The following is a 144,179-nucleotide window of genomic DNA, read 5'->3' on the forward strand; positions in this document are numbered from 1 at the left end:
CAAGACAGGGCCTTACACTTAGGCCTATGTGGATTAGCCACAGTCTCAATCAGCTTGACATCTTGTTCACCAAGGAGTACCATTCAGTTTTAACAAAGAACCAACAGGAGCCCAGTTTATTTAAACTAGCCAAAAGGACCAGAAACCTGCAAGGGAAGCTGCATGTCTGATCTGCTCCAGGCAAGAAAAGTAAGATGCTGCTTTGGGGGATTTCAGCTAAAGTTCCAGTCAAGCAAAGAATCCTATAAATTATTCACTTTTCTGGCGCATATATAAGCAACGTTATTAAATTCAGATGCGCAAGAACACTAATCCTGACTTAGAGTTTCTGATTCAGCAACAGAACAAGCTACATACGGAGTTTTTCAGAAGATCAGAGCACACCTTGTCATAGAATCATAAATCCATTTATCTGGGAATAAGCTGGAGTGACATTAATACATATGCATGGAGTTGCATTGCTAATAACTCATGAACTAATAGCTGTAATGGAATTTTCTTACTGTGATATACGTGTCCTTATTATTTTCATTATATCAGAGCCTTAAGCCCCTGACAAGGAAGTATTCTATTTTTCTAGGTATTGCATGATACATCTGTCAATGACCCAAATTAAGTACAAAATATGATAGATAGATTGAATGTGTACTGAACGTCATAGTGCCAATAATATTTGCTTCAAAAATTTGATTTATTAGTAATTATACAGTAGATCTTCTCAGGTGAATATATTTCTCACCAACTAAAGCAAATAGCCATGACATTCATTTTCCACTAGGATAGGCTGTTAAGCTTGTTAAAACATAACTGACTTAAGTCTCTCAAAAGTGACTCTTCTAGTGCACTTTCTGCATATAACCAAGATACTGGATTTAGCTGTGGCCTATTAACTCTCAAATTCAGTGGTCGCAATTCCAGGATCATTCTGATGTTTGAGAGGGAAATATGACATTGGATTTTTTTTTTCTCACATTCCTACAAAGTTCAATGGCTTTTTTGACATCAAGTTATTATGACTTTGAGAAGCCTTAAAAACAGACATGGTGGAGATTGGGTAAAAGTCAGGGAGTTGTTGTGGAAAAAAAAAAATACAAAGACAATGCTACTTTTCCTTCTTCTACATCCCTTCTCGGCGGTAATTCCTTGTTTCTTACATTTCTCCCCTCCTTATCATATTCCTCCCTTAGCATTTCCACCGCCAGAATTTTAGGAAGGAGCCATTCTGGACTACACTGCTGAATAAGCCAACCTGCATAGCAGTGATGCTACAACTGAATTAGAAATCATAAATCACATGCATGAGGAAACATGTCACAGAGGTAACAGTTTGATGTGACCTTGAAAATGAAGTTCAAGAATAATGAGCTATTTAATACTCGGATTTTAAAGGCCTGACAAACCCTTTTTTAATTGCCTCTGTTTTTAGGTGAATAATACCATTCCGCTTCCAATAGCCATAATGGAGGAACTCCTTTTCTGACTACAACAAAGATTGATATCACTGTGATTTAGGTGGAAAATTTGCTGCTTAAGGAACATTGTCTTCCAGGTGGTAAACAACAGCAGATTGGGAAATGCTAAAAAGATCAGAGAGATTATCATAAAAAAGTCTTTTATTTAAAAAATGGTATAGATTATTTTAAATTGACCACATAGTAAAGCCTATTATTTAGAGTTAAAAATTGTGTGCTTGCTTTCTGCATTTAATTCCTGAAATGAATTCGAGAAGGAAGTAAATGGCCATCTGCCATAGAAGCTGGTAATCTGTTGCCTGTGTTCTCAATGCTTTTAAACATGGTCACACTAATTTAGCTAACTTTGTTGGCTAAATTAATTAAGCCATTGCCTAAAATCTAATTACATTCTATAGCTGATCCCAGATCCTCAGAGGAATTGTAAACCCTAATCTACCGGCTAGAAAATAGCCTAGTAGCCCCTTTTTCAAGTAACATTTTTTTTATTAAACACATAAACTTAAGTAAAGTGGACTCATCCAATACATAATACATGAGTTTCTGCTTGCACAACTCATCCAGGTTAGTTAAATATCTAGCAAATATATTTTCACAGGATGCAGAGTTTAGTTAACCTCACAGCTTAACATGGCCAGTCAACCAGGTTACCGTATTGCTCAATGTGCAGTATTATGAACATTAGGAACATAAATCTCTTCTCATAGAACTGATCAAGAAAAAACATCAAATTCAAAAGGCATAGCCTTTCTACTTTTATAAAAACTAAAGCGCACACCCTTTTCCAAATCATTATTAAAATCTTGGCTTGATATTTTCTGTACCAGCAGGAGTCTCATCTATGGGATAGAGAGATAAAGAGGAAATAAAAAAGAGAACTGTAAAAAAAGATTGTAAATCTGAACAAATTCATTCAGTGGCAGACATAAAAGACATCTCCAGTTATTTGACATCTTAAAAAGTATTGGAAAATGAATTTATGGGGAGAGAGAGAGAGAGAGAGAGAGAGAGAGATTCATTGTGTGTGTGATCACACCTAATGATTTTATACACATACACACACATACTGTCATGCCCTGTTGGAATCTGATTCCGAAGGGGAGATTGAGCAGCTGACAGGGAGTGGGAATGTGGCTCTGGTGGCTGTGGAAGAAACTGGGGAAGGGCACATTCTGGCTGGGCATTCAGAGGAAGACCCAGGGCCATCCCCTCTTCATCCTAGGGCACACAGGGAGGGAGCAACATGAGTTATGTGGGTTACAGGGAAGAAAAGAGCCCTGATTCCCTTCATTAGCTGCAGCTGGGAAAACAGGATTTAAAAAGGGTGTTTGCGCACAGCACCTTGCTGGAAGCAAAGCGTGAATTCTCTTTGTTTGTCAAGTCTTATCTGAGTTCTGGCATCCTCCCAACTGTGTGTGTTTCATTATCTTTTGAAGTCTACAATTCCTTATCCTGCCTTGTCTCGTTAATTGCTGCAGCGTGGTTTGTATTGGTTTTTATTTATAATTTATATGTACTTGGGCTTCAGACTGAATTTCTTCCCTTTAAAAAATGTTCTTGGGAGAGTTTTCTTTTCTCCAGCCAAAGATAACTGGACACTGGGGGCCAAGTTGGAGGTATTAAAGGGACTTTACCTATTTTTGTGACTTTGTTGCTTCTGTGCCACGCCCCGAGTCATCACACATACATTGTCTGTCTGTATATTTATGTGTGTGCGTCTCTGTGTGTGTGTGTGTGTGTGTGCATTCAGTTTCCAATATTTTTGAAGAAAGACTCAGATGTATGGAATGGAAATATATGTGCATATGTGTATGTGTACACACACATATGTACATACATATACACATACATATTTCCATTGCATACATATGAGTCTCTCTCAGGTGAAATATTACAGGACTATATCTAGAAATATGTCATAGAAATAAAATAAGCAATCTTTATTTTGTTTGGGTACTGCTTTTATCCACAGATAAAAATCCAGTAGTTTTCAAACATCTTAATAATGGAATTTTTTTCCATCCTTTTTGTTACTCTATATATCATAAACAGATATTTTTTTCCAATATCTCCCACCAGTAGCATCTTGGCAATCTGTCAACATCTTGGAAACCACTCCTAAGCTAAAAACAACAATAATGAGAATTTGTGAACAGGATTTTGCAGCCCCAGTTTTGAGATGTCTGAGAGTCGCTGCATTCAGAGGAATCTGTAATAGAAAAAACAATGACTGCATAAATACAGAGGTGAACAGCGTACGTAAACTGCCTTTTAATATTTCACTTTTAGTACTAACAACAGCACTGCCTCACAAGCTTCTCAGAAAATTCTGCTTGCCTGCATCTAGTTTGATTGTTTTGTACAGGCAATAGCAGAGATAGATGGCAAGGGACCAGAGGACTTCTTTTAATTAAAAAATAGTGCAGCCGAGTTAGTTTTCATTCCCAAGGATCCATAAATATATTGTGGATAACATTTGGCTTTATGTAATAGAGACCATATCTTGTTATTTCAAAACTGAACTTTCAGATCATTCACTCTTCGCAGAGCTTCTCAAAATAAAAAAAAAGAAAAAGATATTGCAGCATAGGATATTTTAATGACAACTAGACTGCTCAGAGCATTATGAGGGGTTTAATACATTGTGGTATATCTGATGCCTTAGATGCAGAGAAGACCTGAACAAAAGAAATCCCAATTGGATGCTAGGATTGTTGAAGATTAACAAAAAGGAAAAGAAAATGAGTCTGTGGTTTGGCCTTCATGGTTTGTTTGATGAATTTTCCCAGACAAATCTTTATGATTAATTTAGTATCTTTGTAGGTTAGGGTTTTTTTAATTTAATTTTTTAAAATTTAGGTTACCAGCCTAAATTATTTGTCCCAGCATTGTCATCCTGTCTTCAATTTCTGCTGTCTTTGCCAGGTCAAAGATTCTGCTAGCTTCAGGCTCCATTTGCCTGGATGGTACCATATTGGAGATGTTTCTTCCAACCAGGATTCTACTGAAGAAGATGGCAATCTTATTTTGAACTAAAATCTGACAACCAAACCTCATTTAGTATCTTTGTTTCCCCCATCCCTTCACACACATCCCAATTCTTCATTTTTATGCATAGAGACCTGCTAGTTATAGACACTCTGCTTTGAAGTCTTTTAAATATTACTACAATTTGGATTTAAACACATCAACTTTTTGAGAGCCACAATTAATCATTTTAAAGAAGCTTTAAAATGCAAACTGAGTGAGATCGTATCACATAAAAGTGTGAGAACCAAGGTTTTCTGGATGTTTCTCCCCCTTCAGAGAATTCAGTGAGGACTGGGGATTTTCTTAATTTTTCTTTAAATAAAACTTCTCACACATATTTAGATGTTTGTACACTTCTGTCTCAAAATAAAAAGAAACACTGATTTTGCTGGTCATAGCAAAAGACAGCTCTAGAGGTGAAAGTGGGGTTCCACTTGCTAATTGTCCACCTCTACCATAGAAATTTTCTCTGGTTAGGATACTTTCATCCTAAATTTGATCTTAGATGGAACATAATGAATAACGATTAATTATATCCAACAAGTTATATCCAACAATATCTGGGGATTCAAGATTAGAAAATACTTTCTTAAGCCATATTTGCAAAATGAATTTTATTGCCATCTTAGTGTGTGTGTGTGTGTGTGTGTGTGTGTGTGTGTGTGTGTGTGTGTGTGTACCTTCAAGTCATTGTTGATTCTTTGTGACAATTTTATTGGCAAGAGTTTGGAAGTTGTTTACCATTGCCTCCTTCGTAGGGCTGAAAGAGATTGACTGACCTAAAACATCCAATTGGCTTTGAGCCTAAACAGGGACTAGAACTCAGTAGCCCAGTTTCTAGCCTTAACCTTCTAAGCTCTTTTTCTTTAAAAAAAAAAAAAATCTTCTAGGTATTATATAAGATATAAAATACTGCATAGAATCTACAAAGTCCCAGGCCACTGATAGAGGATATTTCATACCCAAATATTAAACAGAACAATAATAGTGCATCTTCAGGATGGCCATCATTACTGATTTTAACTCTAAATTTGTAAACTTATCTTCTATTAGTGACACAGAACAAAACTAAACTGCTATTATAAATAGTGGGAAGAGTTAAGCTGATAATGACTTGGTCAAGTGGTTTTGTAATTAAATGCTGTGGACAATCAGCAGAATCACTTGTGTATGCTTATTATGCATTTTGATGTTTCACCACAGCCAAGGTCACTGCTGTATGCTACCAATGCCAGAAATACTTCAGAGTAATATGATTCCAGTTAGAACAGATACTTAACATTCTTATTTAACTAGAAAACACCAAGCCAACTGAAAACATATTAATGAATCATGTTAGATTGGGGAAATTGCCTTAAGGAGGGGAGATATATCACTGTATTTTATTTATCAAAGATTTCATTCAAAGTATTTTGCTCAAATAAATCATAGTATTATGATTTAGTTAAATTAAATAGTTATGTTTAGTGTATGAGCCATGATACCGTGGTGGCACAGTGGTTAGAATGCGGTACTCCAGGCTAGTTCTGATGGCTAGCTGCCAGCAGTTTGGCAGTTCAATTCTCACCTGCCCAAGGTTGACTCAGCCTTCCATCTTTTTGAAGTTGGTAAAATGAGGAACCAGATTGTTGGGAGCAATATGCTGACTATATGAAAACAGTTAGATGGGGCTATAAAGCACTATATATAAGTCTTAGTGCTATTGCTACCTTAGTTAATATTAGTTAATAATATTAGTTAATAATAGTTCATTAGTTAATGTAACTAAGTATAGTAGTTAATACAAAGTCAATTGAAATTTTTTATAATAAGTGAATGAAATGCATTTATATTCAGTCACTTCATCACAGTTCAAGGAACTACTCATCTAAGTAGATGTAGAAGTGCTGATGGATTTAAGCCTGTATACAGTGATCATGGCAGGAAACAATGCCAATTTTATGTAGCCACATGTGTTGAAGAATGAAGAATCTAATGAAGAATGCATATAATAAAAGGAGCAAGGCTTCAATCATGCAGCCACAGAAGTTACCTTGAGTTTTTGACACCTCTCCTTCCCAAAAGCTCCATGCATGGGCCTAGCCCTAACAATTTAAAAATGCATAGGTCAGCAGATACACATACTGTTTTGAAGGTAACATTATATACTATATTACTACATCATGACAACATAATAGTATTCCTGAATTATAGGACATAGGCTACCTAAAACTAAGGAAAAAATGAAATTTTTGCTATTTATTTGAATTTTCTATTCCATTGCTAAACTGATTTTACAGTTTATTAGACATTGCATGAACACTTGGGCCATCACTTCAGAGATATTTCCTCATAGGCAGGCAAAATATCAATGGAAGTGAGAGCAGCTACCAACTTCTTGCTGGCTTCCCTATGGAATTTCCTTGTGGGAAACTGGCAATAAGCATTAGAAATCTCCCTTCCTTTCCCCCCTCCTCTCTTCTTCCCTTCCCTTCCCAGCAGGAAAATACAGGGCTGTTGCTGTATGCACAAGGGAGAAAAGGATTGTGCAAATGACCAGGAAGCTGTCAGGAAATGTTGAAAATGAGGATCATGTGACCACAGCAACCTGAAAGCACTGAAACAACTACAACTTTCCCAAATGTTATTCCCTCAGTGGCAATGGGCCCCAGCGTTCTGTAAGTTAACCCACTTGTGATGCTTTGATTGAAAACATTTTGCTCTATGAAGCACCATTTTTCAAGTTAAATGTTATAGACAAGAGAGTTTTAGCGGTTAATAGATAAGTTGGTTACAGACATTCAGAGACACTTATATAAACCTGGTGACTGTATTAAGAGACAAAGAATCTGTGAATATTAATCTGTGTTTTTAATAGTTTTGCTTGTTTCCAGTTAAATTTTTAAAATATCATTTGACAAGGGCTGCAGTCCAAAAAAATGCACTATAGGAATCAACCAGTTAAATTCATTGGAATTAATCTGTCTCATTTATTTACTTCAGGATTAGTTATAAACTATAGCTTCCCCCATATTCCATAAAGACAAAAAGGGCCAATCAATTTTAAGAGGACAAGGAGGAGAAAAACAAGAAAAAACACTGGAGGCAGAACAGTATGGAGCAGGGGTGGGATTCAAATTTTTTAACAACTGGTTCTGTGGGTGTGGCTTAGTTGGTGGGTATGGCTTGGTGGTCATGTGACTGGGTGGACATGGCTTGGTGGTCATGTGGCTGGCTGGGCGTGGCCAATTCAACATCACTCACTTCGAGGCACGCATCTCCTCACATGGCCTCTCGTGACTGTGGGGATGCTGCAACAGTCGTAAGTGTGAAAAAGGGTCATAAGTCACTTTTTTCAGTGCCATTGTAACTTTGAATGGTCACTCCACACAAGCAAAGTACCAGCAAAGGAGGAAAAAAAACTCCAGAGAAGTTCCTGAGAAAGGAAGTCTAGTCCTGCCAAGAATGTAATAAGGGTTAATGGAGAGGCAGTTTCTGTAAGCAACACCAGAATGTTTCCTTCCTGCCTTCCTTACAGGATTAGGCCAGTAATTTCTTCTAACAACCAGTTCTCTGAACTGCTTAGAATGTTAACAACTGGTTCTGACTGGGATAAAGAAGAAGCCATCTTTGATGAACAAGTGACTCTATTTGGGGAAGGAAAGGAGAAGGAGGAAAAGAAAAAGGGGACTTTAAGATTTGAAAAAACAACCAAAAAAGAGAAAAATAAGGTGAAAAGTGGGTACAATGTTAGAAAACAACAGAAAGGGGGAAAGCAGAAGAAGAAAAGGGAGGTGGAGAGACAAGGGGGTAAAAAGGGCAAGGAGAAGAATAAGCAAGGGAGAAAGGAAGGGATGAGAAGCCTCAATGGTGGGGAGCAAGATGTAAAGAAACAAAATTCTTTTAGAGACAATGGGTAAATTTAATTGAAAAAGGGATTCTGCAAAGGTACATGAGATTGTATTCTTATATTTGTATTCAGAAATAATGTTAGAAAATTGGAAACAACATGTAATCAAAAATGGGATAAAATATTTAGTGCAATTTAGTGAAATGTTTGTGAAAAAAAAGAAGGCAATGAAATAAATGAGAGAATTGAAGTAGGAGAAATGGGAACATTTTAATGAAATAATGATTTAAAATATGTGATGTGGGGGGGAAATAACTATGGAAAGTATAAGTGTTCCCATAAAAGTATGATATTTAATTGAAAAGTAACGTGTAAAGTGTTTAAGATATAAATGAATATTAATATTAATGATTAGATTTGTATTGGCATTGATAGTTGTTTTAATTACATCATATACCTATTAAAAAAATTCTATAAAAAACATTGTGTAATTCTAGAATGTACTAAACAGAATCCCAATGCAAGTTATGTATTATATTAAGTATTATAAATTTAGGGGAAAGAGTTAAAGGCGTCATACTCCAATCAGTGTGTAGGAGAAATTTTGTTTAAAGAGAAAAGATAAATGGATAGCTGGAAACAGAACAGACAAAGAATAATAAGTATTATGATTTGAATTGAGATGAGATAAATAAAATAAAACTAAGAAAGTTAATAGAGGTGAGAAGTTATATAGAAAATTGAAAATGGTAATAAGATATGGAATGGTATATAAAATGAATATGAATTTGAATTTGTGTCTGTACAAAGAGTTGTAACCCGGGATCAAGCAGCTTTCAGAAAAGATGTTCTATGTTTTTATATTTTATATTTTATGTTTTGTTTGTTTGTGTATTGTCTTTGAAAATCAATAAAATTGTTTTAAAAAAAAAAGAATGTTAACAACTGGTTCTAGCGAATAGATGCGAACTGGTAGAATCCCACCCCTGGTATGGAGGATTCAAGAAAGAATGGCTGCATATTTAATTCTCTATATATTATATGCATATGATATGTGGCCACCATTAAAAAAAAATCTTGCACTGATTTCTTATCCTGAGTGTTATGCAAGTTTGTGTATTTTGTGCATTTCCCTTTGAGGAGAATCTTGGGAAATAACTTGTTTCTGTTTTTCATACAGTGGAATATAGTTAGCAGAGGAAAAATTGTCATTTCAAAAATACTGTGAGAGAGTTTCTATTTCTCTAATCTCAGTGGAGGAAAAGGCGTAAGAATAGTTCTGCAACTATTACCTTAAGCACAGATGTGAGAACACTGAAAACAGCATTGTGAAATGTTAAAACAAAATCCCATGACACCATATGGAATGTCGACATTCTTCACTGAGTATGTGAGATTAATTGAAGACCAGATTATCTGAGATGCAATCTAGATCTTATGTTTTAGAAGGATAGTCAGATGCTTCATCTTCTCAGACCTATTTTGCCATATTAACTGTTTAAAGGCATCCAATTTTTTTTTCTTTTTCATTCATTTATTTGTGTATCTTTAACATTAAAGAGACAGATCCTACTTACTTCTGATTTAATGTTTTCAGAAAAGAATCTTGCAGCTCTGGGTCGGAAGTCTCTGATATACCATGAAATCTTATAATGGCCTTTACAGATCTCCTTCAACATTTCATAGGCAGCATGACTAACTGACCCCATTGAGTGGGGTGGGTGGAGAGGAGATTCCATCTGCAGATCATGACCTACAGTATCTTCTCCATCGCCTTTTCAGTTTTGACTGATATCTTTTTAACATATTATTTGTGAAGCTTTTCAGTAACTAAGTATAGGACTGCAGCCTTATATTAATATTCATTGTATTATTGGTTATTAAACCTTTTCCATCTACAAAGGTTGCTATACAGTGACACGTTGCAGTGATAGGTATGGACAAATAGAGTTGTAGTGGCAGTAATTTAGCTATGAGTGCAAGGAGGGTAACCATCGTCTCTCACTCATAAGCTACTGTACATGTTCAAAAGTCTTCAGTAACTCCTGTAGATCTTCCCTCAGCCAGACTTATATCCCCACATCTGTAGAAGGACATATAGTCATGGCCAACATGACTAAATGCCGAAGGCGCATGGAACTCTGTTACCTTCCCACCAAAGATGGTCCTTATTTTTCTACTTGCATTTTTTACTGCTAGGTTGGCAGAAGCTGGGACAAGTAATGGGAGTTCACTCCATTACGTGGCACTAGGGATTCAAACCACCGAACTGCCAACCTTTCTGATCGACAAGCTTCCTTCCCTTTTTCAAGCAGCCACATATGTACAATTTTGCTGAATTTTGCTATAGTAGTGTCTCTTTAATGTTTATTGTACTTTACATAAAATTTTAATTCTCCTAGATGATTAACATCCTCATATTAATGAATGATTACAATTCCACTGATGTGTGTTCTGAATTTTCTTTAGTTCTTTAATAAGCAAGCTACTATTTTTCAGAGCATTGTTTATGGGTTTTCAAGGGTATCTAATTCTCCTTAAGCACCGTGGTTCAAAATCACAAGATCCTACATGCATGGGATCAATTTACATATACGTGATGCATAGTCATCTATTGTATGTAAAATATCATTTTTTGTAATAAAAGCATTCCCGCTAGAAAGCATCTAGTCTTTAAACAAAAGACTAGAAAGCATCTAGTCTTTAAACAAAAGACTTCTCAGAAATTGAAGCTCATGATCAATAATGTTTCCTCTGTTAAACTGTTCTTAAGAGCAATTAATATTTTGCCCCTTAACATTAAATAAGCAGCTACTTTCCTGTAACATGCTTTGTTATCTGATCCTCTTTCTTAAGTACTCTTCTGTTTTATCACATCTTTTTCTTAATCTTAGAAATCTTCATTCTTCCCTATAAAATGAAATGCGATCACTTCCTTCCCTATTTTTCTTCAGGCACCAATACACAGATGCACTTTCTGAAAATATATGGTAGGTTGTTTTCAGGCAAGAATTACAAACATTGTAAGTCATAACTGTAAAGTCATTTCAGTTCATCTTCACTTTGGTTCCTTCAAATATCACTAATAGAAACACTTTTATTTCTGTTTCAGGTTATCAGGTTTTCCAAATTCCTATGTTAGAGGGGAAATTTGCTAGGGATCAGTGGTGGTATGCTACCGGTTCGGTCTGTTTCAGCTGAACTGGTAGTAAAAATCGCTACCTGTTCCGCAAAACCTAGTTTAAAAAAGCCTCCAATCAGCTGTGAGGAGGAAAAAAAGCCTCTGACAATCAGCTGAGAGGATAAAAGACCAAAAAGCACATGGGAGGGTGGGAGGGTCACTCCTAGCTTTTCGTTTCTTCATCCTCTCAGCTGATTGGCTTGTTAGGGGCGCGCATGGGGCGTGCACATGCGCATGCACATGTGATCACCCACCAAACTGGTAGCAACTAAGGTAGGATCCCACTACTGCTAGGGGTCCTGTCTTCTTCTTCTTCTCCAGACTCTGTTGTTAAAATTGTTAGTTCTCAGTGGTCCATCATAAGACACAGTAATGTCTTTCATCTAAGTTATGTTAATAAAGATCACCACCAATAATTTGAATTGTGCCCAGAACTGACAACCATTGAAATCTTTGCAACAAAAGATAAAAAGTAGTCTCATAAGCGTGTGCTGGCATAATTGCCAGAGCTTGGAACAAACACATCAGATATTTTCACATCCCAGGATAATGAGTATGAGATGTTGCCATAGAGCTCCAAATCCCCCATTATGAATAATTGGAAAATCTCTCAGCATTGTCAGCCAGCTATGGTTGGCATCATAGAATGACTGAAAGGAAACAATTCAATAAGTTAGAATACACATTGATCTCTTGTGCCCATGTTTAAAAATGCTTCTAATCAATGTGAATAATTACTCCTTAATTATGAAAATTAATTGCAGAAAAATCTTCACAATTACCAATCTAATTTGATTAATCCATCACTGAAAAAGCATGCCATTTTTCAAAGGTTTGAAGTCCTTTCTTAGAGGAATACGTGCATAGATAGTGTTGCATAAGAAATGCTAGAACATTTAAGGCAAAATAAGAGACAATTAGGCCTAGAGCAGGGGTGTCAAACTCTCAGCCCACGAGCCAAATACCCACCCCTGTTTAGCTAAGGGGAAAAAAGTCGTGATACATCATGTGACCAAGGATCTTATAGTGGACTACAGAAGGAATAGATCAGACATCCAGCCCTTGGTTATCAATAGAGACCAAGTGGAGCAAGTGGCCAGTTTTAATTTTCTGGGTGTTATCATAAAAGAGGACCTGACCTGAGGCACTCACATTGCAGCATGGGTCAAAAGGGCCCATCAGAGATTATACTACCTGAGACTTCTCAGAAAACAACAACTGAATGAAAAACTGCTGGTGACCTTCTACTACTGCACCATAGCATTTTAACATACTGCAGCTCTGTATGGTTTGCCAATTGCACAGTGGCAGATAGGACAGCACTCCAGAGGGTTGATGTCATTGCCCAGAAGATCACTGGTTGCCCACTCCCCTCTTTGGAAGAGTTTTATAGATCCCGCTGCCTTAAGAAAGTTCAAAACATTCTCAAAGATCCATCTCATCCTGGGCACCCCCACTTTTTTTGTATTATTACTATCTGGCAGATGGTGCAGGATAATAAAAACAAGGACAAATAGGCTGAAAAAACAGTTTCTATCCCAGAGCAGTAACTATACTGAATTCTACTGTATAGTGCAATATTAATGTTCTTAAATGTATTTATATATTTTTATTTTATTGCTTAGCTAAGCATAATACTATAAATAATGTTTTAAAAGGAACTGCTAGGCTGATTTAGATGGATAATCTAGCCAAATCCTTACTATTAATGTATTTATTCATTATAATTTTTGGACCACTTTTAATGATAAAATTTATTATTATAATTTTAATAATAAAATTTTCTCACTATTTTCAGTGAGCTTCTTAAATATTAGCTAAGTCCTCTCTTATTAAATTATTTATAGCTATATTATAGCATTTCTGAACTTGAAATTTGATTATACCATGCAAATTCACTCTTTTCATGAAAGTTTTATAACATATTCCTAATTTTGAAACTTTAAGAACTAAGATTAATCACGTGAAGTGTTAATGCCACCCTATAATGCTTTGGTAAGAAGACCACACTTAGAATTCAGTTTTGCTCACCACAATGTGAAAAAGATGTTGAGATGCTAGAAAGAGAAGGCAACAAAATGATTAGATGACTGGAAGTTAAAATATATAAAGAATGGTTGTTGGAACTAAATATAAATAGTTTAATGAAAAGAAGGACTAGTGGTGACATGGTAGCAGTGTTCCGATATTACCATAAAGAAAGTGTTACCACAAAGAAGAGGGAGTCAATCTATTATCCAAAGCACCTGAAGGCAGGACAAAAAGCAATGGAGCGAAACCAATTAAGGAGAGAAACTAAGGAGTAATTTCCTGACAGTTAGAACAATTAATCATTGGAACAACTTGCCTCCAGAAGTTGTGGATGCTTCAACACTGGAAGTTTTTAAGAAGAGATTGGATAACCATTTATCTGGAATGGTATAGGGTTTCCTTCCTGAGCAGTAAATTGGACTAGAAAACCTCCAAGATCCCTTCCAACTCTATTCTTTTGTTATTCTGCTAATCTAGAGATAAATTTTCTACAACATCACTAATTATTTTAGCATTAATCTAAAGTATGGGGGAAATTAAAAGGATGGCCTAATCCACCCATCTATCACACTGCATCAAAGACAGTACATTAATAGACATTGATAAAAGGATCACTAAGAAAGTTGCCCAGGACCTCTTCAAAACTGGCAACCTAGTTTACATGAATTCATAAACTCAAAGTAGCTGCAGTAATAATTCTTTAATCAATAAATCATTTAAGAAATATGAAATATCTTCAAAGCAGTGACTTCAAGTTTAATAAATAGTTAAGATGAAAAGCTTACGAAAATACTCTTAGCAATTAGATTATCTGCATGGGAAGATTTCTTTAATAGAGAAATTATTCTCCTGGTTTCAAATGTGTTAAAAAGTCAGAAGAAGTTTTGAGAATGAAGTTTCCAAAATGAATGTAGCCTGAATTTATTCAATTTATTATTGAATAAATCACTTTTCAATAAACACACCTAACATTTCATAAAGGCATTCCAATCATCCATAGGAGCTGCTGCAATTAATTTTGGAAACAGGTCTCTACAATTACAATTCAAACTGAACTGGAAATCACATGATTTGATTCAACTCTGAATTTTATTTTCAATTCAGAAATCATAATTTATTTAGAATTATTTAAGAAAAATGTTGAATTTTACTTTTTAAAGAATTGATGAAGTGTAGACTCTTTCCATGAGGTGAAACTTACAACAGAAAAAATGAATAATGTTTTGTGAAAAAGCATTAAAAAAAGGGGTATGCTTATTTTTTTTAGTTCTCTTGAGGGGCACATTGAATGAAAACTGTCTATATCCCAGCGGTAGTCTTAGACACTTCTAAGGTAGTCAGATGAAAATTATATTCAATGAAACTCAATTCCTGGTGACTTGTAGTGAAATATAGTCCAGAGACGCAAGAGGGAGGGGCTCTTTCACAGAGAGCAAAGAGACAACAATATAGCTTGGAATCTTTGGTATGCAGGAAGAGGATGAAGGTGGAAGCTCCCTCCCAGCAGTTCACAAAGTATATAACAGTTAGGCAAATAGTTGTTTTAGTTTGAAAAAATTCCTGCTTACAGATGAACAACAATTAAAAAGTGTGCTGAAGTAACTCCTTATGTTGTTCTTTGATCCTTGTGCCTGATATGACTTTAGTTGTCTTGGAAGCAATACTAAGTGAATATCCACTGTGGTCTTCTTCCTCCTCCTATTCTTCTTCTTCTGATGTGGACCAATAAGGTACCAATGGTTCTTCTCAATCTCTGTTGCTTTTCCCCTCCCAAACTGCATTGTGAGTTTGTACCTTTATGCATTTGAAATAACTCCATTTTTATAACAATAACAAGAAGATTGCACAAAATCTTTATGCAGATGTATAATCGATTAACAATAGTTGGATAAGCTTGACTGGACTTCATTTGCTGCAATCTGCAGAATTAGTCAATTAATATATAATGTCACAAAAACAAAGAACGCCCCAGGTTTAGCAATGCAAGCAAACCCGACTTGCTTACCTTTTATTATACTTCTGATTTTCCAGTGTTGGATCTCCTTTCTTTGCCTTGATACTACAGAACATTGCCTTGTCTTTGAAATTTTATTTCTATTGCCATTAAATGATAAAGAGAAGCTTCAGCAAAACTAGCAAGACACAGGAAACAGGTCTGTGCTGAGATTTTTCTTCATTATATCTATTTTAAGTTTGAGGGTTTTCTTAAGGCAGTAATTGCCAATATTTGTATATCATTTACAACAAAATAATTCTTTTTGTCTCCCCCTGTGCAGAAAATAAAAAAGAATGCATGAAGATGTCAAAAAAGTACAGTGAGAATGATCAAGTGCTTGATATAAAATCCCATGAAAAGAGAATGGAATGGCTTAGAATGACTTGATGCGATAACATTTTTCAAATAAATTATAATAGGGAATAAAGTTAAATTGTATTTTCCATCATTCAAAAGAGCAGGACATGAAATAATGAGTTCAAGAATAGGAAAATGGAGTCTGATTGAATATTGGGGGAGAAAATTCCAGTAATAACAGTTCAGCAATGGAGCCAATTACCAAGAGATTCCCCTTTGCTGGGTATGTTCAGTCATAGACTGAAATGCTTTAATTTGGATTCCTGCACTAGACAGGGAGTTTGAGTTTATATTTTATTGGTAGTAGCACCAGCACTTCTGTTCATTTCTCAGATGAGACTATATAAGGGTTTTATCTTTCTCACATCTATTATGGCATAAAATGCTCCAACCAGCTGTATTTTCCCCCAAGTCCTTAAAATATTGCTTTTAGCAAGGCTCCATCCATAGCTTAACCTGAACTCATCCTTAGCTGATGCAGAGTTATGCCAAAATTGTATTCAAAACAAGCCTGACCAACAGCAGACAAACAGGGGACTATTCTTCTCCCTCTTGCTGCTTCACTAAGCAGGACCCTCCATCCACCCAGCCCCTACATATAGACAGGTATTTGTTAGGTTCCTTTACAATAAGACAGGCAAAACACTAGCAGAAAGCCAAGAGTTTTGACAATTGAGTTTCGACAATTGGCTAAGTCTTCTCATTTAACCATTAGCAAAACTTGTCTCAATTCTCAGGTAAGTGATTGATAGATGCTTTCTGATTAGTCGGTTAGATGTTCGAGGGGAAGGAAGCCATCAGAAATAAAGTTGCTGTTAATCCACTAATTTCTGTGCTTAGCATGTTCTGCACTCATAAAATAATGATACCTTTATTTGGCAATATTATCCTTAACGTGAAGGATAATGAGGATGGAAATTTTAAAATAGTATATTTATTTATATTTATTTATTTGATTTGTCAATCACTTGCAAGATAATAGGTATAAGTACGAACATAAGTAAGAATACAGGAAATGGGGACAAAAAAATGGGGACAATAGGACAGGGACGGTAGGCACGATTTTATCAGTTCACAATTCTATCAGTTCACAAGCAAATGAATAGCACTTTATCTCAGCCATGGGGAAAACGTCTCTAAAAATGATGATCGTTTAAGAGAGAAGGCATTATAAATTTACTGAAAAAGATTGGAGATCATACAGACGGATTTGGATGCAGAAAACATGTATAAGATTGGGATCTGTAAGCCATGGAATCAGAGTGAAGTAACTGGCTTTTATGGGAAATGGAATTTTGATGGGTAAAAAGCAACAGAATATATGACAGCAGAAACTGAAGTCTGAATACTGCAATAATAGAGGCATGGCGGCTAAGTGGCTCAATGACACTGGAGATGGTCTTTGCTCCAGCAGTTGGAGTCTTAGCACTGTGTGGTGGGGTGAGCTCCCATCACTCACCTAGGCTCCTGCCCACCCAGCAGTTCAAAAGCATGATCTAGGCAAGTAGATAAATAGGTACCACTTCGGTAGGGAGACGGGCCGGCGTTTCATGCAGATAGTTAGAATCCTGCTGGTGCTGGACCTTCCCGATTGTGATGCCCATTTGTGAGGCGGCTTAAGTGAAGGACCTGGATGCTGCTGCAGGAAAGCTGCTTGTCTTTCTTTCCAGTACAGAGCTAGCTCAGCCCTTTGTTGCACATTGGAGAGCGTGTGAGCGTGAACCAAACAGGGCTAGCAATCTTAGGCAGCCAAACTACTGTATTAGCACTGTAAGTCTCCTGATTGATGTAACATTGCCACACGCTAAATAAATAAATAAATAAACTGCAACAATGTGGGGACCCTTTAGATTTTGTGTTATAGAAGTTGTGCTATCATATGCAATAGGCCTCAGCTGATTTTTCTTTATATGAATAAACCTGAGAGGTGGCTAATCAAGTAATGTCAGTAAAAATCATAGACAACAGGAACACAGAGAATTCATCCATAAAAATAAATTAAATTAAATACGGAATCTAATAAAAGAGAATGGAAATCAAAATCCCCCTTTAGCAGCACATATTTATTTATTGCATTTTTAATTCACCCAGCAACAAATGTGAGTCACATAAAAAGAGAAAGAAAATACTTTGAAACAGCCTGATCAAAGATTACTAAGTGCAGGGAGAAAGTAGTGAAAGCTGGAAGAGGAGCAAGATGGCGGCCACTTTGGGTGAGGGGAAACACCCTCTGTGCATGACACTGTTGCTCTTCAGGTTCCAGCTTAGTGTTGTGACAGTTCTGTTGTGTCTGTGAATTCCATAAATTAATTATGTGTAAAGAATTACCCCATTTACCCCAATCAAATTTTGGAATGATTTTAATTGGTTCTTATATTAAATGTCAGCCTGAATAAAAAATGAAAAAGTGACAGAACATTTCACAATTGTCAACTAATTACAATTAACTTTGGCAGAAATAATCACATCATACTGACTTTTAAGATGTCACTCTGGTATGGAAATAAATTTTCAGGACAGGCTTTAAATACGTAGGCCATAAAGAATTTTCACATGGTGGCTAAAGGTTCACTCACTTATTGTTCTTTTCTTTTAAAGTGATAGTAGAATAGATAGAAAGACATTAGTCTCCATCTTCAATAATGTTGGAATTATGTGTATTTGGTGTAATTTTAAGATAGAAAGAAGTTTGGTTAAGACAGAAATGGTGTGATTTTTGAAAGAAAGTCCTATCTAGGAAGACATAAAATATAGTTTTTTTTCTTGTGTGAGAATTAATTTGATTTTTATTCCTAATATCACCTTAGCCTTTGGCTATTCATTTCCCATCTTGCAGCTTGCTACAGTGTTTTAATTTAGGCTAAGCTTAAAATCCTTAATATTATATTCAGATCTCTTGTTCAGGGGGTCAAGCTATTTTCTAAAGCTCCTGTAGGCCAGACAAGGAATAATGGATGGAAACTGAACAAGAAGAGATTTAACCTGGAAATAAAGAGAAACTTTCTGACAGTGAGAACAATCAACCAATGGAACAGCTTGCCCTCGGAAGTTGTGGGAGCGCCATCACTTGAAACTTTCAAGAGGAGATGGGACCGCCATTTGTCAGAAATGGTGTAGGGTCTCCCGCTTGGATGGGGGGGGGGGTTGGACTAGATGACTCTTTTTCCAGAACTCAAATGGTAGTTGCTTCACAGTTTAACTTAGCTCCTGCAGGGAGTAAACAGGTTGGTCATAAATCATCAGGACACCTATCGTTTTAGTTGCTTGGTATGCCATAAGTCACACAGCAACCTTTTGTCAGAAGGGACCAGGAAATAGAAGTCAGACCAAGTCAGACCAAGAATTAAAGGTCAAACATACACTTCACAACCAATGGTCAAGTTCTAACAGATGATAACCACAGACACTGGTTCTGGTTTTAAGGTCAAGAATTCATGTTCATAATTTTCATATAGAATTATCAGAAGAAGAAGAAATCTTTCAGTTGAGAAATGCCCCATTACTTCACACCCAGACATAAGTGAAGGTGAAAAGCCTACTAGCACCAGATTTTGCAATATCTCAGCTGCCATTAGGTCTCTTCTCTTGAAGACGTCATTCCTTTGCCTTGCCTCTCCCTTCCTTCAAGATAGCATTGACTCCTGGTAACTGCCTGGGTTAATCCTTGGAACTTTCTTGTCAATGTTTGGAAGTAGCTTGCCAATGCCTCCCTCCTAGGGCTGAGAGAGAGAGAGGCCAAGGTCACCCAGCTGGCTTTGTGTCTAAAACAGGAATTGAACTCCTGGTACCCCAGTTTTTCACCTGGTGCTGAAACCGCTGTATCAGATTGGCTTGCTACTTTAGAGATACCATAGGTTTAAATAAAATAGTAAATCAGATCTTAGTTCTGGTTCTCAGAATAAAAGATTTCCCTCTACAGAATCTCCTCTTGATTATGTGTAAGAGAAAACAGAGACTATTAAGTCTCCTCTAATGGCCTGACTGGGACCACCTGTAGTTTGGCCCCTGGTCTTTTGCAAATTGTCTTCTGTGCTGCTCAGTGTAGAGCCTGGCATTCATTGCGTTACTTTATTATATCACAATATGCAAATATGTTTCTTTCTTCTTCCCTCCCATTCCATTATTTTTTTTCAGGAACAGTCAAAAGATCAACATTTATTATCATAAATGAAAACTATCTTCAGAGCATTGGCAGACTATCAATAAATATATTATATGTGGTCAACATTTGGTGCATAAGTACCTGGGTTTCTGAAGAGAACTTGGGGTGCTTGTGTGTGTCTGTATATATTTATAGAGAGGTGTATGTGTGCATGTGCGTGGTGATTTTCCAGACATTGTAGTTGTGGTCCTGGGATTTCAGGAGATCTATCCCTGATCTAAATTAAATGAAGGAAGAATTGCCAGATGCACCTTTTGATATGTTCCCAGTGCTTCTGGATAGTAAAGATCTTAAGCCAGAACAGCATCCTTTATTTATGTACCAGAGGGATGAAAGAGACTTTGCAGTGAGATTTTGTAAATAAATTATCTCCAAACAACTCTAACAAAATGGTAAAGTGCATTAGCAAAGCAGCCAAGCAGTGACAAACGTGTTCCTCTTTTATTCCTTTGTATGACTTTTGGGCATTGCACAGCAGTACAACTCCCTTACTTTGGCTTAGAATATGCATTTCCTAGATGATGGTGAAAAGGAGCATTTCCAAGGCTATGTATGATTTGCATTACTTTTTCAAGGTGTTATTTATTATCCTAAAAGGGCTAGGGGGAGTTTGAAGTTAAAGTAAGAAGAGTTTATTAAAATGATGAAAATATTATTACTATACAATGACACCTACTGGTACACAATTAAATTCATTTAGCTTATATTTCTTTTCTTCAGTTTAAGTTGAAGATCAATGCCTGAGTGTGAGTTCAAAATAAATTCTTGTCTACAACTTCTTCGGTCACCTGAAAAATCCTAAGCAAAGAATTCTCTAGCACTCAATATAGATAATAAAAAAAGGAAAAACAAAGCATGAATAGCTGTGGGGAACAATTACTGATGATGATGATGTTGTGAAATCCCTGTTCAATTTCAAAAGGAAACTAAAATCTGTTTGTGTATTTTTGTTTCTCCGAGTGTGTGTTGGGTGGCAAGGTTGACTGAAAATTGTCTTAGATACTTTCTGAAATGACTATCAGGCTAAGCAGAACAAAAAGCAGTCCTTGGAGGCCAATGAACACATTTTGAAATTTGAAAATACATTCTGAGCATTCTCATAAAAAATTCACTCCCATGATACATGGTCAATGACATAAACCATTCACCAGAAAGAAATAAAATGCTACTGTAATCTGCAGCCAACCACTATTTTATTTTTTAAAGAATATATCTGAATAAATACATAGCAGGGGCGGCAGAGATGGAGTGCCCGTAAGCACTATGTGGGTTCACACACCGTTCTGATTGGTTTGGTTTAATATGTAGTTTTGTAAACTATATAGTTTAGCGTTGTTTTAATCAAATCATTGTTAAAACAGAACTTAGAATTAATCTAGTTTGTAACTAACTTAAATGTGAGGCAGGCTTATCTATATACTGATGTTTATAGAATGCGGAATGGCTGGCTTGGAAATTCCAGGAATTGAAGGACACACATCTTAAAGTCAGAATAACAGAGTTGTAAAGGACCTTAAAGATCTGCTCTAGTCCAACTCCCTGCTGAAGCAGAAGACCCTATACCAGTAGCCTCCAACCTTTCTGGTGCCAGGGACCAGTTTTGGAAGAAAAATTGTCTTCCATGGACTAGGGTGGGTTGGTTTCACGTGCAAACTAGATCCCACATATGCACAGATGAAGCTTCACTTGTTCACCCACTGCTTGTACAGGCTGGTTCCTAACAGGCTGTGGACCAGTAACTAACAGGCTGCAACCTGGGGGTTGGGACCCCTGCCCTATACTATTTCAGACAAATGGCTGTCTAATCTATTCTTAAAAACCTCTAGTGATGGAGCATCCACATCTTCTGGACACAAACCGTTCCAATGATTAATTGTTTTGTTAGGAAGTTTCTCCTTAGTTCTAGGTTGGTCTTCTCTTTGATTAGTTTCCATCCATTGCTTCTTGTCCTGCCTTCAGGTGTGGACAAAGTTGATAAAGGGGATACACCCATTTTCCCCCTTCTCTTCTCAGCTTTGTCTTGATTTCATTTACTAATTGATCTGTTTAAGAGTTCTAGATTACTTAGAAGTTTGCATTATATTTATGATTCTCCAAATGTTTATCTCTTAAAATCCATTTAAATATATTTATAGCGTTTGGTGTTTGATGATGACATTTTTTTGGTAAAAATAATCTTCCTTCAAATTAATCCTTGGAACTGAGGAAAAAGAGTGAAAGAAAGAGATGAAAGAAGGTAGGGGGAGAACCGATTACCTCCCAAGGGGGTCCAGGGCATGTCAAATATAGAGCTTTGATCATGTAGTCATAACCATCGTCTTGACTTTTTGTCCTCCCTGCCACAGTCACCCTTTGTCTTTTCCACTTTTGACATTTGTCTCCCTGTCCCCTACCATTTTTGCACATTCTTCAATACTTACTCCATCTTCACATGGTCTACAGAAGATTGTCCCAATAAAAGTAGTCTTTGAATGGGGGGAGAAAAATCTGAGTTCTGCTGTTTAGCACATGTCCATTTCTGTTGTAGCAATTGGTTGGACTTGAATGAGAAATACAGATTGGATTGGATTCTATTTTAGTTTTTACAAAACAGCATGATATTTGGCCCTCTTTGCTGCTGAATCACTATAAAGTGATATTGGTTAAAAAAAATGATCTGCCACTTAGCATTCTGGAAACAGCCAAAGATATTATTGCTCTCATAATGGAATACAACTGGCTAAGTGAGCTCCATTTCATTTCCTGATAATGCAGCAGTCTAAGCCTCATTCAATGGCTTCTGAGTTTCAAAAAGAGAACAGATTTTGTGCTTCCATTCCTGTGCCTGTCTCTTCTACTGATGATCTAATCAAATGTTCAATTACACATTTTTCAGTTTTTAAGAGATGTGTAGAAGCTTCAGGAGGCATCTAGATATTTGACTGAAGTTAGTAATTTAACTTCATGCAACAACACCTGAAACGCAACAGCAGAGAAGGTATTATTTACATCAGAGTACAAGGGTCTGGTGGAGCTTCACTCTTTCCTGACTGATTTGGCCCAATGCAAGCCTGCAAAGCTTACGGCAGGGGTGTCAAACTCAAGGCCCGTGGGCCGCATCCTTAGATCTGGCCTATGGGGCTTCCCTGGAAACAGTGATGGACCAGCCCTTGGTGCCTCTGCCAGTGAAAGCGGAGCTCAGAAGGACCGTCCCCAGCCCTCCAGAGCTCTGTTTTCTCTGGCAGAGGGTTGCAGGAGGCTATTGCTGCTGAAAATGGAGCTCGGGAGCCCGTTTTTGTTGGCAGAGAATTCGGGCCGCCACAAGCACCCCCAACATGAGTGATGTCGAGCTGGCCACACACCTGGCCATGCCCCCTGCCCCCCCAGGTCAAACATAACCCTGATTGAGTTTGACACCCCCGGTTTACAGTCTTTTCTCCCCTTCATTCTATGTGTGCAAGCAGATTGGACTGGCTATTAAATCTTGCTTCAATGTCACCATCTATGCCTGAGGAGACCCAGATAACTTAGATGACATAAGACAGATTGTGGATGGCACGCATTGCTCTGTTCTTCAAAAGAGTACCATTTTGTAGAAGTGTGCGCATGGGGGAATAGAGATAATGGAGTAACCAGCTGATCAAAGCCCCAGCCTTTTTTAATGTGTCACCTGTAATGTCGTCATTCCAGAAATTTTCTGGAAGAGCGGTAGAATAAAAAAAAAACTTGGCACATGGGAACTCCTACCCCACACAGGATACTTTGCAAACTATGTCTTCATTTCACTGCTTTGCACCATTGGAATCTGAACATTTATTGCTTGACTCACAAATGGTAATCCATTAGGGATCCGTTTCTTTGATTAAATGTTTGGCTGGATGCATACTCTCCAGAGAGCTAAAGCAATAGTATTAATGCTGACTACTAGAGATAAAGTATATCCCTTATTAAGAAATAGGAAGCTTGCAATTCTGAAGCAAACAAAAAAATTCTGAAGCTATCTAAAATTTGTCACTTAGACCCCCAGTCTGGGTGAGAAAAATGTATGCTTCTGTGGCAAATATATATTATATATAGATGTGTGTCCTGATCCTGATGTTCTTTGTACTCATGCCTGAGATTCAGATAATAACACTAGAACTGAATAGAATAGAATTCTTTATTGGCCAAGTGTGACTGGACACATAAGAATTTGTCTCCAGTGCATAAACTTTCAGCATACATACAAGCAACAAGTGATAAATCATGATCATAATCATAAAATACAATCATCATATGGGGGCCAATTGGTCAGCATGAACTTTCATAAGAGATAAGTATTGTGATAACAGATAAGTATTGTGATGTCACTGATTTAACTTGCACAAAGCAACTCAAAAACAACATTAATGAGAGCGTGATTTTCATGGAGAAAAAGAACAACTTATTTTGAGGGCAGAGGATTTACAGCTGACAAACAGGCTTGCATAATCGTGTATAATTAGCTTGCAAAACTCATGGCCACAAAATATTGGTGGAACTAAAGTTGCTAAAGAGAACCAGAGATTACTAATCCTAATTCCACTCGGACATTTCTCTTTGTGTCATGCATTTATGACTCTAGATTTTTTTAAAATTTTGTTTGCAAAGGATGTTAAAGGCTTTTATGGTTTGCATGTAACACTGCCCCAATTTAAGGATCTGTAGAAAGCAGTTGCAGCCTAGCCAGGATGATACATTTTAGTTTCATTGTGTAATGGAGTTTTTATTAAATAAATAAATCCTAAATTACAAATGATTTAGTATAAATTGTAGCCATTGTAATCAACAAAAGAAGGAAAATAGTACAATAGCATTTTTGGAAAATGCAAAGTAATTTAATGTATTTTTCTCTACATTAGAGTGTACAACTGAGAAATGTTCTATTCCCCATTACTTGAAATATTCAGTTTACAGCTTACTTTCAAGATAAGACATATACCAAATAACATAATACCCCCCCATACTTACACACTGTAACGTCATGTGTTGTTGTTCACTTGAAGTTGTATTTGACTAATTTTAAGAACTGCTAAGGACCAGATGATTTTTACTATGTCCGAATATGTAAAACCATAGAACTCAAAGAGAGTACACTTTCTTTTTCACATGACTGTACATGCATATATGTTCAAGTTCCCTCTATACACAATTGGACCCTTCATCCACTCCATCTGAATCTAAACTTATGTAACTTGGATGCCTTTCAAACATGCTGATGTCAAATCCCCAAATTTTCATATTGGCCATGCTGGTTGAGAATTCTGGGCATTGAAATGTGTGCATCTGGAGGGTTCATTCTTGGGAAAGGTGGGCTAGCATAGGAACAAATAGCCTTCCATCAATGCCTGTGCATGGCCGAAAGAAAATTGTAATTGTTCTGTTATAATTCTGCTCTTACCATAAGCTGATTCAAGAATGTAACTGCACAGGACATCACCGTCTTGTAAGTCTGGAACCTTTTTATAAACCTATGCAAGCATATCACAAATATGTATTGGATGAGACTTTTAAAAAATAATGTTTTGTAGCGCATCATAAAATTGAAGATGCTTCCAGCTGGATGGATGTCAACACTATCAGTCAAAAGACTCATCTCCTCCTGTCTTTTAATGGATTTTCTGAGGAAAGAAGAAGAAAAGACAGAAGTGATAGCAAGATACAGAAGGCAATTAAATATAGGAGATAGTATAATCTGTCCTATAACTGTCCTGTCATACAGATGAGAGAAAACAACTGAACAATGAAACTCTGATCAGGAATTGGGAAAAAGTTGAATTCATTTTACTGCAAAACCTATATATCCCAAATCATATTAGCCTGTTGGAGGACCTAAAAACTCTGATTCTGCCCAGATTTTTGCCTAAAAGGTTGAAGGCCCTTCTGGGGTAATGGGCCTAGTTTTTCATATTTATTTTGCTACTTTATTGTTATATTATTTTGTGTGTGTGTGAGATATATATATACATATATACATATACATATACATATACATATACATATATACATATATACCTATATACATATATACCTATATACATATATACATATATATATACATACATACATACATACATACATACATAATATATATATATATATATATATATATATATATATATATATATATATATATATATATATATATATATATATAATAATTTTATGAATTATCCAGAGTCACTAGATATCAATGCCATGATTATCATTACTGCAAATAAATATAGCAACTTTTCCGAATTTTGAAGTAGTTCTCCACATAGGCTCCTAAAAGTGCTTATAGTAAGGGAATATTGCACATAAAGAAATGTATTGATCTAAAAAAATAATCCAACAAACTTAGAAATATTAAGAAAAATGGTTGAGAAAGTATACCAAGTAAACATGCATACCAGATTGCCTATTCTAGAATAATTATGTGAGAACATGTACATACACATTTCCATGTGGTTTTCTTTTTATTAGCAAACTAATGTGAATTTGGACAAAATAAACTTAAGGCTGGAAAAAAAAACTGAACAAAGCTGAAAAGGATAGATTTCTCCACTATTAGTAAGGAATCAGGCCAAAGCATGCATGTATAAAGCTGAAAATGAATGAGAGGTTAGCTAAAAACTTTTTTTACCACAAATCCACAGAAATCAAAAACAATCCTCGGAATTTGGTTATTCAGCATACCAAGATGTGCTGTTGCATACATTCCAAAAGTTAAGGTTATATTGTGGGAGCAATCACAAAACTTCCATTTATCAGAAAATAAATTTAAGTTCTCTGTTCTCCCTGCTTTCAGCATTCATGTATTCATTTGCAACATATATACATTATTCCAATCAGCTAAGACTCTAGACAGTGACTAAAGCAAGAATAAACTCAACCATAATAATACAATAAGAAAAAATAGCAACTTATATACTCACATAAGATGAATGCTTGCAATCTAATTGCGTCAAAGGAACAGTATAAATATACAGTTTTAACCACATTGTGAAATTTATGAAAGAGAAGGAAACAAGCATAGCTCCGGTAGAAGCATGCTCCAAAAATTGGACTGTTCCAGAGAAGTCTTGTTAGCCATCCACCATATACTTTCCAAGAAGTGGGAAGGATTTTAAGATCTTCCAAATTGTGGGATCAGACAATAACCCCAATGTAAAACCATAAAGAGCTTTATAGGTAACAACCAAAACTCTGAATGGGCTCCTGAAGATCTGTATAACCAGTATAGTGATGTTAGTAAAGGTAGGATTTTCCAGGGGAACTGATACCTCATTAGCAGCCTGGCTGTCATATTCTAGATCACTTGTAGCTTTCAAGTCATGTCCCAAGGCAACTGTCTATAAAATGTGCAATACAGTAGTCCATCCCTATGGTGACCAAGTGATGAGTTACATTTCCAGGGCATTCTGATCTGCTGTATGTTGAGTAATAACTGAAATTCCAACTGAATTGGTGAAAAGATTCCTTATTAATGGCACAAATTGTTGATGGAAGACCCACATGTCCAAGAGAATACAAGCAATAAATCGACACCTTCAGAAGAGAGCAACACCCTCCAGAATACTTGGAAGACTAATGATTATTTAGGTACTTATTACCAAATAGCAAGTCAATTTTTACAGGAGCTTGTTTATCCCATTCAATGTCCATCTGGCAGAATTGTCAGTATAAAGAATGGAACGATATGATGGCAAATGTCTACTTGTGTACTTAAATTAGGATCAAGTCTCCTGAAACTATTCATTTATCATTCTTCATGCAATATGTGAAAACAAGACAATACAGCTGGGTTTTCAAAAGAAAAGTGCATATATTTGCAAGCATAATTATTATAGAGGATGGAAATATTTGTAGAACAGAAATATCAACTAAACGTTGCTTATTCACCTCACAAAATTTTTTCTCGTTAAGGCATAAATGTTTTTTAAAAGATGATTAAATAGACTACCTGAAGTAATTTAAAATTCCATGCTTGGAGAGAGACACAGAGAGAATTCTTCTGAGAGAAAATTAAAGGTTTAGGCTTAAATAATGTAATCCCACAACTTCACTTAAGAATTTCTCAAATCAAGATCAATGCTCAGAATTTACATTTAACTTTGATCGATTTCTGGAGATATAAAATATCTTTATCGATCAATGAGACACAAAAGTTATTTTTTTCCCTTTAATTATTCCCAGAGGAGCTACACTATAGTGCTCATCCATCATTCAAACTTTTGGATTCATAAATAAAGATTATCTATATACTTGTGTACTACGTGCATGTTATATATCCATATTCTGTACAGCTCATGACTAACTGCTTTGAATTCTGATGAATTAGTTGCACTTAGACACCACTGAAATCAGCGTAAAAAGATCCATTGATTATAGAAGTAATTTTGAATCATAGATACATGTAATCCTATGCATGTCATCTCACTAATAATGTTGCAATCTATTATTTATTTGCAAACGAACCCCATTGAATTCAGCAAGATATACTGCTAAATAGACATAAAGGATTGTGTTGGAAATTCTACATAAGTACATGCGAGGACAGCACAAAACTGGCACATTTTAAAAGAAATAGTAGCACCACGGAGAAAAATCCATATTCTCACCCTCGATACATATAATTAGAATTTGAAAATGTTCTGGTAATATTGCTGCATATATTCATACATTGAAAGTCCTAATTGATCTTACTTTCCACTATTAAGCTCATCATTAGCCTGGCTAGTACCAGTAGAAGCATAGCCTGCATTAAGATCAAAAACCATGAACCAAGTTAAAGAGAATTATATTAAGGACAAAGATCATAGAAGTTCTATGAAGTTTTATGAACTTAATAATCTGTGAGTGATATTTTTTTAAGATACCAAGGATCTTTATTAGGCAGCAGCAAAAAAGCCTTATGTTCAATAAATAGTTTCCTGGACAGATTGTTCTCAGGGAATAATGCTTTCTTTATCATCTGTTCTTTCTCCTTTCCTTCCATTTTGAGATAGTTAATTTCTCCTACAAAGGCGCAACATTTATTAGCTTTCTCGTCACTAGTTTTATTGGCATCCAATGTGAGATATTGCCAAAGAAAGAGGTAATAAAAAAACTGTTTTGTACATTTACACTTTAAAGTCTAAACTCTAAAAGATTTAAACTCTAAACAGTCAAGACTTACAGTCTAAAACAGAGGTCCGAACTGGCAATGGGGTAGTGGCAAGATTGAGGAGGGGGATCGTTTTGCACGCACACCCACCATTTGAATGGCCTGGTTCCCAACAGGCCACAGACTGGTTAAACTCCAGGGACTGGAGGTTTGGGACTGCTGCTCTAAACTTTAAATGAGTGTTTCCCAACCTTGGCAGCAGTGGTGGGATTCAATTTTTTTTACTACCAGTTCTGTGGGCGTGGCTTGGTGGGCACGACATTGCTTGGTGGGCATGGCTTGGTGGGCGTGGCAGGGGAAGGATACTGCAAAATCTCCATTCCCACCCCACTCCAGGGGAAGGATATTGCAAAATCTCCATTCCCACCCCACTCCAGGAGAAGGATACTGCAAAATCTCCATTCCCACCCCACTCCAGGAGAAGGATACTGCAAAATCTCCATTCCCACCCCACTCCAGGGGAAGGATATTGCAAAATCTCCATTCCCACCCCACTCCAGGAGAAGGATACTGCAAAATCTCCATTCCCACCCCACTCCAGGAGAAGGATACTGCAAAATCTCCATTCCCACCCCACTCCAGGGGAAGGATATTGCAAAATCTCCATTCTTTCCCCGGCCCACTAACCTGCTTTCCAGCTCCATTCTCCTGTGCAGGGCAACAAAAGACCCAGCTGATCAGCTGGGACTTGGGAGGCAGAGGATAGATTGGGGCACGGCCAGTCAGAGGTCTCAAAATTTCCGCTACTGGTTCTCCAGAACTGGTCAGAACCTGCTGAATACCACCTCTGCTTGGCAGCTTTAAAATATGTGGACTTCAACTCTCACAATCCCCAGCTAGCCACACTGGCTGGGAATTCTGGGAGTTGAAGTCCGCACATCTTAAACTTGCCATGATTAAAAAAAACTGGCCTAAACTATAAAAGGCTTGTCCTCAAAATAATGGATCTGTATGGGAAGTCACATTTTAAATATTAAAATATTAAATATTACATTCAGCTTCCTTACAGTCTGATTGTGGACTCACTTGCAAAAAGTAGTGAATGGGCCTTCCTTCACTAATTGTATTCAATAGGCAGCTGGAAAGCCAGCTGTTGAAGTTGTGTTTAATTGGATTCCTGCACTAAACTGGAGGTTGGATTTGCTTCTCCCAATAACTTCTTCTAAATTCATGATTTTGTAAGGTTATCATTCTAAGATAGCAATTAAATAATTGGAGACTTCCACAAATATTATCTAAGATTGATTATGTTTTAAAAATGGAATATTTCATTGATTATTCATAATGTAGAGACAAAACATTTTCCAGGCCAAGGACCCCATCTTCCTAAATCTTGGAAGATTCAGATTCAAAGTCGTTACAAAGTTTTGCAAGAGAATGCTCTGAATGTCAGCATTTTACAATTTTGGACCACATCCTGAGGAGTTCTCATGGAAGTTAGTGGTCTTATTTTAGGGCTTGCAAAAGGTTGATCACAATTTCACAAATGTTTTCATTCATCATCCCCAACTCATGCTCCTAACACCTGTTCCAAAACATCTCCTAACCTTTTTGAGTAGTTTTGAGAGATAGCTAGAAGTAGATTGATCTATTATTCTCTCCAGTTGGTGGCATAGCATCCATTGATAAATAACACCATAGGATAAATCCCACTTTCTTTTTATAAAAAATAAAAAGCTCAATAATGCAAAAACTGATGGATTGACCAAACAACTTTAATTTCATGGCATGGAAGTCTTGTGTTCAGTTTTCACAGTTTCCCCAAAAGGGGAAAGCAAGAAGTTGTGCAATTTGTATTTAATTAATATAACAGTTCGGGTAAGTCTGTAGTTCCATTCTAGCTTTATAATCAGAGGTGGTATTCAACAGGTTCTGACCAGTTCTGGAGAACTGGTAGCAGAAATTTTGAGTAGTTTGGAGAACCGGCAAATACCACCTCTGACTGGCTCCGCCCCCATCTATTCTCTGCCTCCTGAGTCCCAGCTGATTGGCTGGGTCTTCTTTTGTTGCCCTGCACAGGAGAATGGAGCTGGAAAGTAGGTTAGTGGGGTGGGGAGGAAATGGAGATTTTATAGTATCCTTCCCTTGGAGTGGGGTGGGAATGGAGATTTTACAGTATCCTTCTCCTGCCATGCTCACCAAGCCACACCCACCAAGCCACACCCACAGAACCGGTAGTACAAAAATTTTTGAATCCCACCAATGTTTATAACAGATATTATTTATTATGGGCATTATCAGATCTAGCTTTCTGATAATATTATGTCATTTGTTCTTAAAACAGCGAAGTTATAAACAGCATAAAACCAGGTAGCCTTCTATTAAAAATGAATAAAGAATGAACAAAATATTAGGGCTGGGGAAATCCTTGAAAAGAAAATTAAAGGAATCACATCTTTTTCTAGGCTGGTGCAACTATTTCTGCTGTCTTTTATTCATGACAACTCCTACACGTGCACAGATAGCTTTCAAAGCAGCTGATAAGCTTCGGAAAATAGGTACCTTCCTTAAAAATTGAGAAAGATGTATAGGCATTCTTGCATACTCCAAAGTACTTCTTTTGAAGGCAAATGCAGCCCTATTAAATAATGTGTTCTAATATGTATTTTAATTAATGCCTGTCAATGAATATACTGTCTTTTTTATTTTATCATATTGTTTGGACTGTCTACCAAGCAGCCATATATCTTAAATCTTGAAACATGAAGTAGTTTAGTATGGTAGCAAATTACTGAACCTTTCAAGCACAACCAGAAGCATGTCCATTATCTGTTGGCAGTTGTGGTACAGAGCATAATGTTGAGTTCTAATAGAGAAGATTGAAATGGTGCTTAAGAGAATAGCATGAGTAAAAGTGACTAAGAAGAGTTTTCTCAGCATGACATATGAATTGGCAAAAAAGATTTGTAACATGCTGAAACACTAGACAAAGATGAAAGCCTTTGAATTTAATTGAACATCAATCAAATCTATTATTTCTGTGCTGTCTTGTAGAGAATTTCCATTTTCAGTAGGAATTTTTTAACCTCAGGTCTTCAGGACCGAATGAAAAGCCTTCCTATGGATACCCCTTTCAAGGCTGCACCGTATGTACCCTACATTTATCCAAAAGATACACATACTGTATGATCATTCAGGTCAGATTGACCAGCTGTGCCATGTTAATCTTTTTTCTTGGACTCAACTCAAGCCTTTCCTCATTGATAGCTGACTTATGATCACTCACACTTGGATCTTTGTAGATTTGTCTCTTCTCTTTCTGAGCAGGGTCACCACAGGAGCTTGGCTACAAGTGATCTTTGATGTTGGACAACACTAGCAGCAATGCAGTAGCTTAGATTGTAGAATGGCACACATTTGAACCTAACTCCCAGGACAGATGGCACATCTATCTGCAGTGACAACAATCCACCATTCTTCAGCGCTTGAAACACAAACCTGTTTTATCTAGAATGAAAATGGAGGAATTTGGCATGAACTGGACAAGCAGGGATATTCCAATAGAGGACACATGGCTCATGGTTGAACTATGGAGCCCTTGATGCTCCCTAAGTTTGGTTGTTTGCTTACAGATGTTTCATTATTCGACTAGGCATTGATGATGTTACCTTATCAGGTAATGAAATATTTGCAAGCAAACAACCAAACTCAGAGAGCACCAAGTACTCCACAAATAGAGATACTGACCAGTATTCATTCATTACACTGTTGTGTGGTGCTCTGCAGAAGACATGATTAAGAAAAAGAACTTTGCTGAACAAAAAAAATCTTTGGGACAGCAATTCATGAAAATCAGTAGATTAGAACAGGCACAATGTTGCAATTTATCTGTCTTTAAAAGGAGTACTTCAATAAAGAAAAGTAATATTTTAAATCCTGCTCTTAAGATATCTTAGAATCAGTACATGTTTTCTGCTCTATGGGTTATCAATTCCTATTTCACTGAATACTTGGGTTTCTGTTCAGATCGCCTATTTCCCTGAATTGATGTACAACTGTGAGGACTGAAAGAAAGTGTGATATTTTATTTAGAATTGTCCCAAGTATGTTATGGGTTCCATTTCATGGCTATATTAACATTCATGGCACAAATTTTATTTGGCCACCATATATTTATTTTGTAATTATTTTTATGATGTACACTACCCAGAATTGTTTATTGAGATGAAAACTGTGGAAATCAAATAAAAAAATGAAAAAAAAATACGCATACCTGAATAAGACTTAGAGACTGTATCATTTCTGATAACATTCTGATATCACGATAACACAATAAGAAAGTTATCATTAGACCAGGGCTATCAAATTCTCGGCCTGTGGGCTGGATGCATCACGTGCTGGCCATACTCCCACCCGGTTTAGCAAAGGTTTTTTTTCCTGATACATCACATGACGTTGCTCGGATGACGTGAATCCTGACATTTGACACCCCTGCATTAGATCTTCCCTTCCCCTCTTCTGCTTTCCTAAATTTAGCAAGCCAACTACTACTACTTCCAAAATTTGAATTGCCACTGTTTATGTCACTGTGGTACAACTGAGTGAGGGGGTGGAGAAATAGATTCCATTTCTGAAGCAAAATCACTGATAAAATAACTCAATAATGGTCTCACTTCCTATTTTAAATCATTTTGTTATTAAATTCCTAGCCAATCTTTCAATAATAGCCCCATTTATAAAATGATTAAAACATAAAAACTTTAATTGAAACAAATAATTAAAACAAAAAGAACTACATTCACCAGTTAAAACCATTTCACTAAAGAAATTCAACTTAAAGCTGAAAAAATCTGTCTGAATAAAACAATACTGCCTATCTATAACTGAACAACAGAGAAGGAGCTACCTTACTTCTCTTGGAAATCAATTGTAATCCAGAAAATATTTCTCATGTAAACACAAAACAAAATACAAACTGAACAAAACTCTTGATAATTTAAAAAAGATAGATGTGGGGTTTTTTTTAATAGCCACTAATAACAAGTGGCTATTTCCACATGAGTTCAGCTTTCTCTAAAATGCAGGTGATGGTTAGTGGAAGTTACTAGAATATTCAAGCGTATGAGACCTATTGTAATAGAAAATGTTGACCTGTTTCAATCACCAAAATTTCCTTTGGTATGTGGCAGCTGCAATACAATTTCATATTTATTGTGTCAATCAAACTCGTATCTCACCAAAGAAGAGATTTTTATGAAATCATGACACCAAAATAAAGGTTATTTCAAGATAATTTACAAAAGTCAGAATAAACAGAATTTGTTTGCATTGCAAGCATTTGTTTTATTGCAAGCATTAAAAAAATTAAGATGTTTTGGAATTGCACCCAAGGCACTTATTACTATTGGTGGAATATAATTGTGGTTGGTTGCATAGTCAGCCAATGTGTAAACTTAACTGAAGGACATTAAAGAGAGCAAAAACTTAACACATAGATAGCAAGGTTGTTAGGCTGTTCTTTCTTACTTCTCTCTTGAAAACACATTGCTATAAATTGAAAAGGCTTTTTTTTTATCCTGCCAACTGCACTTCCAATGTGGTAGAACACGAAAAGGGCTCTTCAAATCAATACAATATCTGAACCAATCCCTAAAAGAAAATGTTGTTCTTCAGGTATCAAGTATCTCCAAATGTTCATAATTGGATTTCCACTAAATTGTAATATTTCATGGATCATCTAATCAGATAGATGGCCCTTGTAAGAACCCGGCAGTGTCATTAATCAAGGAAAACAGGTTTTTCATGGCAATTTACAATATAAAACAAGTGAATCAACAAAGATGAGCCACATGCAGTTCTATAATGACAATAAGCAACATGAGTGAGAATTTCAAAAACTGCCAGATTTAATACAGAGTTCCACTATGGTTGGCCAAATGATTCAGAAAGGTTTATATCAGGGCTGTCAAGCTCCTGGCCCTTGGGATGGATGCGTCATGCACTGGCCATGCCTGTTTAGCAAAGGGGGAAAAGGTCCCGATACATCACATGATGCCACCATGATGATGTGAGTTTGACACCCCTAGTTTACATCATGCTTTAATGTGGGGTGTGCTACATTAGACTGAAAGTTTCATGTTGAAATCCACATTTGATTTTCAAGTTGTATGCATGAAGTCACACTCCAAAAAATTTAAAAGGTCAATGGTAAAAGCTAAACTTGATTTAATCTAGTTTGAATTTAAAATAAATGAATATAATTATTCCCCATGGATTATATAATGATTTTCTTTTACTGTTGTGATGCAAATTTCAATTTGGCAACAATTTAAAAAGAGATGGGAAAGGAAAGGAAACACACTGCCATAGATCCTCACTTATAGACAGAATCTTGCCAGACTAAAGCAATTATTTGCATAACTGTAAATACAATCTGGGAGAAGCTAGGAACTGTTTTAATCATCTTCCTGGTGACCACATTTTTCAAGCTTTGCTGCCTTCTTTGCCCTCTGGGATGCAGCCTTTTGGGAATCCAGACTATATTTCATCACACTAAGTGATATGGGCAGCTGTACAAATGTGATAAATTAATAAGAAATAATTAGCTACAAACCTAGAAACAGTTTTGTGTTTAGAGGAGATGACTGGTACTTTTCTAATTACTAATTCTAATTTTCCTAATTACTTTTTAATTAAAAAAATTGAAATAGTGAGGCATCAAGGAAGATATCCATGAATCCCATGCTTGAACACTGACTTGCTTGCTTCTTTTCTATTGATCTGACCATTCCGTGTAAATTGTCAGCTATATATATTGTATGTACATAGATCAATGGTTCTGGATGAACAGTTATTTAGTGTCATCTTCATACAGTATATTCATTAGACAGGGTATCAGTAGGCCTAAACTGCTCTTCTCTTAAAGGTCATGACAGGAAAGCAAAAACCACTAATCCTACCAAGATGATGAATGCAGTTTATTTAAGTACACAGTTGCCCTGTGACACCAACAAAAGAGGAATTGCTTAATTATCAAAACTAATGTTGGCAGTCTTACTTTCTGTACTACAGATGGCAGCTGTTTCATCATTTCCATTTCAGCAATAGATTGTTGAGGAACATACTCAAATTAATTACTCGATTAACTTTGTCCAGAGATGGAAAATCACAGGGAACCTTTTATAACCTCTCAGAATTCTGCACTGACAATATAGAAATCTCAGGAGTGGAACTGAGAGTGATAAACCTATGGTCTTATAACGAAACTATTGAAGACTGATGATTATTAAACTTGCAGTGCTTCGCCAAGTATTAAAAAATATTCTAGCATTTTAAGCATAGATTTGCATTGCTTCTTGGGCTTTTATTTATTGCCTCTTGCCCAGACATAATGAAAAATGTGTGAGCTATTTTAGAATGAAAGTTCTGCATTCAAAGTGGCATTGAGTTATATTAATTCTGTTTCTCTTTATATGGCATTAATTTCTTAAGCTAATTAGATTTATTAGGTTAAACAGCATGTTCATATTTGTATACTTGTGCCTTTCAACTCCTGGGAAATGCCTTGAAAATTCCCTGTAGTTTTCTTGGTAAAATTTCAATGTTTTTTCTTTGCCTCCTTCCCAGGACTAAGAGAGAGTGATTGACCCAAAAGGTCACCCAGCTGGCTTTGTGCCTAAAGCGGAACTAGAAGTCATGGTGTCCCAGTTTCTTAGCCTGATGCTTTAACCACTGCACTAAACTGACTCTCATAAAAAGTATAATATTATAAATGATGTTGTCATAAGGCACTCCAAGACATTGCCTGAGGAACAAAGGACAGAAAAGATGGTCGAAATCTTAAACTGGATTGTCTACAGCAAATGTTTTTAAATTAGGCATTTCAGCTTATCCCTTAATCAATTAATATTTTTTTCTCTTAAAATTATCACAACAGAATCAACTTCAATTTTGTATCCTCCCCCCGAAGATTGTATAATTGGAGATGATCCTTCTCTAAGACTGTTTAAAGACTGTTTATGTAGTAACTGTCAGAGGGATCTTGGCATCCCAGTTGACAATTATTTAAATACGAACCAGTAGTGTGCTGCAAATGCCAAAAGAAAAAAGAAAAAACCCAATGCATTCCCTAGGCTGCATTAACAGAAGGATATGATCAAGATCACGTGAAGTGTTAATACCACGTTATAATGCTTTGGTGAGATCATACTTGGAATATTGCATGCAGTTTTGGTCTGATGATATGAAAGAGCGCAAAGAAGGGCAACAAAGATAATTAGGAGAATGGAGGCTAAAACATACAAAGAACAATTGCAGAAATTGGGTATGTTTAGTTTAATGAAAAGAAGGAATGATATGATAGCTGTGTTTCAATATCTAAGAGGCTGCCACAAAGAAGAGGGGGACAATCTATTATCCAAAGCACTGAAGGCAGGACAAGAAGCAATGGATGGAAACTAATCAAGAAGTGAAGCAACCTAAAACTAAGGAGAAATGTCCTGACAGTTAGAACAATTAATCAGTGGAACAACTTGCCTCCAGAAGTTGTTGGGGGGCCCCAACCCTGGAAGTTTTTGAGAAGAGGTTGAACAATCATTTTTCTAAAATAGTACAGGGTTTCCTGCTTGACCAGGGATTAGAGTAGAACACCTCCAAGGTCCTCCAACTCTGTTATGTTATTCTGTTATGTATTTCACATATCTCTCTGAAAAAAAGTTTTAAGTTCATTCATGTCTATTCAGATGGTTGAAAGAAAGAAAAAAGCAAATGTCTTCATACATGTTTTACCTTCAGATTATTTTAGTTTATGGAAATGTGTTTAAAGTTACATTCAAATCATTATCAAGCAAGTAGATCAGCTTTATCTCTAATTAACTTCATCATTAAATCAAAATCTCAATCTGGCACATCATCTTAATTCTCTAACACGACCACTTCCAATTTTCTAATAAAATCCAGCAAATGGACATTGAGCAGTTTTTTCCCTATAAATTATCTGATAATAATATAAACACAGCATATTATGGAACTATTGCTACATAATTAAAAGAAAGTTAATTGAGTGGAAACAGAAATGTGCCTCATTATCCTGAAACAACCACTACATAATTCTATCCCGATAAACTTTTGTTGATTATGATACCTAATCAAAAGCTGAACTTATTTCTTGCTTTGTGATTATGAACACTGTTTAGTAGACATCTATTCTGCTTTCCACCAAATTGTGAATGTGTAGAAGGAGAACTGTATTAATCTTCAATGGCAAAAATTAGGACTCTGGTAGGATCTTTTTCAAGTAACACATTTTATTAAAAGGCACACTCTTTCATGAATCTTGGTGCAACTCACAGAAACATATGCCTTTTCATAAAAGTCATTAGTTGAAAAAGCTGCCACCAGATTCCAGATTAAATGGATCCTGTATCACAGGATAGAAGCAGATGAGATTTATTTTATAGTTTCAGAAACGAACTAAAATCAATCTCTCATTTCTTCCTTCAACATGTTCTGGCAGACACTTGTTCCAATCTATGAATAATTTTTCATGTAGCATATGATCCAGTTATAGGTCTGAATCTCATTTTATTAAAACCTGAAATTTGATTCTCTATTGATTTATCTTCCTTGACTTAACAAGGAAAACCTTACACTGATACCATTGGCCTATTTCCAGCAATCTATACCTGTACCATTTTGCTTAATTCTTATTAATTCATCCTTGCACACATCCTTGTACACACCCTTGCATGAAAATATGTTGAAATATTCTTATATACATTTTTTGCCAAAATATTTTTTTCTATAAATGAAGCTTGATCTAATAAGGAGCAATTTTGTAGACAATTGTTTGACCTAAAGCACTTCTTATTTTTCACCAGTTTTCAAATTCTTCACAATAACAGCATTGAGATGCATTGACTCCAATTCCAACTACCCAACCAAACCGTACATGCTGAAAGTGGGAGATGAAATTCTAATCCAAAATATCTGGAGGACATTTCATGACTCCTTTATATTGTACAGTACAACAGCTAAGCTGCATTTAAAAGATTGGCACTTTATATCAACTATTTTAAAAGCAATAAAAATCAATTTGAATCATCTTTAGTTCAATATATTGTAATGAATTTGATGGTTTAGCAGTTGTAGACGCTGAGGTTGTTAACTGAAAAACTGACAGCCTGGATTTGAGACCCGAATGCTACACAATGGGGTGATCTTCCATTCATTGCCCCAGCTCCTGCCCATCTAGCTGTTGTAATGACAAGGCAGTCGAGTTGTTTGATCATGAACAACTGAATTATGATGATGATCTTTATTGGAGTATAGTCTTGCATTTATATACATTTTTAGTTATCCTCAATCATTGGTTAACTTTGGTTACTGCTTAACTTTCGTTACTGTTTAGTACAGTAATCCATACAATTAATTATCTCTAGTTAAACTCTAACATATGTTTACTTCCCCTCTCTAATCCTCCTTTATCCATAGATTAGTGACTTTGTTTGCCTGAGTTGTATTTGCTTGGAAACATTCTTTATCTGAGGTTTGCCATCCGAGATTGGAACATTCCTGCAATTACAACTCTACATCTAGCAATTTGAAAGCATGTAAATGCAAGTAGGTACCACTTCAGTGGGAATGTAACAGGGTTCTGTGAGCCTTTGGTGTATAGCCATGCTGGCCACTTGACCATAGAAAATGTCTCCAGGCACACTGACTTCCCCGGCCAAGAAACAAAGATGAGCACTGGGCCCTAGAGTTGGATACAACAGGACAAAGAAACCTTCACCTTTTTAAATATCAATTGTATGTAATGAATATCCAATAAATATTTGTCTTGAAAAGATAAGTTAGGATATACAATATGAAATGAAACCTAGCTTCCTAATAAATGATAGCCGTCCATTTACTCGGAGCCAAGCTGCACTAAAAGCCTCCAATACAGGAACGCAATGTTGCCAGCCAATCAACACAAAAAAAGCCACAAAACAGAGAGAAGATATTAGAAACACCAATCAAGCAGAACACAGCAAATTCCAAGACCAATAAACACAGACCAAGACTCCCAACCAATCAGGATGAAGAAAAAACCATTCTGGCACAGCAGTAGGCTAGCCCCAAATTTAAAGCAGAAATGAAAGTCTGACTCACAGACGAACACTATACAGAAGCCTGATGATGGCAGATGAGATTCTGCCGAAACGTTGCTACAACTTTAAAAGCACAACTATAATGACGTGGGAAAATACCCGAACAAAGCTGAATACCTTACACACACACACACACACACACACACACACACACACACACACATTTAAAAGCAATAATAAATAAGATGCTTGAGAAACTATATAACAATAATTTGCTTAGAATCACACCAGCACCTTCTTTCAACCTACAATCTTTTTTCATCCTGACATTTTGGGGAAGTATTGCTGCCAGAGAATAGCAAAAAATAATGTCTTTTAGAAACAGTCAGCAATCATAATAGTAATTAAGACAGGCATAATGGGGTGTGGGCTTCCACAAAGTCACATATTGAGTTGGCTGCTCTAGCAGTCTTGAGCAGGGGATTAAGATTACAGGAATAAATGGGAATTGAAAATAACGAAGAAAATGAATCCTGGTTTTTTTTTTTCCAAAGGCTACTCTTCTGGCCAAGATTATAGGTAGAACAAAACAGATCACTAGTTATAAATCTATAGTGTAATTAGCATCCTACATATTTTTATGGCTATTTTCTTTGGATTCTCCAATCCTTTTGCAGGTTGGTGGTGGAGTCTGTGGATTGTACCCAATTGGAGCCTCTCTGCCATTTCCCTATGATTGAAGGCAAAGAGACAAAGGCATTGGCTGATTGGCTTTTCAGCCTCTGCCCATTATCTAGCTTGATAGGTTTAAGTCTGATTAATTCTTTCATGTCTGAATCTTTCAGAGTGAAATTTTCCTCTATCCTTTACTATAGGAATTATAGTGACTGATACAGAAAAGGTCTCAGAACTTGTACAGAAAAAAACAATCCTCCTAGGTAAAAACATACAAACATAGCATTGAAAGGGGCTTTCCACATTATTCTCTAGTGGTCCATCCCAGTTTTCATGCTGTTCCTGCTTCCATATTGTTCCAGTTCTAGGCTCTACACTTTAAGAAAGAAATAAGTCCTGTGATGACAAATTGAAGGTGTTGGCAATGTTTTCTACTGAGAAGAAAAGATTGGCAAAGGATATGAGAGCACTCTCAAAATATTTGAAAGGATGTCACATAAGCTTCTTCTCTTATGTGCTCTAATGGCTTTAAATTATAGGAAGACAAATTTCCCAAATGCTAGAATGTTTTCTAACAGAAGTGTTTGACAATGCAATTAATTATCCAAGTAAGTTATAGGTTCTTATTCTTTATATTCTAGTGGAGGCGAGACAGCCACCTCTATGGAATTATTTCTTTTATATCACTGCAGGAGGTTGGATTTAAATGTGTGAAGTGTCTTCCAGCTACATAATATTGTATTATTTTAAACGACCAGGCTAGAATTGCACACTAAGTTTCAAAAATATTTAGGAAAGATTAAAACTGAAATTTCTGAAAACATGGTGCCCTGACCCTCAAGCCCTTCATTTACTCCATGAGGATACCATGATCGGAGAGACACCATCTACTGGAATGATATATGCCATTTCTGCTTTAGATTGGGTTTGAATTTAGACTAAAATTGGTCTAGATAAATCACTTCCTAGAAAGTGCTCTGTATCTGATACATACTGCTTTTTCAACAAGAGACAGTAATTCCAAACTGTTGAGTCTAGGGATAGCTTCTTAAGAAGAAAACAGCATTATAACGGTCTCAACAGTAATGGAACGGTTCTAGCAAGGCATATATAAGCAGTCCACTTTGATTTCTGTAATGCTTTGCTTCCATGTTTTCTACAGCCATCACTGCTGCTATTGATACCCACGCATGCTTTCCCCCCCTTTTCACTTCTTCCTAGATCATGCTATGGGTCATGTCTGAAACAGAACAGCCTCATTTCACTCTATATTGTAAGAATCAGTGATTGTTGAAATGAGTGACTATGGCTTGTAGATAGCATCTTTCTGCTCATATGGAATTCAAAGCTGTGTATATCAGTAGGAACATAAAGAGTAAATCAAACTTTTCAGGAGTGTGTGTAAAAAACAAAAAGGAATAAATGTAAAATAGATTTATTTTTTCTTTTCTCCTCTCATAAAGTTTTGCCCGTTCAGACTTTGATATTTTTATTCTCATTTTGTCATTTTCATATATTTATTATTATTCACTTAAAAAGCATATTTGCAGTGACCAGGTTCATTATTCTCTTTCTACTCAATTAGAGCATTCAAGATGGCTAGGAAGCAATAAAATGCCAACACAAAATATATTCATATACACACAAATACTGAATGCATTAATTGCAGGATGAGTGCCTGGAGTTTAGCAAAAATAATGTTTATTAGAAAAGATAGTACCTAAAAGTACTGTTCTCAACCCACCTAGTGAATTTAGCAAGACTTATTTGGTCAAGAGTTGATTTGAACACACACAGTTCTGTGCTTTCAATCTGTGGTATTTATCATCTAACCATATGAATTTCTCTAATTTAATGAAGAACATTAACCACACAGTAGATATGGCGTGGAATAAGAGTTTCAATAAATTACTTCACCCATTAGCTTTCAGGCCAATAGCAGCCACTTTCTTTCCATTCTACTCATCTTGTAAGAGCACCTAAGTTATATCCACAAAATTTCAAATGTATCCAAAATTTTGAAGAGTCTCTAGATCAACGAATGCACCAGTTTCTATCCTACATTCAATAGTAGTTTCTCACTGACACCATTTTCAGGATCAGAGATGTTCAGGTACATCTGTAGCAATCTTCAAACAGTTCTCTTAGCAGACTGCAGGCTTTCTTCTCATCTGTGTTTTCCGCTAGCTTTCAGATGTATATTACAGTATTAAAACCCCAAGGCATACAGTGAATTAATGGCAAATTCTGTTTCAAAAGCTTTTTTAGATAGATTATTTTGTTATTAGAAGCTGTGATTATGCTAAATAACTTCCTTATTCAGTACGGATATTTCAGATAACACTGATATATCATCATCAAATTGGCTGTCTTTTCTCCCCTTAACATTTGGAAAGGGTTACAATCAGTTATCTGAAGTGGTCATTTATGCAGTCACAAATCAGAATTGTATTTCTGTAAAGTAGAATTATTTTAGCTTTTTTTGGTTCAAAGTGTATTTGCATTTTTAATATGCACGATTGAAATATGTTCTTCAGCTTCTGAAAATCATGCAGTGAACATCCCTAGTTAAAAGAAAGAAAAAGGAGATTGGCTGTGGAACTACATTGACCGCCACTTAAAAATGGGCTCACTTCAAGATAACAATAAGGGGAGGTGACTACATATCAGAAACTTAGAAACATTATCTATAGCTCCCTGCTTGTGTATTAGATCAGGGATCCCCAACCTTTTCGACGCGCGGCCCGGTTCCGGCATCAGCTGGGCGCCGCGGCCGGTTCCGGCGTCAGCTGGGCGCCGCCATCTTTTGACGAAAAATCACTTCCGGTGGCGTCACCGGAAGTGATTTTCGATCAAAAGCGGCGCCAGCACTTCTGGTGAGCTTTTTCGGGTAGAAATGGCTTTCTACCCGGAAAAGCTCACCAGCGCTGGCGCCGCCATCTTTTTGAAGAAAAATTGCTTTTTTACCAAAAAGATGGCGGCGCCAGCAACCAGCGTGCCCGGTAAGGCTTGTTCGCGGACCCGGTACCGGTCCGCGGACCGGCGGTTGGGGACCCCTGTATTAGATAATACAATCCAGTCAATTTTTAGCACAGCATCAAAGCTGGGATGAGACTGGATAGTACTGCTTTGAACATTAGCAATATATGCAGTATCTGAATGTAAAAAAGGGAAACCATTCAGTTAACACAAAAGAGCAATCCAATCAACACTGAGAAAATAAGCCATGTTGATGTGCTTTAGAAGAAAGAATGATAATGCCATGATAAACTCAGAACTCTGACATCCTTTTTTTAAAAAAAAATCCAGTCCATGTATTGAGTAATATTTAGGTCTGTACTAGATACAAAGATTATTGGTATCATCTGAAGCAATAATATTGAGGTCTGGTGCCAAATATTACCAATATTTTGGATTTTATCAATTTTTGAATACATAACATCATTATGGTCTCAATATTGAAGTTATTTCACACTGCAATATTTTCATACTACAGACATAGCCAAAGGGATGGGATTTGTAACACAGAATAGTGTATGACAAGTTTACTATTTAAATATGCATTATTTATTCTGCAACAAGTGTATTAAATGAAGCACTGATTCTCAATTACTGATATGCTCTTTAAGAATTTAGAGAAGAACACAGAATGAATCAGAAGATATTTTTTTCTGGAAAATTTAATTGAAATGTTTAGTTTTATAATTTGCAAATGCTAGAATTTGTTTTCTTGTATATTTAATAACCTACTGCTTACGGATCTTCTTCAATAAATAATATTCAATTACTTATAACTGTCATATGATTATTATATTATACAATCTTATTAATATTTTGTCATATGTACTCTTAAAAAGTCCCTACAACAACATTTAGACAGGCATAAGAAGCGTTGCCTAAAAATGTAAAGAAGTCACTCTCCTTAAAATAGGAGACATGAGAGAAAAATGTGAAATGGGGCAGGGAACAGATGGAGAGAAAAGTTACATATTTTATTCATTTTTATTTTATTGTTTTACAATATTTCAACTCAAAAATCTTTTTCAACCCGCCTCCCTGACCCGCAATTTTTATGTTCTCTTCTGAAAATTTTAATATTTTTGCCTTAGCATTATCCTACTATAATTCAATAAGACATAAAAATAGTACAGGGTTGACTATTCTTAACCCTTTGAAGAGAACATCTTTATACAATAAAAATTCTATTCAAATCATATTGTAAATCCATCCTGCAAAGAGATCAGAGCTCAATTAGTTATCAAAGGAAAAAGCATTGATCAAAACAATTCTTGGATCTAAACAAAACCAAACCAAATTAATTTCTTTTAAATGGTTCAACAAAATAATTTTAAAACAGCAGAATTACTTCATTTCTTCTTTTCGTGCAAAAGACTAGTATTCAACTCCCCATAGAGGAAATCACAGTTATACTTTCCACTATTTATACAGTTGAATTGCTTGGTGAAGCATATGTATGTTTGACATTCTTTCCTACTGCAAAATGTAATTTAAAATTTAACATTTTATTGCAGTTTTAATAGTTAGCAATAGAATAAGGCAACCTAAGCAAGCTAATATCCTTACAGAAAAATATGTGTAGATATTATTATTGAGAAGAATTCATGATTCTGAGTTCAAAGTTTTCATCATTCCACTAATAGTAAATTAAAAACCTATTTTTAGAGAATCTGTTTTGCAAGTTTTTCAATTATAGGTTATAGCATGTACTATGTAGCATGTAGACAGTAAAACTATCAGAAATAGTATATATTATCTCAATTGGATTTCAATTTTAAAAAGCTGAGCCATTTCCAACAGAAACTCTGTATTTAATCTGATTTTGTAATGAGATGGAAAGCTGCTCAGTTTGCCTATAGGTTGAAGACAGAGATTTTTGCCTCCATTTATTCAGAATCCTTGTAAGAAGTCTTGTAGTTGAGCAACTATTTCTGTATCTACAGTTTCCATTAGAGCTTGAAAGCTTTGTTCTCCCAGCAATTCCTGCTGTGCTTTTAGTTTCTCATATACAAATTGCTGCAGTGACACAGAGTGTACTGGATCCTTTAGTGCAAGCTGCAGGATAAAGATAAGAAAAATATATAATTTATCAAAACAGGCAAACCTTTAATAATCAGTCTTATAATCTTAATGGCAGTGAAAAGGGCTTTTGTTTCCTGCTTACACTGAAAACATAGTCTAACCAGTTGAATCCTTGAAAAGAAAATTTCTGCTACTTCATCAATTGAAATGAATACACTTACCTTCAGTGCCTATTGTATAACATAATTATGTATTGTAACTTTATATCTGTGTTTTTTTCTTTAGTTATTCAAGGCAGATGTTAACAGCCTAACAGATTTGAGATGTTTTACTCACATACAAAAGATAAATATTTATAACATTATCTGTAAGCTTTATGATACTATATATTTTACAGAAAATTCCTTCTTAGTAATGCTATTAAAATAATAAATTACAGAAATCTTGTGCCCTTTGAGGCAGCAGTCCTCAAAGAGTTAGCCATTCTTAATCTGATTTAAAAACACAACAAAACTGTAAGGGAGGAAAATGACATTTTTATTTAGCCCATGAACAAGTATATCTAGATAGCAAACTGAAAAATTTTGTATGCAGCTTATCAACCTTCTCTATAGTGATATGATGAATGACAATTTAACTTACTATATTTCTAAATTTGGATCTTCATAAATATTTGTCAAAACACTCTGTAATTACTCTTTTTTGACAACATATAAGTAGGCAACTTATTTGCTAATAACATCAAGACGTCAGCTATGTATCCAATTTTCTATGAGAATTGAGCAAAAACATAAAAAATTGCTCCACAATTATGAGAAAGTAGTCTTTAACCAAAAGCAAAAAACAAAACCAGGAAATACCTCACCTCCATATTCTACTGCAATTTTTTTCTGGGAAATTTATGGTGAAATTTGCAGTATGAACAAAGAATTGAAATTAAAATTTAAAAATAGACAGAGTCCCTGATAATAATATTATAAGTCCTATTGTTGAGTTTTAAAGTTGCATCTTTAACAAAAAGTATATATTTTACAAAAAATAAAATAAAATAATATACAGCTCAGGATGATACAAACAAAATGAAAGGCAGCAATTTACACCTACATAAAGAATCTCTATAAAGTGGTTAAGTATCCATAGCCCTCACCTTAGCCTGTCCATTACAGTTGTTAAGTTGTGATGGTCATAAAACAAATTAGTCAGATGACTAATCTGATTTTACAACTTTTTTGCGGCAGTCATTAAGTGAACATGTGACTGTTAGATGGTCACCATGGGGCAGTTTTGTTCAGAACTGGAAGTAAATGTTGGTTTTTGGCAAAATGTTATAAAATGTGGCCACGTGACATGAATGTGGACCAGTTGCTGAACTCCTAATATGCAGCCAGGAGGACCCAGTCATTGCAACTTCGGAATCTGGTCATAAGTACCCACAGGGAACTCCATTGTAACTCTGAACAACTGCTAAGTAACTGATTGTAAGTCAAGGACTACATGTATATATATATCCAATTCTTGAGCTTAAAATAATGAAAGAAAAGTCTTCTTTGAAAAGACATCCCTCCTCCATTTCCATTTCCTAAATTTAGTATTGGCACAACAGCACAACATAATTCCAATAGAAGAAAAAAATAATTTGCAGTCTCAAGTGGTTAAGGCACTGTAATAATAATAATATATGGGAATGATTTGAGAGACAGGCTACGTAGAGAATGTTTGGGTAAGAGCCAACATAGTCCACAGTTAAATAGGAGAAAGAGGCTTAGAAGAGATCCTTTCTAATTTCTCAGGTTGTAAAAAAGAAAGAGGGACTTTCACACATGCAAGATGTTAATGTGGCCTTACAATAAGGTATAATTAGTTCATTTGGTCATGTTTCTTTCCTGATCCTTTCGGTAAGACTGCTAGGAATCAGGCTAGAAACCAGGAGGCCACAATTTCTAATCCGGCCTTAGGCACAAAACCAGCTGCATGAGCTTGGGTCAATCAGTCCTTTAGGCCTAGGAAGGAGACAATGGCAAACCACGTCTGAAATTTTACAAGAAAGTTGCAGGACTTGTTCAAGTAGTCATTAGGAATTAACACTGTCTTGAAGGCTCCAAAACAAATAAACAGCCTTTAAGTTAGAGTTCAGGTCAAAAACTTCATATATACCAGTTTGGACATTAACAGTGATTCATAATTACTTAAATCTAGTGTCTAGTCTCAAGATTTGCAGCAGAATTGAAAACCAAAATGTATTAATGAGGTGAACAGTATTCTATATTTGTCTGAGACTAAAAAGAGCACTGAGTAATACATAAGTGACATCACTATATTGCCAATGAGAATAATAATATATATTTAAATGAAACTATATAATGTAAAATTGTATTATAACAAGAAAAACCCTTAGGAGAAAAGTACAGTTGCTTTTAATTTCATATGTTAGAACTTTACTATTCAAAGAATGTTTTCAATTTCTGGCTTTTTACCTCACTCTACATTTCCACTTAAATCAGTGCCTTCAGATATATTGGTTATACTCTCATATTTTCAAATTAGTATTGGCATATTGAAATATGAAATTAAGCAGCCTTTGAACTTTTCTTCCATGAACCTTTATGGATGAAAAAAATGAATTATGTTCATCTTGCTCAATGAATATTGTTAATATCTTCCATTTATACTAGTACGGTGTAAGAGTCAACTCTGTGATAATATAATTCTTGAAGAGCATTGAAGAATTACTGTACAGCTTGCTAAATTCTCCACTTTTCTCCCTGCAAATTACTTTAACAATTCAGTGCTGTATGCCTGCCATAGTATTGTTATTTGAACAAAGACATATAAAGGGATAACACATTATGTACAGTTTAACTGTCAAATTATTAATAGCATCAAATCTCCTTAGGCAACAATAAGAAGCCACTTTTTCCGTCAGATTAATTTATTCACTGTCAGCTATTTTGTAATTATCAGCTTCTCTAAAATATTTCTAGATAGCCATCACTTTTTATAGAATATCTAATATTTTATTAGAAGCTAATATCGATTTTTTTAAAAAAAAATACTGGTAGATATAAAATGTCCCAAATTAAAGATCTGATTTAGCTAAAATCACTCATTTTTAATGATGCTAAGAAAGAAATACATTGGATACCTGACTTATACAATTTATAAACTGAGAAGAAAGTAATACAACTGTCTCTGCAAGAACTATCTTGGCCCTGTCTCAACTGGCACCCAGCAACTACCTCTTCATTAATCTGTTGAACTGCTTCCAACCCAGCTGGTTATTATCGAATTTTCAATATCTGTGCTGAGCTTGCTTTTATCTTCCCTTTACCATCACACATGTTTTACTGTCTAATGATTTTTAGAGCGTAAGCCGAGGCAAGTATTGCATTATCACAGATTTTTATAAGGTCCTATGAAGAATGCTTTAAGTAGCATTTTGAATAATTAGGGGAGAAAAACCTTCTTTATGGGCTTCACATGAAGATTTTTTGTCATGGAGACAGAAGTAGAAAAAAACAGGGCTACTTAGTACTTTTTGGTACTAATATAAAATGGTGTTCCACAGACGATTCCGATGGCATTTCTCAAACACCTTGACACTGACTAAGACTTGTAAGTCTGCGACATGGTAAAAATAGTCCAAAACATCTGGAAATCACCAGATTGCTTAGCCTTATATTCAATGGATTCCAACTGATGATTATTCCTCCATATACACTTTTCTGCAAAAGTAAGACTTTATGGCTGAACAGAAGGGCTTATAGTAATTTTAAGTCTCAGGAATTTGGAATGCTCAGACATACATCTATAGGTATGTACAAAATATTTTAAGACTAAAATATTCTGACCCCAAACTGTTCCATTTTGACCTCCTAATGTGTTTTGCTATTGAAAATCAGCCATTCTGTGGTCAGAATGAAAGGGGACTGTTTGGAAAGCTTCAAACTTGAAATATTTTGCACATTTCTTTATATTTCTTATCAAAAAGTACTAAGTAGCCAGCATTCTCAGACGAAATGATAGCATGACCTTGTTTCTCATTCGAACTGTCAAAATGAGATGAACCAGAAACAGCGTATTATTAGTCTATTTAGATATGCTTCTGGTTGGGGATGGATAGAATTTTTCTATTTTTATTTTCTTTTCACTCTTTTATCACAACACAACTACAGGTGTAAAAGTCAATTTAGTGTAGCGATTAAGAGAAACCAGAAGACTCTGAGTTCTAATATCATTTTAGCCACAAGACCACTTGGGTCAGTCACTTCTCTCAGATCTCAAGGCAATGGCAAGCCAGAAATATAAACTGACTTGATTTTGAATTTTGAACCACAGTTTATTTTTCTCTGAATAATTATTTTTCTTATTGGTTCTTCATGTGCAATTATTATTTTGTCTCATTTATTATCTTTCCCATCTCAAACAGCCAATGTCCTGGGGGGGGTTCCAATGTTTTATCATCGGTTCCTCTGAGAATAATTATACAACTGGGAGAAGAAAAAGTTAATTTACAAATTGCTGAAGATTAATTAATATAATTAAGAATTTGACTATACCATCTTTTTTCTTTTGTCCTGTTCTGTGGGTGGCTCTTCTTCTTCTATCACTTTTGGTTCTTCAAAACTAGACATCAACATGCAACTAAAAAAATGCAAATATATTAGACTTTCAATCATCCTAAGAAGGATTTTTTAAGGAATTGTATAAATATATGTTGTTCAATGCTAAAGACTTCTACAGAAGTATGCATAAAGAGTATTGTGCAAAGTGAACAATAATAAAAACTTGAAATGAAAATCTTGAAAATGCATTTAAAATATTATCTATCTTTATGATCCAATCTAAGAACAGTTAGTATATAATCACATTTATAATATTTCCATATAAGAATATCAAAATGCACCTACTCCCTCTAGTGACAATGAGTTATTTATCTGGTAGCTTCACTTCAGTATGCACATGCAAAGTAATGTTCTACTTACTCTTTGAATGATCTTGTTTCTATATCTTCAGTCATAACATCATGCAACCCTTCAACTGAAATATTTATGATACCACAAAATTTATCTTGGACAATACTAGAAAAGACATGGAAATTATTTAAATTGTTTAGTTAAATAGAAAATAAGTTTAGCATTACTTTTACTATATTTTTTCAGTTTTCTTTTATTTAATACTTAGCTGATCACTCACGTTTATCCCAAAACTAAGAATATCCTGGTATCAGAATATTGTGTAACAACCAGAATTATATAGTTTCTATATGGAAGACATTTGCAATTCAGAGACAAAGCGCACATGCTATCTAAATAGTCTACAATCTTAACTATAAAAAAGTTAGGCTGCAATTATTTCTTTGTTACACAAATATAGTACAATCTATCTTGACAATCCAGTCACACTGGCATACATATGTTTAACAACATGTTTTTTGTTTAACCAGTGAGATGGGTTCCTGCTCAACTCTTTCCTATGTAATCCATAAAGCTAAGGACTTACCAAACCTCAAATATATATATTCCATTTTGACAGCAGAACTTGAGAATACTCAGGAATATTAAAATTCAAATCAGTGTAATGCAGCAACAGACATTTACCAGAATTAGGAAGTTATTCAACATCTCTCTATGACTCCTGGATGTTCTTTACCCTTTCTAATTTGTTCTTGGAATAATAGGATAACACTTTTAAATCAATGAAATGCAACATGAATCATTTTTATTTTCTAAAAATTCATAACTAGAACTATATAGGGTGATAAGATACTCTAGTATATAAAGACGATGCTCGCTTTGCATCATTAGTAGATGTATACACATTGCTTTTTTTTAAAAAAAAGATGTTAGTAGAGTTCCTGGAACATGATAATTACCCCATGTACTGCATTTAGATTTTTTCCTTCTTTGAGTCGAAGAAGCATATACTTTGAAAGAAACTGAAATTCAAACTAAATCTCTTTTCTCTTATTTGTCCTGCTTTCTACAGTCCTGATACCATGCACTATTGTACATTCCTACACCACACTGATAGGGCAAGTCACTTGTATGCAAACAAATAGCAAACCTCCCTTTTATCATTGAAGTTGTTACTTAGCAGAGTAATAAAATGTCTGCAAGAAAACAACCCAGCTCAGAGAGCACCAATGAGCCCACATACCCTATACAATTTGGCCTCCACCAAATTTTTCAAAGAGCAACAAAAATTATATGGGAGGAAGTTGATAAAATCTGCTGCTGCCTCCTCTACCAGAAGTGCTATGGGCTATTTAAAAAACCAAACAAAAACCTCCAATATGCATAATGCTTCCATTGTAACTTTTATCAGAGGGAAATGAAGATTGAAACCAGAATCAATTAATTTTCTTGTAAATACTCTTTTTAATTATTCCAGATAATGTAATTTTTACACAATAATTTCATAATAAATGCAATCTTAATAAACATTGCAGAAATTTATGATTGTGTCCAAAATAGCTGGTAACATGAAATAATTAGAAATTATTTCTAGGAAGTTATCAATAGTAATGAACAGTTTAAAAAACCTGTTCTTTTTAATATAACATCTAACATCAAATTTATGCAGAATATTAAACATAAAATCACATTAATGATTTGTAATTGACAGATCAATTAAAATTTAGTAATTATAGATAAAATATAGTTACAATCAATAAAATGCAGATATTAAAATCAGAACAAAATGTAAAGGTTGAAAAAATATTAGCTGTATTTCAACCTCCCAGCCTAACATCAGTTAAACTTGTATTTACAAGTCATCTGGTGTTGCCTTCTATACACATGAAAAGAAAAAGTGTGATGGATGTATTACAGTGCTGAATGTTCAAATAAGATAACCTGTGCTTGGTTTTCAAGGGCTGTTGATTTAGAAAGATCAACAGGATCCAATTCAGAACTTCCCAGTGGGTTCTGAGGTACAGTAACATTGTAACTACCAGCCTGATAAAAGCCATAGTATTCTATTGCATTGTCAGAGTTCTTTTGCACATTGTGCTTCTGTTTCAATTTAATGATTTTGTAGAACAAAAAGAAGATCATAGCACAGGCCAAAATGAAAAAGCTTAATAAAATGTCAAAAGCCTGCTTTAGTTTCTCTACCTGCTGTGAACAAATTAGTGGTGTTTTAAATGATACAGAAACAGCTTCCGGAGATAGTACTTTATTTTCTTTCATGGTCAAATTAGCAGGTATCGTCTGCGTTGCTATTTGTTCTTGTTTTGACTTCCTACTAGAATTTTCTTCATTGAGATTTTGATAAGCAGATGTATAAGATGCTTTTACCAGTGATGTAACTGCATTTGCATTAAACTTCAACTGTTCTTTAACTGTATTCCTTGTGAGATACATATTCTGTGCCATTAATGAAGTAGTAAAGCTCTGCTGGATTCCTGCAGATTTACTGTTCTTGAAAATGTCAAGGTTTGTACTATTGAAACAATTTTTGAACAAATGCAAGCTAGCATAATTTATATATCTTCCATGCAGACTGGAGGGACTTTGACAAAGGAGTTTCACAGAGAAAGAAGCAGCAGCTAGCCAATTCATCAATCTGTGTAATTTGCAGCTACAATTCCAAGGATTGTAATTTGCCTGTAAGTGAGTTAAAGAAACCAAAGGCTTGAGCACTATAGGCTGCAAAAATGTAAGATTATTGAAAGACAGATCAAGTATTTTCAAAGACAATCCTATGGCTTCAAAAGTATTACCTGAAATATCAATTATTTTGTTTCTGTCAAGATACAAAAACTGTAAATGACCCAACAATGAGAAAGTATGGGAATTGATATTTACTAAATTATTATCGCTCAAAACTAGCTTTTTAAGATTGAGTAGCCCTGAAAATCCATTTGCGTTAACAGTGTTTATTTTTGCACTTTTTAAAAATAAATATTCAAGCTTGCTAAGTCCTTTAAATGCAAAAGGAGGAATTGACCCAACAGGGTTTTGTGACAATGAAAGTTTTTGAAGTTTCCTCAGTACTAGAAACGCTGTGGATGGCACACATGTTAAATTATTTCCTTCAAGGTGCAAGCCTGTAAGATTATCAAGGTGCTGGAATGCTCTGTCTGATATTTGTGAAATCTTATTGTTTGCTAGGTTCAGAATTCGAAGATTAATCATGCCGAAGAAAATGCGGCTACCAAGGATCCTGAGGTGATTATTTTGCAGCATTAGATAATGAACAGAAGTGAGGTTACCAAATAATCCTTCAGAAACAAAGTCAATTTCATTATTCTGAAGATATAAAGAATGAAGATTTGAAAGTCCTTCAAATGTTCCAGGATATAAATATTTTATATGATTATTATTCAGCTGTAGATACCATAATTTTTTCAATTCAGCAAATATATTTGGATATACATATACAATGCCAGAATTGTCCAAGTGTAGCACAACAAGCTGCTGGAGGCCTATCAGTGCATTAGGATTTATGTGGGATATATTGTTGCCACTTAAGTACAGAAATAAAGTATTCTGTGAAAAATTGTTTGGAATAAAAGAAAGACTTGAATTACGACAGTCAACTTGTCTGCGTATACACTGCTGGCAAACTGATGGACAACAAAATATATCCTTTTGGATCATCATCAGCAGAAGACAATTAAAAATATGCCGAAGTGACTCAAAGTGATGAAGTTGATACATATTCCAGGCTTTGACTCTCCAAGTCACATTTGACTGCGCTATCAGGAAAAAAGTTTAAAAAATGCTTATTCAAAATTCTCATAGCTCATTATTTTTATCAGTATTACTTGTACAATTATTTAGAAGTGCTTTATAGGTAGTCCTCAATTTACGACTACAATTGAGCCCCAAATGTTTGTTCTCAAGTGAGCCATTTGTTAAATGAATTTTGCCCCATTATATGACCTTTCTTGCCACATTTGTTATGTGAATCACTGCAGTTATTCAGTTAGTAACCTAGTTGTTAAGAGAATCTAGCTTCCCCATTGACTTTGCTTGTCGGAAGGTCACAAAATGACCCTGGGACACTGCAGTCACTTTTTTCAGTGTCATTTTAATTTGAACAGTCACTAAACAAACTGTTGTAAGTCAAGGACTACCTTTATTATATTTTATTCCATCATTTATAGTTAAAATTAAATTTACATTTACCATATTTGAAGATTGCTAATGATAAAATTAAATGCTTGCATTATTTAAACAGAATATAAAAGTTCTGATACAAAATTGTCAGGTAAGTTATATTTTTATGAATTATATTTTTCAACCTTTAATGATTCATCCTTCATAACTGCATATAGTTATAGTAACATTTCTACTATTCTAAGTTTAAAATATATTAAAATTCTCACCAAGAATATGAAGCTCATTTTGTCAGTTAAATGTTTTCCTTCTGTTGAAATTTCTCACTTTGCCTACCAGTTCTGCAACTGTTCCTACAGGAAATACTACTCTTCCCATTGGCTCCTCTACAATGACTGGCTGAAATCAAGTTACCATGGATACAGGAAACTGAGAGACAGGAAGTCATTTTATCTGCAGTTATGAAATGCTGATGGAAAAAAAATCACTAACTTGTTTTAAAACTAAACTTGATATATTTTTCTTCTCCAACTACTGAATATGTTGAAGCAAATCTATAATATAAGAGCAATTAAATATGTAAGGTGTTTGTAAATAGTGAAAGCAATTGCTTATAAGCAGTATTCACTGTATTCAAAGTTAGAACCCCCCTCCCAAATCAAACTACTATTAAAACAAATGTTAGGTCCATGCAGAATGCCAGAATGTACATAGAAGTAATGGTCATAGGTAGTAAAAGTGGTAGTTATAAAAGAATCAATTGCTAATCAGTGGCCATGTATCTAATGCCCTTGGCTTTGCTTCACTGCCAAAAGATTTTTTTTCTGATGCTTGTGTTTTTGCTTTTTTCTTCCCTTGAACCAGGCACCACACCTTCTATTTAGCCAATATGACAGCATTATAAACCACAGAGGCTTTCCACTTTTCCTTATACTTCGCTGGCTACATTTGTTTTTTCACAGCAAGGGAGAATGAAATAAAAATAAATGTGTCCACTTTATGGGGGCACAGCAAAGCACTCCCCAAGGCATCCAAAAAATAATTACATTGCTTCAGAAGGAGGGAGAATTTTCCAAGAAAAGCATACCAACATAAGTATAAAGGAAAACTATCAAAGCCTCTAATGTGTTTCTTCTGGAGCAACAGAACCAAATAACTTCAGAATTAATTGCTTAGAGCTCCACAATATTAGTGATACTGATATCAGACTGGTGCTGTTTTTAAATATGAAGTAGCTCTAACAAATGTTGCTGAATAGATAAGACATCTGATTTCTCAGTTCTTTTTGAAGAGGAAGTGTTGTGCTACAATAAGAAGAAAAGGTCTTCTAATTGGCCTGATCCAGTCAATTGTCACTCGAAGTATTATTTCAAATATAAAGAGTCCCATCTTCTGAAAGGAGATGCTTGCAAGGCCCTTGCTTAAGAAATCACCTTTGGTTGGACAATTTTAACAAATGCCCGATGCCAATAATTCATTTTCATTGAAACTGAACATAATGGTGGCCTTTCCAAGTGCTTTTGATGCTTTTCCATCTGGATATAGAACAAAAAATGGCTGTGGCTGTTCTGACAGATGCTTATAACCCGGAGAAAGACAAGGGAAATAAAATCTTCCTGATATTCTTGGATGTATGGGTATAGTTGACCATGTTTTTTTAATCAGAAGATTTGATTAATAGGTGCCACTAAAATCTTTCCACTCCACTTTTCCACCATTATTAAAGGTATTGAGACACATCTATTAAACCTCCTATGATTTTCCCTAAGGAGTCTAGCAAGGCTTTTCTCTATGTTATTTTGTATCTATATGAAGGTTCATTCACAGATTAGGAACATGTTACCAATATATTGAGCAGAATCCTTTCCTGTAATTTGGAGTTGGGTAAATTCAGGATTTCTGAATGGTCCAAGCAGTAAATAATTGGAAACGGTACTAGATGTGGAAGAACAATCTAAAACTAAATACGGACAATATTACTCATTCCAGGAAAAGGATTTTAAGATTCAGGAACTATGTTCTGGTTAGGGATGTACTTAGACAATAGAGACACACAGAAAAATGACCAATTAGGCATTAAATCACAGATCAAATCTAACCAGAAGAGCAATCCAAATTAAAGCATAGAGACAGCTGTCTAGACTTCATTTAAATGCATGCCATCATGGGGATTGTGAAACACTCTTAAAATTAGGAAGTTTTTTTTCCTAGCATTTAGTCAGACCTTACCTTCTATGGTTAAATTAATTATTCCATCAATTCTGGAATAAGAGAGATCATACCTTTACTTTATTCTCTTGAAATCTTTGCTGATATTTGAAAAGTGCTATTGTAATTCCTCTCAGCTGACTTTTTTTAAAAGGCTAAATATAACTAGATCATTCATTCTCTTTTCACTGATAATTTTCTAATCTGCTGATCATTCTTGTTGCGGATTCATCCTTGAACAATCTCTGAGGTTGTTCCAATTTTTCTGAATTCTTCTTGTAGCGTGGCCTCCAAAACTGGATATAGAATTGAAATGGGGCGTGACCAAAATAGAGTACAAAGAAGTACTTCCTGTGATTTGTAAATTATTATGTTGATGCAATCCAAAACTTCATTTGCCTTTCTGGCAGTCATATTACACTGATGGCTCATATTCAGTTTGCAATCAACTGCTATTCTGAGATTTTTTTCCTCAACTGTCATTACCAACCAGATATCCCTACCCCCACCTTCTATACCCATACATTTCATTTTTGTTTCCTAAGTAAGCGACTTCTCAATTAAATTTTATTTTGTTACTTTCAGTGCAGTTCTGCATCGTACCAAGATAGTTTTGAATGTTCTTTCCTTCTTCCAGGATATTAGTTATCTCACTATAGGGAGTCATGATGACAACCTTGGAGAAAGTGCAGCAACAATAGACAGAGAAGCATGGATTAAGCTCAGGGAAATGAGATAATATTTAACACATAATACTAACTCTTTTAAATGTTTCTTGTTTTTTTTTATGAAGCTTTAATTATTTTTACTGTATCTTACTAAGTCACCCAGAGCTGTTATTGATTAAGTCTGAAGCACAAACGTTTTCTAAATTAAAAAATAAAATAAAATTAGACTTTTATTACACTTTTTTTGATTACCAGTTTGATTGTCTGTATCTATTGCCATTGTTTATATAGATCCAGTAAATTAAATTGTGGGTTTAGTTGACCAAATCTTATAACTACTATTCAATCTATAGAGTCTGAGGATATGAAGAGAATCTTTAAATAGCTTTCCATATGCCACTATTCTGCCTGCCACCGCTGGAATGCAGCTGTCTTCTACAGTTGAGTCTAAGGTTTGTTCTGAAGGCCTTCTCAGAAAAAAAAATTAAATCTATTTTATTTATTTTTTATTTAGAATAATCTTTTTTTACTGGGTTTGCCTCTTCCTCAGTAGCTGTTTAAACCCTCCAACATTCTGATCTGGAAGGATGGGAAAATATCTTGAGCGAAAATACACTGCTCAAAAAAATAAAGGGAACACAAAAATAAGACATCCTAGATCTGAATGAATGAAATATTCTTATTAAATACTTTGTTCATTACATAGTTGAATGTGCTGACAACAAAATCACACAAAAATTATCAATGGAAATCAAATTTAGCAACTCATGGAGGTCTGGATTTGGAGTTACACTCAAAATTAAAGTGGAAAAAACCACTACAGGCTGATCCAACTTTGATGTAATGTCCTTAAAACAAGCCAAAATGAGGCTCAGTAGTGTGTGTGGCCTCCACGTTCTTGTATGACCTCCCTACAATGCCTCGGCATGCTCCTGATGAGGTGGCGGATGATCTCCTGAGGGATCTCCTCCCACACCTGGACTAAAGCATCCCCCAACTCCTGGACAGTCTGTGGTGCAATGTGGCATTGGTGGATGGAGCAAGACATGATGTCCCAGATGTGCTCAATTGGATTCAGGTCTGGGGAATGGGCAGGCCAGTCCATAGCATCAATGCCTTCGTCTTGCAGGAACTGCTGACACACTCCAGCCACATGAGGTCTAGCATTGTCGTGCATTAGGAGGAACCCAGGGCCAACCGCACCAGCATATGGTCTCACAAGGGGTCTGAGGATCTCATCTCGGTACCTAATGGCAGTCAGCCTACCTCTGGCGAGCACATGGAAGGCTGTGCGTCCCCCTAAAGAAATGCCATCCCACACCATTACTGACCCACTGCCAAACCAGTCATGCTGGAGGATGTTGCAGGCAGCAGAACGTTCTCCACGGCGTCTCCAGACCCTGTCACGTCTGTCACATGTGCTCAGTGTGAACCTGCTTTCATCTGTGAAGAGCACAGGGCACCAGTGGTGAATTTGCCAATCTTGGTGTTCTCTGGCAAGTGCCAAACGTCCTGCACAGTGTTGGGCTGTAAGCACAACCCCCACCTGTGGATATCGGGTCCTCATACCACCCTCATAGAGTCTGTTTCTGACCGTTTGAGGAACCACATGCACATTTGTGGCCCGCTGGAGGTCATTCTGCAGGGCTCTGGCAGTGCTCCTCTTGTCCCTCCTTGCACAAAGGCGGAGGTACTGGTCCTGATGCTGGGTTGTTGCCCTCCTACAGCCTCCTCCACGTCTCCTGATGTACTGGCCTGTCTCCTGGTAGCGCCTCCATGCTCTGGACACTCTGCTGACAGACACAGCAAACCTTCTTGCCACAGCTCACATTGATGTGCCATCCTGGATGAGCCGCACTACCTGAGCCACTTGTGTGGGTTGTAGACTCCGTCTCATGCTACCACTAGAGTGAAAGCACCGCCAGCATTCAAAAGTGACCAAACTAACAGCCAGAAAGCAGAGGAACTGAGAAGTGGTCTGTGGTCACCACCTGCAGAACCACTCCTTTATTGGGGATGTCTTGCTACCTGCCTCTGCTTTCCACCTGTTGTCTATTCCATTTGCACAACAGCATGTGACATTGATTGTCAATCAGTGTTGCTACCTAAGTGGACAGTTTGATTTCACAGAAGTGTGACTGACATTGTGTTGTTTAAGTATTCTTTTATTTTTTTGAGCAGTGTATATTTCCTTTATTTCCACCAGAATGTGCTGGACTCACTTCCTCTCTGCTGCGGTTTCTTTGCCTTTGAGGGAGAGGAAAGCAGGACGATTTTGCTCCCAGCGTCTGTTCAGCTTACAAAGGCTTTTCAAACTGAGAGTGAAATGTTTTGGGGGCCATGATTTCGCGCGACTTCAGGGACCCGTTTGCTTTTGCAAAGAATGGGTACCTGAAGTCATGCAAGATTCCCTGCCCCCAGAACATTTCACTCTCAGTGTGAAAAGCATTTGCAAACCAATCAGACGCTGGGAGCAAAACTGTGTTGCTTCCAGAGTCCAATTAGTTTGCAAATGTTTTTCACACTGGGAGTGAAATGTTCTGGTGGGCTGTGATATCGTATGACTTCAGCCAGTCATCCGCTTTTGCAGAGAATGGCTGCCTGAAGTCACACAAGATCACGCCCCCCCCCAAACATTATACTCTTAGCGTGAAAAGCATTTGCAAGCCAACTGGATGCTGGGAATGAAATCATCCTGCTCACCTCTCCCTCAAAGACAAAACAAAACAAAACAAAAAAACAGTAGCAGAAAGGAGACAGATCTTTGCAAGGTGAGTTCAGCACAGCAGGATGGGAGGGTGGGAAGCATGAGATATCTCAGTGGTCGAGGAGGCCTTGGCTAGCCTATTCCATCACAAGACCCCCATGACCTTCTCCACCCTGAGTTATCTTTTGCATTTAATGACCCACACATTCGATTAGCAAATGCCATGGGCGAAAACAGGGAGTGATCACATTCAAGTTACATGATGTACTCCTACAATCCTCGAGTTATGAATGTAATGGGCAGGCTCCATTACATTCATAACTCAAAGATTACTTGTACTACAATAATCAAAATGTTAAGAAGTTATTTTTCTTAAGCTCAACAGAAGCATCCATAATCTCAGTGGAGTTTCAGTAGTTTTCAGTTTGTTTTGAATTAATTTGTTTAACTGTTTATTCCTATGGCCAAAAACAAAACAAAACATATCACTATCAGTCAGGAGCCAGAATCCAAAGCACTGTGCAAATAACTTTATATAGGAACCTAAAAGGATGTATATTTAAGCTTATAGGAGAACAAATTTATGAGGATTTGAATCAAGGAAAATTCAAAAATGAAAGTTGCACTTTAACAAGGCTGACTGCTCACTGTAGCCAATAAATCTAAAGTGCTGCTTACCTATTGTCTGTTGGCAGTAGTGAAAGCAGAGCCAAAGCTGAAAGCTTTCTTCTCTCTGGCTGTGTTATATTATCCATGCGATCAATCCACATTTCAATTATGTGACCAAGGAGATGGTCTGGCTAGAGAAAAATAAAGTAAAAATCTCATGCAAAAGCAAGATAAACAGCCTAGCTATTTGCAATAAAATGAACAAATATAATTTTATATTCTAAAGTTTTTGTTATTCTGCCAACAGAATAATCAACTAATTTGTATTCTAAAATACAAAACAATAATTTTGAATACTATAAATAAAACATGCATATGGCTGGGGACTATGTATGGCATATGTGAAAATAAACTATATAAGAGATCTAAATTTAAAATAAAAATTAATGTGTCAACATATATTTAATGAAGTATATATTTTTGAAGCTACATATTACCATAATCCCTTCTAAAATCATTTTTAAAATCTCTTAAAAGCAAAGCCTGATATCTGATGCTATTTCTTTAATCATAATTGCTAAACAGGATTTATCTTCTAAATTATTCTTGCAGAATAAAGTGAATTTCCTTGGATAGAAGCATTAAATAAATTAACTAATTTGTTATTATTTAATGACTAAACATTTCACAGAAAATGACTGTTTTGAGATACTTTTTTAATATATTCAATTAATTTAAGCACACTGTAGTTGTTCAATAATAAACAGCTTGCCTAATAATTGTGTACACAGTGTATTTATAAGAAAAAAAACATCCTTCCAGTAGAAAAGGAAATAAAAGGAAAAGCAGAGGTACAAAATATCAATATCTAAGTGACAAAACAGTTCTGACAAATTGCAAACATCAATCTACCAGTACATATAATCTTGATTGAGTATAAAAAGGGTGTTTGATTCATTACCACATAGTTGGATCATTAAATATTTGGAAACAGTAAAATCATTTCACTGTTTATACAGTAGAAAAAAATAATGAACCAGCGAAAGATAGAATTAGTCTTGGGTAAACAGAGATTGATTTTTTAAAGAAAAGTGTGTTGGATGATTTTGCAAAAGACAGTCAAGAACAAGCACTGATGCAATTAGAAGTTGGAACTTACTAAATGTAAAGGAAAAACAAAGTAAATATAAAAAATAATGTAATAAAAACACAAAAAGAATGCTGGCAAGAAAAACATTACACTGTCAATTTCTACCAAAGACTGAGGGGAAAATGAATAAAGATAAAATGGTTTATTTACAACATTAAAAATAGCTTACAACATTAAAAACATTGGATCGATTTTGGCTACCAAGGAGCAAGTTATTTCAACTAATGCAATCAAAATGATTTGATGATTGAAAAAATCATCAAATGATTCAAAGTTCAGATTGGTGCAAAGAAGTAGAAGAAACAGTAGATCAGTTCATGCAAGATCACAAAAATTGATTATAAATGACATAATACAGTTGCTAAAATGATTTACTAGAAGATCTGTAAAAATTATCATGAGCTAATAATGAAAAATTAATGAAAGATTTTTGAAATGAGACATTGAAGTTGTTCATTAAGAAATCAGCTGGGGCAAATAGTCTTCCATCTGGATCAAAGCCAGAATGGGATGGAGGGAATCAGGGGACAGGTAGAACTCCAACTATTGTGATTGTAATTTTTTTTAAATGTTCTGATTTAGTTCGCCACTAACTTCCTCTGGTCCTAAATAAATAATGAGCCAAGAAGTCATGCTATCCAAGATCTATATACCTTGCTTTTTTATTAGATTAAATGAAAAGCCACTGAATAATGTCAAAGTAAAAAAATCCTCTAAAAAGGTATACACACACATACAAACACACATAAAAATATTTAAAAATTATTATAGTTGTAATATCTAATATAAATTAAACTTTAAAAAGAATAAAAAGTGCAAAAGTGCAAAGGAAAAAAAGAGAAGGTAATGTATCATATTTATGACTAAGGCAACAAACATTTAAAAAGTGACCAAAAGAAGAAGAAAATGAATCAGTGAAGATAATAAATTGCTCAAAACTCCTCTAACTTCAATTAACAAGGTAAATATTAGCTCAAATGCATTATACTGAAGAAGAAAAAAGACTTCCAGTGCCAAGAAAAAAATTGCTCTGACAGGAGTAATTTAAAAGTTGGTCAATGTACGTCTTTCATACACAAAAGGCATAAAACACAAACCACTTACTTCTTGGTTAAACTCACAAGCCATCTGGTTTAGGAGCAATGAGAAAAAACTTTTATTTTGCAACAAGACTCTACCAATGACTCCCAGGTAAGTTGACATCTCAACTGGGTATCTCTGAAATATAAACAGTTCATTTGAGCTTTCCTGTCAGTGAGGAAGTATGAACATGATAAAAGCATGCTAGACTGATTAAATAAGGGCATTCCACATATCCTACTGCATTATCAATTTTGCAGCACTGTATATTTACTATACATGGGCATTAGTAAGGTACAACCATATGAGAAAACCTCAAATAAGTACTTATGAGAATATCAAGTAGAAATGAATTTTATTATTTCTCTGGCTCCCATCCTTTCCAAGAATTTACAATGACAATTCTATGAATGCCTGCTCAAAATAAATACCAATGAGTTCAATAAGTGAGCAAAGGAGCCAAAGATTTTACAATTCTTTAAAAACAAGGTTTTTTTTTATTATATTATAGTTATCTGTGAGTTGGAGGGATTTGCTTTAAAACGTGCTATTAATTAGAAACAAGTAGCTCATTGTTGTTATTTTCAATGGCAACACTCTTCAGAGCAAAAATTTTATGGAACAGTACTGTGAAATGATACAAGTGGATGAAAAAGTGTTAAATATTGTTATTGTAATACTTCCCATTATCAAATACCAGCTATTTGAAGTGAGAAAACTTTTTAAAAGATCTAGAAATGGCAATACACTAGTTCTATAAATTTGCACTACATATTTAACTCTGATTTTAAAAGTAATAAAAAAGTATTGTTATAATACCAGTATATAGAGACAATCTATAAACCACCATAAATACTGAAACTGACTTTGTCATAGTAATAGAAAAGAAAAAAATGAAGTTAGCAGTAATTAACACTGAATATAAATTTATACAGGAAGTATTTGAAAATTTTGAGTAGTTCCTCATTTTTTAATTTTTAACTAAGAAACACATTATGGCTAAGAGGCCCTTACCTCCCCCTGTATAATTCCACGAACCACAGATGGCAAAAGAGGTTGAAACATTTCAGGGCCCAGCACTGGATTCACTTTGAAAACATTTTCTACAACCTAAAAGATATTAATCAAATTAATTATTCAAATAGTCTCTTGTTTCAATCAACAGAGAAGAAAATGCTCAGTACACTATAAATATACCGTATTTGCCGGCGTATAAGACGACTGGGCGTATAAGACGACCCCCAACATTTCCACTCAAAATATAGAGTTTGTTATATACTCGCCGTATAAGACTACCCCCTCTTCCACACACCTTCCACTTTTGCACTTTTTTTTTTTTTTTTGACGCACTTTTCTGCTTTGGACAATTTTGAAATGAGCTAATCCAATTTTGAACCAAGAATATGCCAATAGCTATGGAGTTTAGAAATGAGTTTTAAAAATATTTTTCATTGCTTACCATTAAGCGTAAAATATGTTGTAAATAAAATGAGAACACAGGAAACGTTCTCTTCTCAATACAGCTGATCTCTCTCTCTCTCTCTCTCTCTCTCACACACACACACACACACACACACACACACACACACACACACACACCCCAAAAACCCGGACACTGAAAAGGCTGCCAAGGAACAGTATATTCAATGCCTTCTCTTTAATCAAGAAACAAGGAATTCCTTAGAATCTTTTTTTTTCCCCAAGTGGCCCTCTTTAAAAAATATATGGAGGTAACACTTTCATTCAAAAAGTCTTCCAGTATCTGGAGTCGCTCAGACATATTGAAGTGAGGCAGGAGAGTAAGTGAAATTTGAAATGATCCAGCTACAGTTTTCTTCCCCTCCCGCCCGAAGGCCATTATCTCCACATCAAAACGAACGAGGGGAGGCAAAGAAGCCAAACACGCTAAAAGGATCTCTTTATTTTCCTACACAAGGTCACACCTACTTTTCCGCATTCAAAGGACAACCTCTCCTCACCACCACACACACACACACACACACACCAATACCCGCAAACAATGTTCTGGGCATTAATCACCATTGCTACATTAACCTGGTAAATTTATACCCTGCCTCCCCCAGTGTTGCTTTGACGGCAGGATTTCACACAGCGGGCGCGCTCGCTCTACATGGCATAAAACAATACTGATACGCTTGAGTTAAGTTTGACTTCTGGTGACTAGAAAAACATAACCATGCTGTATTCTTGGCAACACTATTGGAGTAATTTGCCATTATTTTCCTTGATCATTCTTTTCATTTCCTTGTCTAGCCTACAAATTTGGTATTCTCTAATGTTCTGAATTATGCTTTTGTTCATTTGAACATATTGATATTTTTTCAACAACTATGTTGAGCTTTGTCTCCTGTTCCCATTGACCAAGCTGAATGCTATTACGTTAGAACCAAAAAAAATCTTTCTTAAAGTGGAGAGAGACATTATAGCGATACTTATTTTAGATCCTTAAACCACAAGATGGATGGATTGAATGTCATTGGTGTTATATATACTTTATGATCACTTCATGGGAAGCAATCCTCTCCCACAATAAATATAAAGATAAAAAAAGCAGACTGCTGAAATGATGTCAGTGAGGTTATAACAAGTGGTGTGTGGCAGTGTTCAAACAAAACATTAAGTTCAGGTAACTGAATGTTAAATGAAACATTCAGCTACCTGAACTTAATGTTTTGTTTGAATAATGCCACATGCCACTTTTTATAACATCACTGACATCATTTCAGCAGTCTCTATCCTTCAATTTTCAAAAGTGATAGCAAAGAAAAGATCTCCTTTTTAATAAAGAAAGATTCAAAAAAGATGTTTGACACAAATTCCTGAAACCTGCTTGCTAATATTCCCACGAATAATCCAACATTCCACTTATATGTATCTCTATAATTCAGGATAAAACTTAAGAACTTAAGAATCTAAACAAAACTATATTGTATATGCCAAACAATAATAGTATGTTCTGTATTATTTTTATTTTCCTGAAAAAGTTGAAAAAAATTACAACTTGGTAACAACAAAAACAGAACAGCTTCAGCAATAGTGAACAGCATGCAGCTATACTTGTTTCTAAAATGTCATCAATGCCCTTATGTAATTTATGAAGAGAAGTTTTTAAATGATAGTTAATCTAAAAATCTTCTAGATTTTTGTTTTCTTATTCAAAATGCTAACTTCCTGAAAAACAGGCTTGTCTACAAGTTTTGCTTTTATATACTCTCTTCATCTCTTTACCTTCAACTTTTGTGTCTTAAGCTCTTTCTATTCCTCAATTGCACATTTGTTTCTCTGGAATTTTCTTCAAAAGTTCCACTTCACAATAAATCTTTTCCTACTACCTTGATTTTGAAACTAAATTGTTTCAGTACGCAAATCATTTCAAACTATCGTATATTATTTTGAAGGACAAGATACAAATGGTAAAGTGCCTTTTAAATACTTTATTTACATATTTATTTAATAAATTTGATGGGGAGTGAAGAAAGTGTAATATTCATTAGAAGTGTTCATTTATTTTCAGTTTCACAGTCCAACAACACTTAGGAGACTGTGAGTTCTAGTTCTGCTTTAGGCATGAAAGCCAGGTGGATGATTTTGAGTCAGTCATTTTCAGCCCAACCAATTTAGCAGATTTGTTGTTGGGTGGAAAATAGGACAAAGATTATGTATGTTTGCCACCTTGAGTTATTTATGAAAATAACTCAGGCGGGATATAAATAAATGAACAAACAAAAATAATTTAGTAATAATAACTTGACTAAGAAGTAGAGTTAATTGAGCAAGGAGCATCAACACATGTACCATTTTACAAAATCTGCAATGTTTGTTTAATAACAGATTATGAAATGTAAGCAATAACAAGTTTATAACTGCATTTAATTTAAAAAAATTCTACACATTAGAGCATCCCAACAATAAATTAGGTCAATTATTTACCTTCAGAACTTGAACTTGTCCTTCAGTAGTTACATCTTTTAAGATCTCACAAAATGATCTGCAGAGATCTGATGAATAGATCTAGAATAAAAATTAATGTATAATTCTTTTGCCAATTTGCTTTTATAAAATATTGGTTTTTTTTTTGTTTGTAATGGAAAAAACCCCCCCCCCCCCCCCCCCCCCCCCCCCCCCCCCCTTTTTAAAAAAATAAAAAACACCCATAAAAAAAAAAAAAACACACAACAACACCCCCCCAAAAACACCCCACACTTTCCCCCCCCCCCCCCCCCCCCCCCCCCCCCCCCCCCCCCCCCCCCCCCCCCCCCCCCCCCCCCCCCCCTTATCATGACATACTAATTGTCAAAGATGTGCATTTATTAACTCAATAATTATAATTTTAATGTCATTTTATAGTAGCCGAAGCTGTTTTGTCTTCTAGCTTTAATATCCAACACAATCCTATAATGTTTACTTTCATTAGCTGTAAAACAATTTTTTTAAAACTGTTGTTCCTCCAACATTTCTTTGCTTATAACAGGTGGATACAATAAAATTAGGCTTATGCATTGTTGCATATGAACTGAATGAAGGACAATTCATCATCTCTTCAGTTGCATCCCTCTGTGCCAACTGGTTATTGCTAGAACACAATGAGTTCCAGAAACAACTTTTCCAAAAAGACAAAAGGCCCAGGGAAGAAGGACATAAAATTCATAGTCAACTGAATTCTAATTTGTCTTATCTATTCTAATAAAGCTAACAGGACAGGCAATGAGGCATATAGAAGCAACAGTAAGAAGTTCTATTATAATTATTAAAATGACTTTAATTCAGCTTTTGCATTGGAGGAAGGTGAGTACATGTGACTGTCATTATCACTTACAGTAATTTGCATATAAAAATGAAGTAGGTTAAAAGCCTTATACACTGCTCAAAAAAATAAAGGGAACACTTAAACAACACAATGTAACTCTAAGTCAATCACACTTCTGTGAAATCAAACTGTCCACTTAGGGAGCAACACTGATTGACAATCAATGTCACATGCTGTTGTGCAAATGGAATAGACAACAGGTGGAAAGCAGAGGCAGGTAGCAAGACATCCCCAGTAAAGGAGTGGTTCTGAAGGTGGTGACCACAGACCACTTCTCAGTTCCTATGCTTTCTGGCTGTTAGTTTGGTCACTTTTGAATGCTGGCGGTGCTTTCACTCTAGTGGTAGCATGAGACGGAGTCTACAACCCACACAAGTGGCTTAGGTAGTGCAGCTCATCCAGGATGGCATATCAATGCGAGCTGTGGCAAGGTTTGCTGTGTCTGTCAGCGGAGTGTCCAGAGCATGGAGGCGCTACCAGGAGACAGGCCAGTACATCAGGAGACGTGGAGGAGGCTGTAGGAGGGCAACAACCCAGCATCAGGACCGCTACCTCCGCCTTTGTGCAAGGAGGGACAAGAGGAGCACTGCCAGAGCCCTGCAGAATGACCTCCAGCGGGCCACAAATGTGCATGTGGTTGCTCAAATGGTCAGAAACAGACTCCATGAGGGTGGTATGAGGGCCCGACATCCACAGGTGGGGGTTGTGCTTACAGCCCAACACTGTGCAGGACGTTTGGCACTTGCCAGAGAACACCAAGATTGGCAAATTCACCACTGGCGCCCTGTGCTCTTCACAGATGAAAGCAGGTTCACACTGAGCACATGTGACAGACGTAACAGGGTCTGGAGACGCCGTGGAGAACGTTCTGCTGCCTGCAACATCCTCCAGCATGACTGGTTTGGCAGTGGGTCAGTAATGGTGTGGGATGGCATTTCTTTAGCGGGCCGCACAGCCTTCCATGTGCTCGTCAGAGGTAGGCTGACTGCCATTAGGTACCGAGATGAGATCCTCAGACCCCTTGTGAGACCATATGCTGGTGTGGTTGGCCCTGGGTTCCTCCTAATGCACGACAATGCTAGACCTCATGTGGCTGGAGTGTGTCAGCAGTTCCTGAAAGATGAAGGCATTGATGCTATGGACTGGCCTGCCCGTTCCCTAGACCTGAATCCAATTGAGCACATCTGGGACATCATGTCTTGCTCCATCCACCAATGCCACGTTGCACCACAGACTGTCCAGGAGTTGGGGGATGCTTTAGTCCAGGTGTGGGAGGAGATCCCACAGGAGACCATCCGCCACCTCATCAGGAGCATGCCCAGGCGTTGTAGGGAGGTCATACAAGCGCGTGGAGGCCACACACACTACTGAGCCTCATTTTGACTTGTTTTAAGGATATTACATCAAAGTTGGATCAGCCTGTAGTGGTTTTTTCCACTTTAATTTTGAGTATAACTCCAAATCCAGACCTCCATGAGTTGCTAAATTTGATTTCCATTGATAATTTTTGTGTGATTTTGTTGTCAGCACATTCAACTATGTAATGAACAAAGTATTTAATAAGAATATTTCATTCATTCAGATCTAGGATGTCTTATTTTTGTGTTCCCTTTATTTTTTTGAGCAGTGTATTTTACTTGTAATCTTGCTAAATGAAGCTAGTTTATGAACCTGGAAGTCGTTCAATCATAAAACTAGTAGTCATTATGAACTGCTATACTTTGAAAAGCCAATGATGCCAAAACATTTATCTGACTCTTAGACACAGTGTACTATATAATAAAAGGAAGAAACACATCCAAATACTAAGGATGCTGCAACTGAAGGCACAGTGACCTTAATAATAAAAATTCCATTTTCAAGTTAACTATAGTAATAATACAAAAAAGAATATTGACTGTGATAATTAGTGCCCAGAAATTTAACTTATATAATTGATAAAACTGTACATGTTCCCCTTTTCTACTGACTTTGTTTTTAAAATCACATATGTATCTCAAATCTGTATTCAAAATGCATCTAAAGATAGTCTTTTTAAGACTTGTAAGTAGCTATGGGGAGGTCTGTCATAATTTTAATAGTTGCTAAGAAACCAGTCATAAGTCGAGGACTACTTGTATTTTGAATACAGAACTGTTAAGGGAAGCAGATGCAATAAAACAATTTTGATTACATTTAATTTGCTCTACAACATATAGGACTGGCTAAAGACCAGCTAAATAAGCCATTTAGTCATGCAAAGTACAGCTGTAAAAAAGAAGTTGTTGCTGTAATTAACCACCAAAGGGTAGAATTTGGGGAAGATAGGAGTTGGCTATCATAAGGGATAAAGTGACATCTATTCTCTATCGTATTTTTACAATAAAATATTGGCCAGTGTTATTTTTCATCTTGTCCCCATAAAGCACACAATAAAAAAGCAGAGCTAATTAATTATTACAATACTTCATGAACTAATTATTCATAGTAAGGACAAAAAAATTAACTCAAAAAAAGTCAAGCTTCACGAAATACATAATATTAAATTTGATTTGATACATACCTGAAGAAATTCAGATGAAGATAAAAAAAGATAAGCATTGATGATCTTAAAGCAAGTTCGGAGGTTTTCTGAACTTAATTCTAGAAAATGAGCATCAGATGATTTTAGCATTTTTACTGCAGTTTAATACTACTTAATTAAACACAATTTAGGTAATATTCTGTAAAATAGGTAGTCTTTAACTTACAACCACAATTGAGCTCAAAATTTCTGTTGCTAAATGAGACACTTGTTGTATGAGTTTTGCCCCACTTTTACAACCTTTCTTGTCACAGTTAAGTGAATCACTGCAATTATTAAAATAACATGGTTATTAAGTGAATCTGGCTTCTCATTTGTTTTTACTTGTCAGAAAGTCAAAAAAGTTGATTGCATGACCTGGGAGACTGCAACCAACATAAATATGGTTCAGTTGTCAAGCATCTGAATTTTGATCATGTGACCATGGGATTACTTCAATGGCTATAAGTGTGAAATATGGTCATATGTCACTTTTTTCAGTGCTTTTCCATTCAGTGTAACTTTGAACAGTCACTCAATGAACTATTTTAAGTCAAGGATTGCCTGTATGACCATTATATTCTTATAAATTATTCTAAAATCATCTACGCATGCACAATTTATGCTATTACTCAGAAAACAGTGGTTTTAATTACTAATTAGTGATTATTGGAAAGGCTATTACAGTGCCATTAGAACAACAGTGGAACCTTTATGTATGCATGTATAATTCAAACATTTAGAAGATAAATTGCTTACTAAATAAAAAAGACATCTTAAAAAAGTCAAAGATATACATTCTGAAAAAAATCTCCAAAATATTTTTATTTAATATTTTTATGATATGAAGAGATCACAGCTCAATAATGCTTATAAAAAGTTATCACTTTTAAGATAACTTATAAGTTATCCACCTGGTAAATGTAAATACAAAAACAATAAATATACCCGTTATCTTTCCCCTTGATGCTATCTATGTATTGTAGTTAATATAGTATTTATTGTACAATTAGAACCTTGCAATAATAGAGGCAATGGAACATGCAAGATACATGTTAAACAGAATTCTTTAAATGTTTTAGGATTGATTTACCTCTCAGATATTGCAATATCTTATTTCAGTCTTTAGCCATTATATCAGTCTTTTTCATTTAGATGAAAAAAATAAAAAATACTATTTTGTACAGAAAAAAATATTATACCATTTTTGAATCAGGATAGATTAAATTCAAATACTGATAGCTTACCAAGAAGAGCTGACATGTTCTGGAATATTCGTAACAACTCTGGAGTTAGGCAAGGACTATTCTCTAATGTTACTAACCTAGAGAGACAAACAAAATAACATTAAATAATAGAATGTTTCCTAGAAACTAAAGTACAGTTGTACTCATAAATGTACATACCCTGGCAGAATTTATGATTTCTTGGCCATTTTTCAGAGAATATGAACGATAACACAAAAACTTTTCTTTCAACTCATGGTCAGTGGTTGGCTGAAGCCATTTATTATCAATCAACTGTGTTTACTCTTTTTAAATCATGACAACAGAAACTACATAAATAACCCTGATCAAAAGTTTACACACCTCAGTTCTTAATATGGTGTATTGCCCCCTTTAACATCAATGACAGCTTGAAGTCTTTTGTGGATGTGTGGATGAGGCTTTTTATCTTCTCAGATGGTAAAGCTGCTCATTCTTCCTGGCAAAAAGCCTCTAGTTACTGTAAATTCTTAGGCTGTCTTACGTGAACTGCACATTTGAGATCTCCCCAGAGTGGCTCAGAGACTGAGATGGCCACTCCAGAACCTTCACTTTATTCTGCTGTAGCCAATGACAGGTCGACTTGGCCTTGTGTTGAGGATTATTGTCATGTTGGAATGTCCAGGTATGTCCCATGCGCAGTTTCCAGGCTGATGAATGCAAATTTTCCTCCAATATCTTTTGATAACATACTGCATTCATCTTGTCATCAGTTCTGATCAAATTTCCTGTGCCTTTGTAGCTCACACATCCCCAAAACATCAGCAATCCACCTCTGTGTTTCACAGTAGGAATGATGTACTTTGACAGCTCTCCAAATGTAGCATTTATGGATGTGGCCAAAAAGCCCAATTTTGGTCTCATCACTCCAAATGATTGTCCCAGAAGGTTTGAGGCTTGTCTCTGTGCTGTTTGGCATATTGTAAGAGGAATACTTTGTGGCATTTGCATAGTAATGGCTTTCTTCTGGCAACTCGACCATGCAGCCCATTTTTCTTCCAGTGTCTCCTTATTCTGCATCTTGAAACAGCCACACTCCATGTTTTCAGAGAGTCCTGTATTTCACCTGAAGTTATTTGTGGGTTTTTCTTTGCATCCCGAACAATTTTCCTGGCAGTTGTGGCTGAAATTTTAGTTGGTCTACCTGACCGTGGTTTGGTTTCAACAGAATGCCTCATTTTCCACTTTTTGATTAGTGTTTGAACACTGCTGATTGGCATTCTCAATTCCTTGGATATCTTTTTATATCCCTTTCCTGTTTTATACAATTCAACTACCTTTTCCTGCAGGTGCTTTGACAATTCTTTTGCTTTCTCCATGACTCAGAAGCCAGAAACGTCAGTGCAGCACTGGATAAAGATGCAAGGGTTTGTCAGGAGTCCAGGAACTCATTGACCTTTTATACACACACACTAATTACAAGCAAACAGATTACAGGTGAGGATGGTTACATTTAATAGCCTTTCAAACCCCTTTGGGCCAACCTGTGTACATGTTATCAGGCCAAAATCACCAGGGTATGTAAACTTTTGATCAGGGTCATTTGGGTAGTTACTGTTGTCATTATGATTAAAAACAGTAAACATAGTTGACTGATAATAAATGGCTTCAGCCAACAGCTAACCATGAGTGAAAAAAAAGTTTTTGTGTTATCATTCATGTTCTCTGAAAAATGGCCAAGAAATCATAAATTCTGCCAGGGTATGTAAACTTATGAGCAAAACTGTATATTATTAAAAATGAAGAGTTTTCTTGTCACAGTATTTTGAACAGTGTTTAAGTTTATATACATCCTTACTTATGCAGTAAGGATGTGAATAGATAAAAAGCAGTGACAGATACTTTTTACTAATTTGGTAACATATTACTTTGCAGGACTGCAGAAATTGCTGTTGTAAGATATGTGATAATGTTTTAAGACTGCATTGCTTAGTTATACAAATTCTGGGACCAGTTGTAAAACAAAATATATAGATAGTAGCAATATAGAGAGAAATTAATATTAGAATGAGATGCAGAAACTATAGAAGGTAAAGATATTTCTATAGTTTCTGCCTCTCTTTCTAATATTAGTTTCTTCTCTTCATTGTTATCATATACATTTTAAGAAAACTATGAGACCTTTTACCTGTATATCAATTTACAAAATTCCCATTCAAAGAGGGTTTTACCACAGAGTTTCTGCTGCCTCCTTGTGCCTTCTTTTATTAATCTGACTGTACATAACAGAGAGTTCCTTTTGTACTTAAAACCATGACAGGTTAGCTACAAGCTCTTTCTGCCCAAAGGCTACTCAAATGTAGTCTAAGCTGTGGTTTCTAAATTAATCCATCACCCTGGATTTTTCTTTATCCATTTCTTTATGCTATAGCTGGGCTGCTCACTGAGCAGTGATACATCGTTTCTGTCTCCTTTGATTTCCTGCTGAGCTTCCCTTACGGCCATATCCCTCTCACTTGGTTTTGCTCTTGTCCTCAGTTGCTGAACTTCCTGTTTATTTCTTTTCATGAAAAAGCCAGGAAGGAAAGAGCTAGGCAGACTTTTTACTGGCAAACAGGTTGTACTGGAACAATGAACATCATACCAGCCAAATCTTAATATAAAATAATCTGATTTTTTTTCTGGTAATAACACAAAAGGAAGATAGACCTGTACATGTTATTATGTGAAAAACAGTAAATTGTTTTAAATATATTAAAATTAGTAAAAACAGTATTAAGTTCTTGATTCCCTCCAGTGATCCTAACTGGTGACTGTATCAAATTATTTATAAATTTTAAGACTACTACTGGTTACTAACTACTTCAAATATTTTCCCCTTAAAACTATAATCTAGCTCAGGGGTCCCTGACCCAAGTGGCAGGCAAGTGTGTGAAACTCCATTTGTGCAAATGTGGCTTTGTGCACTTGCCCATCGCCTGCACAGAACCATCCCCTCCACATCACTTCTGTTGGTCCACAGAACCAGAAAAGTTGGCGACTGCTGCTCTAGGTATCCAAGTTCTCCTTGTTATGTGACATTTAGGGGAACCATTTTTGCTAGATTTGCCGTGTTTCTCCAACAATACGGCCTCCACCAATAGGAAGCCCCACCATGTTTTATTGGCATAAAATCAAATTAAGCCCCTCCCCAAATTAAGCCCCATATTAAACATGCGAAATGGGGGAGAGCGGGGGGCTTGTCGTTAGTAAGTACTTTTGTTGCATGCCCGGATATGGTGCTGCCTTCGTTGGTGGGGCACTTCATATCGGGAGACCTTCCACCGTTGCTTCTCCCTTCTCCCTTGCTGCCCCTTCTCCCTTTGCCGCGGCGTTTGGCGCAGCACGTGCGGCCAGTCAGGGCTCCTCCCTACAACCGGAGCCCTGAGGAGACACTGGCTCAGGCGCCCGTCTTCCCTTTGCTTTCGAAGGTAAGCGAATTATTTTACAAAGCCTCCCCTGCCCGAGAGGGCAGCCCAACCACGACGTGGGAGGCTAATTTCGGGCCTCTTCCGTTCCTCCCCGACCTCCCTACGCTGCGCGCCTCTGACGCGCCGCTCCCTTCAGCCCAGCGAGCTCTTCCACCTCAAAGAAAGGCCAGGCGGGCGGCTGCAGGATCCAGCAGCAGCGGGTCTGAGCCGCTCACAGAGGAAACAGCCACCACCCGTAGCCCGACGTGGGGAGACGAGCGAGGAGCGCCCGCCAGCCCGGGCGAGATTTGGGAACGAGGCAGGAGGAGGCACGCACACCTGCTGCTCACTTTCCCAGCTTTGCCCAGCCCTTACGGCTCTGGCGCGGCCCTGGCAGGATGAGCGGAGGGTCCGGGCGGCGGGAGGCGCGCTGCCCGCCAGGGCCGCGCCAGAGCCGTAAGGGCTGGGCAAAGCTGGGAAAGTGAGCGCGGGTGTGTGCGTGCCTCCTCCTGCCCCTCGTTCCCAAATCTCGCCCGGGCTGGCGGGCGCTAAGCTCGCTCGTTCTCCCGCCGGGCTACGGGTGGTGGCTGTTTCCCGCTGTGAGCGGCTCAGACCCGCTGCTGCTGCTCCTGCAGCCGCCCGCCTGGCCTTTCTTTGAGGTGGAAGAGCTCGCTGGGCTGAAGGGAGCGGGCGCAGAGGCGCGCAGCGTAGGGAGGTCGGGAGGAACGGAAGAGGCCCCGGGAGATTAGCCTCCCAAGTGGCTGGGCTGCCCTCTCGGGCAGGGGAGGCTTTGTAAAATAATTCGCTTTACCTTCGAAAGCAAAGGGAAGACGGGAGCGCCTGAAGCCAAGTGTCTCCTCAGGGCTCCGGTTGCAGGAGGAGCCCTGACTGGCCGCATGTGGCTGCGCCAAACGCCGCGGCAGCAAGGGAGAAGGGAAAGCAACGGTGGCCCGAACCCGAAGGTCTCCCGAATATCCAAGCTGTCGCCGCCCGCCCACCCACCCGAGGATGCAAGGGGGAGAATTAGTCACCCTCCGAAAAGACGCCCTAGCCGTTTTTTCGGGGTCAAAAAAATAAGGCCCGGCCTTATTATGTGAGAAACACGGTAGTCAAACACTTATTCTGGGTATATGCTGTTAATTTGCTGCGTATACCCCAAAATTCTGATATAGGCCATTAAGTATCACTATTCTACCAATTAGCTTATATCTTAATAGATTATGATATTTTTATTTACTTGTTTTGGAAAGATTCCTGATAGAAAAAACAGACTTCAAATTTTGTTTATAGTAGCAGTGATGGTATCAATATAAATATCTATGTTTACAATTTCACAGTAAATTATAATCATTTCCCAAAATGAGATGATGAATTTAGCTTTATATATTCAATTCATTATTTAATTGATGAAAAAATAAAATAGCGAGTTTTAAATTTTATGGCAATTGTAAAAAAAAATTATTTACTGATATTTTGTATTGAATCTACTACATCTTTTTTCATTTTCTTCTTTTTCTTTTGTGTAATGTATTACATTCTTTAAATGTTTTGAAAAGGAAGAGAGACTTACCATAATTCTAATCCATCTTCTAGGAGATATACATGAGGAGGCTGGCTAACATCAGTACTTAACTGAATAATTGGGAGCAGAAAAGTGTAAAGATTCTTGCTTTCTGCTCCTAAACCCTGCAGAAAATAATAATCAAAAGAAACAACAAATCCCTATGGTCAGATTATGCATGTAATTGTTCCTGTTTCATTTGCAACGATGTGAAGTGATTGACTTCTTAAACTATATTGTTCTTCTTATGTTTTCGTGTCTGGTAGTGGGCTGTGGCCTGGGGTTTGGAGACCCCTGTGTTAGTGAGTTTGAAGAACATAGGTATGTGGTGTTTCCCAAATATCTGTTTTAAGGTATTTATTTATAAAGATAAAGATTGGACACCAAAAGATAAGAAGAGCAATGTAGTGCATGCAGTTCAGTGCAGTGAGGAGTGTTCAGAGCTCTACATTGGAGAAACCAAGCAGAAAAACTTTATAGAAGAGGATGACCCGCAGCACTACAAGACCAGAATCAGAATATACCTTCATTTTAAAGAAAAAGGACACTCTTAGGAGGACAATAATGTTCACAGTTTGGATAGATAGATGCTTTGAAAGAGGAACAAAGTATCCCCTTATGCCAAATAAATAATGATAAATAATGAAATAATAAATATCAAGTTTTTGGAAAACATTGCTAATTGGCTGTTTCTAATAGAATATAAGTTCCATTAAAATGCATCCAATTAAATTATTTTATCAAATGAATTAATTATTATTATTAAGGGATATTAGATGCAGCATCAGTACCTTTTAACTTTAGATAGCAGAATATATCTTCTACTAGTCAAGAACTTGAATTACTATGTAGGTCAGGTTTCATTCTAAGCATAATCTACATTTTTCCATAATAGAGATCAACTCTTCTATTTCAGAATAACAAGGCAACCTCCTCTATCAACATTATATGAAATATGCATTGAGATAAATGTAGAAAAGCTAAACAATGGAGGATTCATGAAAGAATTCAAACCTGCTCTCATTTTGCAGGATGAACCTTGTTGAGATTCAGAAGAGTTGAAACACAAGGTGATACAAGGCAAATGTGAAGTGAAATTAAAAGAAAAAAAAAGTTTAGAATAAGAAAAAAGGTGAAATAGTTCTGCAGAACCCTCCAAAATGTGTATATAGAGAGGGAAGTAAGACTAGCGAGGATGTAAGAGGTGAAGTTAAAACAAATTCTCTTAATTACAGACAACATTTCAAGAGAAATGAAAGGGAATCTTTCCACTATTTCTTTTCTTTTCTTCAAAACAAAGGGTTCAGCCATGATTTGGCTAATAATGATTCTAAACCTATTGTGTGTTTTTTTTTGTTTCCTTTTAAAACAATCTGTATAGTCTTGAGGAATTCCTGAGTTTTCCTCTTGAACAAGGGTGCACAATCTGCATGTGATCCCTGAGATTCTTTTCTCTGGCTTTTATAGCCTTCTATAATGAATGCCAAAATTCACAGCAATTTTCCTAGCATTTTGGTGTGAGAAACTCATATAAACTATAGTGCAGTTCCCAGGATAAGGGTTATCACAATTAAAAACCATTAAACACCAATCACTGCCCATATATGAATGAAACCTTACCTATTTAATGACCTTCTGACCCTATCCCACATTACTTTTGTTCCTTGGCCACAGAAATGTTGCCTGTACTATTATAATGTAATAAAATGTGCACATTCAAATCTGGTGGTTATTCAAGCCTTATTTGTTTTATTGCTGTAAGTATGCATAGCACAAGAAAATTTCACAAGCAAAAAAAGGCAAAGAGAAAGAAAAAAGGATCTGAACAACACTATAACATTCCTTTTTAGGCTAACCTTAGAGGTTGAGATACACTCTAATATTTAGTATGATATTAAACTTTACTGGGATATCAATATTATGTAAGTTAAAAATACATGAGGAAAAAAAGAGAACAATTTACCTGAATAAGATGAATTAGGGTAGTCAAAATAGCACATCTCAGCATATTGTGTTCTTCACTTTGTTTCCAAAGTAGAGGCAAATACTGAACCAAGCATGCTACGTAAGGTCTTATCTGTAATCAAAAGCAATGTAATATTATTTTTAAAAGTAAAGTGAATCTCAATTTAGATGTAAAAATTAAGAAATGAGCTAACTTATTGTATTAACATATGTAAGTCTTAATTCCATGACTGCATATGTTCAAGAAAATAAACAATTTCATACTTTTAAAAAAATATGCAAAATCAAGCGATAACAAAACACAAATACAGCATTGTCTAAGAATTAGCACCATCATTACAACAATTATAAGAGAAGCTCTAGGAAAAAAGCTTATATTTTAAGTTCTAAATTATGTTATAAATATTATTCATAAATAATGCGTAAAAAAATCAGTGCTGGATTTTCTTGAACTTTCAAACTGAGAACTAAGTACTGTTTTAGGATGGATAACAGGCATGGATATCTATCAAGGAATATTTCAGCCAAGGCAATTAGTGGTACTTTCTTCAGAAAACCACAGCAGGATAGAGGGTGTTCTTACAGAAAACATTTAACCTAACTATCAATCTAATTCCTCTTCAACAGCTTTTTAAGGAACAGGAAAGGAGGAAAAAGCACCAAATAAATCCACAGGAAGCATATGATGTTATAAAGCATGTATTTGATCCGTAGACTAAAGGTTTCTTATTATTTGTACAGCCATGCAAGTCAGAATTGTATCCTTCTAATTTGAGGTAGGCAGATCAGACTGTTTGTTCTTGGAAATGGTTCTGACCATGAAACTGGGTAAAATACCTGAAGATTTAGACTATAATGTCTAAATGACATTATGCAGTTTTGCAGATATTCCAGAATCTTATTCTGTTTTTCATCAGAACTTAAGGGAGCAATGAAAATTCTGTCTATGGAACTCTATCGCATGAGTTTAGTTAATTTACTCAAATACTTATTTACTTATTTTAAGTTTAATAAGTTTACTTATTTAGGAAAGAGAACCAAATTCATAACTATGAAAAACTTCTAACACATAGTTACATAACTTTGATAGCTGAAGAATGCTTTATTTAAAAAATTCAACAAACTAAAATAATATGTGCTTCAAGGAAATGTTCTCTGATTTCTTTTTTTAAGTTTCATATGAATTTAAAAGAAAGAGGAAAATGAAATTTACCTGCATATGGACTCTTTCAATTACACAAGAGAGAATATGGAGGACATGCATCTTTGTATCACATTCTCTAACTTCTTGAAGAAGTTTAAAGAGCAATGTAAACATAGATTCCAAGTACTATAAGAAAAAGATTGGAAGTTAATAAATAATTATTTCAGTTACTGATCCAAAATATTTAATAAGAGTTAATCTTACATCTGAAATATCTGGTCTATCTTTGCCTCAAATCTAGCATTACTAGGATTCATGCAGTCACTTCCTATTTCAAAATTAGTTTTTCTCCTTCTCTTTTTTATTTTCTATCCCTCATGTCTTTTCTCTGAATAATATTACTTCATATTCACTTTTAAGATACCTGAAATGATAACAGCTCATTCAATGTACAAAATCTATCAGAAATAGATAACTAAAAATATGTTTCTTCTATAATCAGCAAGATATAATTATAACTATAAGGAACATTACATTGACCACAACAGAAACTTTTAAATATTCCAAATGACATTTTTTTCTAAGATTACATAACAATAATGAGTTAGTGCACTTTGCTACAAATTAATCTGCGGTTTGTTACAGAATAAGAACATGCTTTGGAGAATAATTGGATTATTCACTGAACAACCTGGAAGAGATTATCGCTTGTAAAATGTTAATACACATTTTTAACTTATTTTTTTATAAAGAACTCTTATATTTTAACTATACCATCAGGAAAGATTGTTTTCCAAATTATATTATCTTCCTTGCTTTTCAAAGATGTACATTACATATTACTATATCAATTTTTATAATTAAAATATTCCACCTTTCAACTGACATATTTACTTGTAGTTAGATAAAATACTTACTGGTAAGAACTGATCCGTCCTAAATTCAAAATCATCCACTGGTAAAATTGAATTAAGAAAAAACAAAACCTGTATCTCATGACTTAAAACAAAAACAAAAAGCCCAATCCAATCAAAGCCCAATCCAATCATTTTCAGCATTCTGTTATATCATAATAATTTATACAAGGAAAAGGATATCAAGTTTCAATGTTGTTGCTGTCTCAATACGGACCTGAGTGAAAATAATTGAATTAGAACATGTCTTGTCCAGAGTGTTTATAAAAGTTTTAAAATAAAACATTTAGATTCCTGTTCTGTATTCTGTACAGTGGTGGATTTGTAAGCTGTACAGATGCAGATAAACTCAACAAGACATCCATAACAAAGTACATTTATTGGTTCATCAGGTATCCTCATAACTCACATTTGTGACGAAGTTCTTTTTTAATGACCAATCCTTTGTATATCTATCTTGTAGGTAAAAAGATGGTTTATCTCCTATCCTTTTTCTCCCATCTTGTAACGATAGAAGTAGAACAGTTACCATGAGTTCAGCCAAGAGTGAGGAAAACTCCCCCAACCCATCGAGGGTCAATTTAGTGACCAATTAGGATTACAGATGTGGTCATGTGACATGGACTACATTACCCAGGATACCTTAACTACATTTACCATGGTGCATTCCCTTAAGGGAACAGCTCACAATTGCTACCTAACTATCTAATTCCCATTAACTCTAAACTGTCTGGACAGCACAATTCCAATTCTTCTACTTCTTAAGTCAGTGCTAAACAACAGATTATAAATACAAATCATTTATTTATAGTCACAACCAATAATACACAAATATACATTTTAAAATGCAGAAAAACAAAACATGAAACATTTAAAAATGAGAAGAAATATCAATGAGTTTTTGAAAGCCACAGCTATTCCTAGAAACTTGGCAACCTTTATGTAGTTGTGGGTACCCAAGTTGGGTCTTGCAGAAGCAAAACTGTAGTTTCTTGATCATAGAGAAATTACCATTTCTGACAATTGGGATTATGAGTGCCAGGTGAAATGGATGGTACGATGGAAAGCCTTAACAGTACACAGTTTACTGACAATTTCAGTAACTGATCAGACCTTCATATTTACCTATAGTGTAATTTCAATAAGAGGTACTGTGACAATTCATGACAACATCTCCTATGTGAAATAGGCAGAATCTTATAAATATATACTGTATATATAGGAATCATTCGCAGAGCATACAGCTATGCCATAATTGGGGTGGATGATTTTGGCAATTTCACTTTAGGCTCTAAATCCCAAATCTTTTGTGTAAGTTTGTTTCCACAAGGTGAATCAGAGACAGAAAGGAAATATGACTTTCAGAAATTTAGATTGAACAACTTCTAAAGCAGGGTTATCTAGAGTTGTGCACCAAATAACATGAAGGCCAGAACATTTGCTTTATACAATTTTATTGCTGCAGGGCATTCTGCAGCAATAGTGTATAACTGAGTAACTTAGTTGTTGAGTAATTGAGGGAAGTTAGGGAACTAAGAATTTCTCTAGAACAGTGGGGCAATAAAAAAACTAGTCACCTATGCAGACCTGTTTGGGCTAGGGATTTGAAATAGGATGGTGGGCAAATGTTGAAGGGTGATACTTTTATTCAGAAAGCTCTGTAATAATATCCTTTATGTAGAAGTTGAAGGGAAAAAATATAGCCCTGTTTGATAGGACTGAAGTTGATTAATTTGCACTATGGTCCATTAATGTAAGAAGGCGATTAATTTCCTTGCTGAAAGAAGACAACTAATTTCCTCCATAATTTCTCATGAGGAATTGAGCTCAAGATTGTTCAATAAATGTCACATAAAGGTGGTCTTTGAAAGGGAAAGTATTTTTCAGCTAAATGGTACAAAACTGTTCATTGATACACTTGATTATTCTGATCTAAATTCTGCTTGTTCAGAAGTCAAGTTATTGTCTGAATATATTCCATTTAAATGTGTACAGTAGAAAAATTGGCAATTAATGACAATAATTGTCACCTTTAAACCCTTACATCTATCTGACCCACCAGATTGGGAGGCAGGTATGTTACAGGTCCCCTCTCTTAAGGAGTTCCATCTGGATGAACCAAGAAGAACGGCCTTTTCCATGGTAACTCTCTCCCTCTAAGCAGCTTGGAGTTACCATGAGTTGGGCAACCACTTCAATTTTCTTAATAAATAAAGTTTAAAAAAAAGGAAAATAACCAAGCAATAGTTGGTATGATTTTGCTATCACCTTTCTTATGCATGGGGAAAAGTGACAGAATTAGGCCACTCTCTGAGGAAGGATAGAATCTTATTAACAGTAATATCTAACACAGAAGTCTGACAATGAGGATTTATTTTCAATAATTTTGACAAAATCAGTTTTGCCACTTTTCAAGTGAGAAGTTACTTTTTTTATTTCTAATTCTGCAATTAGGAACCAAGCAGGGTAAGGATAAAAATCATCATCAAAAAGAGCACTGAATACACTGTCAAATTATCTCATCCAGAACTCTAAAGTGATTAAATCATTGGGACTGGAACTACATTTATCTGAAGAACAAGATGCATTTGTGCCAAAACAGATGATCATTCTTATTTGTTGTTGCTTGTCAGAATCTTAATCTATTTCACTAATAAGTAGTTCTGCTTTTTCTCCTTGGTAGCTTATTATATTCCCTTTTTTTTTAGTAAATAGAAAATTTCACAAGAGGGAGATTCATTATAAAAATGAGAACAGCAGATTTAAAGATCTAAAGATTACCTTTAAAAAATGTATATTTAAAAGATCTGCAGAACAGTTTTCATTAAATATTTTATAAAAAGTAAAAGAGTTTGGAAAAACTCTCATGGGCTAATATATTTGCCATACTTGCAAGGATTTGAAATGATACAATATAAATTAATAACATTCAAATTTGGAAATAACTTTTGAGGTTGAAAACAATGGGGAAGTGCGTAAAAACTTTATTTTCTTTCTTTGTTATTGACAATATTTTCACTGAGAAGATAGAAAAAATAATAATATTGGGCAAGAAGTCTGGACTAGAAACTACTATATGGAATATTTGTTTTCTCCAGACTGATATGCCTGACTCTATGTCTTATCTTTTTTATTAAAAATGTTAGCTTTCTGCAAGGCTTTTCTTCCTGCTAACTTGAATTCCCTGCCAGTCAGAATTATCAATGAATCTGAATTTTACATTTATTTAACTTCCTAATAAAGAGAAAAGATTTTTAGGTAAAGATAGGACGCTCAGACACAAACCCTATTGAATACTGATTAGATGAATCAATAACTACAATCTCCATTACCTATAGCAATTTTTATGGATCAAAGACTTCCTTGGTATCATGCAAAGCAGACATACAAAGTTGACCTCCTTAAGGTTTTCTGTAGGTTTGCTGTATTTTGCAGCACACTGAACTGAACGTCAAGTTTTTGACAATCAAAGAGAAATGTAGTTAACATGAGATGTATTCAGGCCAAAGAAGCTGCATCTTAATTTAGGCAAGAGAGAAGCACTCCAAGAAAGGGAACCAGCTAAACTTTAGAAAGCTTATGAATGAATTACAAATGATATAGTTAGGAGTACTTTGCACAAACTCTTCCCTAGAGAAACAGTTTTGCTTTAGTCAGTGACATTTTGTTTAAACTATCATAATACGGGATAGACAGTCACCTTAAAGATTGTTTAAAACAACAACTGAAACAAAAACACAGATGTCCATATACAGATGGAAGCAGAAGACAGAGCATTTGATTTTAATAGTGTAGCAGCTGCAGCAGTTGATGATGCAAGCAGTACTTGTCTAGCAACCACAATTAGTACTGGCACTCTGGCTGTTAAGTGGGTTAGTCATTAAATGAAATCGCAGTTGTGTTTACATCTTACTATAGCTTTCCTTTGCTTTACAGAGTTGCAAAGGTCATATATGCGAGGATTGGTTGCAAAATTACTTTTTAAATCACTGTTGCAACTGTGAACAGTCACTAAACGAAGTAGTCATTAAATGACGATTATATCTAGTCATGTGAAAAAGTATGTATCAATATTTTATCTTTATTAAAACAGTATATGAAGATAAAGGTGATATACGAGTATCTATTCTAGTGAACACTAATGCAATACAAAAACTGGACAATTGGATCAAGAGAACTCTCAGTGACTCACTAAGAAGGGCCAAACTGCCAAAGAAGAACAGTGGTGGAGAAGCAGCAGTGGACCTATCTTCTCACACTTCTATGAATGCCCCAAAATGCACAAGCCGGACATACTCCTTTCAAATTATGTCATTATCAAGAATCTTTAACTGTAACATCGCAAAAGAATTAACAAAAAACTTGGGCACCTCACAAGATGAAGCAAATACTTCATCAACTCTTCACAAAAGTGCCTTCAAACAATCAGACCTGACTATAAATGAAGACAAAATCATGCTCTCATTTGATATCACTGTATTCAGTCCATAAATATGGAATTAGCCAAAGAATCTATGACTACATTGCTCCAAATACACAAAGATTGAAACACGCAGGATTATGGATCTCATAAACTTCTATTTAAATTAAATTCATTGTCAAATTAAAGGGTCACCACTTTCAGGACTTATAGCAGAGATTGTTATGTAAAGTCTAGAAGACATAGCACTTCCACAAATACAACTCAAATAGATATGTAGACGACACCTTCACCTTAATAAAAAAGTATTAATTAGAAAACACCCACAGAACCATCAACAACATTTTCAAAGGAATCCAAGAAATCAACAACTCACTACCCATCCTGGACATCCTGATCAGCAGAGACCACAATGGCAAACTAGAAACACAAGTGTATGGAAAATCAACCACACCAATCAAGTGCTCCAATACCAAAACAACAACCCTACCTTCCACAAGAGGAGCTGTGCAAGAACTTTGTTTAGACAAACACAAACTCACTGCAGCAACCCTGAACAACAGAAAAAGGAAACAGAGCACCTATACAACATATTTCAACGAAGTAAATATCCACACAACTTTATCAAAAAGCCAACTAAAGCTTTTTAAAGCATCCTGAGTAAACAAAAAGACCCAGCAGTCCCAGAAGAAAAAAAACAGGAGTCATCTACAAAATGCAGTGAAATGACTGCAACAACCACTAGGTAGGACAAATAGGTAGATTGGCAGAATGCATCCATGAACATCAACTACAAGTCAGAAGACAAGATGAAAACTCTAATTTCACAACACATAGACAGATTTAACTATGGTTTCAATTGGAAAACTGACCATCCTAGATCAAGCCAAATCCAAAACGCAAGGGAATTTTTAGAAGCCTGCTGGGACAGCCTAGCTTGGGAAAGTTGTTTGAAATTCTTTCCACTTGTAGACGATCTTTCAAGATTGATGTCCAATTGTTTGGCAATTTTTTAAAATCCCTTTCCAGACTCTACAACTAACTTTCTGAATATCTCAGAGAACTCCTTCAATCCAGGCATCATGATGCACAAAGTTAAAAAACAAAGAACAAATCAAACTCAAATCTGAGGTTTAAATAAGACAGGTGCCTTCCAGCTACTCTGCAATGATGTTCTAATCATTTGAACCTGATTTGGTGCACCTGATTCTAATTTTAGGTATGTTGAGAAAGTGATGAGAGGTATGCTTACTTTTTCCAGATGCAAAATTCACATTTATGTTTATTTAAATGAACAACAAAATGTAAATGGTGTATGATTACTCTGAGTTCAAACTACTCATTTGGATTGATACTAAAATAGATTATCTATTTTAATTGGCTTAGCACAGAAAGGTTGTTCTGAACAGTAAATGAATACACCTTCAGTTAGATCTGATACTGGGGAGAAAAACTACTTCAGATTTTCTGAGTTATATAAAGAACATTTCAAAATCCATAGATACATCCCTAACAAAAGAATGTGACAAGAAACTAATATCAATAAACTGTACATGAAAGGCTAAGTATTTGATAAAGAAAAGCTATTTGTAAAAAAAATCTAGACATACCACTAAATCCTTGTCTTGAAGCAAATTACAGATTGCTTCATACAACATAGGTCTCAAATCAGGCTTGAATTTCACAGAAATCCATTGACCAATTAGCCAGATCACTCGCCGCCGTATTGCTTTATACCTATAAATACAAAAATTATTTTTTGTAGTCACGGTTACTAAAATTGGTTATTAAAAACATTAATTTCAAAATATTTTCAGTAATTTTATTCTTCCTACAATGTCTGAACACTTGCAGGTTTTTTAAAACAATATCTGAATCTGGTGTTAAGATGATTGCAAATATTTAATTTTCTATAAAAATAAATAAAAATCAGTTGACAATAATTTCTAAAAAAATAATTACAATAAAATATTTTACATTGAATACAGACATTCAAGGAATAAAGTTTTCTTTTTACAATCCTGTAATCCCTTTTATCAGGGTGGAATCAGGACAATTGAATGAAGCTGAGCATTTACTGGCCGGATGCCCTTCCTGATACCTACATGGAGTTCACAGTGAGATATTGTCTCTTTGTGCCCTGATTGAGAAACATTTGTCTGCTACCTAGGACTGAACTCTCAACTTTCCAAGTGGGAGGCTTCTAGGCCATTCCACTGCTCAGTAAAGTTAGCTATTTTAGGGATATGTATTTTGTAATCTCTATATCACTAGTGCATTTGGAATCTACACGAACCACAATTCGTAATATTATTTCTAATTAATAACATTCTGACTGGAAGCTGAGAAATTTTTCCAGATGTTGGTAAATTATAATTCTCAGTAGGAACTTTTCTGAAGAATGTCACTGCTTTTCTGAGTTTTTTAAATTCAAAAATATCTATGATACGACCGTTTCCAATAACATTTGTTTCAAGAATGTATATTAAAGAAAAATGTCTTTCTTCAACTTCTAGTAAAAAATACTGAAGTGATTTGCTATTATCTTTTTATGATTTTTTTAATGTTCTCTGTCTAGGTTGCAGTCCTGGGATTTCTCACTAATCACCTACCATTTGCTCTCCCCACCACCACCAAGATCAATTATTCTTCCTAAGTGTTCCCACTATATGTTAAGGCAATCTACATTATAATGCAGAGTACAAACTATACAAACTACACTATGTAGTGCCTTGTATCACTACAATCCAGAGAGTGTTAAGATCCAAAATGCAGCTTGTGTGTATGCAGCTGCCATTGTAGCAATTCCTTATTTTCTAATTTTATCAAAGCTTTGTATAGCTATTGTGGAAGGAGTATGGAAAGAAGTAACAGCGGGTTTACAAGTGCAATGCCAGCAATTATATCAGATCCCAAGTTTAGAACAAGGGAAGAAAGTAACAGAGAGATTGATAAAATTCAACACATGCATAATCTTGTATTTGCCAATTATCTATAGTACATACAATATTTTTAATTGATTGAATGCAGAGAAAACAACTTTCTCAAAACTGCATTATTCACCCTGAATATGCATGAACAACCAATTAAAAAAGGCACCTACCTGTTATGAGTAACTTGCAATTCAGCTAGTAGCTGGGTTTTAAACCACTGATCAAAATCCACACTATCAAACAGTTCATATGCTGCTAATCCAACTGCATTGTACACTGAACAAAGAGAAATTAAATGTGGGCATTTAAAAAAAAATGCTATGTAATTTTAAATGTACTGGTTCAACAAGGAATGCAATTTACCAAACATATTAATTTATGTAAGATTATTAAAATGGAGATTTTGGGCTGTAACATAAAAGGAACACTGCTGGGCCACATCGAAATTTACCTGAACAATTATTTTGCACGCAAAGTAACAGATTATGGGATGCCTTTGGGATTCCCATGGAATAATATAAGCAATCTTCTAACATTTCAATTAAACAAGTTAACAACTAAGAGCTTACCATAAACTATTGCATTTATTATAATCCAGCTCTATGTACAAAAAAAGCTCCAGTGTAAGTAGATCTATCATTATCTTTCATGGATGTCTAAGGATAAAAATGATAATCTAGCTCTTTCTAAGAAACTTAAAATTTCTTTCTTTACATGCACATCTATATCTGTCTTTCAATCTAAAAATGCTACTGCACTGTTTAATACATGCTAATCATAATTCCTCTGACTTCAATGTAAGTCCATTTGTCCTTTATATACAGCATTTATTACAAAAGCTGTTTAAGTGCAAAACTGAGTATGTCCATGTCAGACATGCAACTATGCTACAGAGATTTCCATTTAATTTGTTCTTTGGTCTGATATGGGTATTTCTTAAAAAAAATATCCTCCTCGCCAATTTTTTTGTAGGTTGTATGATAGGCTGGCTTTGGCATCAAATAATCTATTTTTCTGATGCTAGGACTTAAATAAATGAAATGATTTTGTTTCCTATGACAGAACATTCAGAAAGTTCAAAAATGTTTTGCTGGAAGCATCTGAAGGACACTTTCTATATTCCAAGAAGAATTGGAAATGTTCTATATCAAGTTCAAAATACATTTTTTTATTCCTGTATAGAACCTAATTTTTAAAACTATGTTAATTACCTGTCTTGTTTATTCTGATAATTATTTTCAAAACTTCTGACAATGTTATACTGTCATTTATTAAAGGATATTAGAAAACAAGCAACATCCCACATGTCAATGTAAGATTAAAAAAAAAAAATCCTGAATTTACCAGCATCTTTAATCAGAAGAGCATGAGTATCATCCATGTTGGTGGGGCCTGTAGTAATATATGTAACAGAGAAACAAGAGTTAGAAATTCTTTTTATTCATTGACATATGAAGAAAGAAATTGTTTTCATATGAAAGTAGAGAAATACTGAGTTATTTATAAAAAATAATAAAGGCAGAATAAAAATAAATATGCATTTGTTTGACAGTTATAATCCTTTCTAAATTGGAAGAAACCATAATGAGGGAAAAGCATTCATTTGAAAAGGGGAATGTAGATATTTATGTATGGTAACCACTTATCAGCATTATAATGCAATTGTCTTATACTGTATGAAGACAACTCATATAAGGCAATCGCAAAATGTCCAGGTGTGTCAAAATCATGTCATCATGGTGTCGTCACGTGACATATCAGGACTTTTTTCCTCTTTTGCTAAACCGGGTGGGCGCAGCACATGACACATCCAGCCCGCAAGTTTGACACCCCTGTCGTAGAACTTAAGATGACATTGTTGTGGTTCTCATCACTTTCCTCAGCCACTTATAAAAATTGGAACCTATAAATAACATCTGGACAGTTAAGAGTAAAGTTTTTATATATTTCTAGATCACCACTGAAAAACTAGAGCTGGTGAATAACTATTTCTTTTTTGTGGGGTTATTAATTGGCAACAATTCAGGTGATCAAAACAATATTTTTATTTTATTCCAATTATTTTACAGTTCCTGAGTGGTATGGGGGAAATCATGTACACGTTAGATTTGGTGGGGTGAATTCCTTCTTTGCTTTCTGTGTATAATCTGTGTATAATTCCTTCTTTGCTTTCTGTGTATAATCTTGAAGAGTATGGTTACTCTTCAAATCATTCAGACCCTACTTTACTTGTTCACATCCATATTTGGAGATGTATATTTGAAGGGTGCATATTTCTAACATTGCTACCATTCTTTAGCATAATTATTAGTTCTGTTTCTGCATAGGATCTAATAACTTGCATTCAGAGCCTTGTACCTTGGCCCTCTTATAGCTCATTAGGTTTTAATGCATTATAGCTATAGTAGAACTACTGCACCTTATAGGGATGTTAGTATATCTCTATTCAGAAGACTATCTCATTGGGGGGGGGGGATTTCCCCCACAACTGAAAAACCAGTAGGCCAGGGATGGGGAAACTTTTATGGCTCACTCAGGAATTCTGGGAGTTGAAGTCCATAAGTGATAAAAGAGCCAAGTTTCCCTACCCCTGTTCTAGAGTTATATTAGTTCCTAAAGTTTCAGTAGTATTAAATAGAGCCCAACATTACCTGGCAAAATATTTATATTACTTAATGAAAATTATATAATCTAGTAGTATACACTATTAAACATTAAAAAAATACCTTGTAGGGAGTGAACCATTTCTAGAAGAACTGGAGTAAGTGTTTGATTATATTCATGAAAAATATCAATGAAAAGTACTTCTGTACATGGCTGAAAATGAATTAAAATGATTTATTATAGAAAGCAAATAACAATGGAGCAAATTAGCTTGAAGTACTAAGAAACCTAACTAGGAAATAAAAGCAGATGCACAAAGTGGTTAGATTAGTTCTATAGCTTACAGATATTATAATTAGTGAATCTGTCCAATAACATTATCACTTGCCTTAAGCATATACTGCAACGCTGTTTTATCCCTGTATTGCTTTTTATCCCTGCAGCGTTTTCCCCATTTCTTTGTCACCTTCATTTGTTATTTTCTTATTACGGTGTTTGCCATTTCAGAAGCATCACTTTACTGTCCATTATACCAAATTCTACTTTTACAACTGAGTTCTGACATATAGGAAAATGTGTTTAAATATAGTTTAGGCTATCACTATTTCACATTTCCAGTTAAATTATTGCGTTGGATAACTGTATGTTATTGCTGCTTAGTGTGAAGCAATTTACTCCAACAGTAATTTTTAAGCAACAGTTTATTCAAATTGGAAAATCTTCAAACTGCTGTCAACAATCCACGAAGAAGTGCCACACTATATAAAAAGTAAACAAATAACAACCCACCCACTCCACTTGACATTTTACAGTCTTTACAGGTAATCTTCAACTTATAAATATAATTGAGCCTGCAATCATGGTCATCAGAAGTGGGGGTCATTAAGTGGGTAATCATGTGACTGCACCCAATTTTACAATTTTTAAGTGAATTCTGCAGTGATTAATTGAATCTATTATACCCAATGGGCATTTTTTTTGCTGGAAACCAAAAATAAACATTGGAAACTGGCAAAAAAAATGCAACCATTTGATCATAGGGTGTTAGGAATATAAGTCACCTAACAGGTACTTGGGTTAGAAATATATAAACCAGGATAGACATTTTAGTACTACATCTTTAAGAGATTGCAAAAACTGCAATTGGGTGTGGTTTTTCAAACGGCCATAAGATGGAGCCAGAAACCTGGGTTGTTTAGTCTTAATCTCAGAAGAGTGTGTCTCAGTCTCTGTTTCCTTCTGTTGGAAAGTATTGCCGTTCCTCCATTTCTTCTAATTGACTGATATTACTGGATTTGATGTAAATCTGATTCTGATACTGACACTGGACTTTGATATTTGGATTATCCCTGGATTGAAAACTGACTGATTTAACCTGTGAATAACTTTGGACTGCCTATTTTGAACTTTGCTTAAACCTTTATTGAAACTAAAACCCTATATTTACTGTACAGTGTATCTGTATGCTGTGTGTGTATTATTCAAACATTATTCTCTATACGTCTCCCTGTATGCACTCATTCTCCTAACGGGGAATTACCTCAACATAGGGTGCTGCAAATAGTCATAAATAGTTACCAAATACCCAAAATGTGACTACCTGACCACGGGGGAGGGGCCTTAGAACTTCAAAAACAGGTCATAGATAGCTCTAAGGAGGTCCACTGTAACTTCAAAAATTGCTAAGTGTTTGATTGTTATACTCAAAACTCCACTCTCCTGGTTTTAGCATGCAGTTAGAAAGTTTTCACTGGTTAATTTTCATATTTAAAAAAGGTTTTAATTTAAATTATATGCCATATACTTACCCGAATACTGTATTTCCAAGAATCACCTCCTGTTTCTTCAACAACTATATAATATGAAAAAAAAAATTCTTTTTAAAAACTTTCATCCAATATTTATCCTTTAGTGTCATTTTCTTGAATACACATATGAAACAATAGCTTTTTACATGCAAAACATTTAACAGAAATCATAATTATATAGCAAGCAATACATAGCATTTACTACTTAGAAAACCAGAATACTATTTACTGAAGTAGAATTAAACTGAAAGAATAAGACTTCTTACTAAAGCCTTCAGGGTCCTCTTCCCACATTGTTAGTTCTTCCTCAGTTAACAAGAAGTACTGAGTAACTAGCCGTCTGCATATCTCCATTAATGTTGGATATATAAAGAATGATGCCTTTATTTTATGAGCTTCAAGAGTTTCAGGGCTGCTATCTGCAGTAAAATAGTTCACAGGAAGAAATATGTGTTCTACTAATATATTAGAAAGGACTAAGCAATTATGAATACCACTGAACTAAAAAAAAATTACCTTCTATATTTTTGGATGGCTTATAAGCATAATTTTTGACAATCATCTTAATCAGATTCATGCATTGGACAATGAAACGCTCAAAAACAACTCCTTCACCAGCCTCTGTGAAAACATAGCTTACTGAAAATTCCAATGATCTCTGAATTAGAGACGTGAATGAAAATGGATGTTGGTCCAAGAAGTCTAAAAGCTAAAAGGTGAAAATATATATGTGTACATGAGAATACCACTCCAAAGATCAATATAATAATAATAATAAGTCAGAGTAATATGGGTAACTTTCAGAAAAACAATACACCAGGCATATTTGGCATTTAAGGTTGAATAGATTATTCACATTTAACAAAATTATAAAGCATAATAATTCCAATTTCCAATTTTCATTTGAAACATCCTGCAGCTTATACAAAGATTCACCCATTTTAGATCAAGGATGGTTTTTGATGTATTCTTTTTCCAAACTATGAAGAAAACAAAGTAGTAGCCTCAGTATTCTTTGTTGGGTGGCATATACAACTTTTCTAATCAGGTATTGTGTGGATTGCTGAATCTGTAGTTTCTCTTCCTTAAGTGGTTTGGATGATTTTTTTAAAAAAAGTAATTCTGAAGGATTCTGGAGAAGCCCATATTGAGGGCTTGGACCAGAATTTTTGAAATCTATAATGTAGATCTAAGTCTATCAGTACTGTTTGCACTCAGCCTTCCTTTGTGGTCTCTAGGCAAATATCAGCACTCACACAGCTAGCGAGATAAAGAAGCAAGAACTACAGACTTTAGTAAGGTATTAGCCTTGGGGTAAATACAGAATCTGGGAATTCACAAACTTCATTTATAATGAATTTATTGAAGTCTCTAATTCTAATAACTCTCCAATTATTTTTCTTCACTGATCCTTTATGTGAGTTATTTATGCAAACCACATTTTGTAAGACAGCATTTTCTACTAATACTGATTATTAATATAATAGAATAATTGTTGCATTAAAAACTGCTTAAAATCTTAAGAATTTATTTAGTTTAAATTTTAAAGATTGGTGGCTATAGAAACTTACCACTTTAGTGAAAAGGATTATAGTCTTTTCTAGCCGATCCCTACAGGCATTATCTGTTTCTATGTTTTTACCTGATAAATAAAATTAATGTATATTATAAGTACAAAAATATCAGTCATGCTTAGACAGACCTATGAATTTAATTCAAATGACTCAATATTTCTTAAAAGCTATTGCCAAAAAAATCACATATATTTATCTAATATAGCAAAATGCATAATTTAGGAACAAAGAAGCAGTAGAATGATCTACTTAGGGCTCCAGAGACCCTGGATGAGATGGATTACCTAGACCTCTTCCAATCACGTTTCAGGACCTCTTCCAGTCCGGTTTCAGGCTCAAATATGGGACAGAAATAGCACTTGGATGACCTCTGATAGGATAATCAATTTGAAGTGCTGCTTATCAGCTTTAAAGTCCTTCATAGCATGGGACCAGCTTATATGTGGAACTGTTTCACCCCAATCATATTGTCTTAGCCTATCTGGTCAATCAGAATGGGTATATTTGGGGAATCCTGTCAGCTGAAGAATTTTGACTGGAGGGATCCAGGAAGAAATCCTTCTCTGCCGTTGCCCCCATGGACTAGAACACCATATCCTCAGAGATGAGGCAGGACCCCTCCTTCCAGCCTTGCAAAAGCATGTTAAGACTTGGCATTGCCAATTGGAATGGGGGTTGAAGAGTGATATGCGAAACCATGGGGGTGGTCGGTGACATGAGGCAGTTCCCTCTGTCTTTAGCTACTTTTAACTTTGTTCTTAACTATGCTCTAATTAATGCTTTTATATTACTTTTTGTTTTTATTATAAACTTCCCAGAATCATGAGGTAAGATGGACAATATAGAAATGTGATAAATACATAAATGAAATCAACTAATCAAAATCAGCTTAATCAAATTTAAATGAACTTTCCAGGAGTGAATTTTCAATTAAATTCAAGATTTAGAGCTTCCATTCCTCAGATATTAATGGAAGGCAAGATACTATAAGTACAACCAGAACATAAATGCATTTATCTTTAACTAAACAATCCAAGATAATAAAGTATTTCATTAAGAGACAGTTTAGATAACAAGTTTAAACACATTCTTAAAAAAATTACTAAAAACTCAAATCTTTGAAATCAACAGGACTTGGTCCCTAATATACATGCACAGAATTGTATCCCAAAGTCTTAAAATACTTACTACATTCCAAAAATTGTTTTAATCGTACAAATACTGCATGAAGAAATCCCTTGAGGAAATAAAAACCAAAGATGCAAATTATGTTACATTTGCTTTTAAAAATAATTGCATTTGTTGCACTAAAGCATCCAAAGCAACAAGTAAGGGAACAAGAACAGGGTTACTTGAACAAAGCAAATATAAATAATTCTTAAATTTATCAGATATTGATTCTCATCATTTTCTCCAACATAACACTTCCAAATATCTTGAATGCTACTGGTTCCAATTTAAACATACTAATAAGGCAAAATTGTTTATAGCTAATCAAACAAACTACCCTGTTTCTCCAACAATATGGCCTCCCCCAATAGGAAGTCCCAGCATGTTTTATAGGCATGAAATGAAATTAAGCCCCTCCCCCCAAATTAAGGCCTATATTAAAACATGCGAAATGGGGGGGAATGGTGGGGGGACTTGCTGTTAGGAAGTACTTTTGTTGCACACCCGGATATGGTGCTACCTGCATTGACCCTGATACGAAGTGCCCCACCAATGCCGAGGTCAACATCCAAGCCATCGCCGCCACCCACCCAAAGATGCAAGGGGGGGGGGGAAATTAAGTCACCCCCGAAAAGACGGCCTAGCCATTTTTTCGGGGCTCAAAAAAAAAAAAAGACCCGGCCTTATTATATGAGAAACACGGTAGTAAGTCTGTAGGAATAAACAAAGAACAATCCAAATCTTTGAGGGAAGTGCAGAAGCCCTTCCTAGACAATGTAGAAGGAGAGTCATGTTAATCTATGGTATTAACAAATTAAGAGTCTGCTAAAAAAAATTTCAACTAACATATCTTCTTAATAAAACAGGCATGATATTCCCCTCTGAAAAAAAAATCGGGCCGGCCAAAAGAGACCCCACGCTGCAAGCCAAAAAATCGCACACACAACACCAACACTACACACCCTTCCTTTCCAGCCGGTCACGTGTGGATCAGCTCCAGAGCTGGGCAGCCGCTTCCCTGGGGGCGGGGCCGAGGCCGCCGCCCGGGGAGCACCCGCTGCTTTCCCTCGACAGGGCCAGGCGGTGGCGTGTTGCACGGAGAGACGGATGGTCCGTGGCTGCCCAGCTCCGTTTTCCTGCCGCTCAGCGGCCTCCGCTCGCACCACCCAGGCTCCGCTCAGGTGTCCGGCTGGGGCTGTCAGGAGTTGCTACCACCGGCGCGGCTCGGCGCGGCTCCAGTCCCGTGTTGCCTCGGGAAGGGAAAGGCAAAACGGGGAGCTGCTGCGCCTGAGCCTCCGGTGCCGCTGCTGCTGTTGCAAAGCGCTGCCACGGCTCTTCCTTTTTGCCTTTCCCTTCCTGAGGCAACGCGGGACTGGAGCCGTGCCGGCGGTAGCAACTCCTGACTCAGGGGGCCTCCGAGGGGAGGGGAAGGAGGAGAAGAAGGGGGGGAAAGGGGGAGTGGGCGATTTCCAAAAAAATTGGAATTCCGATTTTAATCGGAAGAATATCATGTCTGATAAAAGCATAAGCTTTTATGAGATGCAATTCATTTAATCAGTGACTCTGATTCTATATGCAATACATTGGATGAAATGAGTATGGCTTAGGAGTTAGTCTCTTTAACAAATGTGTTAATTGGAAAGGATGCTACTACCACCCTCTGATATTTTTTAAAAGCCCTTCATGAAATTATTATCAAACTAATATTTTTAATATGACAAGAGGAGAAAATTATTAACTACACAAAAAATATATTTCCTTTCCCTGTGTACTTGTGGAGCACAATTCCAGCACACTCTTCAAAGGTCAAAGGCTCCAAAAAGTTTACGCCTGAAGAAGATCTCTTGCTTTTCTTCTAACAAGATAGAATTTGAATTCTACCATATTGTTATACAAACCACGGGTGGGAAAAATCCTTTCAGATTTAACCACTCGTGCAGCAAGAAAATACAAGCAGAAGCTCTTTAATAATGTGAGTTTGGTGTTATCATTATGCCCAAACTCATCTTTAGACATCTAAGAATATACAGTATTTTACCTTTTTGGAATAGCTACTTTATTTACAAAAAATAAGCACTTACTTACCATAACCTCTATGTTTTTATGAGGCTCCACAAACCCATGAACTGTCAACTTGCGAAGCACTGAAAAGTTAAGAGTCTTATTTCATACATCACAAAAGTTATTCATTGGCCTTGTTTTATTTTTAATATTGATTTTCTACAAGAATTAAAATATAAAAAGCAACAACAAAAAATAATTTAAAAGGAAAAAACTAGGAAGGGAAAGGTCCAAAAAATAAGGAAAAAGGAAAAAATAAGAAAAGGATAGCTTCTAATTTTCTTCGATATACTTACAAATATAAAATGCATTAGCCTTTTGATCTAAAATTCAATAGTACACAATATTAAATAATAAAACAATTCTAATAATCAAATCCCAATTACTGGCTTGTAATAAAGCATTCTTTATAATTATGTCTTATTGTAAACAAGGAAAGGAAACAAGGTAGTATTCTCATTCAAACACCTACTTCAGGTTTCCCTCTGAGAGGAGAAATTTAGCAAAACATACTGTTTATTCACATTAGGAAAGTTTTTAGAAGGTTAACTTTAATGTCTAAATATGATCATCATGTAAATAAACAACACTCTCTCACAATTTTAATTTTTCAAAATCAAATATCTTCAAAGCTTTTGACATTTGTCAAGACAATTTTAGCATTGTAGTTTATATACAAAGAACTAGTAAAAAAATAAAATGTATTAATCTTAATAATTCAGAAAGTTCTTAATGTTATTACAAGAAAGTACAGAATTATTTCACAAATTTATCCTTGTCTGACAACTCAACAGGCTATTCAAAACACCCGGAAAAAAATTGTTGCTATTATTATCATTTACATTTCTACAGATAGCCCTCAACTTATAAATGGACCAGAATTTCCATTGTAAAGCGATGTGGTTGCAAAGCAAGAGAACATGTGACTGCATTGCTTAATGATCACAATCACAGCACTCTCCATTGCCACAGTTAACTGAGAATCACGGGTCATTAAGTGACTACCCACCAATTCAAGCCATTCTCTCCCAGCCCAAGGGACTGCCTCAGCTACCTATCTTCTCCAATCTCTGACCTTTGCAATATACTTCCACCTCGAGCCCTGTCAGGATCCAACTCCAGACTGTGGACAGAGTTAGCCTACAATACTGCATTCTAACCACTGCACTACCAGGGCTCCTATTTGGAATTATCTTTGATGATCAAAAGATAATTTAAGAAAAATGGAAGATATTTTACATTTTTTTAACCTGAGAGATTGAATAATTCTTTAAACTAATCTCCTCCGCCAAGATAGCATGTCATATGCTAAAGATGAAAATCTGACATTGTATTTCACGATGATACTATATTTTAAATATAATATTTTGTCAATTACCTTTCAATGATAAGAGAGTTCTTTCTAATGAATTACTCATAGTTGTTTCATCTCTAAGACAAATCTGTTGAAGGAATGTATCTGTATGATGATTCCACAAGGAACAGGTAAAACTATAAATTCCAGAAGCTAACTGCAAAAATATAATTAAAAAAACTTCATAGTTAATATAAATATAAATACAATAGGTTTTAGTAGCTAACTATAATCCAGTTGTTACAAACTTAGAAAATTTAATTGATCCGTTTGTTGGGATACTCAAGCATATTTACCCAGAGCAAGTCTTATTTAGTAAGCTGTCCATTTTTTAAACAAATGCAATCAGGACTGCAATTTTATTAATGAGTAAAGTTAAATTGGATACAATCAAGCATCAAAACAGCAACATGAGCTCTTACACAAAGCCTGTATGCATGGGATTGATTTTTTTCATATTGCACTTCTCACAACTGATCTGAATCTCTGTGCCACCTCATAGCATCTTTTCCTATTCTCTCAGCATTCAAAAATGTTTGCCATGTTAAAACAAATCAGAAAGTTGATTTGTCATTTAATATAAAATACCTGAACTAAGAAACTAAATTTGTCATTCCTCTAAAAAAGGAAGATAAACAACCGTCATTTACTGGGATTCTCTAGTTTGGGGTTACTGATATCTCTGGAACATATCATGGTGATCTCTAAATGCTACCTTTAGATGAGATAGGCATCACATAAATCTAATTAATTAAAATAAAAATGAAGTCATCTTCAGAATGACAGATTTTGTCAGTGTGCCTCATCAGTTATAATAAAGATTTTAAAAATATTTTAAATTTGAAGATTTCAGCACTAGGTTTTTCATCTGTCTTGAATAACAAAATAAGCAAAAATTGTAAAATGTTTTGAATATGAATTATTTTTAGCTTGAAATTACACTCTTCAATTTTGAAGCAAAGCTGTTCTGACCTCACCAAAAATATTTCCAGATTAAAATGGCTTAATGGGATTAGAAACAGAACCAGTTCAATGTAAAAACTAACCCCAAGGAACCAAATCATCTTATTCTAGAGAGGCATTTTGAACTCAATATTATTCAACTCTTGAATTATATTCATCTTTAGCAATGAAACAATATATCCAATAAAGCAAAGTTTCATACTTACATCATAGAAAAGTTTTCTATCTGCAGCAAGACGTTTAGATGCTAAAGTCTTTGTAACATGATAAAAGGTAAGTAAAGCTCTGTGTTGGAGAAGGTCATCTTGAATTTTGACACATTCTACAAGAGCAGGAATAAGTTCTGGCCACTGTCTAGGACAATCCAGCCTAGCAACTTTTGCAATCAGTACAGAAATTTGTGTGGCAATCTGCAAAGATAGTCAAACAAAATACTCAACATTAAGCTACAAGGCATACTGAGCTATAATCAAAACAGAATCACATCTATTGAAAATTCAGCAACATTGTGTCATACATTGCAGAAAAAAATAAACACAGGATTAAGGCTGTAAGATCTAAACAAAACAGTTAACACAAATAGACTCAGAAAGAAAATAGTGTGGTATGGAACGATCTCACCCATTTTTCCAAACCAGTCTATACAAAATATTATTGTATTTTCTTTCTCAATGGTTTTTCCTCAAAATAGCGAATTAATTTTCCATGACTATTGAGCATAGCTGCAACTGCATTTGGAATTATTATATGTTTCTAAAATATTTTTGTACATAAGCCTTAGGGACTTTTCCATGTCATCTATTCTCTTATATGCAGATTTTGACTGTAGTTTAATTGTCCCAGGGGTGGGTGGATACATATAAAATGCACATTGTGTGGTTAAAATATTTTCTAATTTTAACTTTGATGGTGAAATTAACTATCTACATATCAAAAATAAAAGAAAATAAGACACAACTACAAAATATACTGTATATGTAGTAAAAGACAAAGAAGGATAATGTACACTTCTGTGGAAAGTGTATTTGGCACAGAAATCCAATGCTATTTTTTATGAAGTACTATTAATTTTGATAAAATTAACTTTGATGAAAGAAAATGTTACTGCAATATTTTAATGAGAAATCTCTCTCTCTCCCTCTCTCTCTCTCTGTGTGTGTGTGTGTGTGAGAGAGAGAGAGAGAGAGAGAGAGATTTTTTTTTGTCTCCAAATAATTATAGGACAGTTATAGTTGGTGGCACAGGAGTGACAAATCTCAGAATTAGAAAGTTTCAAGATTAATTTTCAGGTTTTTCAAATAGAATTAGAACTTTTTTGCACTAAATCCCTGAAAAATTCCTTCCAGTCAATGCAGATATTATTACTGGGCTAAATGGGCCAATTAAATGATTAAACATAAAGCAATTTCCTTGTCCAGCTTTTTCCAAATAAAGCCCTACAATGAGTATTTTTAAAAAATCAATATACTATAAACATACAGTATACTTTCATTCTACGGATTTTTAGTACTATCAATAATTTTTAAGGTCTCACAAGATAGTGGGTTTTGATGTAAAAAAACTCAACCCTGGTTTGAGCTCTAGGCAGTTATCTTGTGATTGAAATGGTTATACCCAACATTTATTGGATGCTTGATAGCATCTTCTCAGAACAGTTAATTCCAAAATGGCCAAGTAATTCTGATTAGGGCTCAGTAAACCCTTATCTACTATGATCATCTTTTTGGAAAAAAAACATAAAGGAAAAACCTAAAAAAGATATGAATCTGTATGGTTCATAATGATTACAAATGGTTCATTCTTTACAAAGGAAAATTCAAGAGCAAAACCAAGGAAATGATTAATTAAAGAAATTTGAAATAATCGACTGTCCTTTATAATAAAGGATTTATGGTCACAAATGAAGGCAAATGCTCACTTTACCAATGTCACACTTTTGTTTCAAAAGTGAATACACAACTACTGTTATTACTTTGCTCCTTTCCACAGCCCAAAAGATTACTAGAAATAATACATAAAACTTATAAAAGAAATGTATATTGTGACTTGACTTTAGTTCAGGAACGCTGGCTCCAATAACAACATGGCAAGACTTTCTCTGAGCTGACCTAGTGCCACTACATTATATTCTTATAAAGAGACTCCAAGCCTGTACCGAATCTAGAACTTCAACTATAGTACCTTTCTTGTACCCATATACTGATTATACACAACATGGAAAAAAACTCAGTTTTGTTAATTGTCTTCTTCTCCTACCGAGTCATCAGGAAGTCTCAGTTCTCCCACTCTGTCCAGAATGCATTTCAACATCATGTATCCAACAAGAATATAATTGTCCCAAATACAGTATTGTTAATTATTTTTAATCTGATTTATAAAGATGGAAATTGTACAACACCCTGCTTCAATTGGAACAGTTTATAACACTTATAATAGTTTTCAAATAATGTCACAAATCAGATGGAGTAAAATGTCTGATGATTATGCTAATGAACTTTTAAATCTACTCTTAGAAACATGTTAAGATAGAACCCATTTAATTTTAAATTTTTTTTCACAAAAATACAGTCTCAAAAAAGCATCAACAGATCCAATTTTCTTATATTCACTAACCTGATTTACTGGCTCATTGAAATTAGCAATAAGTCCGGCACGCAGAGTAGATTTTTCTTCTTCTGACAGAGCACTGTTTATTGAAAAATTAAAGCCTATATTAGAAATGACCATGAAAACTTTAGAGAGGTTTCTATGATCAGCAAGAATAATGCAATACTGTAGAATATTTTACAGTAATGCATTTTGAACTAAAGAGGTAATCCTCAAGTTACAATCCTCATTCAGTGATTGTTCAAAATTGTCATGGTGCTGAACTAGGCCTTACAATAATTTCTTTATATAATATATAGGAGAATATTAGGATATTAGAACTTATAAATTTAAAAGAGAAATATCTTGATTTAATCAACCTTTGTTCAGTAGGTTTCAAATAAGAGCAAAAAATAGTGGTTGAAAACTTTAAATTTTAACACTACTTTTGGTACAGGGAATCTGATTAAAAGTTCCATTACTAAAAACACAGATCCAGATTCTATTTGCTCCTTCTTAGTGCAATACTTGTCTCTCTGTTTTATTAACAGTTTTAGATCATTTGAAAACAAGATAACAGGTATCTCTTAGTATACGTTATTGTTAAAAACAAATTTAGCGTATATTTGACAGGATTTCACACAACTGCTATATTTGTGAAAAAATTTCAGACTTGTCACTTTTTATTCAATGAGAATATTTGTTCAACTGACAAAATGTGTAACAAGATAAAAATAGTAAAGATGAATTGATATTACAAATATAAGCAGGGACAATGTTTTCTAATATGCTTTAAACATAAATGAAGTGAATATTAAAAATGATTGTTCTTTTGTAAAATTCATGTGCTGCAACACTGGCATCTATAGAATAATAGAAATTATATTCAATGACAGTCTTATTTGATTATTTATATATTCATGAACTACTGAGTATACAGTATGTACTGTTATGTATACAATATACAGTAAATTATGTTGAAGGAAGAGATTTGGTTTCTGAAATCATGGTTAGCTGGATAATGGACTGCTTGCTTCAAGTCAGGAAATAATTTTTGAAAGTATAACTGCAGGGATGACAGAGAAGATTAGAAAGTATTCCTTACTGCACTGCCATTCGTCTCCAATAGCGGTCAATTCCATTTTTGAAGTATAGAACAGCCAACCACCTCACATTTATATCCAAACTGTGGTTAGTGAATATGTTCTGTAACAAACAAACAGAATTTAGTATAACAGTAATACAGTATATATAGTGTGTCTTAGGTATTGTACAAAGTTGCAAGAATCTATATTCCCAAATTTTGTGGTAGTGGATGATGTACATAGAGAATAGAGTTTTGAAAATGCTAGAGTTGTTGGCCTAAGATATATAGCATAGGCTTAAAATTAAAATTAAAATGTTCTGATTTTGATTCCCAAGAAAATGTTGACAGATGAAGTCATAAACATCTGTCTGTAAATCTTAGAGCATCTCTCTTTTCCCAAGACTATTAGGCAATTACTGGAGGAAGGCTTAATTTCAGGAAAAGATATTGCTGCTTTAAATAGTTGCAGATAGATTATATATTCAATGAATATTTTCCATATAATTTCCACATAATTTCCTAATTCACATATTTAGTTGTATGATCTGTGGATTTAATTCAATGTCATATTAATTCAGAATATTTCAGAATACTAATTTAATCATGAACAGTGTTTGAGTGCTATAGAGGTTGTTCTGTATTCTTATTTCAAAGTGGATAATGATAATTGGCCAGTTTCTTGTATATTTACACACTGTAGCAGGTGACACTCAAAGAAAAAAAGCACTTTTTGTTTGAAAGAAAAGAAATACTCCATCTAGCTGCATATTTAGCTTAATTATAATTCATATGCATAGTTTATCAATATAATTAAAATGTGACCAACTGCAGAGTTACTGGGATGTACTCTATACTGAATTTATTACAATATTTATTGTGTGTATTTTCTTCACATAATTAACTTTCAACCATCAAAAGGCATGCATTTCCTAATAGCTTTTCCTCTTGTGTTCTTTGTGTCAAACAGGAATCAGAATCTAAGGATATCCTAAATCCTTTCATTTAAAGGAGATGATTATTATATATAATATATAAATTGAATAAATAAATAATCCACAACAGTTTTTTTGTTCATTTTATAGAAGTTTTTTTTTTAAAACTGGGGCAGCATTCATCAAAGTTCATCAAAACAGACAACACAATTATATATATTTGGCAGTAAAGTTCAAACAATGAACACATTAATTTTTTTTAAATTATTAGAAACTTAATTACCAATGTGCTCATAATAGCATCACATCTGCTATGTAATACAGGTATATTTAGGAATTGCTATGATAGATACAAAATATTTATTCCTTATAGGAAAATAGAGAAAGGGTAAATAAAAAAGATGATTATTAAGAGGTACTTGAACAAATATAATTGCATTGTTTTAACTTACCAACAAAACTGAATAGAAACCTGGTTGTGTCTCCCACTGTTTTAGTTGTTCCTCTGCTGGTTTTAATACAGAAGTATCTTGACTAGTAGCTTGGGTCAAGACTTGAAGAACAATGTTACTGGCACTATGGAGATCCATGAAAATCTATTCAAAACATTTTTAAAAATGCATTGTTAGCTTTCCTAAGAGGTCCTATTGCTTCTTTTGTACTGATTTGAGTATTTACTAAATGAGAATTAGGGACATTCAAATTTACAAATATTTAATTTTTTATCTACAATTATTAGCAACAAACCTCATAAAAAATACAGATCACAATAAAGAATTCGCATATGACCTGACCCCAGATTAAAAAAAAACTTTATCCATTCTTCCAATACTCTCTCATATGGTACTCACACACTAGCTATCAGTGACTTCAAGTACTGAAAATATAAACATGTATAACTGTAATCATAATGGTCACCCATTAAATAAATACAATTTTAAGTTATGCTCAAGGTCCAACAAAAATATAGTACTGATTTGCTTTGTTCAATATTAGTCCCCATGCTAACAAGCTCTTAGACAAATGTGACAAATGATATAAAATAACCAGCTAATATTTGAGAATATATAGAAAAACAGAAGCCCAATTATTCATCAGCATAATTGTCCAAGAGCAACTTGCAGTAATCAATTTTTTAAAAAATCCTTCAATATAATTCCAACTAAAACAGGAAGTAAATAAAACCGTCCTATAAAGATCTGATTTAATAAAAGGCACATGTTTAGTTAATTTTTTTTGAAAATGTATGCAATCTTTTATGCATGCTTACACTGCAACTAGAAGATTGATTTTTATAATAAATTGAAATAGCACGTGCAAGAAAAAACTGGATAATAATAAAGATGACACCACATTGACTTTATCTTGATTTTGCTAATTTTCAGACTGCATTCTTTGTTCCTAAAATAACACTAAATTCAGAAACAACTCGTAAGAATATTAAAAGAGTAGGAGGCCTAGTCAAGAACCACTTTAGTTCAACATCTTGTCTTTCTTAAAGGCCAACCAAATGTCTATGAAGTACCTGAAAGCTGGAGACAGAGACATACCCTTCCTTCACCATTATTGCTCTGCAGCTGATATCTGCAGCCTGATGCCCTAGGCTGAAGGTAACACTGACAGAACTCCCCTCCATGCATTCATACAATCCTCTTTTAAAACCATCCAAGTTAGTGGCCATCATCACAGTTTTAGCAACGAATTCCATAGCTTACATTACATGTTAGGCAAAGAACTTTATTTTGTCTGTGTTAAATGTCCTTGTGTTCAGTTTATTAGATGGCTGGAAGCCAGCTTCATATTAGAAGTGCCAACGTAACAGGGTAGTTTTGTGAGAAGAAAAACTAGATCAGTACATATTTGGTCTTTGTACTGAGATGATTTACTGAGCCTTCTAGAAATAAAACCTTCCAGGAAATCAAGCAGCTGAATACAGAAACATCAGAAGAGGGCAGAAAAAGAGCGCATGGATAAGAGGAATCTGTGAGGATGCAAATTAACAGTTTTATATATTCTTAAGCACTGTATACCCAAGTGCACAAGTATAGATCCGCAATCATCACACTTTAAAGCAGTATCTCTCAATAGGTAATAATCATCCCACTGATACATAGCAGCAGTCTAAATGGATGCTAAGCAAGTCCATTTACATTTCCTCCTGGTGGCACTTCTTAACTCACATGGAAAAAGTGATATGCAGCTGCTCCAATGCCACAAAGATCTGCTAAACCAGCCCTCTGTTTCCCACTGATCTCATTCCTTTCCATGTGCTGTTCGTTTAGTGGTTGTTTCCATCCTGGGCTTTTATACATGCCACCCCAGGAGCCAAGTATAGCAGTTGAAATTTACCTTGTGATGAATTTCTATCTATAATGGATCAATCAAGGAAAGTTGGTAGGAGAAGAAGAAAAGTTGCAGCAGCAACTGACACATCTAGAGTTAGATTCCTTATCAAATTTATCACTTGGCACTGTCAAGAATGACCCAAGGGATCCTCCTTTCTCCCAATGCTTTAGAAACTACCTTATCCACCTCATTTTTGTTTATTCAAGCAAAATATATTATGTTATTTTTCTAGCAAACAGATACAAAGTAGTGGGAGTCCTGGAATATTTTTAAATACGCTCAATTTTCAGCTCAAGCTTGTTCAGAAGCACAAAGATCAGGAGAGTTTCACCTCTGTAAACATACATAGGATTGAAATTTTAGTGTGCTGCCCTATCTTATTAGACTAACTCATAAAAAATATATATAAGAACAGAACACCTATATGGCTATAAAAGTACTTTCTTGAGGGTTGTTGTTTACTGTTGGCCGATCCAGACACTTTTAAAGAATAAGTGAAAGGTTGAAAATACACTGTACTAAAATATGTGCTCTGTACTAAAACAGCAGAATCCCTAAACACCAACCCTTAACTTTCTCCAGAGTATGCATAATCATTCTGCTTAATCATTTTTTCTCTTAATAAGATTATATTTTTATATCGTTCCTAAACATAGAAGCCTGCTTGTTGATTTGAGTCGCCTAAACTTAAAGAGAAGATGACTGAGGTTTATGAGTGATTTAAATAGTTACTTGACTGAGTGGAGTGCCCTATTATTGCAACTGCCTTTTCCATTATAACTCAAGGTTCCAAGAATTCCCCCTTTCAATAAATCAGGCGCAACCTCGGAGGAAACTATTCCTGCGGGTATCGGTGACCGAGAAACATTTCTACCAGCGACAACTTTTCTTCGTATTCTAGGAGAAGCGACCTTCGTGAGCGCTAGACTTTGACGAGACGTCCAGTCATAGGACCGTTACATGTTTGTTAGCCAAGGCTTCGGGGCATGAGAAAGAAAAGAGCATCGATTAGGCAAAGCATCTCCTAAACCTAGTGAGAAAAGACAGTCTACACACGGCCGCTGGTTCTCCCTCAGGAGCGCACAAGCCCATCCACATTTCAGGACTCGAGCCCGTTCACAACTAGCGACCGAGGACTGCTCCCTCGGCTCATTTCAGTCCCGACAGGCCGCCCGCCGCCTCAGAGTGCGGGGCCTTCGCTGGCTCGCATCCTAACCGGACGGGAAGAAGGGACGGGGCGGACACAGCCAGGCGTGCCCTCGTCCTCTCTCCCCCCTCCCTCATTTACCGGTGAAGCCGCGGTTCCTTCACGGGGGTCCTCAGTCTGGCGCAGGCGCCTCCCGCTGGCTCGTTCCGAAGCTCGCGCCACCAACCTCGGCTCACACACCACCGTGCCGCGGCAGTCCGGCGCGCTACGCACGTCATCGCTCGGCGCTCCTCTTCTCCCAATGGCCCTCTTTCCCTTCCCGCTTCTCTTTTTCGGGACGATCCCGGCGCCTGAGGAGAGGAGAGAAAAAAGTCCCCCAATTTAAAAACAGGCTAAAAGCGCATTGAAAAGGAAAAGTGGGCGGGAACTTTTGTTTCGTTTTGTTGGAAATGTGGGAGAAGAACGCAGCTTCCACCTTTTTTTTTTTTTTGTTTGTGGCTGTCAATCTCCTTCCCTCCCGATTCTTCTTTGCCAAGAATGACCCTTAGTTTTATAAGGACCAACACCAACGGCGTTTCTCAATTCGCCTTCGCAGAGTACTTAAAACACTTCCCGAAACTCACTACTCTGATTCGTCCCTTGAGGCCAGGTGCTTTGCGGTAAATTGAGTCCTCCCGCGCTTTCGCCGCTTTCGCTTCCGAAGGAACGGCGGAACTACTCGTCCCGGCAGCCCCCGCGCGTGCGATGACCAACGCCCCCCCTCCCCTCCACCCACTTCGCCTTCCTTCTCTTCCGAGGTTCGCATGCTGGAGGCCCGGCAGAGCCATGCCGAAGGTGAAGACGAAGCCGCGGTCCCGACCGCCGCGTGGAGAAAGGAAAGGGAAAGGCCCTGGTGAGAGGAGTTCTCGGGCGAGGGAGGACAGGCTGCAATGGACTGCAGCTTTGTATCATTTACCACACGGGCGGGGGTGGGGGCGCTATGGTGATAGTGATAGTATTTTGGCTTCGCTATAGAAGTGATTTCGAATCTTCCCCCAGAAGTATCCAAATTCTAATAGAAAGAGAATATATGTATGTGTATGTATGTATGCATGCATACATGTATGTATGTATGTTTTATTTATTTGTCAAGCGATTATAAGTTAACAGGTATAAGTATAAACATAGTTATGAATCCATGAAATGGAAAATAAAAAGAAACAATAGGACAGGGACGGTAGGCACGTTGGTACGCTTATGCACGCCCCCTACAGACCTCTTAGGAAAGGGGTGAGGTCAGTAGTAGACAGTCTAAGGTTAAAGTTTTTGGGGTTTGGGGAAGAAACCACAGAGTCAGGTAGAGTATTCCAGACCACTCTGTTGCTGAAGTGGTATTTCCTGCAATCGAGTTTGGTGTGATTAACCTTTAGTTTGTATCTATTGTGTGCTCTTGTATTGTTATGGTTGAAGCTGAAGTATTCATTGACAGGTAGGACTTTGCAATGTATGATTTTATATACTATACTTAGATCGGACCAAAGACGGAGTAATTCAAGGTTTGCTAGGTCTAGAATTTCAAGTCTGGTGGCATAAGGTATTCTGCAATGAGTATGTGTGTATGTATGTACACACACACACACACACACACACACACACACACACGGCTCAGGGCTGAACTGTGGAGTCCTGGTAATGATGATGACTCCATATCGAGCCTCTTTTCAGCTAGTTTCCTCTTCTGATATTAGCTTAAAGATCGGTGGGGGGAGGGGGGGGAATGTCTGGTAGAACTTCCCCAAATTGGTCAGGTCTGCAAAGCAGAACCCATGATTCAGCAGCTGAAAATTTTAGCTGGCTCTGGAGTGGTTATCCATAATAAAAGCCTTGGTTATAGAAGAACAGTGATTTTTTTCATGGGTAATTTAATCAGGAAATTTCCTTCGACCTTATCACCCCCAAAAAATCATAATCTAAAAATATGCAAAACAGAATCTTGTGCTTCAGGTGAGGAAACAAAAATTGAACAAATTTGACCAGAACCAGGTAAGCTACATTTAGAGAAGGAATAGAAAAGCTTTTGAAGAAAGAGCATTGCAGACCACTAAATATGGAGGTGTTCTTTTAGGGATAGCAAGCAGTCAGTAAGTAGTTCAGAAAGCAGGTGGAAGGAATAACACATTCAATATTAATATATATTAAAAGCTAATATTCCAGAGAATTTGAAAAGAGATTGGCTATTACAACAAGACAGTCACTTAATCTGAGCATGATTTAAAATTTGTAGAAAGATTTCTAATGTGCAATCCATAAGCAGTGCAATGTGGAAGCATATTTCTGAGCTGGAAGAAATTTATAAGGAAGAATGAGAAAATATTTTTTAAAACTAGACATAAAGATAAAGCTTGGGAACTTCAATCATATCTTGTTGTTTTGATGCTACTTTCTCTGACAAGGGTGCCAAATTCTGAATTGAGTAAATTATTAGAGATAATCCCATGATTTAAGACTTGTATAAAAAAAACTATTGGCAAGTTTGATACAAAACTAAGCAGAGTTTGATACAAAATGACTCATTATCAGTATGCATCTTAAAATTTATTTTTATTAGTAGGCATTAGGTTCAATACTGGACTTGGTCAGCATATTTTGAAAAATCCCCTGATTGTTAACACCATTATAGAAAAGGTAAGTGATAATCACAATCATCCAGTGTAAGAAAATCAGTTATTCTCACACATTATTATTAAACTAGTGGTATTTGAAGCTACTAATGTATACCTATTTAATTAGAAAGTCTCATTGAAATCAATGGATCTGTTTCTCACTAAACAAACAGGATTTTATCATAAAATACTTAAGAAATAAAATATGAAATTTTGAAGAAAAAAAAAGTTCAACTATACCTGTACACAATACAAATTTCCTTGTACCTTTTAAAAAAATATAAAAAGTATCAGAATGGTTGTATCTGGTATTCAGATGATACATCAGAGAAAAATTAAGTTAAATAGTTTGTACACATTTAATAGATGGACCTTTTTGACTTGATAGAATTCTGGTTTAGTAAGTAATTTCTCGATGTATCTCGGCCTTTCCAAGTAGGCCACACTAGGAAACCAGTGTCATGTAAATCAATATTATTTTCTGAAGCTACAATAACAGAATCTTGCAAGTCTGAATGCATTCCTCTCCTTTTCCTTCAGGAGAACTAGGGAGGATCCTATCTGAGATGTTTATTCATGCTACATTCTTGCTCTGGACATAACTTTTTTATCCGACCATTGCTTTGGTGTGGCTCTTCCTCCTGTCCCACAAGGCCATTCCCTTTCCCCTGTACATTATGTTGTATATCAATGAAATTTGTCTATATGCATTGCTAACAAGCCTAGGTAATAATATTTTATTCATTCTTTAGGCTTCCTTATACCCTACAGATGTTGTTTTAGAAGTGGGTCCTGGAACTGGCAACATGACAGTGAAAATGTTAGAAAAGGTGAAAAAGGTAAATCTAAAAATAAAGAAATGCTTTTCTTTCCCTGTTTGATCACAAGGAGATAGCACAAAATAGGAAAAGATAATCAAACAAAAATTGATTGATCATGTAAAAGAAGAACTAAAAGAAAGAATCAAAGCCTAACAACAGCCTATGTTGTATCCCTCCCCATTCAACCCTCCCTCAACAGAGAGGGAGGGATACAACACTACCTATCTCCTGTTTACAATGCAACAGTTCCAAGAAGGTTCCACACTCATTTACACTCTGGTTCAGGTGATTCTGAGGATACAGATAAGCCCTAAATGCCTCAGTGACTCTCGGAAGGTTAAGGATAACTGTAAGAGCGCTAATGACTGCAAAGAATATAAACTTATTTGCCACCAGTCAGTTAGAATGGAAGAAGCTTCTTGGATGAGAAATGAAACATTTTCAAAGAAAAAAAACAGGAAAGTCTAGTTGCTTTTTGGAAAAAAAAGCACCCTTGGGATAGCCAATGTATGAGGAACATCAGTATCCAACTACAAAGTTTAAAAAAAGAGCCTTAATATTTACAGCTACATCAGAAATTTGTTTAAAATTCTATAACAACATAAAAGTAATTTTGGGATGTGTTATATATGATATGTCCACAACAACATTTTATATATGATTCTCTTTCAGGTAATTGCTTGTGAACTTGATGTAAAGCTTGCTGGTGAACTTCAGAAAAGAGTCCAGGGAACGTAAGTGCTCTGTGTGATAGCAAAGTCACGGTGTTTTTTAAACTAGAACCTCTCTTGGAAATATATTAATGATACAGTATTATTTTCATTTCAGACATTTGGCTAACAAACTTGAAATAAAAATTGGAGATGTATTGAAAAGTGACCTTCCTTTTTTTGATGCTTGTGTGGCTAATTTGCCTTACCAAGTAAGTATAAAACAAGACTTGAAAAATAAGACATTGTCTTTTTGTATTACTCTTGTAGTAATCAATCTTTTTTTTTAATCCCTCCACCCCCAGATTTCTTCTCCTTTTGTTTTTAAGCTATTGCTGCATCGGCCTTTCTTTAGGTATGTAGAAAAATATTCAGTATTTAATATAGTTTTTAGATGCTTTTAGAAATAATATCCAATTATCCAAATATTACTATGATTAAACCTACAGATTAAAATTAGTACATTTATCTAGAAAAGAATTAGCACTGTGACAAACTAAATTTTGTAAGAAATCAAGTTCTATATATCGGGTGGGGGGGACCCCTGGGGTGTGGAAACAAGCAAAGTCCCATCTGTGGGATACAGGAAACACACAAAACCACAATCCGGTCCGCAGAAAAACCTCTCTTCATGGAACTGGTCCTTGGTGCCCAAAAATTTGGGGACCAAGATGTTGAGACTCTAGAAAAAGTACAGAGAAGAGCAACCAGGATGATTAGGGGACTGGAGACTAAAACATATGAAGAACGGTTACAGGAATTGGGCTTAGCTAGTCAGAGAAGGACAAGGGGAGACATGATAGCGGTCTTCCAATATTTGAGGGGCTGTCACAGAGAAGAAGGGGTCAATCTATTTTTTGAAGCATCTGTAGGCCAGACAAGGAATAATGGATGGAAACTGAACAAGGAGAGATTTAACCTGGAAATAAGGAGAAACTTTCTGACAGTGAGAACAATCAACCAATGGAACAGCTTGCCCTTGGAAGTTGTGGGAGCACCATCACTTGAGACTTTCGAGATTGGACTGCCATTTGTCAGAAATGGTGTAGGGTCTCCCGCCTGGGTGGGGGGTTGGACTAGATGACATACAAGGTCCCTTCCAACTCTGATTATCTGTTATCTGACTGCTGCTATATATCTACTTTTCAGTGGAAATATTTTGCTTGACTCACACCACCACACCAAACTGGCTGTCTCTCTAAAACTGTTGTTAGAGGGTCCCTACACAAACTCTGAAATGCCTATAAATATTGTCAGATAAGTTTAAAGAAATATTCATCTGGAAGGGGTTGAAGCAAACTATGTTGTTTATCAATCTATGATTTATAAACATCAGTCCTCAAAGTGTCAGCATTAGTCTCTTACCTTTTAAGAACAACATTTTATTTCAGGAGCATTGTGTGATTCAAACTATTTGAAATCTTCCTACAATAATAATACTCATACTGCATTTAACAACTAAGTCCTCACAATATTTTCAATTTCATTTACTAAGCTACCCAGTAGTGATGCATGATTTAACCTAGCCTAGAGTATCTACTGGATATTCATGGAGTTCAAAACATTAAGCTGGTTTAAAACCTATCAGACAGTAGTATATTTGTATCAACATTGCTGAACAAATATCAAGTTCTTAATCTTTTCCAGGATAGGGCTAATTCAGAGTGATATTAAACTTGCATCCCATGTTTATTTTCCAGGTGTGCAGTACTCATGTTTCAAAGAGAATTTGCTCTTCGCCTAGTTGCAAAACCAGGCTCTCACCTATATTGTAGGCTATCTGTTAATACTCAGCTGTTAGCTCGTGTTGATCATCTAATGAAAGTAAGCAAAATAATAAGTAATTTTATCCTGAGTTTTTGAAATTTTAGATAATAGACAGGAGGGGGTATAAAATTGTGAAGTTGTAATAGATTGAAGATAGGTTTTTATTTGTTTTATTATTAAACGACTTGGTAGTTCATAACACTCAAAGAAATTACAACAAAATGAATTAAAAATAGAAAGATAAAGTTATTCTTTCTTTCACACTTGACTTTATTATGTTTAACAGGTAGGAAAAAATAATTTTAAACCACCACCCAAAGTTGAATCCAGTGTTGTAAGGATAGAACCAAAGAACCCTCCGCCTCCAATTAACTTTCAGGTGAGATTTATCAGTATGATCTGAAATCCATGAAAGTAGCCTAGTATCCCTTATATGTACATTACCTTTGGAGGTTTGGACAACTATGCTTGAGTGCCATATTTTGTGTGAAGTTTTTCTAATGCTTCATATTTTGTTATTCACTAACAGCATTAAATGATAACTAAGTATATAAGGATGTGGAAGCATTCATAGCTTCATTTGGAGGAGATAGCTTCAGGAAATCAAAATATTACCTATTGGTGAAGAAAATGAGGAAAGAATATAGTCAACCATATGAGTAAAATAAACCTGCACTTAATCAAAATGATTTATATCTTAACACTTTAAAACTGTTAAACTGTTAAACAGTTTAAACTGTTTAATTTATCCAATTATCCTTATCACGCTTTCCATGAATTACCAATCATAGAACAACACATTCTGAGCTAAGATTAAAGTACAAATGAAAAAAGAGGGGAGATGATGAAAGATGTTAGAGCAGGGGTGGGCAAACTACGGCCCACGGGCCACATCCGGCCCGTTGGTCTGTCCAATCCGGCCCGCCCCTGAAAAAAAATCGCTGGGCGTGGCGTATTGCCCTGTGCCGCGTGGCCCCCAAAGCTACAAAACAGTGCGGAGCGATCTAGGGGTAGGAAAGAAAAGAAATTTGCAAAGGCCTCGGCTGGGAGTTCGAAATCACCTTCGAGTGCAACCTCTCCGAAGGTGAGTCCCCGCCGATCCCCCTTTTTTTTCCGGGGCTTCCAGGCTTAAACTTTGCAAAGGCAAAGCTTGCAGGCTGGAGCGTCTTCCCGCCGAGGAGCGGGAAGGGTTCCACCCGGGCGGGCGGGCGGGCTGCTTGGAGCCACCTAAAGCTAGGCCGCTGCTGGTGGAGCCTTGCCCTGGCTTGGTGCCGTTTCCCGGCTCGGGCGGTCCTGCTCGGGCGGCACTTTAAAAGCCTGCTCCCAGCACCCGAGCAACTTCCCAACAACTTTCGGCTTCGTTTTAACTCGCGGGCGCTCACGCCTGGCCCTGAGCGCGCGGGCGGAGGGGAAGCCCGGCAGGCAGGCGGGCTGCTTGGAGGAGGCGACCCGGCGGCGCTCCGGGATTCCTCGCCGCGTGCGGCTCGGGCAGGCGGAGCGCCCACGAGTTAAAACGGCCGAAAGTTGCTGGGAAGTTGCTCGGGTTTCTGGGGCTTCCAGGGCTTTGCAAAGGCAAAGTTTGCAGGCTGGAGCATCTTCCCGCCGAGGAGCGGGAAGGTTCCGCCCGGCGGGCGGGCGGGCTGCTTAAACTTTGCTCGGGTGGCACTTTAAAAGCCTGCTCCCAACACCCGAGCAACTTCCCAGCAACTTTCGGCTTCCTTTTAACTCGCGGGCGCTCGCGCCTGGCCCCGAGCCGCGCAGCAGAGGGGAAGCCCTTCGGGCGGGCAGGCTGCTTGGAGGAGGTGACCCGGCGGTGCTCCGGCAGCAGCAACAGGCAGTTTCGCCCGGGCTCTACTCAGGTGTCCGGCTGGGGCTGTCAGGAGTTGCTACCGCTGGTGCAGCTCCGTGCGGCTCCAGTCCCGCGTTGCCTTGGGAAGGAAAAGGCAAAACCAGGAGCCACTGAGCCTGAGCCTCCGGTGCCGCTGCTCCCGTTGCGAAGCACCGCCGCGGCTCTTTTTTGCCTTTCCCTTCCCGAGGCAACGCGGGACTGGAGCCGCGCGGAGCCGCGCTGGCGGTAGCAACTCCTGACTCAGGGGCCTCCGAGGGGAGGGGAAGGAGGAGAAGGGGGAGGGGGGGCGATTCCCAAAAACTCTTGTGCTGACCCGGCCCGTCTGTCAAATTTTAAAAGTCAATGCGGCCCCGAGCCAAAAAGTTTGCCCACCCCTGTGTTAGAGATTACCTTAATAGTGACCAACAGAAAGCAGCCTTCATGTGTGACACAAGAAACTTTCTGTTTAATCTCTAATGTTTAGGAGTGGGATGGTCTACTGAGGATAGTGTTTGTCAGAAAAAACAAGACACTTGCTGCCATTTTCAAGTAAGTTACATTTTTTAAATGTTGAATTGCTTGCAGCTTTGTCATTGGAACTTTCCTGAGATTGTTGACTCCCCCTTCAGTGTTTTGCTTGTAATTTTTGTTGCTAAAAGATAGAAGTTGATGAAATATTGTTTTTTGGACCACAGAAATCTTAAGAGTGTGTATTTCTATATGAATACGAGGCAAAAGTGTATATTTCTTAGATTTTGTGTTGGCTGTTAACCAAGAGCAGAGAATAGAAGAATGTGGTTGATTTGATTGATACCCAGTTTTGTCTGGACATTCTTGAGAAAGAGACTCAGAAAGCCTTTTTCTGCTTTTTATTACTCAAAGCTTTCTAAGTGTGGGTTCTGACCCAAGCCTCGTTCAAATCAAACAAACACAAAACATAAAAGCAGAACCTTTTTAATGCATCTCTATAAATTCTGTTCATTCACAGCAAAGCGCTATTAAAACTAATTGTCCCAGATAAGAGCAAGCCCTGTCAAGGTTGTGCATGGCTGCCAAGAACACAAAATTAAGTGCAAGGAAATATTCAAAGCCAAAAGTCTCCGAAAACAAACCAGGATAGACCAAACTTCAAGGACTTGAAGTGCAAGAACTTCTTTGCTTCCTGCAAAAAATCCCATCTCTGAGGGCTGGCTTTTATCCCTTAAGGGAGAGGCCATCACCTTGCAGCCTTACTCTTGAATCACCTATGCTGCTGCAACTGCTCTTTCCTTCGAGCAGCCCTGCACACACTGGGCACAGGCTCCTCAGGGTCCTCTGCATCACTGCTGCCAGACTCCACAAACTCCAAAGGCAGCACCTCACTGATATTCCTGGCCCCATCCCTGCATCACACGCAGGCCCCTCACCCGAGTCCTCGCTGTCAGAGACCTCAACTGCCCACACCTGCTGCCAGTAAACCACAACAGTGTGTATCATTTCATTGAATGTGTATTCCCATTGATGGGATGCAGATATGTTAAATTCAACAGTCTATAAGATTTAGACACCTCACTTGCATAGAATAATGTGAGCAGTTAGTGTGAAGTATCAAAAAACAAAAAAAGTATGAAGCTATATTTGGACATGGTATAAGCAAGGTCAGTTTGTAAGGATATTAAACTCTTAAGAGATGTAGTGCGTGTTGGTGCAAACTAACTAACGTTAAAAAATAATCAGTTGAAAGACATTTGCAAAGGAACAATTTACAATTCAAACTTTTCAAAAAAAAAAAGAATTTCTATAACTGACTTTCCTTTTTTCATTATTGCAGTTCAAATGCTGTGAAACAGTTGCTCGAACAGAATTACAGAATTCACTGTTCACAAAATAATTTGGTAAATCTTTCTGATCTATTTACAATCTTTTATAAAGCATCTTTGTCTTGAACCATGTCACATATTTTTCTATTTTTCCGACAGCAAATTCCTGAAAATTTCAATATTGCTGAACTTACACATGAAATCCTAAAAGATACCGGCTATTTAGAAAAACGTGCCAGAGTAATGGATATTGATGATTTTATGAGGTAAAACAAATTTACTTCAAGATAACTCTTTATTTCATAGTTTAAATAGAGAATTTACTGGAATAACAGCTGTTAGTTAACATTGCACTTTATATAGTGGCACTAATGGTTCTATCGAATGATTTTGCCCTGAACAAAACTGTAGGAAAAGAATGTGCCATGGTAAAAGCACAGGTGTGAAGATTATCTGAGTGGAAGAAACGAGTCAATATAATAAAATTAGCTTCAAGATGAAGTGTAATGTCAAGCGCAGGAAATCAGGAGTCAAGGCGGTTCAAATGAATATCGTTTTTTATTGCATGCTAACAATCTCTAGACTGATGACACGCTCGACCCTTCCATTGGGCTCTGCCTGGTCATCTCCCACATGTACAAAAAAACATTGTTCTTCCTGCGTGGGAGATTAAAAATTGTGTCCATTTGGAAGTAACATCCATTATGCCATCTAAAGCTTACTAAGACTAGAATATTTTCATTTTTCAGTGTTCTTCATGGCTTCAACGCAAAAGGGATTCACTTTTCCTGAAGGGATTACAGGAAAGCTGCTGCGAAGATTGAACTAATTTATATAAATAAATGTTATAGTAGAATATATTCACAATGAATGTCAACCAACCATCAACTGGTTGTTATCCAGTTTCTGCTTCTTTTGATTTTATTTGGTGAAGAACGTATCCGTTTATAAATATTATTAAAAGCATCTGGAAATGCATCCCATAGCATCTAGCCTCTCCCAGTATGTGCTTAATATTCCAAGCAAAGTATTGATATTGTTATTCATTTTAAAAAAATGTGTAACTGATACGGAAGTTAGGATTTTGTCTAATCTCAAAGTTGACATTCTCTGTCTTTTTTAATGGCCAAATGTTCTTTATATTGTGTATTGCAATAATTATTTTCTATCAAAGCGATTACTTCTAGTCATACCTTTATTTACAAGACTGCAATGTAGTCTTTAATATTGTACAATAATAATTTTCTCCATACTCTCTATTTCATGTCATGGTTGAATATTTGTGTGTGTATGTGTGCGCGCACATGCATATATTCATGTGTGTCTTCCTGTCTGTTTATTCCTGGCAATTTCCCGGACTAGTCTATGGATTTTTCTTGGCAAAGTTTTTGGAAGTGGGTTTGGTATTGCCTCCTTCCTAGGCTGAGAGCAGTGACAAGCTCAAGGTCATTGAGGCAGGACTAGGACTCTCGGTCACCTGGTGGTTTCTAATCTTAGGCCTTAACTACTACATCAAACTTCTACAAATGAGTGCAGCAAATAGTAATCTATACCTTGTTTTGCTCGGTTTATAAAATTAGACTTCTCTTAAAAGAGCAAAGTCTCTAATTCTTAAATTACATGCAACACTCTTACCCCATTATTAAGATACTATGTAGCTAAACTTTTTATAACTTAAATTATTAAACAGATGACATCACTAATCACAATGCAGCAATATAATCAGGATAATTGACAAAACATGTAGATATTGATTATGCTAAGTTCAGTTTGTTAGTCTACATTCAAGTCATTTGGAAAAGAAAGTTAACATTTCCTTTTTTCCATTCTGTATTAATTATGCAAACAACTTTTACCTAACCTTCAATTTTTTTAAAAAAAACCTCTGAGCAATTCATAAATGTAAATAAATATATAGTCTGGGCAGGGGATTGAACTAGATGATTTCTTTAAGATCTTTTCCAGCCTATGATTCTACCTTGTTGACAAACCATATAATTTTAGCCATAAAAGCCAGCACTGTAAATTTAATCTGGAAACTATTGGTAACCAACATAGGCCTTTCAAATAGTTACACAGGATTGCAGCAACAAGTGCCAAGCAACAAGCAGGTTGCTGCAATTTGAACCATTTTATTTTCTTATATTCTTTTGAGTTGGTTCCTTTATGAAGGAAGCAGAATAAAGGCCTGGGCTTCCAAATTCATCAGCTTCTTATGGGCAGAAGCTTCCACAGAACATTATGCTTTTATCTCTCAAAGAATTATTGAAAGAGAGTATTAACACACACAAAGGTTGATACTATGGTACTTTTGAGGTAAATTTACCCTGTTGAGCCAAGTGGGGATTGTGTAACCATGCTAGCAAACAATATACTTACCTTCTTGCATGCTTATTATGTGTAAGACTGATTTGATGTTTTTCCAGCTTAGTCATATCCCATTTTTTCAGCAACTGAGAGGAAATATACACTGCTGCAGTTTCTGCTCTATCTTTAGTTTCCAAGGAGCATAGAAAGAATCTGCTAATTGGTTCAGACCTTGGAGTGATGAATTCACCTTTAGTGAAACATTGAATGCAGTCATCCACAGTCCAATTTCAACCTTATTAGGCCCACCAATAAATGGAATGCATTGGACTCACAACTCAATTATTGGAAGTTTCCTCATAAACAGTCAGTCCCATCTAAGCTAGAACATAACATGCTCCCTTCATATGGAAAAGGATTTTTAAAAACCTGAAATGCTTCCTTGAACTACTGTATTTAAGCTACATGTAAAAGGTAGGCTTTCCAATTCTCAGATGACTGGATCCATCTTAAAATTTAGCCACCTGTTCAAACTTGTACCTATTAGTAATTCTGTTAATTATTCTGGCCTTTATTATGTAAAGTGTAACGTGTTCCTTGCAGAAGAAAAAGATCTAAGTGCTTTCACTGTTGTCAGCATTAGTAACAGATCTCAGCATCATCTGCATGCAATATGCTGTATGCCTACCATTAATATTTGAGGGAGGGCTGGAATTTGTCTTGAAATAATTAACCATGCAGCTAATAGGACAATAATGCAGCCTTATTTTACTAGTTTCCATGTCTGCAGCCTGAACTGCTTTTTTATAAGTGTAACATCTAGAAAGGTATTCTGAAATAGCTTCCACAAGGATACCCTTCTCTCTTATTGTGATACTATTTTTCCCTGAAAGACCAGATTTTTCTGCAAATTGCCTTTAAAACAGAGATCAACTTAAATTTGCATAAGCTATAGCAATTGAGATTTCCCCCCTCATCTAACTTTGGGATAAGAATGTCATTTTCTTTTCTGATGAATCAAATAGACATTACTTAGCTTACAAAAGAAAATGTCCTTACATATGATTAAAAAGCCTTCTCATAGTCCTTATGATGTGCCCTCTAGAAAGGATATCATACAGAAGACTTCGCGTTTTCACACAGATGACATAACAAAATCAAAAGCTTAAGGAACTAGCAAACAGCAACACATTTTTAAGTATATCAGTTTTACCTTCCTGCTTGATGTATACTTCAGCCAAAATTAGTTCAAATATTCCTTATTCTCTACCATAGAATAAATTCTATGTCAAAAATAGAACATGGGTTGTTAATTGGTCTATAACTATATTTCCACCAATGTCGATAGCTTTGTCAAGAAAACATATTTCACTCAGCAAACGGCCAATTCTTATTAGAAAAAGGTGTACCAATTCTCAGTCTGAGACTTATAGTTCTTTTATAGAAGCAAAATTCTCATTTCTAATTTATATTTCATAATTAAATTTATTAAACACAATTGTGTAAAATCTACATTGCTATTTCAGTTTCATGTTTACAGGTGCTTTGTCATCAAGATAATGGCAAGGATTTCCACAGCCTACCTTCTTATGGGAATTATCTTAAATACTGAAAACATTGGCTTATTTACACTCTCTTGTCATTGCTTTCCCTGTATTTCCTCAGCCACAGCACAGATGGATTATGTTCCAGAAACAAAACATGAAACAGTTTCAAGTAATGTTTGTTGCTGAAGTGAGTGCCTGGAATATATCTTGGGAACAGAGCTAACTCCTAGAGAGTCCTGAACAAATCTGACTTTAAAGAAAAGACATAAAAAGGTAATTCTTTTAGACAGCAATTTGGAAAAAATTAGTGCCACCACCTTAAAAGTGCTGGACACACAGTGCCATTTATGAAGGCTTTAGGCTTCATGGAATATTTTCAGCATGTGGAGTATATATTGTGCCAATCCTCAAAGATACCAATTCACTCCACTTTTCAAGTGATGGCACTGTACAACTGGAAGATACATATTAGCTACTTTCTTTTAAAGCAACAGTACTAACTACTTGCAAACTACAATTAATGCACATGTAAACTGTCATGCATCAAAAAGCCAATTTTAATAGGAAGAGAAAGGGTTATTTTGATATCCTATTTTTGGATACCTCTTCTATTCTTATGTAGAGATCAGGTTGCATTTTTACTTGGACAACCCTCTAGGACACATATTGTAAATCTTCACTACTCTAGATGGAACAAAATCAAAAGCTTAAGGAACTAGCAAACAGCAACACATTTTTAAGTACCGTATATACTCGAGTATAAGCCGAGTTTTTCCAGCCCATTTTTTGTGCTGAAAAAATCCCCTCGGCTTATACTGAGTCAGATTCCCTCTGAAAAAAAATGGTGTGGAGCTCCGGAGCTGGGCAGCCGCTTCCCTGCTTCCGTGTTTCCTTTGCAACTTTTAAGCATGGGGGTAATCGGAAGCAGAAAAGTTCTTGCATGAGGATATATTTTTTTCTTTTTAACTGTTTTTAGGGGGGAAAGACCCACCGTCATGTGAGAATGCTCAGACACGAAATCTATCCGCCCGAAAATAAGTGTGTGTGTGTGTGTGGGGGGATTTTAACAGAGGGAAGATGTAGGGAGAAGGCAAAAGCGACGGAAGATCCTTCAGGGGAAACTGAGGGGGAGACTCACCTTTGGTCCAGATGAGCCCCCTTCCCGCCCCTAAGGAAGCAGAGGCAGCCAGCAAGGGCAGGCAAGCCCCACTTCACAGACTCCGTCCGTCCTCGCTCCCACCCACCCACCCAAAGCCACGAAGTCCCCAATCGCGCAGCCCAGAATCGCCCTCCCCTCAGGGGCAGCAACGACGCCCGGTTTTTTCTCGAGACGAAGCTCCGCTGTGCAATGAAAGCACCCTGGCTCTAGGCTCGCGGGCTCAGAAAACAACGAGCAGCCGAGGTGGCTTCGGCTCCGCTCGGCTTCTCCAACATCCGGCACCGCCCTGTTCTATGTGCCGGGCCCGGCAAGTCCGAGCAGCCAGCGCGTGGAGCAGGACGGCGCCGGGAGATCGTTGGCTGCCTCTTTCGCAGCACGGAGGCCTCCCGCGGCTGGCCAGCTGCTCTCTCCTTCTCTGCCTGTTTGTTCTGCATGTGACCGAGGAGGAGGGAGCCGGCGCCGGCTTGTTTGAGGGCTTTCTGCCGAGGGCGGCTGCTGGTGTCCGGCTTTGCTCCGCTTCTCCGATGGTCGGCGCGGCCCTGTTCTTTACTTGGGCAGCCGGGCGCCCACCAGGCGCCCACGGGCGGCAACAGGCAGTTCAGCCTGGGCTCCGCCAGGTGTCCGGCTGGGGCTGTCGGGAGTTGCTGCCGCCGGTGCGCTTGCCTTTTCCTTCCCGAGGCGACGCGGACTGGGGCTGCACCGGCGGCAGCAACTCCCGACAGCCCCAGCCGGACACCTGAGCGGAGCCCAGGCTGAACTGCCTGTGGCGCCGTGGGCGCCACGGGTGCCCGGCTGCCCAAGTAAAGAACAGGGCCGTGCCAGACCATCGGAGAAGCGGAGCAAAGCCGACACCAGCAGCCGCCTCCTCGGCGCAGAAAGCCTCCCCAACCAGCCGGCCGGTCTCCTCCTCCTCGGTCACACAGAACAAACAGGCAGAGAAGGAGAGCAGCTGGCCAGCCGGGAGGCCTCCCGTGCTGCGAAAGAGGCAGCCAACAGTCTCCGGCACCGTCCTGCTCCACGCGCTGGCTGCTCGGACTTGCCGGGCCCGGCACATAGAACAGGGCGGTGCCGGATGTTGGAGAAGCCGAGCGGAGCCGGGATCATTAGCCGCCTCTTTTGCAGCACAAGAAGCCTCCCAGGCAGAGGAGGAGGAGAGCAGCTGGCCAGCCGGGGAGGCCTCCCATGCTGCGAAAGAGGCAGCCAACGATCTCCGGCGCCGTCCTGCTCCACGCACTGGCTGCTCAGACTTGCCAGGCCCGGCACATAGAACAGGGCGGTGCCGGATGTTGGAGAAGCCGAGCGGAGCCGGGGATCATTAGCTGCCTCTTTTGCAGTACAAGAAGCCTCCCAGGCAGAGAAGGAGGAGAGCAGCTGGCCAGCCGGGGAGGCCTCCCGTGCTGCGAAAGAGGCAGCCAACGATCTCCGGCGCCGTCCTGCTCCACGCGCTGGCTGCTCGGACTTGCCGGGCCCGGCACATAGAACAGGGTGGTGCCAGATGTTGGAGAAGCCGAGCGGAGCCGAAGCCACCTCGGCTCGCGTTGTTTTCTGAGCCCGCGAGCCTAGAGCCAGGGCGCTTTCATTGCACGGTGGAGCTTCTTGTCTCGGGAAAAACCGGGCATCATTGCTGCCCCGAGGGGAGGGCGATTCTGGGCTGCGCGATTGGGGGACTTTGTGGCTTTGGGTGGGTGGGAGTGAGGACGGACGGAGTCTGTGAAGCGGGGCTTGCCTGCCCTTGCTGGCTGTCTGTGCTTCCTTAGGGGCGGGGAAGGGGGCTCATCTGGACCAAGGGTGAGTCTCCCCCTCAGTTTCCCCTGAAGGATCTTCCGTCGCTTTTGCCTTCTCCCTACATCTCCGCTCAGGTGTCCGGCTGGGGCTGTCGGGAGTTGCTGCCGCCAGTGCGGCTCCGGTCCCCGTTGCCTTGGGAAGGGTGGGGCAAAACCAGGAGCCGCTGAGCCTGAGCCTCCGGTGCCGCTGCTGCTGTTGCAAAGCGCTGCCGCAGCTCTTCCTTTTTGCCTTTCCCTTCCCGAGGCGACACGGGACTGGGGCCGCGCCGGCGCTAGCGACTCCTGACTCAGGGGGCCACCGAGGGAGGGGAAGAGAGTGACTCCTGCCTCCCGCTGTCATCATCATCTTCTTCTTTTGGGTTAGTGAATCAATTAAACCTTTCATGATAGTGAGATCGTTTCCCAAATTAATTATTTTTATTTTTGAAATTTACCAGTAGCTGCTGCATTTCCCACCCTCAGCTTATACTCGAGTCAATAAATTTTCCCAGTTTTTTTGTGTAAAATTAGGTGCCTCGGCTTATATTCGGGTCGACTTATACTCGAGTATATACGGTATATCAGCTTTACCTTCCTGCTTGATGTATACTTCAGCCAAAATTAGTTCAAATATTCCTTATTCTCTACCATAGAATAAATTCTATGTCAAAAATAGAACATGGGTTGTTAATTGGTCTATAACTATATTTCCACCAATGTCGATAGCTTTGTCAAGCAAACATAATATTTCACTCAGCAAACGGCCAATTCTTATTAGAAAAAAGGTGTACCAATTCTCAGTCTGAGACTTACAGTTCTTTTATAGAAGCAAAATTCTCATTTCTAATTTATATTTCATAATTAAATTTATTAAACACAATTGTGTAAAATCTACATTGCTATTTCAGTTTCATGTTTACAGGTGCTTTGTCATCAAGATAATGGCAAGGGATTTCCACAGCCTACCTTCTTATGGGAATTATCTTAAATACTGAAAACATTGGCTTATTTACACTCTCTTGTCATTGCTTTCCCTGTATTTCCCTCAGCCACAGCACAGATGGATTATGTTCCAGAAACAAAACATGAAACAGTTTCAAGTAATGTTTGTTGCTGAAGTGAGTGCCTGGAATATATCTTGGGAACAGAGCTAACTCCTAGAGAGTCCTGAACAAATCTGACTTTAAAGAAAAGACATAAAAAGGCAATTCTTTTAGACAGCAATTTGGAAAAAATTAGTGCCACCACCTTAAAAGTGCTGGACACACAGTGCCATTTATGAAGGCTTTAGGCTTCATGGAATATTTTTCAGCATGTGGAGTATATATTGTGCCAATCCTCAAAAGATACTAATTCACTCCACTTTTTTAAGTGATGGCACTGTACAACTGGAAGATACATATTAGCTACTTTCTTTTAAAGCAACAGTACTAACTACTTGCAAACTACAATTAATGCACATGTAAACTGTCATGCATCAAAAAGCCAATTTTAATAGGAAGAGAAAGGGTTATTTTGATATCCTATTTTTGGATACCTCTTCTATTCTTATGTAGAGATCAGGTTGCATTTTTACTTGGACAACCCTCTAGGACACATATTGTAAATCTTCACTACTCTAGATATAACTCTCCTTCATAATCCAGAACCATTTTATTACATATTCACTAATTTATAGCTTTGTTCTTTACAAAGAAGATGTTAGATTCACTCTTTATGGCATTGAAAGAAACCATGATTCCCGATTTATACAGAGAAAAAAAAATGAAATGGCTCACTGTCAATCCACACTGACAGTTTTTAATTCCAGATCAATGATATGGCACATAACTATGAAATGAAGAACTAGTCACAAAAAGAAAAACAAAACAACACACATTAAAATGTACAAATAGTAAAAGTAATTTACATTGACAAATAAAGAGTGGCATTTATTAAGGCTGTGCTTTAGAGAGGACATTTAAGATCAGGTTGCCTTGATCAAGGCACAAAACACGTAGAGGTAAGCACAGCTGTTTAGAAGAAGAGGTATATACAATCACTGATGAGGTGGGCATGCATACAAATACAAAACTGCACAGCTGTTCTTTGCAACAATTTGACTAAATGAAACAAAATTCTGTGAAGTTTTTACAAGTCCACCATTGTACTTCATTATTTAAAAAAAAATTGGCAAAGATTTCCAAAACATAAAAAGATTCACAATTTTGAGTACGTTAAAACATTTGAAACAAAAGTGCTTCCCAGCTCCCAAACCTGCCTGGTTGTGCTATCTGGTCTAGAGGCATTTTCCAGACATTAAGGAGCGTTCCACACAACTGAAATGTTGGCTGGGGGAGGAAGAAATGGAACATTTCTACAGACACTTCAAAAGTTTTAGATCTTTCAAGTAGATGAGACTTCTTACTACTTCATTTCCAACCAGCTGCGTGGTATAGCAATGAAGATTCAGGCATCTTTTAGCAGCAGAAGTTTGCCTCAAAGGGCACGTGGTCTCTTCGGATTGATTTGTTTACTAGCCTGTTCTTCTTCTTGTAGTGCTGTGCGAAAGGACTTCACTTTATCTAAAAAGTAACAAAAAAGGGAAAGTTCTATAAAATAATTTCAATGGGTTTCCCATGCCCAATTCATGCGGCAACAGCTTCATTTGGATATAATCTTTAAACTAGCTTAAAGGAGAACCTGAAGGCTGCTGGGACCCCTAGACTCACCTCCTCTCTATTCCTCCACCAGGATGGCCACAAAGAGAAAACTGAAAGCTTCTGCTCCCGTTCTAAATAAATCAAACCATAGCTTACATGCAACTCCAAAAGGGTACCTAAACATACCTTCTTCATATAGTATAGTTGGAAGTAATATAAATGGAAGCAAAGTCTTCTACATGAAACACAAGATGAACGAGAATTGTAGGAACCTACGGCTTGCTGTAAATGATAGTGGATCAGTTTTCCACAACTGTTAAGATGTGTTAGGATTACTACCCTCCTATGTTGTCTATACATGTGGCAGGCTACAAGTTACAGAGAGATATCCCAGCTTCTCCCTTTTTGATACAGAAAGTTTGAGTCTGTTTTAAAGTAAAAGGGAAGCTTCAAAGATGGAACTGGGGGAATAAAAGGGAGAAGCTGAACAGAGAAGTTGAGAGGAGTGCTGGAGTTCTTTGAATCTCTCCAGCAACCTCAGAATTAACCTACTATAATATCCAGGAAGCTTAAAGTTCAGAAATCAGGAAAACTGCTATCCACAGAAAAGTAGGTAAAAACATTTAACAAGGAATGTTTGGCAATGTTAATCTTTGTATTGTTGCCCTGCACAAAAGTCTTTTTTTTTCTGAACAAATTAAGACAAATGTATTCATGAAGTTATGCCATTTCAGCAGAATCTTGCATTATAAAGCATAACTTATTTATGCTTTGAAGTGGGGCAGGCCTGTTTCTCACAGACCAGTGTCCTTTTATAGTTTGCCTTATTTCAGACATCTTTTTTTCCTTTATTTTTAAATAAAGTTTGCTTTTGCTTATTTCTAGTAAAGATTGACCTAGGGAGGAAGGGCTGAAACCTTTAACCACATATTTCTAAGCAACACAGTCAGGAAATTACATTATAGAAAATATGTTTAATCTTTTAATTGTCAGAAAGATTGTGAGGGGCGTTTCACAAACTAGGGTTGAGGATGCTAGGTGAAGTGCCTCTTGAAGATGAGTGGGACTGAAGGTGGGGGCAGCCCCCCTCCCCAAAAAGACTTCTGAGAGAGGTGATGTGAGACTGCCAACCTTCCATCTTTCAAGGTCAGCCACTCTGCTACAAGATCATGTAACATTCTGATTATTTCTAAGCTCACAATGTTGGCTTTACCTCTAAGTGGCCTATTTCTCACTGTATACCTGCCAAGTACAGAAATTTGCAGAAGACTTTTCAGAATAATAACATTCAAGTGTCTGTAGCTTGACAGGCATTTTATGTTTTCCTTGAAGAATTTCATGAGAAAGTTTGCATTACTTTCAATAGTTGTATTGTTTGAAAAAAAAGTGAAACAGGAACAAATATGAATTCACTGAAATTGTAATAATAAATTTGGCATATATTGAGACAGATAAAAATTGGTACTATGTACCACTAACATGGTATGTGTTTGTATGTTATCCTCTAATCTTCAATAACCAAAATGAGATATTATACTATTTCAACTGAAAAAAACCTTGTGTACTATCTAGAATTCCATTTACATGTATGTTTATTGATCTATTGATCCTAATAAAATTTTCCTAATTTTTGTTCTGCTGAGAAAAAGGAAGGAGTCTTTTCACAATTACTACCTAAATTCTAAAACAATGTAATTAACAGCAATGTAGCTGTTAATCTAGTAATATTCTCATATACACAAAAAGCATTCCAAAAAAGATAAAAGCCTCTACCTCGAAGTTCCGTAAAAATGTAAATTTTTTGTTCTAGAATTGCTTCAAGTTGTGTAGCATATGAATCTACATCATAGTCTACTTCTTCTGTCATTTCCAGGAGTGCTTTTTCATCTTCTAACCATCTAATTGATTCCTAAAAGCATCAAAGAAAAGAGAGAAACACAATAATTGAATCAAGGAAAAGAATTATCAGTTATAAACTGAAATCGATTATCATCTCTCTTAAATTACCAGATTTGTTTTGAAGAAGATAATTAAAATTCTCAGAGAATTTTAAATCAATTTAAATGATATTAAACTAATCATCTCAAAAATGAGTTTTAAGGTTCCAGTATTCTTTTTAAAAACATATATTCTTAAACAACAGAAGAAATGGCCAAAAATAATATTAGCTTTGTGATATTAAGCTCATAAAAAGTAATAAAGAAAAATGATGTAATTCCATCTAAAATAATCCTCAACTTATGACCATAATAGAGACGGACATTTTTGTAGCTAAGTGGACATTTGTTAAGTGAGTTTTGCCCCATTTTTCATCATTTCTTGCCACAGTTGTTAAGTGAATCATTACAGTTAAGTTAGTGAAATGGTTGTTAAGTGAATCTGGTCTCCCCATTGATTTTGCTTGTCAGGTCGCAAAGGTGATCACATAATCTCAGTACATTGCAGCGGTCATAAATATGAGTCAGTTGCCAAGCACCTGAATTTTGATCAAGTGACATGGGGATACTGTAACAGTCGTAAGTGTGAAAAACTGTCATAAGTCACATTTTTCAGTGCTGTTATAACTCTAATCACTAAACAAACTGCTATAAGTTGAGGACTACATATACTTTAATTGGTTCATATATCTCAAATTAAAACCAAAAAAATTCTATATAGTAATTTTTAAATCTATAATCCCCTTATGCCAAGCTTCCCCTTACGTCACAAAAACTTCATAACTGTTTGAAAAAGCCAAATCAAGTATCTAAGTCTAACTTGGATAAAGAAATAATCCTACTGCCAACTTTCTTTGCAATTACCAAATACTGAAAATAGTTTGCCCATTTAAAAATATGCAATACGTTTCACAGTTATTTAAACAAGAACCGGCAAATCAAACAATTCTTGCTTTGCAAACAACTATGATAAAAACCAGTTTGAAACTGCATACAAATGTAAAAAGAAAAAATGTTTATAGTTCAGATCTAGTTTTCAAATATTTCAGGTGAGACTTCAAAATACATTTTAACATTGTTGAGGAGACAACCATGCCAATGAATTTTACATCCATATGCTCTTTCATTAGTTATTTCTAAAAGTTCCATCACTTCAACAATAACTGACATTCTAGGATGGTGAAATTGTTTATTTAGAAAGCAATCCCACTGGATTTTTGGGGTGCTACTGTATTAAGCACTCAATTATCTCAGACAGTATCCCAAACCAGACATACATCCCATTCCAACCACTTCCTTCTCACCAAATTGGCAGGGACATGCACTCTACTACACCAACCATAAGGCAATTCAGTTCCACTATCATACTTCTCATCTTTGCACAAAGTTAGTGCATGAGATTCTTATTTTATATTGTGCAATCTCCCATATAAATTTTACCTGGAAGACAGCTCTGTGGTCTTCTACTACTTGCTCTTCCATTTCCACCATCTGTGACACTGCTTCATGAAAAGTGAATAACTGTGGTGAAACTTCTTCCTCCTTTAAGAAATAAACGCCACTGTAATGAGTTTCAAAATGGAAAGCAAAGGAAACAACATTTTGAAGAAAGAAATGGCTGAGTATATTTTGAAATATACTTACCCTTTTATCAACCTGGAGTTATATAATAATAAACCTATCATGTAATAATTTGTCAACCATTGCTTGGTGGTACAGATAACCAACATATAGAATAAACATCAAGGAGTAACTGCAGTAATTTTGCACTTCCTTTAATATATCCAGTGTCAATCAAATACTATAAACTTAAATGGATTTTTCTGAGGCAAGATTTGAGATGTAAGTCTCAATGTAATTAAATACCTTATGTACAGCTTGACTGGTTTATAAAGGTATAATTGATCTATATCATTAAAAAGTGATGTTTTAGTTAATATTTGTAAAAGTATTGCTTGAAAGATTTTTAAAACACTGTTTTAAACAGGAGCTATGAATAGCTGACTCTTAAGGAATTTGCCTTCATTTTAGTCTGTTTAGAGCGCGCCCCCCCCCCTCCCCGGTGACCGCTTTGGTGAAAGGCTTTACTACCCCAACGCACCACAAAGAGGCGCCCACCCACGGCGCCCGGCCTAAATGGTCCCCGCCCCGCCCGGCCCGGGGCCCGGCGGACCCCGGTTGAGACATAGAAATTGGAAACAGTAAATAATCACCTTTGAACTAAAACCAATATGTCTAAATATTCTTTATTGTATCAAAAAGCAGACGTTTTCTGAAAGGAATATAAAGGAAGACTAAGAACATATATTTTGCAATATGAAAAACTGTCCAATCAACTTCATTTCCTGAATTTAAAACTTCTACCTCTATCAGCTTTTCTCTCAATATCTTATTTGATCATTTGATCAGTTTCATGGGCTTGTGAAAAGGAAGATTTGTTTGACTGAAGCAAATTTTTTCCATTCTTTCCCTTGTTGGCTTAGTTCTTAAATTGATCTATGATTTCCACGTGGAGATCAATTTATTTCACAACTCAATTATCATTTTTAAAAGAGTAATACTTTATAACCATTTGTTTTGAATTTTTGGAGGAAAAAGTCCACTCTGATAAAGTTTCAATTTCTTTCCATTTTTTCTGGGTCTCTGCATTCCACAACAAGAAATCCAGTCCAATTTTTTGAAATACTTTAATTGTAAAAAAAAAAAAAAAAAGGATTGTGAAAAAGAATATTCTAAAGAAACAATGAGAAACAACAACAATTGCTTCATTAGCAATGAAATTGTCATGTGAGAGGAGATTGTGTTGGTGTTGGAGATTCTCACCCACTCCCTGATTAGTAAGCTATAAAATATGGTGAGAGGAAGTTCCTTCTTTCCTATCACTGGAATTCTGCAGGATCCAGCTGATCATTATTATCTTGTACTGTTTTCTTCTTTCACTAACTTTACATCATGAATCTGGCAACAATGCTCTTCTCTAAAAAACAGGACTCAAAACTCAAGGGAGATTTCCTTCCAGGTTCATTTGCTCATACATTCCTACCTGAAGAATAGATTATTTTTTTTATGCTGGCTCCATCAATACTTCCATGTTAGAGTGAATGGCTGAACAAAAATAATCAAAATAGCAGATTCTAGAATGCTGCTCCTGTGTTCTTTTGTTTACCAACTCAAATGTTTGTTTTATATACATTGATGAACAAAATCAAATTTAACAACATAGGGTTGTTGTTTTTTTACCCCAAATAGTCTAATCAAAGACACTTAGGACTTTGAGTGTCAATGAAGACTCTCAAGTCATCCAGGCAAAGGTGTCTGGAGGCTGAATCCTAACAACTGGACAAACTTTGGATGTATTTTACATGTATGTAAAAAAACTCAAATGAGCTTGATTAGGAAGAATGTATACAAAATAATATAATTTAATGTTTAGATAACTTGATCAAAACTAAACTAAAATTTGCATTTCCAGAACTGTGATATCTGAGTTACTCACATTTTGTTCACAAAGTAGTTTAAGATCATCTCTCTGAGGTGAGCTCCCAACACCCCACTGTGCATCCAAGTCATCAATCTGATTTGGAGCGTGATGCATGATAGGACGGACGTCACCAGCAGCACTGGGATCAACTGTTAGTTCCTTGACTCTACATTTTTAAGATAGATGTTCATTTTAAAATTAATATAATCTGAATTTAAGCAGGGAGAAAATCATTTCATGAATCACAGCAATTTATATAAATGGTGGTGATGTCAACTTCATGAGCATGTATGTCTATAATAGTAGGAGTCAATCACAATATATTAATTACAAAATTAAAAAATTGCAGTCAAGCACAACTTTGAATTATATAGTTGTTTCGCACCTCTCTCCCACACACCTATACACACAAAATATCCACATATAAAATGAATCAGTATTGTACATCTATTACTCAGATGAGGAACTACTAGTACAAAAAGGTGACATCACCACCTCTTACACATTGAGGTAAACAAAAAACTTTGGTATGAAATGTTTGGAACAGGTAAATGCTAATTTGGAAGATGATTTGCAGGCCATGCAGTTTTACCATCTGTCAAACTGAATGAAAACCAAAAAAAAAAAAAATGATTCGAGGAGAAAATAAGTATAAGTATGTCTGTAAAATTACACATCAGAATAGAAAAATAAACCACTAAAATTAACATTCCATGTAAAGAATGAAGTAGACCTGGTAATTGAAGGAGAAAAGTCGTCATACTCATAGGAAGGAGAGAGATCAGAGCGACTGCCACTACCCTGTGAGAAGGGAATGTCCGAAGGACTAATTCCAAATTCCTTTACTCTACAGCAGCAAGATACAGCAGAGAAATTAAAAGAAAGTGTTCTTGTAAAAGCAATGAAAATCATGTTTGCAACTGCACAAAAAACTCTTCACAATCTATTTAAACTTAACCTTCTGGTAAACCTCTTGGAGAGAGAAAAATTTAATAGGAAATTGAAGTCAATGGGTGGAGACTTGAACATTTTAAAGGTTAATGTCTGGAACCTAATAAAGACCATACCTCCTCCCCAGTAATGGCCTATAAGTACACCTCTGAATATAAATTCATTTGTATAACTTCATCAACCAAAACAAAGTAGCATGTTTCATTGTCTCTATTGCTGGTTTAGGTAACATGGGCATAATGACACATTACAAAGAATGAATTCAATGCAATTCATAGATGTCCACCAGTGTTATCTAACTACACATGCTTGGAACATAGTTCATTGAAAACTAGAATTTATATATTAAACGTTAAGTCAAGTCTCTTTTCAGTCAGACTTCAGTCCTGGTGACCTCACACATATGTCCATGTAGCTTTCTTGGCAATAGCTTTTGTATCACCTTCTTCCTGAACCTTCCTAACCTGTCCATAGGACTGATATTCCTTGGCAGTTCTCTTCCAACTAGATACTCTCTGCTTAGTTTGTGAGCCCTGAGCAGTTGCCATCTGAACAACCTAAACATTAATTGACAGTCAAACCTCAATTTAAAGAGTTCAATAGTCCAGCATACACTGAGCACCTTAGTAAGGTACACAAAGTGATTGAATCTTAAACTTCTCTTTTGAAAACGAACTTTTTTCATAATTTATCTGTACTTTTATTTTAATTTCCATGTTAAATTTGAATTTTCTAACTACATAGATTTATATATGTGTAACAATACTGCTAGCAAAGTGCCAAAATTAAGGTTTTATGTAATTATTTTAAACAAATACTCCTCTTACCTATTTGCATATCTTAATGTATTTAGAGTGTTTTCACAAGATGCCATTCCTGGAGAAATAGTAGCAATCTGAGAGGGGGGAAAATGCCAGAATTATTTTCTTGAAAGATAACAACTGTATACACTTCAATTGATTGGAATTATTTTTTTTTAAAAAAAAGAATATTTTGTTTTGAGGAACATGTGGTGGCTAAAATGTATAATATAAGCTTTACTGAAATTTGAAACAGAAGAAAAAGTTAAAGAATGCATGATAAAACAGGCTAAGAATTTTGTTTACAGAAGAAGCAATGGGAGATGTGGTTAAAAGGATTGAAAGTTACATTTTCTAAAAACGTGAGAAATTTGTATTATCTTGCAACAAGTGATTTTTTAAAATAAATTAATATACCACTGGTATAGGATAACAGAAAAATTGCCAAGAAAAAGGTATTCTAGTAACATCTGCATAAATCATACAATAACAATGTTTTAGTTTAAGGAACAGAAATCCTTCCCATTCAGGAACTTACTGAGTTCCAGCAGGTATATATAACTTATTTGTATACAATCCCCAAGAGTTATCTTTCATGCAATGAAAAACACTCTGCAACATGCCTAACTTACCATACAGGTGCGAGAGTTTTCTCCAATGAATGAATCTCTTAAGACCTGAGTAAGTTTACTTGCTCTAAATGGAGTATGAGGTTTATTTCGGCCTAAGGCTCTGATGCACTCCTGTAAGATAAAGTTGTTTATGCTTTTTCCTCAGAACCAATGCAAAATTTATTTTAAAACAATTGCAAATTTGAAAACAAATAATGAATGACAAGCTGTGTTCCCCTTAATGTTCTTCTTAAAATATTACAGTACATTTTCAATTAAGAAAATATTATACTGTACATTAAAGATAGAATTGAGATTGTGTACAATTCACATTCAAATGTTAAGACTGAAATTCCATTCGATTCTGGTCTAACATGGAGACATGGGCATATACTTATAATTGCCGCTGCACCTTGTGACCAATAGGGCACTCCACCCTGCAGTACTAAAATCATCTGAATCAGAAATTGAAGAAGACTTAACATATCATTTGCTGTTGCACTGTTAACAGTTCTGCAAACAGAATATCTTTTTAAAGAAAGCTGACACTTCCTCAAGATTAATTTCTTGCTATATAAAATGTTTACCAAATGAAATAAAAAGGAAATCTCTACCACTGTTTTCCTTTCTTTCTTTCTTTCTTTCTTTCTTTCTTTCTTTCTTTCTTTCTTTCTTTCTTTCTTTCTTTCTTTCTTCTTTCTCTCTCTCTCTCTCTCTCTCTCTCTCTTTCTTTATCTTTCTTTCTTTTTCTTCTTCCCATCCATCCATCCAACCAACACAGAGATATCTTATCCTATCCACCAAGCCTTTCTAGCTTTGCAAAAATGCCAACAACCTCATATACAACCTCAAAAATAAAATACAAATTAAATCTGACAGCCAAACCTGAGCCAACTTCAATGACAATAGAAAACATGGGCTTGAATCTAATCAATTACAATATTTATTTTAAATAGCTGGCTTTTATCAGGAAATAAAGAAAAAGATTTTACAATATACTAAAAGTACCTAAAACAATAGCTAAATTTAAGGATATTCAATGTATGCAAACATTTTACTGTTGCTAATAGCTAATATCACCATCTCAAGCTACTGTTGCTAAAAGCTTAATCAAGAATCTATATACTATATGAATGAGCTAGCAAAGATATAAAAATATTCTCGTGTGACACTTGAGAAAGTGATTTTTATGACATTGTTTAAACATGTTATCTAGATCAGCGGTCGCCAACTTTAGATCTTCGGCTCTTTTAAGCAGAACCAAACCTCCCTTAAGACTGAAGGTTCTATTATTCAGTGCAGACTCACGGCAAGCAAATTTTTTGTGACAGACTCAGGTAGCCGATGGCAGATAGACAGATCACTGAATGATTCTGTGAGCAACTCAATATGCCTGCCTGCTTTGCCTGATTTTGGGTAAAAGTTGCTCTTTTAAAAAAAAAAAAAACCAATATTTACATACATGGTATGTTGTGAGTTAATTTTGTGAGTTTGCTTGCTAGCAAATTTTATGAGTTTAACTGCAAGCAAAGTTTATGTGACAGACTGAGCTAGCCAATGGCAGATAAGATAGATCTCTGAATGAATCTGTGAGCAACTCAATCTGCCTGCCTGCTTTGCCTGATTTTGGGTAAAAGTTGTTCTTTTTTAAATAAAAAATTCAATATTTACATACATAGTGTGTTGTGAGTTAATTTTGTGAGTTTGCTTGCTAGCAAATTTTATGTGACAAGACTGAACTAGCCAATGGCAGATTGATAGATCTCTGAGTGAATCTGTAAGCAACTCAATCTGCCTGCCTGTTTTACCTGATTTTGGGTAAAAGTTGCTCTTTTTTTAAATAAAAAAATCAATATTTATATAAATATTTATAATATTTACATACAAGCCATGCCCAGCCAGTCACATGACCACCAAGCCATACCCACAAATTAGGCCACACCCACAGAACCGGTTAGGGGTCCCTGGGATTTAAAATTATGAGTTTGGTGATCCCTGAGGTCCAAAAGGTTGGAAACCCCTGATCTAAATCACTTTATATACAACTTTCAGCAATTATTTCAGTATATTAAATATATTTATTAATATAGCCTGCCTTTTCTACCTGCCTTCTTAAAATTTGTTTCTCTCCACTGGAAACAAATTAACATAGCTAATTCTTTAATGCAGAAGAATCCCTCACTTTATTTGTGTACATTTTATCACCCATTATATTATTCAAAATTTCTAATACTATACTTGTGAACCTCCCACGTAATAGTCACAACAGGCCCATATGACCAAAACTCAATCTAAAACTGGAATTCATTAAAATATACAGATACATATTAAAATCTTTGTGAATAATTCGTTACAGTGATACTACTTTAAATCATACTGACATATTCTCTATAGAGAAAAAATAATAATTAATTCCAGCAACTGCTATAAAAGCTCAAGTGGTTAATAGTCCATCATTTTCTTGCTTTCAGCCTTTTTTCAAACAATGGATAAGTTCTATTTTTCCAATGTTTTTTATAAATTAAGGAACCAAATTAGTTTCATAATTAATCAAACTTGTATAAGATGGTCCAGGATCAACTTTATATCTATTCTTAGCAATGAAGTAACAACTTGAAGTGATATAAATATAATTAATTCACAGTACTTATTTATACTTATGTTGACATGTACAATATATAGTGGCTATTATATGTAAGCATTCAAAACGGAATGACCATCATCTATACTAAACCATTAATGTAGTAAACAAATCTTTTTGAAAAGTTCTACATTTGATATAATGTAGAAAGCCAACAAGTTTAGCTTCAGTGACAAGTATTTCTTTTACCTTGAGTGCTAAAAGGCTCTTGTTAATTTCAGCACCTTCTAGTCGGGTTTGCCTATCTGCACTGGAAGTATCAGCTCCTCTTTCATTTCCAGCCAAGTCAATTAGGGAAAATTTACCATGTAGCTTCCCTTTCCTCCGGAGGATGATCTGAAACACTGCATGACTTCGAGAGGAGTGTGCATTTGCTGATGTTTGGCCTGATGTTCTTTAACATAGAGATGCGGGTGGGAAAGACAGAATGAAATGTCACTAAATACTATTAACAAGATTAGCGTGTTCTACACTGATAAGATTATAATTTCTGATAAAGATTAAGGCATATTCTAACAATAATTGAAGTAAGAAACATTTGAAAGGTATATATTACAATTATGCTGTCCTCTTCACTTATAATTTTGATTGAGACACATTATTAGCACGTTTTCCATTTATACCACAAATTCTACAATATCTCTAAAACCCATAAAATATTTTAACTATATTTACATGTGAACATAAAATGGGACAATGTTTAAAAATAATTTTTAATACATTTGAAAACAGAAATTTGAATATATTAAAACTGCTTCTTATAAAAAGAGGAAAAATCTATTTATAAATTGTATGGAACAAAAACTTTTCTCTATAATATACGCAATTTTGAAACTTCATTTAGGTTGTATTCAAAGAAAATACATTTTTTAAAAAAAACTATTTAATTTTTTAAATCTTATCTACGATAACTTTATAATGTGAAAGAGGGGTAAAAAAAAGAATACCTGCAACTGTTGCCTATCTCAATAAGTTTTAGAACATCTTCAACACATTTAACCTCTCGCTCCTGTAATCCCACCACCTGGACTTGCTGTTTACCATCTTCTAAAACTCTTAATTTGGTCTTCCTGTTCAGTAAGTCGAAAACCTTATGGGGGGAGCAGGAGGAAGGGAGAAGAGATATGTGTGTTAACTAGGAAATTTCTGGAGTATTAATTTAGTTTGGTTGAAACAGTTGTTTATATAAAACAGAGAAGCATAAACACAGAAGATAAAGATTCAGAAGTTATATATTTTAGGAATATATCACGTACCTTTCCACTATAAATCTCAAAAAATGTTGCATATACTTGAAGTTCCAGTTTTTTATAGTTTGGCTTCTTCAACATTAAAAAGACATCTCTAGCTGCAAATAGATTACAATTACAGGAAATGGGAAATGGAAAAACTTCAGAAATACACAACAGTTCACATATGGATATATTTATTATCTATACTGAGTGATCAGCTAAAAAAAAATGCTGGAATTTATAAAACGCTTTCTGTGTTCATTATGCTGTATCTACAAATACAGAGTTCACATGTAGTATGGAACTGTATTTTGAGGCTAAGGGCACAAACAGAATGGAACATAAATAACAGGCTTGCGCTATTCCAATTCCCATCCCTCTTCCTTCAGAATTGCTTGAAGGCCTGTAACATCAATGACATCCGACCCAATTCCCAACTTGCTTTGTATGTGTATCTGAAATTATAATTTAAACCAGGAATAATTTAGTTGTTTTAAAAAGTCCAAATACAAATCCTGAATTTCTGAACTATTAACTACAGTTTAATTTTCTTGATTCACGTATCATAAGCTAGGAAATCAGACGAACTACATATTTGGTTTATTTTCCTTCCAGAAGAATAAATGAAAAGGATGACTTTTCACACAAACATACAGCATAATATAAGCATGGGTTCTGTACATATTTATACATCCATTTGCCCCCTCCCCCATTTGTCTGTGCATGAATTCTAAAACCAAATTAAGAATGTAGCAATTAGCATTTATTTTGGAATAAAGTTTCAAATTACAATGTAAAACAAGTAACAACAACATGTTTTACCCTAAGGATTATAAGCTAACAAAAATTTGGCAAAAAATATGTTCCCACCTCTTTAACTCATGACAGATCTCTAACTCTATCCAAAAGCAATTTTCAGAATTGGAGAGGACAGAAAAACTTTTTCTCTCTCTTGCTGTCTACAAAGACATAGCTGTAGTGAATACTGTATGTAATGAATGTAAAATATGACCTAAGATGCATGAATATAGCCTGGATTGATTCAGCAAGAAAGGTCCGTTATTGGGTGAAATCTGCAACATCTGATATCCATTGAATCAGAATCTATGTAATTGAGTGTTTATAGTAATTATTACTATAACTGGAGTATAAGAAAGTGTGACTTTGCAACTATAGAGGTTACTAAAGCATCTCTCTAGGCCTACCTGAATGAAGACAGACTTTTATTTTCCATTTTTAAGTTAAAAGGCTCCTTTAAATGTAAAGCAGTTTAGGAGGTGTACATGCTTTTATATAGATTTCATTAACACCTCATTTTAGGGTATAATGTGGTCTGTTGGCATTTGGCTTAGCAATGTTTTGTGAATCAACTATTCTGGTTTGGAAACCACAGCTTTGATTTTACATATTGTGCAAAACCAGAAAATTCTGGCTCCGCAAACCATGACTTAGGTTTGAAGCAGCAGTTTAGGGTATGCTAAGCTCAACTGAATGTATCTCTACCATTGCTTGTAATCACCATTTTTCTTCCCAAAAATGTTATTGCCTTCTATTTGTTTAAAAATGTATCAGTACAGTAGTCCTCATTAAATAACTGCCTTAGTTAGTAACTGTCCAGTTACAATGGTGACGAAAAAGTAATTTTATGACTAGTCCCTGCATTTATGGCCTTTGCAGATCTGTAAAGCAAAGGAAAGATGAATTTAAATCATACGCACATCATGTTGGGGTCACTACATGAAGACTACCTGTAATCTTTTATTTATTTTCCCCCAACAGTTAGGGAAATAGGAAAAATGGGGGAAAAACATAACAAGGTAGTACAAAATAAAGCATTTTTAAAGGACAGGGGCATGAAATAGAGAGATGGAAAAAGAGAAGGATGAACACTGCAATCCATATAGCTTTCATGGTAAACAACATAAAAGTGATTTTGTTTTATCTGTTTCTGATTTTTTTTAAACTTTCTAGTTTAGTCTATGGAGCTCTGATAAAACATGGTGATCTTCCATCTGAGTATTAACCAGATCCCCATATGCTTAGCTTTCAAGATTAAAATTCAAGATCAACGTGTGACCCTTATACCTAGTGATTCATTTAAATTGACAGGTATATCCATAGGTCACAAATGGTCACATTTTTCAAGGTCCATCCCAAAGTAATCCACATTACAAAACTAGTGTTTGTTTTCAACTTTGATGGCACGTTTTCAGCAATTTCAACTATAATCACAGATTTATTATAATCACAGTATATTAAAATTTCTTACCAGCAAGTGCATAAATTCCTTTTGAACAGTCTTGGTTCTTTCCTGAAAAGTCACCACCCATAGTCTAAGGAAAAAATAAAATGAGCAGCATTAGAGGGGCAATTAAGTAAGTTCACAGCCTTATTTATAAAGAAGCATGACTATACTATCATTTTCACTAAGCAGATCCATGTAAAATAAGATGCTAACGTTCCCTTTAAGGTAACTACCACCCAATGAAATAAAACTTAAGGTAACTGTGGATGTTTTTAGTTTAATAGAAACCCATCTCTGAATGCTTAAATGTCTGAGTAGATCTCTCTGTCTGCAAGGATCTCTACCACACTGGTATGATCTTAGGGCAAAACCTCCCTAACCTGAAGTTGCTTTTGAAAGCAATTCCTGCTCTCATCACTAAAACTCAACCCCAACACAAGAGTTGGGGGGGGTGAGTTACCTGATCCCCAGAGAATTCTTCACTGAGGCCCCAAGGAAAACAAGGAAATTTAAAGCTCAAAAGCAGGAGAAGGGAGACTCTCCATTTCAGGATTCAGGTCAACAATCCTAGAGAGGAATTATAATATGAATGGAACTCCCTGAAAATACATTAGAACTCTTAAGCATCTGATCACCCTCTACAGAAGGTATTATTCACAGCTGGGGAACCTACTGCCAGATGCTATAAGAATCACCCAAAGAATGTTGAAATTAACAGGAAAACATACATGGGTTTTTCCGCTGCCTGTTTGTCCATAGGCAAAACATGTAGCCATTCCTCTTTCAAATATGGTTTCCACTAATGGTCTTGCAGTAAACCTTCAGCAAAAAAGAAAATAACATTCAACTATACTTAGTATTTAACTCACAAGTAGTGAAATTCCATTCAACAATACATCAGTCCACACTTATAATTCTTGTTCCATTCTTATCCAAGATTTCAACAGCTGAGTTTAAGAGAGTCAGTGGAATTACTATAATCAGAAATTATTTTTCAAATAGAGGACATATCAGATATTAAACTGATAAGAACAGATACTACACTTGATCTTAGCCAAAAGTCCTCTATTTGAGGACTACTACATATTAAAAGAGGCAGAAAAAGAAATCTCACTAATTGAATTCCAAGAGGACTGCCAAATGGCGATTGAAAAAGAAGAAGGTGCAGTAGGTGGAAAGGTGGAAGCCAAAGTACAACGTGAACCAAGATCTATGAGAGCTGCTAAACCTAACTACAAAATATAACCATGGAAGAGAAAAAACTGCTTACAATTAATATAAATGGACTGAACTCAGCCGTTAAAAGAAAGAAATTATTTTTGAAAAACTGAAGAACCACTGAATCCAAGCTCATATTCTACCATTTATACATGTATTTTAAATTAGCTTAAAATACAAAAAAAAAAAAAAAAGGATTTATTAAGGTATGTATAAGAGGGTTTGATATTCAGGGCAGAAAAGTGGCGTAAATGATTTAAGGTAGCAAACTGAACTAAATGATAAGCTTGTATTCAACATAGATAAAAATAAGTGTCTCAAGACAACACATATCACATATATAAACAAAAATAGTTAAATCAATGGAAATGAGATAGTAAACATTAAATACTTCTGAGTTTTCTATTTTAAGGAAGGGAATTTTTCTATGGAAGTTTTAATTCCATACTTTTCGTTTAATTGTATTAATTGATTCAGGGAGGTACGACAAGTACCAAAACCGATGAGTATCAAACCAATTTTTCCCATAGGAACAATGTAAATAAATTTAACGCATTCCCGAAAAAAAGACAATGCACATTTTTAAGGTAATAAGTAAAAAGTTAGGGTTATATATCGTTATTTTGCATGAAAAATAAACCTAAACATTAATAAATACTGTACTTCGAGTGAATAAAATAAGTTTCACTTTCCCTGTACTGAGAAGAGTCCATGTCCTAATGGGATTGTTCTGTTCCGGTCCACACACGCAAACCCATGGGAGTTTTAAAGACTTTGTTAAGACAAATTCCACTTGCACCCACTGCAACGTTCCTAAATCCAAGCCAGCTCAACCTGGCGCAGGGTTATAAAGTCTGTAGGAAAAGGCGCACGTCCGCAAGCCAATACATACACAGTCCGAAATCGAGGCAAAATCCACATGTGATAAATCCAAGGCAAGGTACAAGTCCAAAATCTGAGAAGCAGGTTTAAAGTCCAAACACCCAGTCACATGAAGCACAGATCTGAAGTCATGAAAACTGGAGTCATGGAGTTGGAGAACATGCCCAGCAGAGAAAATAGGCAGTTGTTTTCAATGTCATGTTGCTCCATATGTTGGGCTAAATATGCCTGCCCCGGTGTAACTCATTAGGAGGGATGAGGCTGCCACCTCGCAAGTAACCTCACTGTCCTCTGTTATTCCTCCCCCCATTCAACCCTATGCATCCTAGGATCAGTGGAGGAGGCAGTTCCTCCTCATCCCTGATGACCAACTGCAGCTGTGGTCCTTCTCCATCCTGAACTTCTGACTGGGTTTCCAAGCCCTCCTGCTTTAGCTGCATCTCTCCCCTCTCCTCTCTAGCCAGTCACTCCTGTGGTCATTCCCCTTATGATCCCTCCAAAGTTCCTGGCCTCTTCTCTTCCTGTGACCCATTCACTCCTCGCTGGGAGAGAACAGAAAACTTGGCATTTTTCTGATGCTCCCCCTCACCCTCCTCTGAAATCCCCGGAGTCGGCTCTTCCTCTTCAAGCTGATGTCTAGGGAAGCCATTACAGGGCTCGTGGGAGGAGAGTGCTGAGAAGAGGTTACATGGAATGTTGTTTGGAAGGAGAATCCGCCTCTAATAGAACATCAGGCACTTGCACTTCAGGTGTTCTTTCTCTTTTCTGCCTTTTTCAACTTGCACCACAGGCTCTGACACACTCTTTGTCATCTTCATTAAAAATGTATCCAATGAGAACTGCTTGTCTTTTCAGAAGTCATTGAAAGTGTGAAATTCTGTGGTCACTGAATAAATTCACATTTTTTCAGTAAGTCACGAGGCAGCTGATGATAAGTTTTAGCTTGCGCTTCGAGTACCAAACAAACCATGAGGACCGGGACAAAATTTTCATGTCAAAATTCAACAACTTTCAAAGCAGTCGAGTATTGAGGTACCACTGTTATGACTAGTTAAAACTTTCCTTCCTACTTTGGAATCAATGCCACTGATTTTTTTTTTACATTTTTAGCTTTCTTTTTACCAGTTGCTGACCCAGAATTCAAGGAAGCTTACATAAAATAAAA

The 144,179-nt window shown here is 36.1% G+C and overlaps 4 protein-coding genes and 1 pseudogene across 14 annotated transcripts in view; 1 reads left to right on the forward strand and 4 right to left on the reverse strand.

Annotated features, from left to right (window-relative positions):
- Positions 1-44,894: 44,894 nt before the first annotated feature.
- On the reverse strand, positions 44,895-108,359 carry IPO11 (importin 11). 3 transcript variants are annotated; one of them, XM_087958370.1, is made up of 31 exons: positions 108,173-108,311; positions 106,719-106,905; positions 104,991-105,134; positions 103,625-103,725; positions 102,547-102,619; positions 100,140-100,343; positions 98,995-99,127; positions 97,641-97,699; positions 95,574-95,622; positions 94,383-94,453; positions 93,328-93,520; positions 93,078-93,230; positions 92,812-92,855; positions 91,126-91,216; positions 89,744-89,791; positions 88,570-88,675; positions 87,077-87,203; positions 81,230-81,263; positions 81,050-81,090; positions 80,202-80,318; positions 78,987-79,100; positions 77,033-77,148; positions 72,056-72,132; positions 70,809-70,888; positions 67,390-67,470; positions 64,453-64,548; positions 63,463-63,576; positions 61,278-61,399; positions 50,934-51,029; positions 50,508-50,592; positions 44,895-45,984 (listed from the first exon to the last, which is right to left on the reverse strand). In XM_087958370.1, exons 2-31 carry the CDS (start codon positions 106,848-106,850, stop codon positions 45,820-45,822), a joined length of 3,066 nt encoding a protein of 1,021 aa, XP_087814496.1. In that variant the 5' UTR covers positions 106,851-106,905; positions 108,173-108,311; the 3' UTR covers positions 44,895-45,819. The 3 variants fall into 3 exon arrangements, with proteins under 3 accessions (XP_087814496.1, XP_087814498.1, XP_087814497.1); XM_087958372.1 differs by lacking the exon at positions 106,719-106,905 and having other exon boundaries at positions 108,258-108,359; XM_087958371.1 differs by lacking the exon at positions 106,719-106,905 and having other exon boundaries at positions 108,173-108,352.
- LRRC70 (leucine rich repeat containing 70) lies at positions 52,308-55,362 on the reverse strand. Its single transcript, XM_026670532.2, has 2 exons — positions 55,286-55,362; positions 52,308-54,652 (listed from the first exon to the last, which is right to left on the reverse strand). The coding sequence occupies exon 2, from the start codon at positions 54,612-54,614 to the stop codon at positions 52,776-52,778; it is 1,839 nt and encodes a 612-aa protein (XP_026526317.2). The 5' UTR covers positions 54,615-54,652; positions 55,286-55,362; the 3' UTR covers positions 52,308-52,775.
- A 459-nt stretch (positions 108,360-108,818) lies between the features above and the next one.
- DIMT1 (DIM1 rRNA methyltransferase and ribosome maturation factor) lies at positions 108,819-119,992 on the forward strand. 3 transcript variants are annotated; one of them, XM_026670529.2, is made up of 12 exons: positions 108,819-108,923; positions 110,619-110,695; positions 111,426-111,512; positions 112,167-112,228; positions 112,323-112,416; positions 112,510-112,559; positions 113,905-114,028; positions 114,258-114,350; positions 116,284-116,348; positions 117,610-117,673; positions 117,758-117,864; positions 118,348-119,992. In XM_026670529.2, exons 1-12 carry the CDS (start codon positions 108,857-108,859, stop codon positions 118,388-118,390), a joined length of 933 nt encoding a protein of 310 aa, XP_026526314.1. In that variant the 5' UTR covers positions 108,819-108,856; the 3' UTR covers positions 118,391-119,992. The 3 variants fall into 3 exon arrangements, with proteins under 3 accessions (XP_026526314.1, XP_026526315.1, XP_087814500.1); XM_026670530.2 differs by having other exon boundaries at positions 110,622-110,695; XM_087958374.1 differs by lacking the exons at positions 108,819-108,923; positions 110,619-110,695 and adding an exon at positions 111,250-111,299.
- Positions 119,993-126,152: 6,160 nt separating this feature from the next.
- KIF2A (kinesin family member 2A) overlaps positions 126,153-144,179 on the reverse strand; it is a 64,768-nt gene continuing 46,741 nt past the window's right edge. For 4 of the 7 annotated variants that reach the window (XM_026670524.2, XM_087958378.1, XM_026670525.2 and 1 more), the window contains 11 exons: positions 141,643-141,733; positions 140,939-141,002; positions 138,694-138,785; positions 138,385-138,527; positions 137,627-137,831; positions 134,818-134,928; positions 134,213-134,280; positions 132,450-132,600; positions 130,394-130,495; positions 128,790-128,925; positions 126,153-126,938 (listed from right to left, as the gene is read on the reverse strand). In XM_026670524.2, coding sequence (XP_026526309.1) covers positions 126,853-126,938; positions 128,790-128,925; positions 130,394-130,495; positions 132,450-132,600; positions 134,213-134,280; positions 134,818-134,928; positions 137,627-137,831; positions 138,385-138,527; positions 138,694-138,785; positions 140,939-141,002; positions 141,643-141,733 — 1,249 coding nt within the window. In that variant the 3' untranslated portion in view covers positions 126,153-126,852. Of the gene's footprint in view, positions 126,939-128,789; positions 128,926-130,393; positions 130,496-132,449; positions 132,601-133,167; positions 133,282-134,212; positions 134,281-134,817; positions 134,929-137,626; positions 137,832-138,384; positions 138,528-138,693; positions 138,786-140,938; positions 141,003-141,642; positions 141,734-144,179 lie in introns of all 7 variants that reach the window. The other 3 variants (XM_087958375.1, XM_026670528.2, XM_087958376.1) reach the window with 1 other exon arrangement.
- Positions 141,871-141,988, reverse strand: LOC113413984 (U2 spliceosomal RNA; annotated as a pseudogene).

The sequence above is a fragment of the Notechis scutatus genome, chromosome 2 (assembly GCF_049901735.1).
Source record: "Notechis scutatus isolate UNSWTSFEM ecotype Mainland chromosome 2, rNotScu1.2, whole genome shotgun sequence".
NCBI classification, from domain to species: domain Eukaryota; kingdom Metazoa; phylum Chordata; class Lepidosauria; order Squamata; family Elapidae; genus Notechis; species Notechis scutatus.

Bases quoted from the DNA above. Each gene is read 5' to 3' on its own strand.
- LRRC70 (XM_026670532.2), bottom strand. From the start codon at position 54,614: ATGTATCAACTTCATCACTTTGAGTCACTTCGGCATATTTTTAATTGT.
- IPO11 (XM_087958370.1), bottom strand. From the start codon at position 106,850: ATGTATAAAAGCCCAGGATGGAAACAACCACTAAACGAACAGCACATG. The intron at 102,620-103,624 runs GTAAGGAATACT...TTCAATAAACAG, and splicing joins TGGAGACGAATGGCAGTGCA to TGCTCTGTCAGAAGAAGAAA. The intron at 67,471-70,808 runs GTATGTATCAAA...TTTTTATTCTAG, and splicing joins CTTCATCTGAATTTCTTCAG to ATCTATTCATCAGATCTCTG.
- DIMT1 (XM_026670529.2), top strand. From the start codon at position 108,857: ATGCCGAAGGTGAAGACGAAGCCGCGGTCCCGACCGCCGCGTGGAGAA. The intron at 114,029-114,257 runs GTAAGCAAAATA...TATGTTTAACAG, and splicing joins GTGTTGATCATCTAATGAAA to GTAGGAAAAAATAATTTTAA. The intron at 114,351-116,283 runs GTGAGATTTATC...TCTAATGTTTAG, and splicing joins CGCCTCCAATTAACTTTCAG to GAGTGGGATGGTCTACTGAG.